Here is a 143,574-nt window from a genome sequence, read left to right as displayed (position 1 = left end):
AGTAAGGTGATGGCGTCCCGTCGATGAAGCTACTATCACTACCTCAATCACACTTAATGTTCTGCTGTTTTCTTTTGAGCGTAGGATCTGTTTCTCAGCTGCGCAGCATATATCTGACACGACTCCCAAGTTGCTCTTTGTAGAAATGAAGTTTTATTCACGGCCGGGAGATCACTGGTGGTCACAACATCCAAGTGAGTCTCCTGAATAGAAAGATACATGTACATTTATATCATACAGTTGAGTAAAAATCAATGTCACTCAAGTCTTCTTCACTGTGATTTGTTATGGTGATTGGTTTGTAATGATCTGAGCTAGTCATATGACTGTTAGTTCTGTAAGGCCCGATATATTGGTCCAATTGCCGGTTCGCCAATACACGGGGAAGGTATCACGTGTTCTGTCCTCACTCATGCAAAGTATTGGTTGGTTAAATTTGTAATACATTAATCATATGCATTTACTCGTTAATTCATCTGACTCCATAAATGAAAGGTTTAATAACATCTGTGCCTCACTAAAAGTGGGCGAATGTATGACTATTCCTTTTAACCATTAAATGAACAATGTCAAAATCAGTTCGAATAATCACGTAACAATTTAATATTTCAGATATCAGAGATCAATTCCACAATCAATTCAAATATCTAGAACATGGTTATACATTAGTTACACCAAAGAATCTTACCCAGCTTGTACCTGAGAGAGAGAGCTTGTTCCTTTCGTGTCCAGCAAAAAGAGCCCAGAGAGAGCGCGAACACCTTCCTTTATCCTGTTTGACCAGGTGACATGGGGGATGGGGGCGACCACCCTCAAATGCAGGTGACATGGGGGATGGGGGAGACCACCCTCAAATGCAGGTGACATGGGGGATGGGGGAGACCACCCTCAAATGGCTCTGAACCAGTTTTCTCTAAACTTCTATAAACCTTATTACCTTTTATTTTATCTATCTGGATATGAGATATCTGTACCACTCACTTTGAGACATTTCAAATGACACCAAAAACGTAACAGTCGATGATAAACATTCACATTAAACCATGTTCTTGTATGAGTTCTTAGTAGTTTGTGAGAGGAAGTCAGGCCGTGTGGGGGAGGTCGAATGTTAATTAGCCATCAGGGCCCTTTTGCCTCATGCAGGCCTCAACCAGTATTTTCAGTCTTACAGTTCTACTGTGTTAAGCACTTTTTGGTTAAGTATATATGGCCTTCGACCTGAGCATCCTTAGTCTGCGTTTCTCTGTACATTTAATGTTGAAAATACCAATTACATAAAATATTTCTATCTCTGTAAATAATCATTCAGTGATAGTAGTAACCATAGCAACGGACGTGACAAAAAAAAATCTGATATGACAATATAGATCTGTGCATCATCTTACTGTGTAAATACAGACTAATAGAGCTGCCACTGACAAGAATAAAAAAAACAAATCAGTGTTGGCTGAATATGTTTAGATTCAGTTAAATAGTCTATTGATAACACTTAAACACTCTTTTTCACATGTCCTTTTTAAAACAATGTTTATTTATTAAAATAATATTTTAAGGTATTTAAGGTATTCCATCTAGCCAGCCTGCCTTCCCAGATAGCACATGTACGTCTGCAAGATGTCTGTTAAAGATCACTTCATCTGGACACAAGCACCTGCTATTTACTAACATCTGATAGACATCTTTAAGATGTCAGTTTAACATACATTCTAAATCATTACATCTTAAAGACATCTTCTAAATGTCTATCTATCTGACTATCTATCTATCTGTTCTATTCCTGTCTATCTGACAGGAAACGTCCTATAGAAATTGCAAATGAGCAAATACTCTAAAAAATACGTCTTCCAGATGTAAACACGCACATAAAATAGACGTCTCTGTGATGTACGTGTGCTATCTGAGTTGTCTTTCGTCTTGTGTTTGTCAGATCGTTGTCGAAGCTTCCCTTGTCTGTGCCTGTTCCTGTGTTCCTCGTGTTTCCCGTTTGCTCTGGATTCTGGATTCTTCTCTCACTATCTCACCATTTGTACTTCCCTCGTCACTCTCTGAGGATCGCCCGTCTCAGTCCCTGCGTCCCCGCTCTCCTGCTGTCTGCTGCGTGCGATCAGTTGTCTTCCACCTGATGTTCCACGGTTTCCTGAGTGAACTTTGTTCTAATAAAGTCTTTTTACTTGCAATTGCTTCCGCCTGTACTTTACGTAACAACAACAAATATACAAAAATATAGCCACATTTTTAAAAAGTATCCAAAGAGTGATTTAATATACATAAGTTGTATTTATATTGAAGATTCTAATATTTTAGCTTGTAGTTTTCTAAAGGGACGCTGTTTATACTATTCATATTCTTTCATTTTGTTGCTGTTTGAAAAAATGGATTTAGGGACCTTAAAAATGTTTGAAAAGTGCTTAAATTAAACTCTTCAAAATCTGCACAAACCCTGACTATGAAAAGTGACTCTTCATATATAAAAAAATGCATAATCTAGCCTATATGCTCCTATATCCTGTAAGTTCATGATTAAAAATTAAAATGTGAATCAAAACGAAAGCTATTGTCTTATAATTAAAATATGAAAATTAAAATAGAGTAATTGGTGAAATTTTTACGACCATATCCATCAAAATGAAGGACAATGTGAAAGTCTTACGCAACCACTCTGGTTTAGATGTACGTTTATATGAAATTTTATTCTTAGCACCATGCTAGTCTACCGTAGCTTTGCCCATTAAGATAGAAATAGTGCTAAAAAAACATTATTGTTCTCCCACTTTGTTGCATTTTTAAACACAACAACTTATGTTTTTTCTGTATTCAAAGCTAAAGAGAAATTCAGCATACCCCCTGAGACAAACATGTATGTGCTGGATGACAGTGGAACAGAGGTTGACGAAGAGGTCTTCATCGACATCCTGGAGGAAAATGCAAACATCCTGTGGACGATTATTAATGTTCTTTCAGTTTCTGGTAAATGGTTGTACAATAGTGTACATTGTAGGGTTACATACCAATGTGTTATCATTGTAATTTATTTGCTATCACAAAACCAAAACAGTAGCTTCTCACCAATGTCCGATTTGTGCTTTCTCTGCAAAGGGTTTCCTGTAAAATGACACCAAAATTTGTCTATTTTAAAAAAAAATATGTGGAAATGGGAGGCTTTTCAATTTGGGTAGGAAAATCCAAGCGGAAATCCCCAAAAATAATCCAGGGCCCGTATTCATAAAGAATCTTAATGCAAAGAGTAGCTCCTAGTGACAAAATTCTAAGAAAATTCTTAGAAATGTGGGCGTTTACTCTTAAAATTAAAGAAAAACTCCTAGTAAAGAAAAAAGTAATTCAGAAAACATCTTAACCCTTAAAAGAGGTCTTAAGGTCAAAATTGTTAGGAGCACGGACGAGGACTTTTAAGAGGCTTAAGAGTTTCTTTAGCAGAGGAGAAAATGGCAGAAAGACGAAGAGGGAGAAGAAATGTGTTGCAGACAATGGATGAAAGTGAGTTAATAAGACGCTATAGATTAGATCGTGCAGGGATCATGTTTGTGACTGATCTTTTTAGAGACACGCTAATATCTCAGACACAGCGCAGAAATGCCATAGCGCCTGAAATGAAAGTAATCGCTACATTATGATATTTGGCAACTGGGAAAATTCCATGTTTGATACATTAAAACCAACATTCAAACCACCGCTTAAATAGACATGCCAGCAATCAGTGTAACTGGAAAGAGTGGAACAATTTTTATCATTCTAAGCAATCAAATACCTTATAGGAAATCAACAGCATGGTAAATAAAAAAAGGATTTATATACACATATATAATGTGTGTGTGTGTGTGTGTGTGTGTGTGTGTGTGTGTGAGAGAACGATCAAATAGGAAAAATTACGCATGTAAGTTCAAAGTGGAGGCTTAGAATAGACCCTATACTTAAAATCACTTTTTTTTTTTTCTTCTTGGACAACCAACCAATCACAGTCTTCAAAAGATTGTGTCATACATAGCAACGGGGTCAACCCCGCCTCCTCACTAAGATAAAAGTTTTTGTATTTTCCTTACTCAGAGTTGCTCTCAGATCGGTCCCGAATCGCTCTTAAGCTAAGACTCCTACATAAAAGTTTTTAAGCTAAATTAAGAGTTTTCTGAGAGGATTCTTAGAATCTTTATGAATACGGGCCCAGGAGCTTAAGAGGTTAAGGGGATACTCCACTTTTTTTGGAAATAGGCTCATTTTACAACTCCCCCAGAGTTAAACAGTTGAGTTTTACCGTTTTCGAATCCATTCAGCCGAACTCCGGGTCTGGTGGTACCACTTTTAGCATAGCTTAGCATAGATCATTGAATCGGACAAGACCATTAGCATCTCTCTCAAAAAAATGACCAAAGAGTTTCGATATTTTTCCTATTTAAAACTTGACTCTTCTGTAGTTACATCGTGTACTAAGACCGACGGAAATTGAAAAGTTGCGATTTTCTAGGCTGATATGGCTAGGAACTATACTCTCATTCCTGCGTAATAATCACAACTATTTAACTCTGGGGGAGTTGTAAAATGAGCCTATTTCCAAAAAAAGTGGAGTATCCCTTTAAAGGACCACTTTGCAGATTTCCAACCTTATCTCTCATCTGTTCAGTGTTCACATTAGGATGTGAAAAACTACATTTGAGATAAAATGGATTAGCCGGTAAGACTGTCGACCCAAGTACTTCTCAAAAAACAGTCAGTCTTGCCATGTAGTAGTTAATGTATATCATGGCCTAAACTGCTTAAAGTCTGGCCACATTAACTACCAAAACTCATGTAATTTATAGATGGCACAGAAACAGTTTCCTGGATACAGTCTCACCATGCTTTTTTTTTAACCTCTCCTCACTTAAACCTGTGAAACATTGACTGAAATATATATATTACTGTTTGCCCTTTTCAGACTCTCTCATCCAGTCCTCGTGCACAGACACCTTGTCACTGTCATCACGCTCATCGGACTCACCTGTTGTCAAGCTTGTCAAAAGAATTCTGGAACAAAAGCCTGGAGGGGAGAAAATCCTTGCAAAATATGCGATGACAGGAGAGATGAAGGACCGAGCACGCCGTGATCTCGTCAGAATTGTTGTTGCTGAAATGTTTGAAAAGTATGGGTAAGTAAAATGCTTTATGGTGCATGATTTGGTAAAGTGTATATTCATAGTATTCAATTGCAGATATGGTAGTTGTAATCAAATAGGTGATTATCATTAAATGACAACCGTGGCCAATGAGCTGTGGCCTTGCGCAGATCATAGGTTTTCCGGTGTGTTGGTTTTAATACACAACATTTATTCCACAGACGTGCTCCCCCTATGGATAAAAGAGCACAGTATGCATTGAGGATAGTAACACTGTTCCCCTCTCTAAAAGATCCCTTCTCCAAAAAAGGCTAAGTGAGTACATATTTAAAAGTAAGGTTAATCTTAAAGGGGTCATATAATGGTACATGCACTTTTACAAGTTGATTGTACTGAAATGTGTGTTGGCAGTGCCTGTACACAACCATCATAAGATGATAAAAATCCATCCAGTGTTTTTTTTTTTAATCTCCTTATATGTTTTCCAATCTCTCAAATCAAGCCGTTCGACCTTGTGACGTCACACGGTCGGACGCCCCTCCCACGATTGTTGATTGACAGCAGCGTTTCAACACAGACCCGCCCTCGCTCGTGAGCGAGCTGTCTGTCATCATAGTCCGCGCGTCATTGTTGATACGCTGGAGCACTGTCTATGAGCAGAATGGCGTCTAAGCGATTGTGGTGTTCTGTTCTTGGGTGTAATAAGGAACACAGCATCATTTTGATGTTCCTAAATCCGAACCGCTGAAGACGCAGAGGCTGAGTTTGTTTTCGAAGGGAATATTCCCCACGATCAACGTCAATGCTTTCATGTTTGCGCGAATCATTTCACACACCAGACTGCTTTATAAACGATGGTCAGTATAAAGCTGGTTTTGCTAAGAAGCTGCTCCTGAAAAAAGGATCGGTACCAATTATTCGTGTTCCTGCTGCACCTCCAGAAGAAGAAGTGAGTGTAACGTTTTATTAACCTTTATATTAATATTTATATTAATCTTTGCAAATGCGGCTGTTTACACTCAGGGTACATTACGGCATGTTTTCTATGTACGACGTTCTCAATATAATTCATAATCCCACGTTTATAATGAACAACGCGTTATGGTTATTGTGTTATTAAAACTGTGTACGCAGTACCCACAGAACAGAGGGGCGGGGTGAGCAAAGCTCATTATCATTTAAAGACACATGCACTGAAACGGCGTGCTGAAAACAGAGCTATTTTTGACCTGGTAAAATGAGTGTTTTCTTACAATACTAATGAGAATTTTTAATTAAAGTATATTACAAACTTTTAATTTAGATCCTAAAGAATCATATTAGCTTGTACAAAAATGCCATTATATGACCCCTTTAATAAACAAATGAATAATGTTGTGGTGCATCTTAGAAGTCTCACACTTCTTTCCTAAAGATCTCTATGCTGAAACTATTTTTGTATACATTTCCATCTTTGTTGATACTGTCTTTAGGAACATTTTTTTGACATAGACAGCAATGAGGGCTACATTGCCTGGAAGATTAAAAAGTGAGAACTCAGCAATGGCGGTACTAATGGGGGTAGGAGGAGCTCTCAGGCAGCAGCGGACCAAACTGAGAGAGAGAAGTGACTAAAGTGCAGCAGTTGGAGGGAGACCAGTGTCGTGAGGCCATATCTCTACTGAAACACAGCACAGACAACGAACAGATCTTCATGAAAATGAGAGAAACCTTCCAGCACAGGCAAAAGTTGATTCATGATCCTGAGCAATACAGCACAGTGCTTACTGTGTTCCCAAGGTTTCTTGACACAAAAGGCCTGGTAAGTTTTTTTTTTTGTAAGCACATTTATTATGTTTTTGCAATGTCAAGAACAGCTGTTCAAAGATGAAAACGGTCACCTACCACTATACCACCATCATCAAATAAATACACATATACTTGCTTCCTCCCCTTTAGGTGGCGCAAGACTTTGACCTGTTGTTTGGAGCTGAGACTTCATCAAAACTCCTTGAGAAATGGGATTTCCTGAAGGCCAAAGTAATAGAGCAAGCCAAGGACATCAGCAAGACACCCCTTCTTGACCACCTCACGCAGTCTGCAGAGGAGAACACTGATGAGGATGACGAGGTCCCAGGTAAATAATTGACATGAATCTGGTGTGTATCTTTCAAATGTCGACTTATTTAATTTATTTACCATGACAAATGGTTGTGTAGACAAATAATATATGAGAACATGAGAATGTTTTATATTAAGTTCTTCAAACTGACTTTACAATCTGACAAATTGTATTAACGTGGCCTGCCTTGTCAGATGCTGCGACAAATGTGTGTGACGTTTAATGTGTTTCGAGATGTGTTTTCCTCAGCATTTTACACAAAGTCCTGACAGTAATTGAGTCTTCGGTAAACTTCACTGAATGAGCGCAAGTCCGTGCATCAATCAAACGGCGGTCGGAATGGAAGCGCAATAACCCTTGACTAAAATACTAATTTTGATCAAATATGTTGTTTGATTTTATATTTAGCTTTAAACTCTACATGAAACAAAAGTAATTGTGTTTTTATGAGAGCAGTAACTGTAATGAGATGATGTAATTGTATATAAATGTTAAAAATCTCATACATTTACTGAATAATACTGTGTTCAGAAACGTTAATGTGTGTTACCGTAGAACATTCAACCTCTAACCAGTTTACACTTAGTTTGTGCTTTTGTTTTTACATTTAGCATAGTGGTTTATAACGTTATCATAAAAAATATATATATATTCACAATGTATAGTATAGCCCACGTAGATTAATTTACTACCGTTTTCATAGGCTTCAATTTGCACAATGTTTGAAGGAGAGCATTGTGCAGAATAAAATTTCCCCGATAAAATACAGAAAATACAAAAGTTGGTCTTTTAATCCAACCAATTGATTAATAATTGACTGGTTAATCGATTATCAAAAAAACTGATAGTTGCAGAACTAGTATTGTTATTGAAAAGAGTTTTAATATTGATGTAGTATTAAAGGTTTTGGACAGGTGTATATCATGCTTAAAGCAGGTGCTCCTGCCTTCTCAGGTTGGGATAGTGACATGGCCTCACTGCTAATGCTGGTCTACCTACTGCCACCACCTCCAAGTGGAAAGAAGGGAGCTGTAAAGATCAGTACCCGGGAAGCTGTGGACCATGTAGTCAAATTTCATAAGGTCAGTGTATCCTGATCTCCAATGGCAATAGCCATTGTAAAAAGGCAATTGTGTAACCCCCCAGATAATTGATCTATTTCTTTTCAATGTCACCTCCACAGAATTTTAAGTTTGATAATTTATGTTTTGCCTCCTTGAAGTGCATAGCTAATAGAGAGTGGGGTTCACCTCTTTTGACTGCAGTCTTGTGCTCGTTCATTCTTATTTTTAGTTGTCTGTTTGTCTTGCCAACGTATTGGAGTTTGCAGGGACATGTGATAAGGTAACCAACATTGATGACCTCTCTGTTTAATTCTCTCTCTTTGTGTGACCGTGGTACAAAAACCTTGGTTGCCTTATCACATGCTGAATATATTCTGCATGGGAAAGCTAACTGTGCCATCAAAGGTTTCTATCAGAGTGTGACTTATCCATCAAAATGTGATGTTCAGTGTAGATGAATTTCAGTTTATTGTTATCTTACAGTCATGTCGCAGCCTTCAGGAGCACTCTGGTCCAAACCAGCGGAGGCAGCCCTACATCCTGGCAGTTGGGACGACAAGAAAGCACATCCACCAGTTCTACATTGCATTGGTTGGTGATCTCCTTCCCTGTCAGCCAACTTTTCAAAGCACATTATGTTTTCGGCATCTCCTATGACCAGGCCTTAAATGGCATGTACACATTTGTGCAGACCACCATCTACAACATTGATGTAGGTCATTCTCACGAAACTCCCAGAGTCAAGGACCTAAGAGCTAAGCTCCTCAACTAAAGAGTTATGATGTTCAGATGCTTTGTTTGCAAGTCTAGTTTTGTTACCGTTCAAATGTTGATCCGACATCTCAACGTTTTCCATGCCTTTTATCCTGGTAAGAAGTTTCAATTATGGATGCCACCAGAGGCTTTATTTTTTTCAGGCTTTAGAAAACATCTCCATAACAAACATAGCACTAAAAGTCTAGATCAATTTGAGAACGAACCCATCATAGTTTAGAACGAACCTGTCATAGCTGATGTATCTAATACGTTAATATTTAATAATATAATTTAATTCCAGAGCAACCAGAGAATTCTCAAAGCTGTAATGAGACCAGGCAACATACCCAAGAAATGTGTGCATCCCTTATTGCAAATCTCCAAGGCTGTGGTGTGGCTACTAATGTCATAACGAATGTTGTTGAAAATATGGAGGAACTTGTAGAGGAATTGCATTCAAATGTTAAAGATTATGTTGTAAAATTGCTCTCTAACGATGAGGAGATCAGAACAAAGTTTGACGATTATTTTGACAACCTTGAAAATCCATTTAGCAAACTGAACACTGAGGCAAAAAAAAAAAAAAAAAAAAAACATTTCAGTGAGAAATGGGGTATTGTAGAACCTGTTGAGGTAGCCCTAGGTGTGAGGTATGACACTAGAAGGAATAGAACTACTGGCACATATGATCAAGTTCCCATAACAGACAAATTTGTTTATATTCCTCTATTGCAAACTTTGAAGTTTATATTCACCAACCAAGAGATCTGTGATCATTTTGTGCAGCCTTGTGAGAAAACTGGGTTTTACAAAGACTTCTGTGATGGTAACTATTTTAGAGATCACCCCCTCTTCTCTGAAAAACCAAACTCTCTCCAAATACAGATATTCTACAATGATTTTGAAATGGCAAATCCACTCGGATCCAAGCATGGTATCCATAAGGTTGGAAGTATATACTTGATTTTATGAAACCTATCTCCAAAGATAAACTCCACTCTTATGAATATTCATCTTGTAGCACTTTTTCATACTGAGGATGTGAAGAAGTATGGATTTGGTTTAATCTTACAGCCCCTCGTAATTGACCAAGTAACTGGAGACAATTTGGGATTGCACACATTACTCGGGTATGTTGAATCATTCATTGCAAACAATGTCAATTTTGTCTAGTAGACAAACAGACCTCACAAACGGTTTTCAGTGATGATGATCCAAGAAAAACATTGCGTAATAAAGCACTGCATGCTCAGCATTGCAATGACCTCATGGTAGATCCTACACTGCCATCCACATTTGGAGTTAAGCGACAATGCTTAATCAGTGATCTACAGTACTTTCATGTTTCTGAAAATTATGCTGTAGACATTATGCATGACATATTGGAAGGAGAGGGGCAATTTGAGCTGAAGTTGCTGTTTGCTTACCTCTCAGACAACAAAATCATATCCAAGATAGATGTTTGTAACCGAATATACTCATTTGTACAATTATGGCTTTGCTGAACGAAAAAATCGTCCAACCAGAATAAACTTGGAGCAGACTGGAAACGGAATTGGTCTCAATGCCATTCAAACTTTTTGCTTAATCCAGAATATGCCCTTGATATTTGGAGATGTTTTACGAGAAGGAAAAGCCCACTATAGACTCTTGTTGCTTCTGTTGCAAATTATGAACATTATATTTTCTCCAGTTGTTACTGATGGAATGACAGTATGTCTGAAGCATCTCATTGTTGACCATCATAAACTTTTCAAAGAGCTTTACCCACATCGCAGAATGATCCCTAAACATCACTTCATGATTCATTACCTCTGAGTCATTCGAAAAATAGATTCAATTCTACATGTTTGGTCAATGAGATTTGAAGCCAAACATAGGTTTTTCAAGAACACAATCAAAAATTTCAAAAATATAACAAAGTCATTGGCCCAAAAACATCAGATGGCTATAGCATACCATTGGGAATCAATGCCATTTAAAAGTATTGACTGTGGGCCAGTAAAAACTGTTCAGCTCATTGACTTGCCACATGGTGAGATGATTGCAGAAGAACTGCAGGTTGACTTAGACTGTGAAGTTGATCTGACTTCTTGGATCACTTGTTTTGGAACTGAGTATCGTCCAGGCCTTTTAGTTTGCACGAACAAAGAGGACGATTTGCCTGTATTTAGTCAGATAAAAGACATCATTGCATTTAATCGAGAATAGTTTCTTGTAACAGAGGACTTTCAGACACTTTTGCATTTTCATTCCTTTCATGTGACACAGGGAAATGATCAGAATGTTTCCATGCTTAAAGTTGATAAATTGCACTCCTTGAAGCCGTTTGATTTGCAAACTACTTATGGTTTTGATAGAGATTATCAATATGTGGTTCCTGTATGTGTTTGTATGAGTTTGTGGTTTTTGAACATCCCAATGAACATTGTTAAATAAAACAGACATAAAAAGCACTGACTTGGAGTATTTTTCACTTACTGATGGTTCTAGGTTTACACTGCAGGTGTTGGAAACTATTGAAACATTGTAAATAAAAAAGTACCAGCTTTGGAGTACATTTGTACTCTCCAAGTGTTAAATGATGAGCTCTGCAAAGTGCGCCGAAAGCACTGACATTGGAGTAATTCTTTTTCTTACCGAGGGTTCTAGGTTTATACTGCAGGTGTTCAAAAGCACTGAAACGGTGTCAAAAAGTGCTAGTTATAAGAGTACATTTGTACTCTCCAGGTGTTCAAATGTAACTCTATTTTGAGAGTATATATTTTACACTTTTTACAGTGTTCACTGAACACCGAACTCTTGGGCCTATATATACACTGAAACCAGTGTCTGATTTTTGCTGTGCATTAATCCATCTAATCAGGATGCATTTCCTTGCCACAAGTAGTAGTTTATCTACCAGTTTGTAACATGTTGCATCCAGTGTAAGTGTCATTGCCTGCCTCTTGGATGGGAGCCCCAAAAGAAAAAGACCAGGATCTTTTTTCAATTTTATCTAAAGAATGGTGTTAATTTCGCAAGCAATGAAGCTCCAAAATCTAGAGATATACTCGCAACTCCAAAAACAGTGAAAGTATGTCCCCAACTCTGTATGGCACTTAACAAAAAGGGCAGATATAGTATGATCAGTTTTATTCATTATAACTGGCGTAACATGTAATCTTATGCAATACCTTATACTGAGTCTCTCTGAGCCGGTTACAAGTAAAAGTGGACCTCACACACATTTAATGGCCTCCTGCCAGTCATCATCTGTATATTCATTGCACAGGTCTTACTCCCATTTGCGAGCCACTGTATTCAAGAGTCCAGAGGCATGAGAGTATATAAAAGAATAAAACCTAGATTAAAAAAATGAGCAGCATTAGTCATGTTGAGGAAACTCTCCAAAATGCTAAGTGCCGGCAAATCCAGCACAGATCTTTGCTTTGAAAAAACATAATGCTGAATTTGTAAATAACCAAAGTGGTGTTGCTTTGGGAGATCAAACTTCTGTCGCAATTGTTGGAAGGAATCCCCTTCCCCACGAATCCCCATCATGTGCCATGCTTTAAAGATAGGCGAACCTAAGCCCGGGGCAAAGTCCTGATTCAAGTAAATTGGACTCAGCATAAACATAATTTCACCTGTCCCAAAGAACCTTGAGATCTGTCGCCAAACTTTAACCGAATTGTAACACTCTCAGAAAAAAAGGTACAAAAGCTGTCACTGGGACAGTACCTTTCAATAGGGTACTAATGTGTACACTTTTGGTACCAATATGTACCTTTGAGGGACTAATATGCACTCTTTAGGTACAAAGGTGTACCTTTTGAATGTTGGGGCAAGCAAACAGGCTCCAAATAGAGAATGGGAAACAATCCTAGGAATCCACACTAGGACAAAGATCACAGTAAGACCTATTTCACTCCCAAATGAGTCTGGCATGGCAAGTCCAATTGTAATATAAAATATTAGGCATAGCTAAACCACCCAGCTCTACTGGCAACTGCAAAGATTTAATCTTTTGTCTAAGCTTCCTGCCATTCCATGCAAATCTAGAAAAAAACACTTTCCAGCTCTGCGGAGACTTTCCTGCTTAACCATAAGGGCAGCATCTGAAGAGGGTACAATAATCGAGGAAGAATATTCATTTCGATTAAACTTATCCTACCGAGCAGCGAAAGAGGAAGAGCTTGCCAGCGGTTTAAATCTTTTTTTACAGTATGAATAATTGGGGCACAATTAAGTTTCCATAATTTATTCAGGTCAGTTGACACATTAATCCCAAGGTAAACAAATCCGGATTTAAGCCATTTAAAGGGGAAGTTAATCAATGTCTGCCATATCTTAATCACGGTTCAAACTCACCTGAAGTTATTTTGCAGAGATGGAGGCGACGGTCTTTGAACAACACAGCTCTGCTTCTGCGTGATGAAACTGCAAAGTGTACTCCAAAATCACAAAGTTACATATACTGGTCCAACTGCACAAAAATGTTCTCTATAGCTTCTAGTTCTCTATAGCTTCTAGTTCTCTATAAATATAAATATGATTAAAGGGTTACTTCAGGATTTAGCATTAAGCTTTGTATTAGTAGAAAACCTGTAGTATTTTCGAATTACCGTGCTTTCCACCCTCATATCCCCCTGAGACAAGAGATTTATGTATTTTTTGTCTGGAAAAAATCCTCCGATGACGCAAAAATCGTCATTTTGCGTCATCTGAGGATTTTCTGGCCAGAGGCTAAAGACTACAGCCAGTAGATGGCGTTGTTCCGCATGTTTTCAGCCCGCCCATACAGGGTGGGATCTCACTCACAGAATGTACACAGTGTCAGCCGTCTTTCTGTGGAAGCTAAGCTAGCAGGCTCTTGTTCTGTGGAGAAAGCTGAATAGTAGGAGAAAGCTGAGTAAGTAACCATCCTCCTTTTTCCGGACTTGTCCGGCGGGCGAGATCGTTCAAAATGTCCGGGATTCAGCTTTTGCTTTCTGCGGTCGCCATTCATTGTTCACATGCACACCTTTCAATCTAACTGAATTCATTCTGATTGGTGAATTTGAATGTAGTGTTTACATGAACGCTAAACAAGTGATCGGTTGATGTGCGTTTTACCATTGCTAAGAAAAATTCCCGCTCCTCCGTGAGAGATGGGAGACCCGGCGCGTCTCAGTAATCACGCCACCGGCCTCGCGCCGTTCTCCCGCGCCCCTCAGCCTCGTCCTGCTCGCCACAGTAAACATGATGAATGAATGGCGACTGTAGAACGCAAAAGCCGAATCCCGGACATTTTGGACGATCTCTAAATCCCTCGCAAACTCATCACGTAGGCTAGCTTTGTTGTTTTCAACTGCAGTGCGCACTCTTACCGGTAGGCGTGGCCTCCTAAGGCAGCGAAGCAAGTGCATTCTGGGAGTTGTTGTCTTTCATCCACATAAGCCAAAAATACATTTTCTGGCTTTTCTCAGTCTAGAAAGCTCCAAATTCAAAAATTTCTTCACATTTCTGCTATTTAAATGACCTATTTTAAATACACATTCATCTTCCCAGAGGTGAAGTATCCCTTTAAGTAACGCTGATAAAATTTCGCTCAATAATTTTTTTTAATTGATTATCCGAAAATGTATCAGCCTTAGGCTATACCTACTGAACCGTATTTATTTATATGGAACATATTATATGATGCTTTAGAGAAGTCATACATTTGTTTTATAATTATTTGACGTTGGTAGACTTTCTAAGGAGGTATTAAAAATTAGCAAATTAAAAATTAATGTTTTGCATCAGTCTGTGTCTAAAGGCCATAATGATCGCTGATCTACGTCAAGGATCGGAAAAAGTTGTAAAAAAAACAATAGGCCTGTAAGAAATGTAAGCTTAGCGTTAAGTTCTGCCAGGAAGACTCAATCAGCGCGTCATGAATTAACTCACTTCTAACCAATCATGTGTTAACACTCTCAGTATAAAAGAATGGTACTTACATCCGTCTGAGTTCGCAGATACTGACGGCGCCAATTACCTCCATCCTCCCCAACCACCTCCAAGATGGTCCTTTCCCTCCATCCTCCCCACCACCACCACCAGGATGGTCTCTTCCTTTACCTCCAGGGGGTCGGCTGCGCCCCTGCCTTCATCTTCAGGCGGGATTTGCAGATTCCGTTACCTTCGCATTGCTTGCTAAGGATGGGGCCTACGCCAAAGACTATGCTTGCTGAGCTATTAATAAATTTACTCTTGTTATATCATTTCATCTCCCGAGTCTTTCTGGTAGAACTGATTTTCCTGCTAAGACCAAACTCACCCTGCAATACAGCAATAACAGAAGATAGCAAAGACAGAGCACAGGACCTTGTCCTGTCCAAACTTTTCTCCTACCTTATCTCTGTGCACTCCTCTCCCTCCTCCCTTCCTCTCCCCCTGAGTCAAGTCACCAAAAGTTCACTAAGAATGTCTATATATCACATATGATGTATCTTGTGAATCCTGTTCTCCTCTCTGGGTGATGTCTCTTCAAGATATCTCCCGAAACCAGGTGCTACCCCCTGGGGTACATGAATTGACCCAAAAATATTGGTACAACCCTTTCGTTCAGATCTGGGTATTTAAGGCTAGGTGACAGAGCAGTCTTTGGGAACCTGTAACCAGGAGCATCCCCCATACAGTGCTGTTTCAGTGTTTTCCCGTTGGAAAAGACTCACACACCACTGTGTGTCTCTGTCAGGAATGCATTGCTTACTTTTAGAGTCATCTTTGAGTAACTTATGTCATGTATTTATTATTTCTGAATTGGCTTTTAATCATTTACTTGTGTAATTGGCATGATACATTTTTACCTGACAAATAAATGTTACATCTTGATTTATTCTGAAGTTTTCTGAAATCATTATTTTAGTAGACTATGAGGAGGCTGGCGCTACCGCAGCTCTGTGTCCAGGATAGGTCAAACTAAAGGCGCATATGAACGGGGCAGTAGGCACGTCATCTGAAGACCTTTTGATTTCTGTCCATCACTGACTTGGCAAGTTGTACGGAAGTGGCTAAATAAACTACACTTTTTTGTATGAGTGAGCAGTAGGCAACCGACTTAAGAGGTATTAGCAAACCCTGCACCCTCTGACCAAGATCAGACTGGCGAGGCTGTGTCCGTGAAATCCACGTAAACCCGGGGCGTGTGACTCTGTGCGGCATCGGGTCCCTTAGTGAATTAATAATTGAAAGTATGGGATACTCAGAATAATCAAAAATCGAAATGAATTAATAATCAATATTTATGACTATTTTCTAATAAGAAACACAATCTAAATTTGATTATCATTTTAAATTTGAGTCAGATTATGCACAAGTTATGCTTTATGTTGTTGTTGTTTTTGTCCTTTTGAATGTCTGTTTTAGAAAAGTACAGATAACAGATGTTGAAATGTATCATACTCTTAAAAAATGCTCTGATATGATCATCGGATACCAAGGCAAGGTACGTTTTTTTATAGGCTATAGCACATTTAATACACTATTCAAACTGCTTTACACAGAAAGGAATTAAAATAATCACAAAATAAAATCAAGGAAAATGAAAACAGTTATAAAAGGAATTGAAAGAGATATAAAGATGATACAGTTATAAAAGAAATTAAGAGTAAAAATATGATAGCCTACATAGATAAACTTCTCATCTGGCAAAACACCAGTGTAGGCCTATCATATTTTTCACAGCTGCTTGTTTTACAGTGAGATTTTCCAATGTTGATTGTTGATTGTACAGCGTGTGTAGGCATGTGACAAAGAAACACTGACAACTACGGTGACCGGGAGGGGACGTGTTCGGCTTGTCATGGCCATAGAAATCATATAAAGGCTAGATGTCTCGTCCGCGCTGCTGGCCAATGGAGGTCGACGTCCGCACACGGCGGCCATCTTACCACAGGGTGCTCACTCACTCGTAACATGGTGCATGTACTTTTAAATAACCATAACTTGCTCAATTTTCTACCGATTTTCAAACGGTTTGGTTTGTTATTAACGTCAGAGATGTAGCTATGAAACTGCATACCTATGAATAATTATACAAATGGACTTCCATATGAAAGAATTATAGCCACGGTAATGACGTTTGTAAGAAACCAAACCGTTTGTAAATCCGTCAAGATTTCACAGAGATAAGAGGATTTGTGTGCGTGCTGCTCACTTACCTTAAGTCACAGAGCCCTGTGGTAAGATGGCCGCCGGTGATGCCGGAAGTGACTCCGCCTTAAGACATCTAGCCTTTATATGATATCTATGGTCATGGCCACAACATATAAACTCGTGGGAACGTGATAATATGTTGTTGCCACGATATATTAATTCGTGGGAAGGGAACGTCATATTAAGTCGCTGGAACGTGATAATAAATCGGAGCCACATGATCCTTTTGTTGAGGTAACGAGTGAAAGACACATGAAACGCATTCTTAAGTTGAATGGGCTTTTTCGTCAGAAATTTGCTGGCTTGAATGAAATACTCGGGTCAAGAATAAAGTTCCTTTTAAGGCAATAAACAAAAACAAATTATGAGAAACTTAAATTAACAAATAACAACGTAAATTATGACCCACATGTTCCCACATGTTATAAAACTGGTATAGCCACGATAAACGGATGTCGTTCCCTCAACATACGATCTCGTGCCCACTAGATATTACGACGTTCCCACGAGTTTATATGTTGTGGCCACGACAAAACTAAGTGAACCGAACATGTCCCCTCCCGGTCACCGTAGACAACAGAGCAAACAGAGATATCTGAGAAGGATGTCTTCAGAAGCAAATTTATCTAATTAATAGAATGTTAAACAAAATGATTGTTTACGCCCATATACTGCTTAACTACCATAGTACGATGCATCGTTGAAGAAATCAACTAGCAGTCACGACTGTTTCCCAAAACCATATTGGCGCAAAGTGGTCGTTCAACCACGCTGGTTAAGGATGTCACGCACGTGGTGGAGTTATTGAGATCGAATTAACGCTAGATGTTTTGCTATAAATTACAGACATGGCATCTGAGGACTATTTCTAATTTTTCTCAGTTATTTTCCTCTATTTCCAGATTCAATCATAGGCTTCTTACACAGTAGAGCACGTTTGCACATGCGCACTCTTCAAAAACTGTGCTTTAAATCTCTTGACAAACTAAAAGACGTAAATGACATTTGTATAGGCCTATTCTATATAAAAGACACAGGTTGTACTGAATGTCAGCTTGCTTATTTTGCTCAAGTCCACATGTTAGGGATGGGCAAATGAAGCCTCATGAAGCACTTAGACTTTCCCCTGAATGTTTCGGGAAAAGATTCAAAGCATCTAGAGTGTCGAAAACAGCGCCATCTTGTGGCAGGTCAAATTTATAGTAGCCATGTGTATGAGCAGCTGAGTGCGCAGCGCCGTTGTTTTATCCATTAAGCACAAATAAAAGCCTGACAACGCTAAATGTTCAGTTGTCTGATAATATAATTCACACATTAAAGTGTGGCAATAAAATAAAAGTAACAATTATATTAATACTAATTATAAAAATACCAACAGAGTTGCTTGATGCAAATACATGTTGGTCTAATTATTTTATGGTTTCTATGCTGTTTATGTGTCAGAATATATGATCATGTAACATAGGCTAATATATATACACTACCGTTCAAAAGTTTGGGGTCAGTAAGATTTTTAATGTTTTTAAAATAAGTATCTTCTGCTCACCAAGGCTGCATTTATTTTATTAAAAATACAAACAAAAACAGTAATATTGTGAAATATTATTCCAATTTAAAACAGCTGTTTTCTATGTGAATATACAGTAAAGTGTGATTTATTCCTGTGATCAAAGCTGAATTTTCAGCATCATTACTCCAGTCTTCAGTGTCACATGATCCTTCAGAAATTATTCTAATATGATGATTTGATGCTCAAGAAACATTTATGATTATTATCAGTGTTGAAAACAGTTATTTACATTTTTATTTCATGATGCTATGATGAATAGAAAGTTCAAAAGAACAGCATTTATCTGAAATCTAAAGCTTTTGTAACATTAAACACTACCGTTCAAAAGTTTGGGGTCAGTAAGATATTTAATTTTATTTTTGGGGGAAAGAAATAAAATAAATCAATACTTTTATTCATCAAGGATGAGTTAAACTGATCAAAAGTTACAGTAAAGACATTTATAATGTTAGAAAATATTCTATTTTAAATAAATGCTGTTCTTTTGAACTTTCTATTCATCAAAGAATTTTGAAAAGAAATTGTACACAACAATGTTTTCAACATTGATAATAATAATTAATGTTTCTTGAGCATCAAATCATCATATTAGAATGATTTCTGAATGATCATGTGACACTGAAGACTGGAGTAATGATGCTGAAAATTCAGCTTTGATCACAGGAATAAATTACAGTTTAAAGTATATTAAAATAGAAAACAGTCATTTTAAATTGTCATAATATTTCACAATATTACTGTTTTTTTTTTTATTGTTTTTTTTTTTTATCAAATAAATGCAGCCTTGGTGAGCAGAAGAGACTTCTTTTAAAAACATAAAAAAAATCTTACTGACCCCAAAATTTTGAACGGTAGTGTATATATATATACATACACACATTTACTTAAACTTAAATTTACTTAAACTTAAATGGACTTAAACTTCCAAAAACCCGTAGAGTAGTGGTCTGGGTTCAAACACTCCGACACGCAAAGTGAAGCATTCACATTACTGGGAAGAAAGTGAGGCTTCGTTTTTCGTTGCTCACGTGTTTCTCTGAAAACAATACGGAGCTTCATGAGAAATTGCGCTGCGTACTCGATACGCGCTTTGAAGCTTCAGCCTTCAGTGTCAAATGTAACATCACTACCACATGTCATGCAAACTAGAAACTCTGCTTATAACCACAGGTCGAGAGCTGTCTACACAACTTTGCGATGCTGTTTGCGAATGTTCGTTAGAACGATGGTTTCGGGAAACACCGACTCGTTGAACTGCTGATAATAACGGAATTTGCGAACAAAGTTGGCTAACGATGCTTTTGGGAAACCATGTGGAATGTTTTTCCTCAAGAATCTTAATTTCTTTTCAAACTGAAGAAAGAAACACATAAATATCTTGGATGATGTGGGGGTGAGTAAATTACTCTGAAGTAAAGTAATCTTTAAGCTATATACTTTTTTGTGCCAGTTAACAAGCTATTGGACTTAGATACCTTACTGTTATTGTAACATTTGGTGTCAAGCAGTCTTCCCATGGTTGAAAAATGAATTGTGGGATTACATGAGGTGATACATTTTAGTACTGTAAAGTGTTTTAGCGCCCTCTGGTGTTTATTTATGATTTCAGTTTGTACTGTAACTTGATGTGAAGTGAATTAAGTGATGATGTTACGAACTCAGGAAGGAAGGACCCAAAAGCAGAAGAATGCTTAACCACAATTTACTGAAGCATAATAATAAAGACAGTACAAGCCTCATGGCAGCAAATCAGGTTTTGGACAGTTGAGAGGAGAATGATCATGCAGGGAAATCAAATCCGGATCGTGAGATGAGAATCAATGTCAGGATGGTCAGACGAAGGGCAAACAGAACTAACAAGGAAACCCTAACTCACAATTGGAAACAGGCAGGTGTTCACAGCAACAAAGCAATGCAGAGAGAGAGGCGATCGGTAAACCTGGGAAATCTAAACTCCAGCACCAGTAATAGTGAAACTGGTCAACAGCAACAGCACAGTTTGAGAGCAATGGATCCTGGAGAGGGACGGGGAATCGCAGCACAACCTGGGCAGAGAAAAAACATTTCAGATAAATAAATAAAAATTGACAACAACAAAAAACGGGCAGGTGAACAGCAAAAAGCACAGAACACACTGGCAGAGAACAAAGAGGAAGGAAGCGGAGATATGGAATAGAAATCAAGCAATAATGGGAGACAGGTGAGCAAAACCAAGTGGACGCGCTGAAACACAAACTGGGGTGTGTTTCCCGAAAGCGTCGTTAGCAAACTATGGTTGCAAGTTCCGTCGTTATCAGCAGTTCAACGAGTCTGTGTTTCCCGAAACCATCGTTCCATAAAACATTCGCAAACAGCATCGCAAACTTGTGTGTTTGGAACGACAGCTCTCGACCTGTGGTTAGAAGCAAAGTTTCTAGTTTGCATGACAATCAACCTTAAAGGGGTGGTTGATTATGATTTCACTTTTCTAACTTTAGTTAGTGTGTAGTGTTGCTGTTTGATCATAAACAACATCTGCAAAGTTCAAACGCTCAAAGTTCAAAGCAAAGGGAGATACAGTACTATGCATAAGTTTAGACACCCATGCTAAAGTTGACAAGAGGAATAAAAAATCATCTTTTGGAAATTGAACTTAATGCCTTAATTAAAAAAATCCAACCTTTAAGGCCACCAATTTTCTTTGTGAATGAATAATGTATCGTAAATAAATAAATGTTCTTCCTTAAAATACAGGGTGCATAAGTCTGGACACCCCTATGTTAAATTCCCATAGAGGCAGGCAGATTTTTATTTTTTAAGGCCAGTTACTTCATGGATCCAGGATACTATGCATGCTGATAAAGTTCCCTTGGCCTTTGGAATTAAAATAGCCCCACATCATCACATAGCCTTCACCATACCTAGAGATTGGCATGGGGTACTTTCCATAAGATCATCTCTCAATGCAAATCAAACTAGCTTTTAGGCTAACTGAAATAAAACCATGCCAATCTCTAGGTATAGTGAAGGCTATGTGATGATGTGGGGCTACCAAAAGATGATTTTTTTATTTCCTCTTTTTAGTCAACTTTAGCATGGTTGTCTAAACTTATGCATAGCACTGTATTTTCTATTACAGATATTGCTTTTTAAGGACTACAACAAACGGCTGGTAGGGAATAAACGACATTCTTCCCGGGTTAGTGACATCACAAACTCTAAAATTTACTTAAACCACACCCCCAGAACACGATGTATAGATTATCATGACAGATTATGGTAATCAATGACTAGAAGATAACTACACATAAGCTACATAAATTCATCAACTAACCATTCAGAAATGTTGTCTACATGTTGTCACTTGTCTTGTCTTGAGTCTCTCCATCATTGTCTGACTCCGGTTTGAACATAAAAGGCTAAAAGTTTTAGAAACTTTCAGTGCATGTCTGTGTGAGGTAAAAGGACACAAGCTGTTGAAGCTCCGCCCCCTGTGCCGGGAGCAGCAGCTCATTTGCATTTAAAGGGACAGACACAAAAAACTGTGCGTTTTTGCTCACCCTCAAAAAGTGACAATTTTAACATGCTATATAAATAATATATAAATATATAAATTCATTATTTATAAATATATGTGGGTTATTTTGAGCTAAAACTTCACATACACACTCTGGGGACATCAGAGACTTATTTTACATCTTGTGAAAAGGGCATTATACCACCCCTTTAATAAATCCTTATCTTGAGCCAAATAAGCAAGCTGACATACAGTATAATCTATATATTTTATTTATAATACATACAAATGTCATTTACGTCTTTTAGTTTGTCAAGAGATTTAAAGCACCGTTTTTGAAGACTGCGCATGTGTGAACGTGCTCTATAAGAACAAGCCAATGATTGAATCTGGAAATAGAGGAAAATAACTGAGAAAAATGAGAAATAGTCCTCAGATGCCATGTCTGTAATTTATAGCAAAACATCTAGCATTCATTCGATCTCAAGCAGATTCATTAAAATAAGTTATTACTCCACAATCACTAACCGTGGCATCATTAACCAGTGTAATTGAACAACCACTTTGCGACAATATGGTTTGGGGAAACAGTCGTGACTGGCTATTTGATTTCTCCAACCATGCATCATACAATGTGAAGCAGCGAGTTACGTCGTTGTACGGGAAACACACCCCTGATGTGTGCGAACGCACGTGGATAACAGAAACAAAACAAATAGAAAGCAGAAGGAAGATCAAACCTGCGTTCTGACAGAAGCAGGAATATGGTTCCTCTTCACGCTGTTCTTCCGTTTGATAATACCAGCAACCGCAATCTGTCATTAAAGAGCATCAAACAAACACTCATTGTTTGAATTGCACAATAAAATTGACATAAAGCAAACATAGCATAAAGCTCAGAGTAGGTGAAATATAAGTTTTCTTTTTTGATCCATGAAATAATGATGCAGGTCACAGGCTCACCGTCACCTCGTTTATCAGTTTCTTACAGTTTTTATGATTTTCATGCATCAAAGGACACATCTTCTGGTTTTTCTGCTTATTTTTTTAAGAGTTATTTTTTTCATTTTTGATTTTACTGAGATTTTGACAAAATTTTACTCCTCTGTCATCATATGCATCAGTCAAAATGTGAATCAAAACCATAATTCTTACTGTTAGGTGTCTCTGATTCTTTGCGGTTGCGTTTCAAAAGATCAATTCCTCCAGCCTTCTTCAGTTCAGTTTCCCCTTTCTTCAGTTCTTTCATTCTTTTATCCAGTTCCTTCTCCCTTTTGTCCAGTTCCTTTTCCCTTTTGTCCAGTTCCTCCGCTCTTTTATCCATTTCCTTCGATCTTTTATCCATTTCCATCGCTGCTTTTTTAAGATGTTCTTTCTCTCTCTCACTTGACTGCATGATATAACATTAAGATTGTATTTTTACACATTTTTTTTTTTACTGGAAAAAGCATGGTTTTATCCACTGTAAATGAAGAGTGAATTCAGCATATACATTTTATCCATTCACAGGAACACTGTGTGTTCAGTTTCAGAAGTGAAAACCGGATTTAAATACAGGAGTGAATCCCCTAAATTCAGAGATGGCCATAAATAAATACATGTGTGTTTCAGACATCTATCGATTCGATACCTTTTAGCACCACCAACTTTAAAATGAAATGGTTTTAAGATGTTGTCTATGCACAAAATGTGTAATTTAAACTAAAATTTCTGGATTATTATTATGTTTAATTACGTTGTAGAAATAATAAAAATTAGGCAGTGGCTTTCTATTCCCAATATGCTTTGCATAGGACTGGATAAGGAGAATAAATGTTGAACTTAAGTGTTATTTTTTTTGTTTTGATTTTAGTGAAAGTAAAGACCTGTTAGTGTTTAATGTTGTTATGTTTGACATGTAAAAGAGCTTCTGTAATGTTGAAGTTTTTGTGGTTATCATTGTGCTAAAGAGTAGATATTAGAGAAAAGCATCTAACCAATCGCTCCCAAGCGCCACAGCAAAAATGTCTTCCCACTGCTCTGGGGTGTGTTTCCGAAAGCATCGTTAGCCAACTATATGGTTGCAAGTTTGCTCGTTATCAGCAGTTCAACAAGTCGGTGTTTCTCGAAAACCATAGATCTAACAAACATTCACAAACAGCACCACAAAGTTGTGTGGTTGGACTACAGCTCTCGACCTGTGGTTAGAAGCAGAGTTTCTTGTTTGCATGACATGTGGACTTAATAAATCCTTATCTTGAGCCAAATAAGCAAGCTGACATTCAGTACAACCCATGTGTCTTTTATTTAGAATACATACAAATGTCATTTTGCTTGTGTGAACGCGCTCTAGTTCATAAGAATGAACCTATGATTGAAGAGATAAATGATTAATAGTCCGTAATTAATAGAAAAAACATCTAGCATTAATTTGATCTCAAAAAGATTCATTAAAAGAAGTTATTACTCCACCATGTGCATGACAACATTAACCAGCGTAATTGAACGACCACTTTGCGACAATATGGTTTTCGGTAAACAGTCGTGACTGGCTAGTTGATTTCTTCAACGATGTTTCGTACTGTGGTAGTGAAGTAGTGAGTAACGTAGTTGTAAGGGAAGGTATGTGATGGTTATTTTCGTAAACAAAAACTGAAAACTGAAATTTAAACTATCGGTCAAAAAACATTTTCGTAAACTGAAATAAAATAGAAATTTCAACATAAATGAAAAACTGAAACTAAACAATACTAACACTAACAAGACAACAGTTACTGAAACACTAACAGAAATAGAAGTTTTCATAATTAATAATAAGCTCTCATCCTGTACCGGAAAATCAAGTTTTTCCATTACACTGTGTGATGGATTTTTAATAGATAAAATAGTAAACTGTATATTAAACTAACCATGTTTCTAACATCTAACCGTGTTTCTCTTTTTAGGCCTAACATGCTAACACTTTGAAACACAATGTACTAAAACGTTCTGTCCTGTGTTTTTGAATGTTGTATGTTGTGTTGCCATTCCCCTTTGACTTTGGTTGTGTGAGTGTATAAATAAGCAAATATAATCTAAACTTGAAGTCAAAAACAGAGTTTGGTTCTACCTGGTAAAAGAAGGATTTGCATATGAAGGACCAATCAAATTGTGGGGAAATTAAGTAATGTTTCATGTAATTTTTTGCCATAGCTCCTTATTCTATAAAAAAATGTTGTATTTGTGTTTGCTGGTGGGATTCTCAATGGAATTTGTCTGAGATCCTCCGGCCTTGATTTTTCTTGGGAGAGATTCCCTGAGAACTGCTCAGGAACTCTTCCGGCCGTGACTAAAGCATTTAAAGGATATTTGCTGTAGTCTATTTGTTGATCATTGCAGCGCAGTAAGAAAGCTAGTTAGGGGAACAAGTATTAGCACCCAGCCGACGTCGATGTGTAGACGCTCTAGGGTATAGGATTAGACTCAGCCGCCATCGATGTGTAGACGCGCTAGAGTATAGGATTAGCACCCAGCCGACGTCGATGTGTAGATGCGCTAGAGTATAGGATTAGCACCCAGCCGACGTCGATGTGTAGACGCTCTAGGGGTATAGGATTAGACTCAGCCGCCATCGATGTGTAGACACGCTAGGGTATAGGATTAGACTCAGCCGCCACCGATGTGTAGATGCGCTAGGGTATATGGTTAGCACCCAGCAGAAGTCGATGTGTAGACACGCTAGGGTATAGGGTTAGATTCGGCCACCGTCAATGTGTAGATGTGCTAGAGTATAGGATTAGCACCCAGCTGACGTTGATGTGTAGACGCGCTAGGGTATAGGGTTAGACTCAGCCAACATCGATGTGTAGACGAGCTTGGGTATAGGGTTAGACTCAGCCAACGTCGATGTATAGATGCGCTAGGGTATAGGATTAGCATCCAGCTGACGTTGATATGTAGACGCGCTAGGGTATAGGATTAGACTCAGCCGATGTCGATGTGTAGATGTACTAGGGTATAGGATTGGCACCCAGCCGACATCGATGTGTAGATGCGCTAGAGTATAGGATTAACACCCAGCCGACGTCGATGTATAGACACGCTAGGGTATAGGGTTAGACTCGGCCACCGTCGATGTGTAGATGCGCTAGGGTATAGGGTTAGACTCGGCCACCGTCGATGTGTAGACGCACTAGGGTATAGGGTTAACACCCAGCCGACATCGATGTGTAGACGCGCTAGGGTATAGGGTTAGACTCAGCCAACATCGATGTGTAGACGAGCTAGGGTATAGGGTTAGACTCAGCCAACGTCGATGTGTAGATGCGCTAGGATATAGGGTTAGCACCCAGCCGACATCTATGTGTAAGGCGTGCTAGGGTATAGGATTAGACTCAGGCGCCACCGCTGTATAGATGCGCTAGGGTATAGGATTAGCACCCAGCCTACGTTGATGTGTAGGCGCGCTAGGGTATAGGATTAGACTCAGGCGCCACCGATGTGTAGATGCGCTAGGGTATAGGATTAGCACCCAGCCTACGTTGATGTGTAGACGCGCTAGGGTATAGGATTAGACTCAGGCGCCACTGATGTATAGATGCGCTAGGGTATAGGATTAGCACCCAGCCTACGTTGATGTGTAGACGTGCTAGGGTATAGGATTAGCACCCAGCTGACGTCGACTGTAGACGCACTAGAGTATAAATATTATAGGACGTAGTTAGGTTTAGGGAAAAATCTTCCACAACTACGCTACTTTATTTTGCAATGTATGACCATAATATGGAATAAAAAGACGTGATACGTGCATAAAATAATACGTGCATAAATCAAAACCATTACCGTACAAAAATTAACATAAAACAAGCTTACACCAGAAGACTTGTGAATAATGCATCTGATTACAGCAAACAAAGTTAAAGTGTACAGGATGATAAAGTTGCAGATAAGTATGTTTGTCTGATCTTTATCTAATTCTAGATGAAGGTGTTTTTGCCCATTTTACTGCCCGCATCTTTTTTCGTATTTCAAAGCAAAACCGCTTTCTGCACGAACCAGTCCTAAGAATCAGAAATGACCAAATACGTATTTCCATCATAGACCTTATGCAAATACAGCTGTACATTAATTCCAGATAAGATAACCATCTCATGTGAAACTAAACAAGATACCACACATTTTAGACAAGATACCACTGAGCAGAAAACGGAAAAAACAAATAGCCTTGCATGTCTTGACCACAAATAGACGTACATTTGTCAGAGTAGAAGTAAACTAAATGTCTGGTCTGAATAGAACACATGAATATGAGTATAACTATGAGTATATGATATTAAAAGATGCAATAGACAAAAAGCATACATGGATTAATACAAAATTAATGTTTGAAAGGATTAATCATAGAAATAACATAAAAGAAAAATACTCATAATCATACGGATATTTTTTTCTTATACACCACATGTTCAACAAGATTTCAATGAATAATTGTATGAATGAATAATTTTTACTTTTCTTCTTTGTTCTTTGTTCAATCTCAAACAATTATTTTATTTTTATCATTAACTGTAAACTGCAAACATTAAGCTGCTGAAATTAAATGTCTTTAACTGGAAGTGTTATGTTAACTCTGCTAAACTAGAATTACTAACTAAATAGCCCAACTAAATAGAAATGTGTTCACAAAATAAAAAATAAAACTAAACTGAAATTTATAGGAAATTTTAAAATGGTATTAAAATAAAAACTAATTTAAAAATGCAAATCTATAATAACATTGGTGTGTGTGTTAACTACTCCTAATGGGTGTTCACTAACTGGATGGGTTAAATGCAGAGGACAAATTCTGAGTATGGGTTACCATACTTGGCCTTCACATGTCACTTTCACATAGACTCAATAAGCAATGACTGCGATAATATCTTACTTGTTATGATAGCTGTGAATTTTAACAGAAATAGATAAGATTAATTGGTTTGAGGGCTACAACCAAAGACTGTAGAATTACACAAGACGCGTAACTCGTTCATTCAAAGATGGCCGCCGAGTGAAATGACTTGTCTCAAATGGACATTGCTACAACTCAAGTTGATGGAGTGATTTTTTTTTTTTTTTTTACTTTTTTGACTAATAAACCTCTTTTTTTTTTATGCTCCAAAAATGAAGTTCCTTTAACTCAATGTAGCTTGCAAACTGTTGCGTTTTTTTTTTTTTTTTTTTTTTGCTGAGCCAACATTATTTTTTTAGAGTAACATAGTCTTCACTCTGTAAATTAAATACACACAAATACTTATTAAAGCTACAAGAGTTATTCAGTCTGATTTTCTCTTTGTACTTTGCATGATTAACATTAATGACACGCTCTAAGAGCTAATTAGCAGCCTGTCAGAGTGTGAAAACTGAATTTGAGTTCCTTTTTCGCACTTTCAATAACTCCTTTTAACATCAAGCACGTCTTGCTCTTTATTACTCATTCATCCATGTTCCTTTGCTCCAACGAGTCAATAATTCCTGCTAAACTAAAAGCTTCACATATATTTGCATTCCACGATATATAAAGGGTATAGAAAAGAATAAATAGATTCTCACTTTATATCATCGCCACGATATACCCTGTATCATCATTATATTACCCAGTCCTAGAAAGCAGATTTGCAAAACACATTTGACGAGCTTGTTGACAAAACCAACAATTAAACTATATTAATTATCAAGACAGGATAATGCATTAGTCCTTTATGTTAACTGAAAGCAAATCTGAACGATGTTGTGTTTTAACAATCAACAAGTAGAATCAAACATGGCATCCTAACTTTATCTTATTCCAGAAAATTCCCTCAACCGATGCAAGATGAAATAGAAAATCATCCGCCACTTAGCCTACACACTGCAGTTCAATTCGGTTGTCAGTTCACCTTTTAGCGATTAATGCCGTTCTGTTCAGTAATTTACAGTAATAACTGCATTCTACAACCGAATTAACTCCCGAAAAATGCAGGTAGTTAGTTTGTTAGTGAATTTAGTTGCAGTGCGTCCTGAACCTGTGACATTATTGCTATTTTAATGTATTAGTTGAGCTAACAGGACACTACAATATATATATATATATATATATATATATATATGAAGAGTTCAGATGCAAAAGCCTCTAAGTGCCATCTGAAATTTCCTTCTAGAATGATCATTTTTATCAAACTTGAATGTTTATGTTCACTTATTTCACTTTAATGGCAATGAAAATTACCTATTAATTGTCATTAAAGTGAAATTACTGAACGTAAATATACAAGCTTAATAAAAATACTCATTTTAGAAGAAAATTTCAGATGGCACTTAGAGGCTTTTGCATCTGAACTCTTCATATATATATATATATATATATATATATATATATATAAATGTGTGTGTGGTTTAGTCTATTCCTCTTGCCATGTTTTAACTGTTCTGAAACACTCCAATTATTGTGTGAACGTGTTTTGCCTTTATGCATTTTCATTGTGTAGGTTTTGTTAAATAATTTTTCAGTGATGATCTCTGAATCTTTTTTTTTTTTTTTTACACAGATAGTGCATCTGCTAGCCTAAATGAACAAATGTATATTTAAAGTACCAAATTGAAAGAGGCATAATTAATCGGCTATATCAAAATGTGCATTACAATGTGAAATAGCCTACTTATTAAGTTCATAAGCTGTATTATGTTAGCTGTGTCACTTGTAAATGAAAAATATATATGACTTACATTTGCTGCCCCCATTTTCTCCTGAGGCTCGGCGATGTTTTGCGCAAAATCTGTAACAAACCCCATTTGAAGAAAGCATAAATGTGACGTCGAGAAAAGTAAACTTTTTGGAGATAGGCATTTGTAGATTTTCTATTCTGTAAAATAAAAATGAAGTGAAAGTAAGGGATGCTGTTTCTGACTCACCAGGATTTCCCAAAAAATGTATGTGTGTGTTAATTGCAAACTCTCTCGGTGCAGTCAGAGGCTCTACTGAAGCAGATCTGTGCGGTGATGTGTGAGCGACTCGAGCTGTCACGTGATGAACGAATGACTCGAACCCACTGATCTATAAGGACTCTTTATAGATCAGTGCTCGAACCTTTTTTTACAGTAGATGCTCGACCCCGAAGACTCGGGATGAACGAACGGCTTAGATCGGGAGGTGAGGTGAACTAACAGACTGCATAGCCTGAAGACCCAGACAAGCAATGAATTAATCGTTTCTGTTTCTAATAATTTGGTCTTGTCCTTGCATTGCATTTTTTTCTTATTCTAAATTTAACATTGTATGTGTTTGGGGAATTTGGCTATTAACATGTAACAGTTTAATTATATTCTGCTGCAATGAACGAAATGACTTGAAAAAAAATATTGGTTAATTTTGGTGAATGAGATACAAAGATCCAAGTCAGTAAAATTATCCGAACTTCCCATTATCAGGTTCAGGAGTTCACTGTTCTTATCGCTGGTAGAGATGGATGGTCCACTGTCGATGATCAGGGATGGACTGGTCATCTAGATCACAGATGATCCCCTGCCCCTGATGGTATGGTATGATGGTACACGGTATGTTATATGAGAAGGTCTTTCCTGAACCTGAACCCATATATATATATATATATATATATATATATATATATATATATATATATATGTGTGTGTGTGATGTGTATATATGTGTGTATATTTGTGTACATATGTGTATATATATGTGTGTGTATATATCCCTTTTAACTACAAAGTCTTGGTCCAGCTCGGTTTAAAGGTGCGTAAATGTCGTAATTACCGTATCGTATTGATATGTGTTGATCTGTGGGGAACTGTGTTGGGAACAAAGAGGGAGTCATTTGAGGGGACAGCCATTTGTAGTGGTGTCCGAAACCATAGTGCATGTTATTGAGTGCACTTATTCAATCCCACATTGCTCTGCAATAACGAGTGTACAACCGATGTACGCTCAATGGCTGTCCGAATTCTCTCACTATTTTTCATTTACTCCTTCAAGTGAACAGTATTAGTGGACTAACGTAGTGAATAGTAAATGAGGGTTTAGGGGGTGATTTCAGATTCCTCTATGTTCTGACATGTGCTAATTGTACACCTGTACCCCCTCCACCCATTGGCTCCTGCAGGAAAAAGCCCAGCAATAAAAGCCAAAGAAGCACAGCATGCAGAGACTTGGGATGCGTCCGAAAACTTAGGCAGTGACTTGTTGCCTCGCTGCTTCTGTTGAATGCAAAAGATATAGTTGATGGACCCCATTGACTTCCATAGTATTTTTTCCTACTATGGAAATCAATGGGGTCCATCAACAGTCATAGTCTCTGTTTTTTAAATAATTAATTACACTATTGTCAGTGTTGTGTAAAATGTGGTTTCTGTTTCCACACATCTTCAAACAGTAGTTCTGTTCTGGATCATTGTGCCTAGCTTCATCTAAATAACATCACGCAATAGTGCAAGACCTCCTCCCCGAGCACATCACTGAGAGCTCGTAATAGGTAATACTCTCTACCAGAGTCTTTCACATCTCTATGTACTAATAGAAAGGCATGAGGCCCAGGAAACAACAGTGATTCAAAATACTTTGTAATTTTTCAGAGATTTGACTCCACTGCTGAGCAAGTGTTCCAGTTCTAGTTTTTAATACAGAAACCTGTCGTCCACAAACTTGAGCTGTCCTGGGCTCCAATATTCCAAATTTAAATCCCTCTCTGCTCTGTCTTTCTCCAAGGATTGTGCCACATGCTTCATCCATAAGAGCATCATCCCCTCCAAGCACCGTCAATCTCAGCTTTTCATTAGAGCCTGTGGATGGTCCGGCTTTAATTTTAAATGATTCATCTGTTAAGTGAATAAAGTCAGAGAACAAATGCATAAATGCGCAGCCTAAGATAAACATTAAATAATTTAATATCTGCAGACACAAATGTTTTAAAACTGACGAAAACAGCGAAAGCTTAAGTTATGATACACTGAAAAAAATTTGGTTTAGAAACAATTTTTACCCATAATTTTTTTTTTCTTGAAAAACACCCCAATAATCTTAATTTTTCATTTAAAATAATTTTTAAATGAAGACAAAAATATAAACAAAACTGTTCACAAAATAGATATCTTTTATTTGCATGGGGTGTATATCTGGCTTTTTGCACTAGAGCTTTGGGAGTGGTGCAAAAATCATCAGTCTTCAAATCTAGGATGCACATCAAACCGCTATTTCCAAATCAATTCCTGAATTTGAACAGAAATTTTAATGCATTGGAATTATATTGTTACAGCCTATACAATGAATTGTGTATGAATTGTACTGTATTTTAATATATGTAGAAATACCATAAAATAAATAACATTTCATTTGAAAATATAGTAATTATAGTCTTAACAGTGTTTGGCCAATCATCAACAGAACCACAGGCTCTACTCTTCAGCACAATGGTCACCCCAATCATACCAGAAAACCTTTTAAATTCCAAAAATAATAGAGCATTAAACACTCTATATTAGCCTATTATTGAGCAAAACACATTAAATAACATTTCATTTTAACATTTAGGGCCCTATTTTAACGATCTGAAACGCAAGTGTCAAAGCGCAAGTAACTTTGTGGGCGGGTCTTGGGCGCTGTTGCTATTTTCCCGGCGGGATAAATGACTCTTGCCCCGACGCAAATCTAAAAGGGGTTGGTCTGAAGTAGCTTCATTATTCATAGGTGTGGTTTGGGCGTAACGTGAAATAAACCAATCAGAGCGACATCTCACATTCCCTTTAAGAGCAGGCGCGCTTGTTCTAAAGCGGATTCCTATTATAACGGCAGATTTGCCAGGCGCACGACAGGAGCGGTTCAAGGCCGAGGAGACCGACGTTCTCGTCAGGGACGTTGTGGATGGAGAAACACACCCAAATTAACTTCGGTTAAACAGGCGTATGATAATTTGGGTAAATGTGTAAGCTAGATGTATGCTTTTATAATAAAATGTCTGTCTATCTATCTATCTATCTATCTATCTATCTATCTATCTATCTATCTATCTATCGTAATAATGTATGATTTGCAAAAATGAAAACTGCTGCTTCTGTGTAGATGAGAGAATCAAAGTGTATGCGCGTTGTGCACACGCTACATTGATTATGGCCAAGCATGCGCCCTTAAAATAGCATATGAATAACATGCGCAATGCGCCACTGACTTTAGACAATTTTTTCCTGGTTAGTGGCGCAATTGTTTTCTAAACCTGCAAAATAGCATGAAGGAACGTTTGCGCCGGAACACGGCTCCTTTTTTGCACTGAACCACCCAGGGAGCGCAAGTTCATTCCCTAGTTTAGCGACGTGCTTCTGTGGAGGGAAAAGCGCGCTTTGCGCGGGTGCAAAATAGGAATGATACATGCGTCAGTGTACTAAGTCAGTTGCGCTGGGTGCAAGATAGGGCCCTTACTCTTCTTTAACAGTCAGAAGCAAAGCATTCTGGGAACTAGAAATCTGTTGTAACTCATTCCGTGTGCATATGTGTGAACATACATTCACATTTATATGGAAACATAACATACAATAAAGGATAAACCTTTGTGAATATTACATGTAATGCTATTTTTGTCTTCATTTATAAATATTTTATATGTATTAATATATAGCCACACATGGTCAATTTATATATGACAGTATATTGAAAAATAGTTTTCCATACATGGAAAGATATTATGTAAAATACTGCATTATATTTTGCAGTATATTCCCATATATCTTAGTTCCGTAGGGGGTCATTCATGCAAGTTAGGCTATTCTGAGGATCAAAACTACACACAGCTCCTGTTACGATTACGAACTGCTCAGAGTAGTGATGTTACATATGACACTGAAGCTACAAAGCACTTATCGAGTTACGAAATGCTCCGAGACAAGAAGGTTGAGGATCCACATGCAGTTTATTGTTCAGAGGGTAATCCAAAGACGTAATCCAGAAAACAGGCAAGAGGTCATAAACACAAGGTAAGCAGTCCAAACATTCACAGGGACACAGGCAAATAGGAAAATCCTTGGACAGACGGATTTCAAAACCCTATATTTCTAGGGGAGGCCATCGGCATTTGACTTTGTTCGGGAGCGCAGTAGAGTTAGTTTTAGGTTATAGTAAATGCCTAGTGGGCAGACTGAATTACTGTATGAGATTCTGATACCTCTGATACCTTTTTTTTTTTTTACTGTAACTCACTAAAAGTAATTTTTTTTTTCATGCTCCAAAGGTTGTAGTCAGGGCTGTAGGCATGGTTTTATGGTCACAGAGCTTGCAAATGTGAGGTAGTTAGGGGGGGTTTTGGGCATGCTCCCCAAGAAAATTTAGATTTCTCTGAAGGCCAAAAAATGGCTAAGAACTAGTTATAAAACCGTGTCAGTGGGCAGTAGATTATTTGTCAATACCTGCTCTCTCCTGTAGAATTTAAAATAATCCAAGATATTTTAAATGAACAAAGATATTTGCTTGACTGTTTTTCTACCCCCTCTTTCAGAGACAATGACCATTTGGAGTTCCTAAGGCACAGAGGGGCTGATAGTGATCTAGGCATGCAGGCCAAATGTTTGTACTTTGGGGGGTCGATGAATTGTCACACCTTTAGTACAGTGGTGGAAGTGTAATTATCTGATTGGTCAGTTTGAATGTCTCACATTTGGGTTTTAGTCACATGGTCAAGGAAAGGATAAAACAAGACTGAAACTGTTGCTCTGGCTCTTTGATGCTCTGGCTATCTTCTTCTCTGGGTCCCTTTCTTGGGGGCTCTCTTCTTTTCTCTCTCTCTCTCTCTCTCTCTCTCTCTCTCTCTCTCAGGTAACATTTTTCACATATGCTGGGTACATTTAATAATATAAGTTATCATCATTTCATACATTTATTTTGTAACTATTTTAAGTGTAACCATAACCATATTTTGTCATTAAACATTTTCAATTACAACTAATGTGCTAACTAGTTTTGATTTGGTATTGACTTTGAAGTGCTACATATTGCAATACAATATCGTCGCTATCTATAGCAACGCTCTCCCACAAATATTAAGCTATTGTAACTGCACTTATTTCCGTCGTTGGTATAAGTGGCAGTGGGTGGTTAAAGACTAGAAATGAGCAGTTTTCTACCATCTTGCCAATAACGTTTCTTTAGTCATTCGGCAGTTCTTGCAGCTTGAACCACTGCAGGAATCCACCCTTACACTCCTCATCTCCATCACTCTTTCTTTTTCTCTCAGTCTCCTCATCTTGCCCTGTCTCTTCCCCTCCTAAAGCTGAGCTTTGACTGATAGTCTTTTCATTTTCGTCTGTGGAGGTGTAAAAAGTAAACATATAGGGTCAACTGATAATGATATGTTTTATGAATCACAATAAATAAAATAAATAAATTCACAATATCTACACATTCATTATTAATCTTATGCCCAATATGATTAAAAAAAAAACAGCTTCATTAAGGTTTCTTGTCCTCTCATATTTACAGTTAATTAAATTATTACATATTACATATTATTACATATTATTAGTCAAAAGTTTATTAGTTTGCCTGATTTAAATGGAAATATAACATTTCTATCTTAAAACCGCTGACAATTCTTAAATGTTTAGTTTAGCTACTTACATCTTATCTCGCACTTTATGACCATTAACAAATTATCTTGATGCTGTGCAATATCCTTGCAGCACTAAAGTCGAGTTAATACTACTATATTACGAAATTATTTTACAACCTTTATTATATACACCTCTGACCTCGGTGAAATCATAGCTGGCTACAGCCATGGTTGCAGTACGTTCCTAGTGACCAGACTGACTTATTACAGGTGAATAATGCAAAACCTGTAGTAAGTCATCAAAAACCCTTTATAAAAATAAAAATATCTAAATAATTGTTTACTGTAAATACATGAAGGGAGGTATTTGCACAGTTTCACCTGTTGTAAGTCAGTCTGGTCAATAGGAAACTACTACAACCAGAGGAACATGAAAAAAACCCTTTTGGTGAATTACAGTAATGTTGTGTACTGTAAATACATGAAGGGAGTTTTTGTCAATTTCAGCTGTAGTAAGTCAGTCTTACCAATAGGAACCTTCTAGTACAAGCTTTGGAATTTTAAAATGTCTGTTAAATGTTAGAAGTAATTAAAAATTGTTATACGTTTAATGCAGTTGGTGGGATTGGCAGATGTTCCCTTAAGCGTCATGCGCTGTGGAAGCAAGTCACTCAAAGCATTCTCATGTATAAATATGCAGCTATAACGCATGTAGATGATTCTGAATGTATACTTCATGTCGATATACAATGGTTACATACTGTTAAAACTAATCCTGCTATTGATCTTTGTAAGACTGCCGACCCTATAGAACAATGACAAGGGAAAACAAATGTCCGGCAAATATTGAACCTAAAACTAACTTCACCATGCGTGCATTTCATGCATTTGTACTCGCTCGCGTTCAGCGGGGAGGGAAGGGAGGTTTGGACAGGGCCCACGCTGGCCCTGAAGTGATCGGTAACCCTGGGAAATCCAAACTCCAGCACCAGTAACAGTCCAGATGGTCAGCAGCCACAGCACAGTCTGGGACCAATGGATTCTGGAGAGGGACAGGGAACATAGATAAAATAAACAATAGTGATGGTATATGATTTATGCACCAAGTCAAGTGTATCCGTTGTTCATAGCCATACGTTTTGAGGAGCACATATATTGGCTTGGAACAGAACGTTATAATGCTATATTCCCACAATGATTACAGGTCTCGTAATGATGGCAAATCTGTTTTGGGAAAACAGTAATGTATCTAAAACTTCAGATTGTAATTTCGATGCTGACCGGGATTGAATCAGTCATATGAAGTCTCAATTGACAAATAAAAAACCTATTTTAGCATATCATATAAATTTTATGCAGACAGAAATGAAACACTGATCACCATAATGGTGGATTAAAAATGTGATTTTCTCCTTTGGTGATTCTGCTTGTTAACATCAGGTGTCTTCAAAAATGATCAATCATCACTCAATGAATCACTTAATTAGCTCATTAACTTGAACACTCTTGAGTGTTCATTTAACACTCATATTTTAACACTTTAACACTCTTGAGTCTGGAGCCAAATAAACTCCCAGGAGAGTTAATTTAACACGGGAGTTTTTGCTGTGTACTGCTTAATACCGCTTCTGTTTGTACAAGAATAAAGTTCAACATAAGCCTATACTATCAATGTAGTGGGGTCTAGTTTTTTTTTATCAGTTTCATTCTGAATTTGAATAACATGACAATATAACATCGTGACTACATGAAAAGAGCATTTAGTGTTTTGTGACGCATCACCGCTTTGACTGTCGGGAAGAAGTCTGCTGTGGAGCTCGCATCAGTGCGGGCTCGGCAAAAGTGCGCATCGAGGGAGCAAATCGACCGCAGAGGGGGCGCTCACGAGCACCCTTCTGAAACCTAACATGACAAATGGGACACGGTCTCACGGACCTAATGAACACACGCACGCGGCAGCCATTGTAAGTCTACAAGACCGAAAGTGCATAGGAAGGGTGCCATTTGGGACAGGGCCCTACTTTCGAATCGCTCTCGCGGGACTCTAATGCTAAACATAACAGTCACGTGGCATCGATGCTGTCTCAAGTCAGACAAAATTTCTAACCGGCATGCACTGTTTTCGAAGTGTGGATCCGTGCTCACCATAATGGCTACCATAATGTTGTCATTATTATCATGTGACCTACCAGCGAATGTATATGGTTCTCCTTCACTCTGTGCTGCCATTTGATTGAACCAGCAACCTTATTCAGTCATTAAAAAGCATCAAACAAACACTCATTGTTTGAATTGCACAATAAAATGTACAACGTTGATGCTTAACCAAAAAAGCCTAAAATTTAAAACACGGGAAATGTACGGTTTTTTTTTTTTTTTTTTGAGATTTTGAAATTATTATTATTTCACGATCCTCTGCCATCATATGCATCAGTCAAAATGTGAATCAATATGGTATCAATACCATATCTCTTACTGTTAGATGTGTCTGATTCTTTGCTATTGTGTTTCAGAAGATTCATTCCTCCAGCCTTCTTCAATTCAGCCTCCCTCTTCTTCAGTTCACTCTCAGTTTTGACCAGTTCCATCGCTCTTTTATCCAACTCCGTCGATCTGTCATCCAGTTCCTTTGCTCTTCTATCCAGTTCTTGATCTCTCTCACTGTATGACTGTATGATGTGACATTAAAAAATCAGGGCTGCCAACTTTTGAGTTCAGCTTAGAGTGAGATTTTGGGGGCGGGGCTTGGGTAAAGGGGGAGGGGCTTATGTAGGGGCGTGGCTTGGTGTGGAAAAAATACAAACAAAATCCTTGCATTAGTGTATTAAGTATATATTGATTGTCAAAGTATTTGGTATCTGTACAGAATTTCTTGGGAGATTTACATTACATTTAATTTTCACAAACATTTTACAAAAATAGGATTAACATGTGATAACATGTTCACAGATTAACTTGTGCTCTATTGTAAGCATTTTCTATCCTACATACAGAGCACCAATAATGTGTACTTAGTGTCCCCTTTGTTATGAATGGCCATTTTTCTGACCATTGATTTTTAAAGGAGCATCGATAGGACGCAGCTCCGCTCTGGGCTTTAATCTTTTGGCCTGTTGGTCTCTCTTCTTTATCTGAGGGCTCATCTGTCTCCTGCTCTAAAGTCTCAGATAGACTTTCATGTTCCTTCTGTGTCTTTTCCTGCTGTTTCTCAGGGTCACAGGACTTCTTGGAGGGCTGATAAACTACAAGCGTTCTTTTCTTGCCTGTCCCTGACACTTTAGATAACATCCTATAACAAAAAAATTCAAATTTATCTATACTGACACCACCAGTCAAATATCTTGACATGATTGATGAGTTGTGATTGATATAAATAAAATCATTTTAATATGGGATGTCGTTGACTTGACATTCTGTTCTTAGAAAACAATAATTAACATTAACTATAGGCTACACTGTCAAAAAAAAAATCATGAGTCTTGTCATTTTCATTACAAAAATTAAGGTGATCATTAAAAATATTATGTAGATTTTGTTAAGAAAATTGTGGTTCAGTGTTTTATTGAAAATATTGAGAACATTTCACTAATAACTATGCATTTTACTTTTTTTTTTTTAAGGAAACATACACAATTTTAAAGCTTGAATTGAGGAACTGATAAACCTCAAAATTAAGGAAAAGGGGCTGCCTAGTTATTTTAAGAGAATTAGCTCATTTATGTTATTATGTGGAATAACTGCATTTTTTTTATTTTATTTTTTATTCTGAAGCATATTGTTTTATACATGTCGCAATAACTCTGCTAATGATAGTGCAGTAACATGTTTGAATCTGTACTGTCATAGCAGCATATAGTCTTTTTATAAAACAATACATCTCAAAGTTAAATATAACCATGTCATATCCATTCACTTGACTTCACACAATTTTGAGAATAAAAAATACTTCAAATAAAAAAGCACGTTTCACTAAAACTTTTTAATTCATTATGTCATAGACTTAATAAATTAGGGCATTTTACATGATTTATTCAGGTAGACTCCATGAATGAAATCAAGCTTTAACTACTCAAAAATATTATGTGTAATATTGTTACCATCATTTTTTAAGTAAATAGCAGTAACATTTTTTACAGTGTAGGGCAGGCATGTCCAGATATTTGTATTTGAAATGCTTTTGTACTGTTTTTATGATAAAGTTATTTAAAATAACTGCTCAGTGCTGCAAAACAAACAACTCTGCTAATGCTAACTTAATTCTATATAACTAGGCTATATAACAGCATAAGGTATTAGTTACTAGCCTAAACTGGACGGAGACACGGAGCGCCCTGTAATTCACTGACCTGCCTGCGTTCACAATTCACACGATGCAGATGGGATGGAGAACGGCTGACTACACAGTTTACAGGAATAAATAGTGTGCAAAAAACTCACTACACTGTATGTCTGGTCTCTCTGCGCGTTGGTTTGCGAGATCATGCGGCGCGATTTTTTTTTTTTTTCCTCACTGCTGCACGAGTCTGCGTGAGAATATGGGGGTGTGGCGTGAGAGCGTGAGAATTTGGTCAATTGCGTGAGTCTCACGCTGAATGCGTGAGAGTTGGCAGCCCTGAAAAAATGTTAATTAGCCCATGATTGAATCACCCTGAAGCCATCCTAGGGGTATATGACATTCTTCTTTCAGACGAATACAATCGGAATTGTGCAAAAGGGCATGGTCATTTTATATTTATGTTGTTATTATAGTTTTACATTGTTCCATTCAAGTGTTGAGTTTGCCGAGTGGGCGGGGTTTGAATCGGAAGTCTCGCGTGTTCTGTGAGAATGACGCGAGATCTCACACACGCGGCAATAGAAAGAAAGAAGAGATGTGGGTGCGCGACGAGTTGTTATTGTGAGCAAACGAGACGAGTTAAGGTGCATCAGAAAGCCATAAAGTTATAGATCGATAAAATATAGCTGGTGAGCAGTTTGGTATTTCATATGTGATGGGCGGCTGATGTTGTGTGATCGCTCCTGAGGTTGTTGGATTTCTGTGGGGAATACTCGCACGTGCGTCATTGCAGACTGTAAGTGATTATCTTATATTTGTTTTGTCTAATAATCATTGTTTGATATTCTGTTTAATGCATCAATAAGATCTTTATTCAGTTATAAAAGTACAGCTGCTATATTATACATGTATCACAAGTTTGTGATGTCTCTCACGTTCAATCACGTGAAGTGATAATGACGCAGCATTTTTATTGTAAGAGTTGTAACAGAAACTAATTGAGTTTGTTTGTTTTATTATAGAACCACACACACACATTCATCTACATTTGTCCAGCTGACCAAATCACACAAACCCATCACACAAACACACACTGAACATCACAGCACACGAAGCTACAGGCCCTTTTGAGCATCATCATATTAACCCTATCAGGACCAGACGGCATCGCATCTGAGGACCGACGTTTCTGCACCCTTCTTCCTTTAAGTGGACTTCCTCTGGAATACTTGGGACTTCTTGAAACTGAGTACACTTACTTATTTCCACCACTTAGTTGCCCTCGCTTAATATAATTGTATCTTTGAATATAACCACATTGTTTTTATTGTTTGTTTATTTTACGTAGGCCTACGCTGTTTATTGTGATATTTACATTTGGTTGACATTGTGAGAAAATGAATATCAATCAATCAATACAGTGAGTGAATTTGATCTTTGTCTCTGGCTTCTTCAGTCTTCTCCTAGTTACTGGACATTAATTGTGTATTAATACTCTAAGGTGATTTAGAACCGTAATAGCAATCAGTGCATTCTACAGCCTTCAATACATTTTATGGTCCTTCGAGCCGGAGCTATAACCACCTTAGCGATGATGTCCAGAACTAGTGAGGAAACTATAGAGCCAGAGGTTGTACGTCCTCGTAGAGAAACAAGACGACCAACGCATTTGCGTGACTATGAGGTTAGTTATCCTCAGAAACAGCTAGCATTTGCAGATGAGCAGTCTGATATGCTTAGTTTTATGCGTGAAATGAGGGAGGAAAACAGGCGAATGAGGCAGGACATGCAACGCATATCTGATATGATTGTTAACTCTCCTGTGTTAGCTTCCCAGGTTTCATTATCTGAGCAACGGCTTACGAATGAAGGAGCTGTAGTGTCATCTACACCAAAGTCTACTAGTATGCAGGAGTCATTTCAGGGTGATGGAAACTCTGGCCAGACAGAACATACTCCTTTGGTGCCACATAGAGATGAATCCCTCCTTACAGTTCGCAGTTGTGAGCGAGATCTCATTGAGGAGCTTACAGACAGTCTAAAGAGAACAGGCAGGCTTAGTGATAGTCCGTCTAATTCAGGTATGTCGACCCCTTCGTATAATGATCCACATAGTAGTAAGAATCACTTGCCACGGTATGATCATCATTATGATGCTAATGTTCCACGGCACCCACCTCGTTTGTTTGATACCCGTCAGCAATGTGCAGATGACCCACCAATGTTGCGGTCCAGTATGCGGTCTCATGATGTTTCTTATCAACCAGCTACGGACCCTTATCATTGCCGCTTAAGTGACAGAGAGCGTCTGTATAACGATGCCCCTATGGATCGTCTTGATCATTCTCCAATCGATTGGAGGCAAGAGTACAGTCGCGATAATGGCCGGTTACGTACAGATTACCGTTCTCGCCATTCTCTTGGACAATCTGAGATTCATCGTCCGGTGCATCCACCCCCAATGCAATATCGAGGGCCAACTCCTACAATCCCTCATTTCGTTCGGGATGATCCTCGAGAATTTGCTCGTCTTAAGCTTGCGTTAAACAACGTTCTTCCTGAAGACGCTTCTGAGTCTTTTAAGTTCCAAATACTTATGGACCACCTTAAGCTGGAAGATGCTTTACTTGTCGCCGACTCGTATAGTCACAGTCGCACTCCATTCAGTGACACTATGAGAGCGCTCACTGATATGTATGGGCAGCCACATCAATTGGCACTGCAAAGGATCACTAATTTGATGGATGGGCCCAATATCAGGAGCGGGGATGTGAAGTCTTTCAAGGCATTTGCCCTTCGTGTCCGAGCACTGGTTGGAATGTTAAATCAGCTAGGTAGCACAGGTTGGACTGAACTGAAATGTGGCTCTCATGTTTCTCGTCTCTTAGCCAAGTTGCCGTACGACCTAAGAGCTAACTTCAAGAGATTCATTAACCCCATTCAGACACCTATTCCAACGTTGATTGATTTCGCAGACTGGCTGGAATATGAGGTTCGTGTGCAGGTAGAAGGAACACAGTATGGGTCCTATCCTGATCAAGTGAAACACAGCGTTCACAAAGACAAGCGAACTGGCTTTGTGCCCCGTAAGCTGACTACTGTTTTACATGGAAGAGAGCAGAAAGTAGGATTGGTAGAGCTCCCGAAGACTGAATACATGGACTCAGAAAGACCACAGGAGAAGCCGAAAAAGTATTGTCCGTTCTGTGACACAATTCAGCACTACATGAATCAGTGCTCCAACTTCAAACTCTTAACTAAGGAGCAGATTGAGAGTTGGATTAGAACAGGACGTAGATGTTGGCGTTGTGGACGAGGGCATTCTTCATCTAAATGCACGTTAAAGGCGAAGTGCAAGCGGTGTGAACGGAGGCATCTTGATGTTCTTCATGAAGTCAATGCCAACGCTGATGGGATGAGTAAAGGTAATAACCCGACAACGGAGAAAAGCACAGTAAGCCCTGCTTCTCAGACCCTGTACTTGGATCGGCCTACGAGTGGCAAGCAAGTGCTACTGAAGTTAAGTCGAGTAATCATTCGGAATGGTGATAAGTCACTAGAAACCTATGCTGTGCTAGACGACAGATCTGAGCGTACTATCTTGTTGAATGAAGCTGCTCGACGTCTAGACCTTCAAGGTGAAATTGAGGATTTGGCTCTGCGCACAGTGAGACAGGATGTCCATACCATTCATGGTAGATCTGTATCTTTCTCCATAGCACCTGTTTCACACCCTGACAAATCCTACCCGGTCAAGGGTGCTTTTACCGCAAAAGAGCTAGCCCTGGTTCAACATACTTACCCCATCTCTGACTTGCAAAGAAGATATTGTCATCTCCGTGACTTACCTTTGCATGACATCCACGAAGCACAGCCCTTGGTACTGATCGGCTCGGATTACCCTCATTTGATAACCCCCGTGGAGCCAGTGAGATTGGGTCCTCCTGGAGGTCCAGCGGCGGTTCATACGATGCTTGGCTGGACATTGCAAGGTCCCTCAAGTCTTATTAAGCCTCACTTGCAGCCTCAAGAATGTTTATTCATTTCTTGTGTTTCTCCTGAAGCTGAGCTATTCCGTCAAGTTGAAAAACCTTGGCAGCTGGATACCCTTCCTTATCAATCTGAGAAAGTAGCCAGTCGATCACGACAAGATGCAGAAGCTATCCGCCTCCTAGAAGAGAAAACCATCAGGATCGATGTAAATGGTGTCAAAAGGTACGCCACTCCTCTACTCTGGAAAGAGTCGCCTCCACCTCTGAATGCACCCAAAGAGGCAGTCATGGCCCTGTTACGCAACACAGAGCGGAAACTAGCTAGAGAGCCTAGTATGGCTGCGTCTTACGAATCAGAGATTCAGAAACTGTTGCAAGCGGGTTATGTCACCCCATTGACATCTGCAGAATGTGATCCGAGTTCCAAGGCGTGGTACATACCACATCATATGGTTCATCACAATGCGAAGAACCGTATTGTCTTCAATTGTTCTTTTGAGTATCAGGGTCAGTCTCTCAATGACCATCTTTTCCCCGGTCCGACTTTAAGTGCCAGCTTGTTGGGCGTTCTCCTCCGCTTTCGAGAACATTCTGTGGCCATCTGCAGTGACGTGAAGGGTATGTTCCATCAGATCCGTCTCCTTGATGAAGATAAACCCTTCCTCCGCTTTTTGTGGCGTCATGGGAAAACATCTGAACCAGCCATCGTGTATCAGTGGCAAGTTCTGCCATTTGGCACTGCATGTAGCCCTTGTTGTGCTACCTACGCACTTCAGTCCCATGCAAAGATGGATCTCGAAGCTACTGATGAAGTACGTCAAACGGTGGAGCGTAGCTTCTATGTTGACAATTGTCTCAAGAGTGTCTCTACTGAAGATCAAGCTTTACAGCTGGTAAACCGATTGCAGTGTCATCTTATGGACGGTGGATTCGAATTGAGGCAATGGGCCAGTAACATCCCCAAGGTTATTCACCACCTTCCTGCTGAGTTGAAGTCGAAGAGTGGTGAGATTCAGCTCAGTCAAGAAATGGCCAACCCGCAGAAGAATGCCCTTGGATTGATATGGCAATGTAGACCAGACACATTGGTATACAAACCTTACCAGAGGGAGGATGGTGAAATTACGATGCGGAGCATCTATCGCACTTTAGCCAAGCTGTACGATCCCCTTGGATATCTCATTCCGTATACCACAAGAGCCAAGATTGTCGTGCAGTTGTTGTGGGAGAAGAAACGAGAATGGGATGATCCTAATCTACCATCCGGCCTACTAGACGTTTGGCATCAGTGGGAGAGCGAGCTTCCACAATTGTCTCAGATCCACCTGCCAAGATGTTACAGTTCCAGTCTTCAGTATCCTATCAGGAGCCGCAGTGTTCACGTGTTTTGTGATGCGTCTGAAAAGGCGTACGGCTCTGTAGCCTACTTGTGTTCTGAAGATGATCAGGGCAACACGCAGGTTGCCTTCATGGCGGCAAGGTCACGAGTCGCTCCGAGGAAACAGATCTCCATTGCTCGTTTAGAGCTTTGCGCTGCATTGACAGGAGCGCAGCTAGGAGACGTCCTGAAGAAAGAGCTAACTCTAGATATCTCCAGATTCGTCTATTGGTCTGACTCGACTACAGTTCTTGCTTGGCTGCAGTCTGATTCGTGCAGATACCGCGTGTTCGTAGGAGTCCGAGTCACAGAAATTCAAGAGTTGTCTGACCCTGGAGCTTGGCGTTATGTCGATTCTGCAGCCAATCCTGCGGATGATATTACGCGAGGGTTGTCATTGGCTCAGCTAGCTGAAGAAACACGATGGAAACAAGGACCAGCTTTCTTGATGCAGTCTAGCAGCTGTTGGCCTAAGGCACCAGAAAGAAAGGCCCCCGAAGAAGTTCAGGAACTTAAGAAATCTGTGTTTTGCGGTTCGTTGACTGAACATAAGTTGCAAGTTGAACCTGATCCCAGTCAATTTAATAGCTATACTGAGTTACTAGAGGCTACAGCGCGAGTTCTTCATGGGGCGGCTGGCAACACAGATTCACTGAGTGCAGATGCATTTCAGAAGGCAGAATTGTCTATCCTTAGACAATGTCAGATTCAAGACTTTCCTGACGAATTTGCTTTACTTAAGGGAGGGAAAGAGATTTCTGTGCATAGCCGACTTCTTAAGCTTGCTCCTGAGTATGACAAAGAGCTAGACTTGATTAGAGTAGGAGGAAGACTTCGTAGGTGTCATGGATTGAGTGATGCAGTTCTACACCCTATCGTTCTGTCACAGAATCATCCCGTGGTGAAGCTTCTAATCAAGCATTACGATGAACAATTGCACCACCCGGGAGCCGGCAGGGTGTATGCCGAACTGCGGCGCAAGTTTTGGATTTTGCGGGGAAGAGAGGCGATTCGAAGACACCAGCACCACTGTCTTGAGTGTAACAAGTGGAGAGGCAAGCCAATGATTCCTAGAATGTCAGACTTACCCCCATCAAGTCTGCGATTGTGTAAACCTCCTTTTTACTCCACCGGAGTAGATTGTTTTGGACCACTGATGGTGAAGGTGGGCCGCCGCACTGAGAAAAGGTGGGGTATCGTATACAAGTGCCTCACTACTCGAGCCGTACATCTTGACCTATTGGATCACATGGATGGGGATTCATTCCTGCTGTCACTCAGGCGTTTCATTGCCCGAAGAGGGAAACCCTATGAGCTTCTCTCGGATCAGGGAACAAATTTCCGAGGTGGATGTAAAGAGCTGGAGGACACCTTCTCTCAGATTCAGCCCAGTATCAGAGACCAGTTGGCCAAAGAACAAATCAGATTCCGGTTCAATCCACCAAGTGCACCTCATTTCGGCGGCTCGTGGGAGAGAGAAGTGAGGTCTGTAAAAACAGCCTTGAGAACCACCTTAGGCGCACAGACAGTTACCGAGGAGGTATTAAGAACCATTCTGATCGAGGTTGAGAGCATCCTTAATTCTAGACCCTTGGGTTATGTCTCTAGCGACATCGCAGATCCAGACCCAGTGACGCCAAATTCCTTGCTGATGGGGCGGCCTGACTCCTCCTTGCCTCAAGTTGTCTATTCAGACCCAGAATTACTCAGTAGGAAAAGATGGAGACATAGTCAGGTTCTGAGTGATCATTTTTGGAAGCATTTTATTCATGACTTTTTACCCACATTACAGTCAAGACAGAAATGGCACAGAGAGAAAGAGAATATTGCAGTTGGTACTGTAGTACTCATTGTTGACGAGCAGATTCCAAGAGCGCTCTGGAGAGTTGGTACTGTCTCTTCTGTCATTCCTAGTTCAGATGGGAGAGTCAGAACAGCTGTGGTCAAAGTGAAAGATCAAACGTACACAAGACCAGTAGCTAAGTTGATTGAATTGCCAATATTACCCCCAGACTCAGAGAGTTCCTCATAGACCCTACTAATGGCAAATTTGCATACCAAATTTGGGGGCGGCTGTGCAAAAGGGCATGGTCATTTTATATTTATGTTGTTATTATAGTTTTACATTGTTCCATTCAAGTGTTGAGTTTGCCGAGTGGGCGGGGTTTGAATCGGAAGTCTCGCGTGTTCTGTGAGAATGACGCGAGATCTCACACACGCGGCAATAGAAAGAAAGAAGAGATGTGGGTGCGCGACGAGTTGTTATTGTGAGCAAACGAGACGAGTTAAGGTGCATCAGAAAGCCATAAAGTTATAGATCGATAAAATATAGCTGGTGAGCAGTTTGGTATTTCATATGTGATGGGCGGCTGATGTTGTGTGATCGCTCCTGAGGTTGTTGGATTTCTGTGGGGAATACTCGCACGTGCGTCATTGCAGACTGTAAGTGATTATCTTATATTTGTTTTGTCTAATAATCATTGTTTGATATTCTGTTTAATGCATCAATAAGATCTTTATTCAGTTATAAAAGTACAGCTGCTATATTATACATGTATCACAAGTTTGTGATGTCTCTCACGTTCAATCACGTGAAGTGATAATGACGCAGCATTTTTATTGTAAGAGTTGTAACAGAAACTAATTGAGTTTGTTTGTTTTATTATAGAACCACACACACACATTCATCTACATTTGTCCAGCTGACCAAATCACACAAACCCATCACACAAACACACACTGAACATCACAGCACACGAAGCTACAGGCCCTTTTGAGCATCATCATATTAACCCTATCAGGACCAGACGGCATCGCATCTGAGGACCGACGTTTCTGCACCCTTCTTCCTTTAAGTGGACTTCCTCTGGAATACTTGGGACTTCTTGAAACTGAGTACACTTACTTATTTCCACCACTTAGTTGCCCTCGCTTAATATAATTGTATCTTTGAATATAACCACATTGTTTTTATTGTTTGTTTATTTTACGTAGGCCTACGCTGTTTATTGTGATATTTACATTTGGTTGACATTGTGAGAAAATGAATATCAATCAATCAATACAGTGAGTGAATTTGATCTTTGTCTCTGGCTTCTTCAGTCTTCTCCTAGTTACTGGACATTAATTGTGTATTAATACTCTAAGGTGATTTAGAACCGTAATAGCAATCAGTGCATTCTACAGCCTTCAATACAGGAATTATATTAAAAAGTGTCCTGGCTCTTCCCAGCTTTATAATGGAAGTGAATGGGCACCATTTTTTTTTAAGTCCATTCAAATGTATCTATCCATCATAAAAGTGTCACAAACGGCTCCGGGGGGGTTAATAAAGGCTTTCGGAAGTGAAGCGATGCATTCTTGTAAGAAAAATATCCATATTTAAAACTTCATCGACTAAAATAACTAGCTTCCGGCAGACGGCTGAAATGAATTACATTTTCATTAATTCATTCGGAAAGCTGTAAACTACTGTAAATGAAGAGTATATTCAGCATTTTATCCGTTTGTGTGTTCCCGGGATTCAGGACCACTGTGGCCACGGACACACCGTTAAGTTTTAGGAGTGACAACCAAATTTACAGGAGTGAATCCCAGTTCTGCCATTTACACATTGCAGATCAATTCAGTTGTCAATTCAACTTTTAGTGTTTAATCCTGTCCTGTACACACACATTTCAGTAATTTACAGGAGTGACAACTGCATTCTACAACCAAATTAACTCCCGAAAAAAGCAGGTAGTGACAACCACGTTTACAAGTTTTCTACGCAGCGTGTGGAAACAGTTGAGCTAACAGGACTCTCATGGTCATCCTGTCACTAGCTTTGGAAACATACAGCTTCAGATGTTCAAAGATGTTCAAATTATGTTCTGTTTTTATGGTTTACTCTTGGCATCATGTTTTAACTGTTCTGAAGCGGCATTATTATGTAAGATTTGCCAAACGTTCAAATTAAAAAATATACACGACTTACAGGTGCTGACCCCATTTTCTTCTGAGCGTTGTTTCTGACAAAATCTGCAACAAACCCTTGAAGAAAGCATGAATGTGATGTTGAGAGTCACTGTATGACTATATACAACAAAAAAGGAAACGTATGAAGGTAAAAGAGTAGCAAAACTCGAGAACATGTGAATTGGAGAACTTGTACAATCAATATGATTGTATGTACGATTGCTCCGGTCTGCTGTCTTGCTGCCGTGTGGGTTGCGTCTGTAAGCTCGGTATAGTTTTCCGTTTTGAATCTCTATTTATTATCATTCCTTGTTGTATATATGGTTAAATATATCATACTCATCAACCAGATATCTGATATTATCTAATTTTGTCTGTCACATTGATCTGACTTTGCTAGCTTTAATCTAAATCACTATCGCTCGCAAAACACCCTAGCCTTCCACTAGCCTGTTAATCTGCCATCCGTTTGCCATCTTTTTTTCCTCTCGCGCACTCGCGCCTTTTCGAGTCCATCAAACAATAGTGGTGAGTAGGATCAGTCAACAAACACGGTGAGTCATGTCTTCTATTATTGTCACTTGCGCTTCATTTCACATGTATAGTATAGCCTTCTCTGTCAGCGCCGAGGGCTTTACATGTGATAAATGCAGGGAGATAGTCAGGCTGACAGAGAATATTTCAGAACTAGAGACACGCGTCCAAACTTTAATCGAGGATAGTAAGCATGCAAGGGCTTTAGATACTGCTTTGGATGCGACTAGCTTAGTGAACTCTGTACATGGTTCGGTTCCGGCTGAAGTAGAGCCCGTGCAGCAGGGCAATTGGGTGACGGTGAGGTGCTGTAGTCGCGGGACAAAACACCGCTCTTCCGTTCCGATTACGACATTAAACAGGTTCTCTCTACTCAATGAAACACCCACTGAGAATCCTGTTGAATGTGCCCTAGTTATTGGCGATTCTATCACACGGAACGTGAAAATAGAGACTCCAGCCACCATAGTCACATGTTTGCCGGGAGCCAGAGCGCCTGACATCAAAGCAAATTTAAATGTGCTGGCTAATGTTAATCGTAAATTCTCTAAGATTATTATTCAAGTTGCTTCTAATGATGTTCGACTTCGGAGATCGGAGATCACTAAAATTAATATTAAAGAGGTGTGTGAACTCGCAAGTACGAAGTCAGGCACTGTAATTTGCTCTGGCCCCCTTCCTGTTCACAGGAGTGATGAGATAGTCAGTAGATTGTGTTCACTCAATGGTAGGCTGTCGGGGTGGTGTCTCCAATATAATATAGAATTCATAGACAATTGGAAACGTTTTTGGGGCAGACCTGACCTGTTGAAACGAGATGGTATTCATCCCTCCTGGGATGGTGCTGCTCTTCTCTCTAGTAATATGGCACATAGTCTTAGAGCTCAAACATGACAATCTGGGGCTCAGGGCAGGAGGCAGACAGACTGGTTAAACCGACCGTCTGCTAGCTGTCTCACGTCACTGAGGTCAGATAAATCCCATCACATAGAGCCTCTTTCACCTAGATATCATCACATAGATGTCTGTTCCCCGAACTAGGAAATACAAAAAACTCCCAAACCCATTTAAAGGGATAGTTCACTTCAAAATGAAAATTCTGTCATCATATACTCACCCTCAAGTTGTTTCAAACCTGTCTGAATTTCTTTCTTCTGCTGAACACAAAGTAAGATATTTTGAAGAATGTCAGTAACCAGTAGGGGTGGCACGGTACATGAAAAAACATCCGAACCGTTCGGTTCGCTTGTCTCGGTTCGGTGCGCGTGTGCGTCGCGCGGTTTGCACGGTTCGACGCATGCGCAATGTAGCCTCGTGCCCGTGCTAATACAATGCTAAATCATAAATCAGACATATGTAGAATTACATTACAATGTCCAGCAATCGATTTATATAGTACACTGAGTTTACCTAGACATTTAATGAGATCTACTCCACTATATGTTGTTTTTTTCATGTGAATAAATAGGCTACATAGATCGACTGTTCCACGTAGCCTAATGGTCCAGTGGCAGAACTTGCCAAGCGTATCAAAGGTTCTGAGTTCTAATCTGCGCTCGTATATATTTTTTTCTTTATCAAAACCGATTATGTTTATCAGCGGTTGTATATCAAGCAGGGACCGATTTGTATGAATTTTGTTTTATTATTTAATCGGAACGAGTAGCCTTGAGTCTCCTCAATGGATTGAAGCGCGCGTCCGAGTGATGAATGTGCGGCCGCTGCGGTGTGTGCGCGAGCCACGAGAACACTGTATCAGCACCACTGATCGCAACTGCAACGAGCACTTTGATCACTTGATTAAAAAAACACATTTCAGCGCTAAATTGCTTCTTATTTAACAAACGAATGAAACAAATACTTTGCTAGTTAACTGGAAATGTTTTATTTATTTGTATTGGTACACCCGTGCTGCAAGATAATATCAACCCTGGCAAAAAATGGTGGGGACATGTCCCGCCTATGATGACGAGACACGAGGATAAATTGACAAATAACGGTCCAACACAGCCCACGTAGCTCTACAGATGATGGACCTCCAGGGCCACTGAAAGTTTCCTCAGGGTGACTGCTCACTCATATTACTTCAGAATGGGAAATGAGAAGCTGCGTTTTGCAAACACACCCCATTTATGAAATAAATAAATAAATAATTAGATAATTCAGCTATATATCATATGCTGAAGTACATTTTTGGAGTGTTAAAGATTAAAAGAAAAAACAACAACATGAACCGTACAGAACCGAAAACCGTGACCCTAAAACCGTGATACGAACCGAACCGTGGGTTTTGTGAACCGTGCCACCCCTAGTAACCAGACACGACCCATTGACTTCCATAGTATTTTTGTTTTCCTACTATGGAAGTCAATGGGTCCAGTCAACTGTTTGGTTACTGACATTCTTCAAAATATCTTACTTTGTCTCTAATGTAGGCTATAGCGAATTTAGTGTTTTTTATAACTGTTGGTCCATCAAGCCTCATTAAGTGTTTTCTTGATTTTCTATAGGAGGAAAACTTCAGAAACGTGTAATTAAATGCGTTGCATTCATATTCTGGGCTCATCTGCTTTTCTGTGTAATGCTATATTTGTATGGTGTTTACTGCGTTTGGTCTTTTAATATTCAGGCTACTAGTGCTGCGTCTCAGTTCGCCTGTAGGCCTACTACGACCTAAAAGTATGTAGGCTACTCTTTTTGTGAAGAAAAAGTACATAGCCTACTTTTGAGTTTGTAGCAGAAGACAAGCTTTGGGACAAACTATCACGTAGCGTCTACGATTGCTCTCTGACATTTTTACACGCATCCATAGACTGAAAAAAAAAAAAAAAAAATGCATCTCACGTACACTGACCTGTCATTCATCTTGTTAAAGATAAAATCCTCCACATCTAATTTAATTGAATTTCCTACCGTATCGGAAAGAAATGCAGAAGCACGTTGATCTGCAGTCAAGGGTCTCATATTTCAGATTTTTATTTTTCAGATTTTCCCATTGTACAAGTTCTCCAATTCACATCTACATGCTCTCAAGTTTTGCCACTCTTTTACTTTCACAGACACTTGGGCATTTGGAGATTTACTATTCTGTCAAAAAAAAAAAAAAAGCTCTGATCATTAGAGAAGTAGGCATAGCCGCATAGGCTATACGTCAAACAAAATGACAGATTTACAGACATAAACAACAAGCACAACACATTCACCTTCATAAAGAAACAAATAATTCTGCTTACCTGCTTAACTGTGCTGTGAACAAAACCTGGAGAAGAACAACAAAACGATCGATTAATCCATGCCGTCAGCATCTGTTTTCATCTTCTGAAGTGAAAGTAAGCAATACTGTTTCTGACTCACCAGGATTCCCCCCAAAATTGCCTGGATCTATGGTTATCCTACAGTATATGTTAACAATACGCTAAGTTATGTGAGTTAATTCGCAGCAAACTCTCTCTGTGCAGTCAGCCTCTCTGCTGAAGCAGATCTCGAGGAGTGCGCTGATCTTTTTAGAGGCTATATGGACCGATGGTCCAATCACAGACGTTTGTGATGATGGAGTGGTCATCTGGAACACAGGTACTTTCTCTGTGGGAGTGGGGCTCCGGGAAAATCCCCCTGCTCCCGATGGCCGGTCTTTCCCTGTTATACACACTGATATGAGAAGGTCCTTCTTTTTCTTTCTTTCTTTCTTTCTTTCTTTCTTTCTTTCTTTCTTTCTTTCTTTCTTTCTTTCTTTCTTTCTTTCTTTCATTACTTAGGCCTACTGACTTACTTGTATATTGTTAATATACTTTTTAACCACAAAAGCTTGTCTTGGTCCAGCTCGGTTTTAAGGTGCTGTAGCAACTCATCATAATGTAATAACTGTAAAAACTGCACATAATGTAATAAGTAGCCTATTACATTATTGAAATAAAATGTTCATAATGTAATAATTTTCTCAAAATGTAATAAAATACTGAGCTCATAATGTAATAGAAATGTTTACATTATGATAAAGTTATTACAATATAAACTCAGCAAAACATGTCATATATATTAAGTTATTCCCTTACAGTATTTAAAAAAATCTAAATCCAGTCTTTAACTACCTTCAAAATGCAACATTGAAATATTATTATTACATATATGTTTATTTAACATAAGACATTGGTATTTCTTTACAATACATTTTAAAAATGTGTGTGTGTGTGTGTGTGTGTGTGTGTGTGTGTGTGTGTGTGTGTGTGTGTGTGTGTGTGTGTGTGTGTGTGTGTGTGTGTGCGTGTGCATGTGTGCGTGTGTTTACCAACAGCAGCACAGAGCGCAAGTTAAGCAAACATGTATTCACTTAAATACAATTTACAGCAAAACAAAGCCTGAATGTACATCAGAGGACATGTTAAAAATTAAGATTAAGAAAAATACAGTGCAACTTGCAATCATGTACAGTGGTTATAAAAAACCACACACCCCTGCTAAAACTGTTTGGTTTTGTGATGTAAAAAAGAAAAAGGTAATTAAAATCAAACTTTTGCACCTTTAATCTACTACTATGTCTACTAGTATCATGGTGGATTTTGTAGGCAGGTTAAGACTGCATTTTTTAATATGTATAAAGGAAAACCAATGTTTTGTTTAATAAAAATATTATAATAATTACATAATTATTTCAATGTTGCATTTTGCAGGTAGTTTAAGACTGGATTTAGAAGTTTTAAAAGCTATTACAATAATGAAAATATGATAAGTTTTGGTGAGTTTATAATGTAATACATTTTCAAAATGTAAATGTTTTATTACATTATGAGCTCAAGATTTTATTACGTTTTGAGAAAATTATTACAGTATGAACATTTTATTACCACCATAATTTAATACTTATTACATTACTCTCATGCAGTGAACTACTAGTTTAGTAGTTTTATACTGCAAGTACACTTGTACGTTTTCTTTAAGTGAACATAACATCATACTTATAGTTTATGTATTATTTTTGCAGTATACTACTCCTTTTGGGTATTACATTTTTACCTTTAACTATTTCAATTTTAAAAACATTTTTTTCTAGCTTCATGCGTATTTCTTTTTATCAACACTTGAATGTGGGCAAGTTTAATAAAAAAAGGCAACATTTTAAACAATAATCTGAGAAAATTGCATTTTTGTCAAAGACTTTCATCCGGATGGGATTCAGAACGATGATCAAAACACAGATGAGTAGATCGAGTCCATCAACACCCCCAGAGCTCCTCAGTAGTTTCCTCTTCATTGGTTCAACATTTCATTCTGTAACATTTGTCAGTTTTGAACTTATTTGCTGTTTAATGTTTGATGATCGTGTTGTTTTACATTTGCGTAATCAATGCTTCTATCGTTTGTTTCTGATTTTTCTTCACCTGTGTGTTTTAATCCGAAGAATTCTAGAAGTTAGTGGTGGGGAAAGAGTAAAGTTGATCTAAATTAAATTCTTAAAGGGACATTGTGTAGGAATTTCTCCCATCTAGTGGTGAAATTGTATTTTGTATTCAAACAAATTGTGCTCTCCAGCGCCTCACTTTTTCAAATGCGTGTTGCATCTACGGTAGCCGTTATGTACCAAAAAGCTATGACAGGATGTCTTCTAATTTGAGTTTCCCTTCGGGTGAACAGGTTTGTTATTTTAAAGGGGTATAATGCCATTTTTGTGCAAGCTAATATGATTCTTTAGGGCAGGGATGGGCAACTTCGGTCCTGGAGGGCCACTGTCCTACAGAGTTTAGCTTCAACCCTAATCAAACACACCTGAACAAGCTAATCAAGGTCCTCAGGATTACTAGAAAATTACAGGCAGGTGATTTTTTCAGGGTTGGAGCTAAACTCTGTAGGACAGTGGCCCTCCAGGACCGAACTTGCCCATCCCTGCTTTAGGGTCTAAATGAAAAGTTTGTAATATACTTCAATAAAACATTCTCATTAGTATTGTAAGAAAACACTCATTTTACCTGGTCAAAAACAGCTCTGTTTTCAGCACGCCGTTTATGTGCATGTGTCTTTAAATGATAATGAGCTTTGCTCACCCCGCCCCTCTGTTCTGTGTGTACACCGTTTGTAACACAATAACGCGTTGTTCATTATAAACATGGGATTATGAATTATATCGAGAACGTCGTACATAGAAAACATGCCGTGATGTACCTGAGTGTAAAAATAGCCGCATTCATCGTGAAGCGTGCTAGCGATTTGCAAAGATTAATATAAAGCTTAATATAAAGCTTAATAAAACGTTACACTCACTTCAGTTCTTCTGGAGGTGCAGCAGGAACACGAAGTTGGTACCGATCCTTTTTTCAGGAACAGCTTTTAGCAAAACCAGCTTTATACTGACCTCGTTTGTAAAGCAGTCTGGTGAAATGATTCACGCAAACATGAAAGCATTGACGTTGTGGGGAATATTCCCTTCGAAAACAAAACTCAGCCACTGCGTCTTCAGCGGTTCGGATTTAGGAACATCAAAATGATGCTGTGTTCGTTATTACACCCAAGAACAGAACACCACAATCGCTTAGACGCCATTATGCTCAGTGCTCCAGCTATCAACAATGACGCGCCGGTCAGCGCGTGCTATGATTGACAGCTCGCTCACGAGCGAGGGCGGGCTGTGTTGAAACGCTACTGTCAATCAACAAACGTGGCAGGGGCGTCGATTTTGTGACGTCACAAAATCGAAACAGCTTGATTTGAGTTGGGGGGAAACATAAAAGAAGATAAAAAAAAAAAAAACACTGGATTTTATGATGGTTGTGTACAGGCACTGCCAACACACATTTCAGTACAATCAACTTGTAAAAGTGCATGTACCATTATATGACCCCTTTAAGACAGTAACATTGACTTGCCTGTCGAGAAGAAAGCAGGCAACTTCAGCGTCTCTTTTGAAAGCTTTCTGCTGCATTAGCTCTTTCCACCTGGAAAAAGCTATCCCGACATTAACCCTTGTTTTTTGACAAGCACCTCTCACTGCTCTGCTCCTCCGCTTCTGCTGGCTTCAGTCACGTGACGCTGGCTCTGAACGAAAACGCGTTGTGGAAACACGTTGGCTTAGTACTTTTTGTCCCTCTCTGCTATTATAGTTTTTCAAGATGGCGGAACTACATGGAAGCCTCTGTGGACCTACCCGTCCCATGTATATAAAGATAATAAATTCTTCGTTTACGAGGATAAGTCAGATCATTGGCAGAGGTATTTGTACACCATTGAGGACATATTATTTATGAATAAAAATATTGATTTTAGATAATAAGATACCTAAAAAACTACACATTGTCCCTTTAATGTACACTGTCAATGGACTAGCCTACACACAAAAATTCAGATACTCAAAACATATCCGTTTTCTTTATAAATCAATATTTTTAAACAATGGAAGTTTATTAGATAGAATATAACAATATATAAACTATAAAGTAGTGAGTACATACAATTTTACACTTTAAATCGACAGTTGGGTTTGTCCATATTAAACTCAAACATGGGCTGAAACAACCCAGCAATTTTTAGTCTAAGATTACATTTATTTGAATGAATGGATTTATTTATAGAATTCATTATAGAGAGAGAGAGATATATATTTGTACCTGTGTCTGTTCAGCATCTCTCTCTATTAACAATGACGCTGTGAGTTTAATTACTTCAAAACCAGCGATGTAACCCCTGCGTTGATGAGAATTATAATGTAGAAATTTAGTAGTGAAGCTATTTTATTAATAAAGAGTCACAGGGCAGCGTTGAGAAGTTTCTGAATCAGAATCAAGTATTTAGACAGACAATGGTATCGATACACTTACACACACATGTAAAAGTGTATGTGTTTTTATTTACAGCATAAATAATATATACAGTTGAATGAATGTACAATATTAATAAATAAATAAGAACACTGGAAGATGTTCCGCTCATGCAAAAAAAAAGTGTAAAGTGCTGTGTAGCAAATTAGCTCTATGAAATATTAATAATCAATAATTACTGGTTATAATTGATTATGAATATTTGGATTTGGAACACAGACAACTTTACGTGTGACATGAACAAGACTTTATTAACTAGACTAAACACTAACATACACATACACACATGCATACAGTTTACCAAGGGAAAGAGAGCTGAAGCAGAATACAGGAAAGCAAGAAGTTATAGCATTGTTTGAAATTCAGCAGATCAACAGCCTTGAGCAAACCATCAGTTTAGTTCTAACACGCCCTTCTGTTTAAAGGGGTCAGGATACTTAATGTATCAAATAATGAGACTAAGTTTGATACTTGCATATCTCGCCCATTTGAATTAAACTGTCCTGATGCAATTTGTTGAGGCTCCAGTTGATCTTTGCTGATGTGGTCTTGATGAGAGAGAGAACCAGTGGTTTCCAGAGGATCTTTGGTGAATGGAAAGACAAGGCCGCAGCCTGGCACAAGCTTGGAGGGTCCTTAGAAACTTCTAGTTCAGCATCATCTTCACATCAGGATTCCAGAAAGGGACTAAGGCCCCATCCACACTACTGCGTTTTCATTTAAAAACGGAGACCTTTTGCTACGTTTGCACCTCCCGTCCACACTAAAATGGCAAAAACGGAGACCCAAAACGGAGAAGTTTAGGCCACATTTACAATTTACCGTTTTCAAAAATAACATCGTGCACACAACCCGCATAAATACGCCGTCGAGCAACATCATAACTATGCCAAGCCTATGGGCGGCAGTGTAGGGAGAAGGATAAAACCATGCAAGCCAGTCAGAATCCTCAAAATCGACAACAACGAGCGACTTCCAGTTCCTTTCAAAACAACAGACATGGCGCGAGGTTCGTTTGTGTGGACTGACAGCGAAGCAAATGCAAACAGGCCAAAAGCGTTTGCACAGAAGTAAAAATGAGTACCACCTTAACAGCATCCATGATCAAACAGTAGCCAAACAAACTCTAAACAGGGCGCTTACATGACGTAAGCATTTTCTGGCGCATAATGTGACGTTTGAGAACCTAAAACCCCGTTTCTCCCAGTTGACACGGCAACACATAACCGGCGTTTTCAGAAATCTCCACTTTGGCCGGAGTTTTTAGAAATAATCGTTTTCTGGGATAAAAACAGCGTTTTCGTGTAAATGACAGGCCAAAACGCAGGGAAATATCTGCGTTTTCCCATTGTGTAAACGGGGCCTTAGAAACGCTGCCGACCCGTTTTTCGTTTTGAATCTCCGGAGGGCGTTTTAGTCTGGACGGGTCAAAACGGAGGACTTTAGAAACGATGACGCAGAGGCTCACGCTCGGCTCTATGATTGGGTGTCATCAGTCATGGAGTATACACAGGTAATATTCAGTACCAGTAAAATCCACCAGCTGGAACAGTTTCGCTCGCGCGGTAAACGCGTGCATGCAAGAAATAGAACCAACGCCTATTTTTTATGCGACACGCAAGCGTGTTGGAAGCGTTTCCAGGCAAAATAGAATAGGAAAAAAATTGTATATGTCATTTTGACACAAATACATATTAATAAATTAAATTTTGATGTTTGAAAGCATTTTTTTACAGTCTATGTTTGAAAGTCTCTAGGTTTACACCGGCACGCGCATGCCCAGTGTTGGTGAATGGTCACATGATCCGCGTTTTCAGTCGTTTTAATGTGGACAGAGATCAATTCTAATACACAGCTAAAACGCTGGTGTGGACGGAGATCGTATTCGTTTTAATTCTCCGTTTCTAAACGAAAACGCAGTAGTGTGGACGGGGCCTAAGAGAGAAGAGAGCTAATCTTGTGATCAGTGATTTTTAAAGCGTGAAGATGTCACACCCTCTGGAGGTGTGTGAGCCAATAAGAAGTGTTTTCCTTTGGAGGGAAATTTATTTACGACCCATTACGAAATGTAATTTGATTGGATGTTTAACACAAGAATCTTCAAGATTCTTATAATACTAATGCGTCACAAAGTTAGCAGAATGTAATGTAAATTAACAAATGGGGGACGAAGATTGGAGTTTATAGAGACCAAACATGCCACACATATGATTTTGGTAAACCATAGTATGCAACAAAGTCTGAAACATTAATCCCAAACGTTCACAAGAATACAAAGGCCAAACCACATAAAAGGAAAATCATGAGATGGAAAAATTAGATACATGTTTATATATTTCTCAAGTGGTTATTGGGCAATTCCGCGCAAAACTGTCACATCCATAACGCCAACTAAATACCATGGCATTGTGTTGGCGTTATGGATGTGACAGTTTTGCGTGGAACTGCCCTATTATAGAATAGGATTAACATGGTTTATTTAAAATCCTCAGCAAGAATTAAGTGAGAGTCACAGCTCTCTAGAATTTCTTTTGGGGTCATAAAACTCTTATCAGTCTCAATGTGTCCTGTAACAGGACACCGGGTTCTCCCAGTGTGTTAGCTTCACTTGTGATGTTAGTTTTGGGGGAAGTTTCACAGGCCTTTGTTGGGAGAGTGAGTTTGCTGGATTATTGATTAAATATAATGCATAATTTGTGTGTGTCTGATTGGTCCAGACGCTACAGCTGATAAAAAAGGCAGTGGTAAGTGGTAATAATATCTGATGGCAGAGAGTTCAACAGAGTCACAGCCCCAGGAAACCGAAAAAATAAATATACTAAAATGTATTTGAAATACATGTATTTTATGCTAAGTATACTACAAAACACTTACATATTCATGTACTTAATATAAATTAAGTAGCAATTGTAAATTGTAATCCCTGCAATTGTACTTTCTGTTTACTAAATTTATATACTTAAACTGATAAACTGGAACAACTAATTTTGTACTAAATGTACTTTAGTTATCCAGAAATAGTGCTGAGGTTCAACTAATAATATACTGAAGTATATTTGATTGTTCTAAAGTGGAGCTACTACAAGTATACTTCAGGTACACTTTAAATATCTTGCCGTGACTGATATTGTACAGAGATCATCCATACTATATAAAACACATTTTAGTCTTAATATTAAGAAATGTGCATTGTGCAATAAAGAAGTACTGCAAATTAAGTTGAATTATATTTATATCAGTAAGGCTTAAGCGATTTGTCAGTAAATATGTTAATAGATTTGTAGTATACTTAAAGGGGACATATCATGAAATCCTGGCTTTTTCCGTGTTTAAGTGCTATAATCGGATCCCCGGTGCATCTACCAACCCAGAAAATGTGAAAAGTGAAACTTTGTTTTGGTGAGCCTTTCTCTGCAAGCATGTAAAAAAATAAGCCGATCAGATTTCGCTCCCCCTCTGACGTAGGAAGGGGATCTTATTATAATATTACCAGCCCTTAATCTGCACGTTTCCATCCACGGCGCCGCCATTTGGTTTACGCAAGTGACAGCAGTGTAACCAGTTCTAACGCAATGGCAAAAGTTTGAGCAAAGCATGCAAACTGTTCTGTCGTTGCTGCACAGACGAGCACTGAACACTATTGACCAAAAGATCTCACAGCTGTCTAATAAAGATTATTTGCGTGTTTTGTTATTGTAGCCGAAACTCGTGTAAAGGATCATCTCTCTTCTGAACCAAGCCGGGGAGCAGCAGCTCATTTGCATTTAAAGGGACACACAAAAACGGAGCGTTTTTGCTCACACCTAAAAAGGGGCAAATTTGACAAGCTATAATAAATGATCTGTGCATGGGTATTTTGAGTGGAAATTTCACAGACACATTCTGGGGACACCATAGATTTATATTACATCTTGTTAAAAGGGGCATCCATATGTCACCTTTAATATGAAATAAATGTATTTTAAAAACATTTTGGTATAGGTTTTTTTCACTAGGGAAGAAACTCTTCCTGAGCCTGCTGATGCGGGACCCTGGTTGGGAAGGGATGCATCTTTGATGATAACATTCGCTCTTCCCAAGGAGCGTTTCTTGTAAATGTCCCTGATTGATGGTAGTAGAGTAGCGGTGATCCTCTGGGCAGTTTTCTGGGAGTGCTTTACGGTCTGATGTTGAAGAATTGCGAGTGAGTAAATACGTGAATTCAAGTGGTCTAGTGGTAGAACATTTGCCTAGCGTGTCAGAGGTTCTGAGTTCAAATCCGCACTCATATAGTTTTTTTTTTTTTGTCAAATCAGATTATGTTTATCAGTGGTTGTATATCAGGCAGAGACATGCTTGTGTGTATTTTATTTTGTAATTTCACTGGAACGAAAAGAGAGTCTCCACAACGGATTGAAGCGCGCGTCCGAGTGAAGACTGCGCGAGCCTAAAACAAACACAGTATCCGCGTCTGACTCGCGGGAATCCACGGCGCAAACCTGTGAGGGGCTGTGTTTTCTCGAGCCCCATATCAGCTCGAGAAAACACAAGTTTATTCAGATCATTACTTGTTTACACCGTCTCGCAGCGCTGTGAGGAATAATAATAATAATGGAAAATGTCCCTCTAAAGGTAGATGTAAACAAACTATTAAAAGGTAAATATAATTTTTTTTTCTTTAAATAATTTTTATTGTGTTTTATTAGTAACAAATTTGGGGAGAGGATAAATATTCCAAAACTGAAAATACAGTATGAGAATTTACTGCACAATTACTAGACATGTTTACCTTGGATATTATACAATTTACAAGCACAATTTGTGGAAAAGAAAATGTATATAAAAAATATAAATAAAATTTATTTTTGTGTATAAATATATACATTATGAAAGTGTATTATGGAAGTGTACTAAGTGCACTTAAATAAAATGTATTTTAGTGCACTTTTTTTTCACCTGGGATGTTCAATGTTTACTGTTACCCATCTGATCCTGATGAAGAACATCATAAGAACATCACTTTTAAAGTCAACACATCAATCTAGTTTTCAGCTTGAGTCTTCCTTCATGTAAGAGTATTCCAAGAGGAGTAAGACCTAATCCAAAATCTCAAACTTAAGTCAGCAGAAATGTAGGATGAATTCAGGTAAATTGAGCCATTTAAAAAAAATTATAAACTTATAGGAAGACATTTAGATTGTCTCTAAATTAAATTGAATGTTTACGTTTAATGCTATATTTACAGATTTACATCACTTTTACTCACTTTGGATCAAAGCAACTTTAATCTATATGGTCAAAATAAAAAAATAAAAAACTACTCACCCCCGAACCCATTTTCTCCTGCAGGAAAAATACAGTTCAGTCATTTTGCAAAAAAAGATATTCTAAGATTCATGCATCACTTTTTTAAAATTCAAATTTACTTGTTCAAAAACATTTTGTGTCATCCTTGTTAATTTCGAGAATTATAAGCCATTGAAAATGTTAAACATAAGGGAAAATGTCATAAAAATAAAAAGACTAATAAAATTGTACACTGTAAAAAATGTCTAGCCTCTCCAAGTCAAAATTTTCTAGTGACTGATAACATCTAAATTTTTTAATTGGCCCAAGTGCAATTCTTGTTGCAATAGTCTGTTAACATTGGCTCAATGAGAAATAATATGTCAGACTAATTGAAAAATTTAGATGTAACCAGTCACTAGAAAATTTTGACTTGGGGATGTCATTTTTTTACAGTGTAAACAAATATGGAAGAAATACAAAAGAACAGGCTAAAAACATAAAGTAAGTGTGTGTGTGGGTGTGTGTGTGTGTGTGTGTGTGTGTGTGTGTGTGTGTGTGTGTGTGTGTGTGTGTGTGTGTGTGTGTGTGTGTGTGTGTGTGTGTGTGTGTGTGTGTGGGTGTGGGTGGGTGGGTGTGGGTGTGGGTGTGGGTGTGTGTGTGTGTGTGTGTGTGTGTGTCTACAAGCATAGTAAAACCTGAGATCATCTGTAGGGACCAGCCAGCCATGGGTTAATAAACATACTAAACATACTGTGTGTGTGTGTGTGTGTGTGTGTGTGTGTGTGTGTGTGTGTGTGTGTGTGTGTGTGTGTGTGTGTGTGTGTGTGTGTGTGTGTGTGTGTGTGTGTGTGTGTGTGTGAAAATTAAATATAGGGGTGGGATGGGGATTGGCATAAAAACATGTACATTTTATTTTATTACAAACCCATCCAGATAGTGGACAAGAACTGTTTGCAAATAATGCACACATTATAAGTTTCAATAAACTTTCATTTCAGATTTCGAATCAAAACCATTTTAGCAGTTCAATACATAAATGTTTAATTTGTTATGCAGGCTGCATGCACACATACTATACATCACAAACGCAAATATGAAACAAAAATGAAAACACGCATTTATTGTAGGCTATAGGCCTATATCGATGAGGCGTTGTGCTAGCAGTGCTGCTGTCTCTCTCTCTCTCTCTCTCTCTCTCTCTCTCTCTCTCTCTCTGTCTGTGTCTGTCTGTCTAAAACTGTAGTGTGGTGTCAAATTTCACTGCATGCATCTGAAAAGCAGCTTTGCTGTCTCACTGGGTGTGTCAGATTATAGGCCGGAGTTGGGAAACATGAAATATTATTTTTTTATGTAAAATAAATGTTTTACAGTCTATGTATATGTTTTCTATAGGAATAATAAATTAAGTAGGCTAAGCTTTTCTCACTGCGCTTCGAAAGATCGGATCATTTTCTTCTTTTCATTTCATTCATAAATTCCACGCATCGTTCGCCCATCCCTATTTCGTTTTGCCCCAAATCTGAACTGTACAGCCAAATTACAAAAGACACTCAAAAGGGTAGGTGTAAATTACATTTCAAGAAGGAATGATCCATCGAGAATCAGAATCTCAACTATTTATGCGACTAAAAAAAAAAAAAAAAAAAAAAATATGTAGGCTAAAATAAAATGCTCTCATCATTAGATAGGCTAAATTATAGTCTGTAAATAACATAATGACACTTATTTACAGTCAAAAACAAAACAACACTTTCTCCATTACAAAGAAATATAAAAATAAATAATTTTCCTTACCTGCTTAACTGCGCTGTGCTGTGAATAAAACCCTGACAAGAATAACAAAAAGGCTATTTAGAAAGACTATCGATAATTACAAGCCAACAGCTAACCCGAAACAAACCAAATATTCTAAAGTGGAAGTATGAAGAATGATGTCGTTCTGACGCACAACAGCCTGGATCTATGGCCGTCTCTTAATATGCCTTCGTGTGTTCTCATACGGACGCAAGACAAGTAGGCTAGAGAACACACTCTCCTTGTGGATCAGACATCCTCGAGCTCAAAAGTGGTCATCTCGTGTTTCACGCCCATCATGCGCTGTGCAATCAACTGGATGTTATTTATGTTCTGTTGCTTTTAGGCTGTGTGAAAATAAATAAGATGAACAAGACACCCAAAGAAGGCTACTTGTTTTTATTCCAAAAGACGTGTTTTACATCCATTTTTACTTTGAATAAAAACATATAAATATCACAATATTCCCCGGTTGTGATAGAAATAGTTAGAAGTGAGGCGGTGGAGGGATGCTGACAAACTTTCAATGAACAGAGGTAAGTCACATAGCCTCATATCTTAATTGGGTTGATTACCTGAATGCGCTCCTCTCAAGTTAATCAGGTTAATTATCTGAACGTGCTTTTTTCAGGTGAATTATCTAAGATAATTTATCTTAACTTTGTTAATAAAACATCATTTGATGAAAAAGCAGAAGGGACAATTTTCACATTTTTGGGGTTCTCAGGAGCAAAATTCATCATAGTTGGGTAAATTATACCGTGTAGGCTATATAAAAAGTGCATATTAAAAGGAAAGGTGAAGTGACACTGGTAAACATGCCTCTGTCCCAACTTTTTTTGTAGTGTGCCATCAAAATCTAAATTTGTTTGTACAAAATACAATAAAGTTATTAAGTGAAAACATTGGAAATCTTTTATTTGTACATTTGTCAGTTAAGGTTCAAGAGAATTACAACTCACAGCTTCTTTTTATTTTATTGCATTTTACAAAATGTCCCAACTTTTCTGGAAACTGGGTTTGTACAATCATACAAATATTTACAGGCTATACAAAAAGAATCACATAATGCTTTAAAACTATGAGACGATTTTATAGTTACGCATATGTGCAGGCTCATGATATGAATAATCATTAAGGATTTTAAAAGATATCATCTGTTGCTACACTGACCTTCGTTTTGTGTTGAATCTCCTCTAAACCACAGTTTTTACCCTAAAGAAACTTTAATGTAACTGTGATCAACAAACCTGTTGATGCCAAAACTAGGAAATACAGAAATAAAATATCAATAACATTATCAAAACAATTCACATTCGTTTTGGCTGAAGAATAATAATACAGTTACTAAAGCACAAATCTGTATTGAGTCTTACAGCTCATAAACACGTGCACTGCATTCCATCATGTGAGAGTGGATGAAGTGTTTCCCAGTCGGATGTTAACTCAGTGTGAGGGAGATTGGCACTTTACATTCCAGGAAACTGAATGTAAAGAGAGAGGAAAAAAACCACTTACTTTCACATAGGCCTAACTACAATTTTATCAGCATAGAATTAAATACACCCCACAATCACGTAACACTCAATTTAACTCTTCCCCCGTCACATTTTATTTTATTTTATTTTAGTTGCTAGCCACTGCCAGCATTTTTGATAATGATGCAATGACGTCTAGCTCCTCCTCTCTGGACGTCTAATGGAAACAGAGCCTCTGCTTTTCAACAAAATAATAACAAAAATAATAATAATTCTAGTTTCAAGCATTCATAATTTTCGTCTTCACTTGAATGTGGGTAAGTTACATAAACATTTTGAACAAAAAAGACTATGCCTGGATCGGATTCAGAAAGATGATCAAAACATAGAAAGTAGATCATTTCCATCGACACCCACAAAGCTGGTCCTATACCTCTCTATGGGTCAACTTTTCATTCAGTAACGTTGAGGACCGTTCGCACCAGGAACGAAAAGTATCAAGATAACTATAGCAATAACTATATCAGTGTCTTCACCAGCGGATGATATTCTTTTGTTTATTCTGTTTATTCCAAGTCTTCTGTCGCTTTAAATGCTCAAGCTCTTTAAAGCAGGATGGATTCTGATTGGCTGTCAATGTTTTTATCGTTCATCAGCTGGAAAAATTCATTCCAAAAGTGATTCCAACATTATCATTCTTATATAGTTTATATATAGCTATCAATCTTATGAACAATGCTTCTATCACTCGTTTCTGCTTATTTTTCGCTTGATTTTGGATCCGGAGATTCTGTACTCTTTCAGAAGATGTGTAATAGCGCCCCCTACAGTATAACTCTGAAAACTGGCGGGGAAAGAGTTAAAGGGATGGTGCGGAGTAAAATCAACCTAGGGTCCTTTGCACCATGACCTCGAGCCAAACACCCCCCCCCCCCACCCCCCCCACCCCACCCCCCCACACCCCCCAGAAGCCTTTTTCCCCTTGGTCGAACATTATTAAAGTTAGAGCTTATTTAGAGATATCAGCCGGATGGCTTAGTGCAGGCGCTAATGGATCCAAGGCTGTATCTCGTAAATTACCCCACTAATAATGCCCAGAATGGCACCAAACTTCTACAGTAGTACAAATAGGTTATGTACTCCTAAAACGAGGCATTGGAAAGTTTGTAAGTACATCAGGAGTTTATTTAAATAACACTTGCCTGACGGCTCATGCTACCGCTAACCCGGACGTCGACGTCACTTCCGTGATTTGGGAAAAGCACGTAAAAGTCCTGGCAGGATCTAGAGTAACGACGAATTATTATTTTTTCCGAAGTGTTGACAACTTAGCGTTAACTAATAATTGTTATAAACTGGTACTACCAACAAAATATTAGTGCATTCCTGGAACTGGGCGTCGTTACAGTACATCCTTATGCATCGCTTTCTGCCTGGACTTTTACAGGCTTTTCCCAAATCACTGAAGTGACGTCGACGTCCGGGTTAGCGGTAGCATTAGCCATCAGGCAAGTGTTGTTTAAATAAACTCCTGATGTACTTACAAACTTTCCAATGCCTCGTTTTATGAGTACAGAACCTATTTGTACTACTGTAGAAGTTTGGTACCATTCTGGGCATTATTAGTGGGGTAATTTACAAGATACATCCTTGGATCCATTAGGGCCTGCACTAAGCCATCCGGCTGATATCTCTAAATAAGCTCTAACTTTAAAAATGTTCAACCAAGGGAAAAAAGGCTTCTGGGGGGGGGTGTTAGGCTCAAGGTCATGGTGTAAAGGACCCTAGGTTGATTTTACTCCGAACCATCCCTTTAAGCATAAGAATTGAACAAATTATTCAGAATGGAGCAGAGCATCCATGTGTTGCATGTTCTACACAGCATTCATCATGTTGACTAATCGGCATGAGGAGAACAATGGGGGCTGATACTTCACATTTACATGTTTTTGAAGTTTAACTTGTAATTAAAACTTCACTGGGAACCTGGAATATCCAAACACTCACCTCAGTTCAATTATAGTACACTCATATGCAGATTACTTTCAGATCCTAAGAGGAAGAGACAGGTGCGTAGTTTTAGGTATCACATCTATGGAGTCAAATAAAAGGCTAAAAGCCTCATAATTAAATGCACGTTTTCTACAAATCCACAAAAAAATTGTTACCATCAGGTGGATCTAATTTCTTGCTGTTTTCTCTCACAAGTTTCAATCCTTCAAACTCAAGGTATCCAGTGTCTTTTTGAGGGTTGTCTTTGTCTTCAGACACTATGATTAAAAAGAACATCATATTCATTTGGACACTTAAGCCATGAAATGTCTGAATGTCATTCTATTGGACATAAAATATGAAAACGATTGTCATGTATTGTAAAGAAAGAAACACACTTTTCAAGCAAAAAATTTGACAAACGGAGGTTTTCTGGGTTTAAAATGCAGATTTATAAGAGTTACCAAAGTTTCCAATAGTTTTTGAGGCCACAAAATTTTCAATGTTAAAAGGAAACGACTTCTTTGCAAATTGATTATGGTAGCTTTTCAAAATGAATAGAAGGAGTTTTCAATTGTATTGGAACTACAACTAAAAGAACATATTTTCTGCGGTTAACCCGACAGCATTTTCTGTTATTGAGCTTACTTGATGTTTGTGTAATACTTACGGTTGGGTGGATCTTGAATGCTGCTCTGTCCTGCAGGTTTCACTCCTTCACCTTTGATTAGTTTTCTTTCCATCTCACATTCTCTTTCACTCAGAGGTTGGGGTTCAGACACTGTAGATAAAAACACAATGACATCTTGAGTTCACATACAGTAGAGATCTAAGGATTACCTGTAGCAACGTGTGTGTGTGTGTGTGTGTTACTTCAGGAGAGCAATCTGTGTTGTGTTGTGTTGTGTTTTCTTTTCCTTTTTTATTGAATTTAATCATATGACAATTTAGAATCATTAGTCATTTATGTTGTTGTCATTTTAATTTACATAATTTATCATTCAATCATTTATTCATTTTATTATTGATTTATGTCATTTTTTTATTTTATTATTATTATTTTGTTTAACTTACTTTCGTTTCTCTTGTTGCGATTGTTATTTAAACTTATGATTGTGTGGTTTCATGGGATGTTTGTCTAAAGCAAATATTGTGACGCATAACAATGTGTGTGTGTGTGTGTGTGTGTAGCTGGTATTCTCTATGATGTTAAGGGGACCAAATGCCACGAGAATAGTAATATTTTACAAATCCACAAAATAATTACCATCAGGTGGATCTAATTTCATGCTGTTTTTCCTCACAAGTTTTAATCCTTCAGGTGATCCAGTGTCTTCTTGATATTTGGTTTTGCCTTTGTCTTCAGACACTATGAATCAAAAGAACATATTAAAAACTGAAAACTTATTTGGAAGTATTTGGACACTTAAGCCATAAAAAGTCTCAATAGAAAATATGAGAGCGAGTGTCATTTATTCTAAAGAAAGATGCACAAACACACTTTACAAGCAAACGATTTGACAAGAGGTTGGCTGGGTTTAAAATGCTAAAACATTAGATGTAGTGTTGAAGAAGACTTGAAGAAGAAGTCAATATTGCATGTGTCTGTTGTCAGTAGATGATGTTGATATGTGATTGCTGAGATGCTAAGGGGATACCGCCTAAGAAATGCTAGATGGCAATGTTAGCTCATGCAGTAGCTATTTATTATTTTATCTTATTCGAGAGATGCATTTGGGTGGAGTGAGAGCATGAGAAAGAGCCTTGAAGCCAAATGAATGACGGTTGTCAACCCCGATGAACCTCTCAGATACATGACTGATAACCGTATTATGCTGCTGCACTGCACAATTATAAGAGACTGAACTTCTCTTTTTTGATGGCCTCTGTAATAATAGGGCCATCGGATATGCGATTTTTATTTTACGCAAGTACAGATCTCTTAGGCTACAGGAGTTTAATCAGGATACTTGACTGTATTTATGAGGAAAAGTTTTTCGAAACTTCTAATCAATTTTAGCCTAACAATTACTTCGCAGTCAATTAAAAATGTTTTCATGAAAGTTCAAAATATGTAGCCTAATGATTAAATGCAATTAAATGTGAGGAGTTTTAGGCTATAATTTGTCTTATTTTATTCATTTGTAGTGCTTGTTTTGTGTGTGTTTTTATAGTATAAAAAAAATTTCAGTTAAAATGTATTAAATGTAACTTGATAAAACTGACCCAAGATCAGTTAAGGTTAAAACCATTAGACACTCGTTCATGGGTTCCACATATCAAGATCATTTCGGAATTTCGAATTTTCGTGGTAGCTCGTACCAAGGGAGGGCGTGGTGAGCTGGAACCTGCTTATGTCACGTGCCACCGCTTACGTCACGTACCACCGCAAACATCCAATAGGAAAATTCAATTGCAGTAGCCACCATTCAACCTGAAGAGGGCAGCACTCAGACGTTTTTACACCATATATTGTAGAATTAAAACACTTTATACCCAAATGTCAATCATTATTCGAATCAATGAACAGCACTAATAAAGCCCCATTCTTACAGATCATTAACTAAAAAAAAGTTGGTTTAGGGTTTAGTTACCCTTTAAACAACTGTGATGTATTGTTCTTTTTTAAACTGTTTGATTTTAAAACTCTGATCTCATGTTTTTATGTGTATAAATTATATGTTAGTATTCCCAAACTCTCTGACAGTGTGATCTATGGGTTATTTGATTGCTGTGATATTTGTACATACATATATATATATATATATATATATATATATATATATATATATATATATATATATATAACATGTAATTAAAGTAAAAATGATTGATAAACACGTCTTTGGTATGTTATTAAATGGGTGTCTTGTTCATTATAATTATTTTCAAATAAAAGCAACAGAACTTAAATTCCATCCAGTTTATTAGCAACACTGTGAACGAGCGTCAATCCCGCAATATCCACCTGATCTCGCAGGAGGTGTCAGATCCACTACGAGAAGAGAGAACTGTCCGGCTTGCCTGCACTTTTTTCACTCCAAGGCGCATCTCAAACAAGCCTTGTATAAAGGTTTCGAAAGCGCCCATAACTACCAGATAAAGGATGGTGAAAATACTTACCACTAGGGGGAGTAACTGCTGTTGAGATATCATGGCCATGCTGTGATCCAGTGACTGTCTGCAGCAGGTTTCTCTCTCCCTCATCCAGTTCCACCTCTCTTCTATCCGAAGTTCTCGGCCTGTCGTGCTCTTCTTGCGCTGGAGCCTGGACTTCTTTTTGCTCCTGTAATCTGTTCTGCTCTAACTGTGTTTTTGTGAGCAGAACTTCTTCTTTAGGCCTATCTTTTGATTCCATTGGATTCTTTTCTAGCTTTTTCTCACTGCCTTTGAGCTGCAGTTCTCTTTGAAGCTCCTCATATTCCGACTTCAGCTGACTCTCTGTTTCACTGGAAGCAGTCAGTCCTACTTCCATCTGTCTCTTATAATACCTGAGGGCACACAACTCTTCTTTTAGTTTGCGTTTTTTCTTTTTGAGGGCATCTATATGTTGACTTAACTGATTCTCTCTGCTTCTGGAATCACGTAATTCCCCACTTAACTCATCCACTTCTTTACGCAGATCTTGTAATTCTGTCCCGTTTTTGGAATTCTGTTTTTCCATTTCTGTAATTTTAGTTCTTAGAGTTTCCTCTGTTGTTTTCATTTCTGCCAAATCTCCTCTCAGTCTGCTCTCCCTCTCCTCATATTTAGCATAGAATTCTTTCTTAAAAAAGGTTTCTGCTTTGTCCAGCAATTCAAGATCCTTTGTAAAAAAGTTCGCATTTCTCCGTTTTGTCCCAGTAGTGTCATTAAATAACTTTAGAACATCGTCCTCATTTTCATTTAAAATGTGGAACCTGTTTCCACACTTTCTGACACATTGGTTCTTGCCTATATCGCTGTTCCTGCTGTAATCATGCATAAATAACACCTTACAGTAGTCTAATGCCTCCTGCCCGAACACTTCACTGAGAGCTTTTAAAATGTAATGCTCTTTACCAGAGTTACGCACATCTCCAAGCACTAACAGAAAAGCATGAGGCCCAGGAAAGACCCGTGAGTAACAAGCCTCCATGTCCATTTTCATAAACCTGATGCTATCGCTGAAGGAGAAGTACATTTTCATGTTTTCCAGCCTATAAGCATCTGTTTTTACTACAGAGACATGCCGTCCGCCGACACAAGCCTCTCTTAACTCACACGTCCCCTGTTTAGTGGTATCAGTTCCATCTTTTGACTTAAGAATTTTATCACAAGCTTCATTAATGAGAACGTCATCACTTCCAAGTAAAATGAATCTAAATCGTTTAATGGATTCTGTGGATTGTTTTGCTTCGTCTGAAAATGTTCCATCTGTTACAAAGAGAATAAAACCAGGTAATGTTTTAATGCATTTGTGGTGTAAGGATAACTGTAAATATAATCTAAAATCTGCACCAGTGGTGTAATCTGTGATGTACTATATCTGCTAATTAGTTTTCAAAAACTCAAACATCAAAATAAAAAGTAATCTTCATTTTACCTTCCATCAAAAAAAGTAAAGTCAACAAGTCAAAACGAAAGTGTTACCTCTCTTTTGTAGTCTCTGCGCCATGTTGAAGGTGGAAAAGATTATTTGAAAAAAAAAATGTAAGGTTATTAATTCGTTATTTTAGTTAAATAAAACAAAGAGCAAAATGAATACTCCTCCATCCAGCTGCTATTAAGACAAAAGTTATGAAAATTAAACCATGCTCAGACTGCAGACTGGAACAACACTTGAACAAAGGATGTGGTTTGGAGCAAACATACAGACTTCAAACCAAGAAGGAGGAGGACGCATTATCGTGTGACATCAAGAGAGTTTCAGTTTATTACTTTTAATTTTATATGATTTTTATGTTGCTGTTTAATCTTAACATTATATGCTTTGTTATCTTAAATAAGTGGTGAATGTCTCCATCTCTAGGTTTTTAATGGCAGATGATGATGATGTTATGAAGCAGTCATTTTCCATTTCTTTTACTTTGGTGTAACAGTTAAAATCAGGGTTGCCAAGCCAGAACTGGGCTATTTTTAAACAGTTGACACTGGTTGATTTCCCCCCCCAGCAGGTTAAACGTTTGACATATTGCATCAATTATATTTGACTGAAATGCTTGTATTAAAAATATTTTAAATTCTATCAATGATAAAACTGAGATAGAAGTTTTGCGAAGGAGGGCCACAGGTAGGGAGCCTTAAAGGTGAGTTTATCATAGTGGTTTTCATTTTGTAAATACCATACTAATAAAGCATACAGAAAAGCAGATGAGCCCATTTGACGAAGAAAGCAAATTTGTGTTTAGGGTGCAATTAAGGTTGTGAGAGAGGGCTTGTTGAAATAGTTGTCCATCTTTGTTTATGACAATCTAAGTGTGAGTACAGAGTTGTTTTTTGCAAATCAATAACCTGCCTGTGTTTTAAAACAAATTTAACGTTGTGTTCATATTCTGTGCTCATCTGCTTTAGTATGCTTTATTAGTTTGGTGATTACTGAGTTTGGTCTTTTAATTTCACTGTCTTAGTACATTAAGCAACGTGTTTTTTTCATGTTAAACGTTTCTTAAGAATGTTCCTTTTTTGCCCCCAGTTTCGTTAGGCGCACGCCTAGTAGTCACGGGCAGCAATGATATCCAAATGAAAATTTCAGTCTCCTCATCCTCTTCACAATATGACACCCCTTCAAATGGCTTTTATGAAATTGTTCCTTAACATGAAACAAAGCATGATCATATATTTCCTGTCACTTGAAATACGCTTGAGTCTGAATGGGCTAAAAAAAATGACAGGCATCCTTCCTCTTTTATTTTTCTCCTATTTTCTAAAAATGTTATGTTAAGTAGTGTAGCCTATTTGTGCTGAATTAATGCCAATTAATGTTTCATGGATTTTCCTAGAATGTTTCACAGGTTGCCACTGCCGGTTATGGCTTAGAAGGGTAATAAAATGTATATGAATCCAATCACCTTGGATTAGGGTTTCCACAACTCAAAAATCCCAGATTAGCCCCTAGTTCCAACCGTTGCTCAGGGAAGGCTTTTTTTCAGTTGTTTAGAAGGAAAGAGTTATCACTATATTCATAAGAGTTTATCGTAAAAAAAAAATGTATAGTGAAAAAAAAAAATGTGCCTGATTTGATTATTGTGGTGTCATCACAGGTCGCAGGTAGGTACAGACATATAGATTGAGAGATTAAGCACATGATCCTTATTAATCTTCTGTTTACACATAGTATTCTTCTTATTAACTGATATTATCTTCTAAAATGTCATGTAGTGTTGAATTTGTTTATTTATAGATTGTAGAAAGAACATTTCTAAAACGCTTTATTGTAAAGCACAATGTTATAATCCATGTCATCCTGTAGTCATGTTTTACATAAAACTTAAATAAAAAAGTACACTATTATAATACAACAATATACAAAATGTGCCATCTATCAGCAAAGATAGACTTTTACTGACATTTACTGCTTAGTGTGACGGTTGTTGATTGTGGAAAGAGATGGACTTTAACCACTTGTGTTTTCCAGAAGTTAGTGACATAGAGCCAGACTGAGTACTGTTGGCATAACATTCCCGGGCTTGTCATTTAAGGCAGAGGTTAACCAGCAGTCAGACGGGAACTCTATACTCCTGATACTGAGAATTTCATCTGTTCTGCAGTCACATAATTTCTAAAGCTGCAGCCTGAATAAGAGGAAAATGATCATCACATTAATTTTCACTGGATAATAATACAAATGGTAGTTATGATTTTGTAAATGTCACATTAACAATACATCCAAACACACTTGCACAATTACAATCCATTCGCTGTGGATGTTAATTTATAATAAGCTTTCAAATAAATCATGCAGTTGATCTGGTCAAGAAATAGGGATGTTTTAGGGAGCCAAAGATTAAAGGCTGACTGAGGTTAAACTAAACATACTTTAAATCAGCTGTTTGCATCTATCTGGTGGTTTAATAAAGATGTTTAAATGTTCTTTTGTTAATGGGTCCATCAGTTTGTCTATAAAGTTGTGGAGACAAGTATTGAGATGACACATAAATAAAAATAATGCTTCATGTAACATAATTAATATTCATCATGGACAAGAAAAGGGGAGTGTGTGTGTCTGATAGCTTTGTGCAGAACTGTTTCCAACTTAGATATTTAACCAGATAAATTACTACAAATACTGATGAACCGAACAAAAACTTTTTTGATCCTCAAAACTCACCTCAGTCCATTCAGAGAACAATCCATGGTCCAGCTTCACTTTTAGACACTAAAAACAAAAATGTGCATTTATGTGCCAGTTTTTTTTTTATTTTATTTTTTTATAAATGCATGTTTTTAATATATAATTTGTACTTAAATTGTGTTTCTTAATTAGATTTATTAGTGATGTAGTATAAACAAACTGGTTGCAGATGAATTGATAGAATTCTTACTGTTGGGCGGATCAATTTCCTTGCTGCCCCGTCTCACTGGTTTCAGACTGTAAACATACTGTGATCCACTGGGTTGTGAATCTTCCTCTCTGGTCTCAATCTGTCCTTCTCTTTCATCTTTGTGCTCTGACACTTAAAAAATGAAGATATGAATCATAGTTTTGTGTGGTGAATGCATAAAACCATTGAAATGTTATAAACAGGCTCATGTTCACTATTTTAGACACTGAGAACAGTTTTGTTTAGATTAAATTTATTTTAGATATTTCAAAATTTAATTCATTTGAATATTTTCATTTGGTCATCATTCATTTGCTTGATTAGCTTTTTTTAGTGATATACACTGTGACACAGTTCAAACTAATTGGTAACATTTAAACAAAGTTTTTAAGTTTATTGACAATTCTTACTGTTGGGAGGATCAATTTCCTTGCTGCCCCGTCTCACTATTTTCAGTCCTTCAAATTTTTGTGATCCACTTGCTTGTGAATCTTCATCTCTGGTCTCAATCTCTTCTTCACTTTCATCTTTATGCACTTTAAAACAAACAAATACAAAAAATTAGAACATGTGCTTACATGATCGAACATTTAAGGGAGGCTAAAATAGTTCTAATGAGCACCACATTTTTCTATTCAGATATAAAGTGTGTCATATATGTTACCTGACAGTCAAGAAGGACAAAGTTACCAAGCAACATAAAACAAATGGACTTGCATACTCAGTTTCGCCAAGCTTGTGCCTAGACTTTGGCACAAATATTCAAAATTCTTTAATCTTGCCCAGTGACTTTGTGTGTATGACATATTGCATAGCAATGCACTTAAATCAGGACCCACTGTTCTTTCAGATGCTCTTAAATAGTGTAACTGATTGTGTTAACTCTCCAGTGTAACTAGATACTTACCGTCCTGTCTTTGTGCTGTCCTTGGCTGTCCTCTTATTAGCAGGGCTTGCTCAGCTCCTGCTTCAGTCAGTATTTCTTCTAGTGTATTGCGCTTGTGTCTCTCTTCTTGCAGCATTGCATCTTTCAGGTCAACTTCTGTTTTAAGGTCCACAATTTCCTTCTGTTTTTTTTGCAATGTCTCATTCATCTCTGTCAATTTTCTCAATAGTTCACTCTCCTTGGTTTCATATTCAGTCTTAAATTCCTGTTCAAGATGAACTAAAACTTTTTTAAAGACCTCAAAATGATTTGTAAAAAATTTACTTTTTTTACTCTCTATCATTCTCTCCACTTTTACAAATAAGCGTGTAACACTTTGGTTCGTGCTGCTTAATATATGGTACCTGTTTCCACATGCCTTAACACAACGATTATCTTTTGGCTGATTACGAGGAAATGCATTGATGAACAGCACCATACTGTAGTCTAAAGCCTCCTGACCAAACACTTCTCTGATTGCATCTAAAAGCCAATGCTCTTCATTGCTCTTGTCATCAATGACTAAGAGAAAGGCATGTGGCCCAGGAAAGACCAGAGATTCACAGAACTCCATTTCATTTTTCAATGATTTGACTGCATTTTTGAAAAACCAGAATGATTTCAAGCGTGCCAACCACTCAACTGGAGTTGTCACTACAGACACATGGCGATCCTGAACACAGCCCTCTCTTAACTCACATATTCCAGGACGTCTCCTCATTATTGCCTGATTTTCTCCTAATATGAATGCACGAACTTTACTCATTAGACTATTATCACTTCCAAGCACTATAAATCTCATGTTTTTAATGGAGCCAGTGGAATGTCCTGCTGCTTGCGTGAATGTTCCATCTGTCAAAAAGGATAAAAGTGAGTCAGGTCACAAATGGAAAAGCATACCCTTCAAATAATACAATGATAAAACTGAGCATTTTAATCTTGGGTGCTGATAAATAAGCTACAGATTAATAGAGTATTCCAGCTTTGGTAAAATACACATAACAGCTATGACAAAAAACATCTGTTCACCACATTTATCACAGAATCATTTTTTTCTAAATAATGACTGTTGTCCTGGCCTCCAGGTCACTGTTGTATAAATGACCCTCCTTTTGGGAAATCTATGTTTTCTGCATAATTATGCTTGTTTTTCATTTCTCTTTTATTGAATGCCCATGTTTATAAACTCAGTAAACGTCTTCTCACTCTCAACTGCTTTTGGTTGCATGTAGTTTGGCATTAGAACGGATGATCCGCTGATCTTCCAGGTCTCCCTGTAGCGCTGTCTTTGGTGTCCTACATTACAGACACGGCTGTTTATTGCTCTGTTCACATCTACAGTCCTCATGCCTCCTGAAGCAGGACTATGGCATGTTCACACAGGTGATCAGAGACCTTGAGCGTCATTCTGTGTTTTTCAGTCAGTAGAAAGATCTCCTTAATGTCCTAAGCATTCTTTTTACGGTCGTGTTGACCGAATATTTTCAGTCATTGCCTGAAGTTTTTTAGCAGTGACGGAAAAATCTAAAGGTAGTCCGTAATTTTGACAGATTACACTGAGGGTTATCAATGGTCAATCAAACAGAATTTTTACGACCCTGTCCCTGTCCTGGTCCCCCTCTGTGTTTGATCGCAATCAGGGCCCAGTGCGGTTGCACCGCCCTAATAACGGCCCCGCTAACATTGATATCAACAATACACAAGTATGTATTTAAATGCTTATCTTTGTATAACACTTTTAACTCATTACTTCACAATAAACCTAATGTAATAGAAAAACTTACCAAAAATGTACCACTTTAATTCACAAAATGGGCTACTTTTAAAGGGCCCCTATTATGGATTTTTGAAAATGACCTTTCCTGTAGTGTGTAACATAGCTCTAAGTAAATGAAAACATCCTGCAAAAATTTTTATCTGAAAGTGCACCGTATATAAATTTATGGTCTTTCAAAAGTAAGAGTCAACTCTGAGTCAATTAAATGAATCGTTTTTCAAACGAGTCATAAGCCGTTTCATTGTGACATCAAGACGAAACATTAGCATATTGCCCCGCCCACTTATTGCACGCAGACAAAAGGGGAAAACTTGAACCACAAACACTTCATCTGATTCCTGTGGATACTGGACAGCATCATGTCTAGAAGACGCTGTGCTCTATAATGTGATGGTAAAGCCAGTTTTTTTTCCCCTGCCCAAGGACGAGCATGTGAAGAATCAGTGGTTAAAATTCATCTTTACCACGATATCACAGCAGTATAATCCTAAACTTTTGCTGTGTTCCCTTTATTTCACTGACGACTGCTTCTCAAATCTCGGAGTTCGATACAGGATTCACAAACCATTTGCTCTTGAAAGATGGTGTTCAAAATACTTAGTTTTGAGTTTTATATTGTGTAGGTCTCCTGCTAACTAACTCACATTATCACTGTCTTAAATACTTCTGCTAATCAGTTGTGGGCCACTTATTACCTATAACTGTGTCTATTAATGCAGATTGTCTGTCATTCTCACTACTTTGAGGAAATATTTGTTTTACCAACGTTTATGTTACATCAGATCATTCACTCTAGAGCTCGGCTAATGTATACATGCACTGTTATTGATACAGTTTCCACATATTCGCTGCAATATATTTGAAAAATACTTGAAAAAATTGTTGATGGACATGCACTTGTTAATGCTGATAATGGTGAGGAATTATAGTTGCAACATCTCATAATGTCCCTCAAACTGAGTAGTGTATCACTGAGAAACGTCCTGCTCAAGCCATCATTGCGATGGAGGTTCGGGGTGAATTACAGTTCTTACAATGTTTCATCATCGGACTCGCGCTCGCATTGATATGGTCAAATCGACGTCATTGTTCGTTACTGTGTTTAGTTTACAGTGTAGGAAGCCTCAGGACAAGCAGAGCTGATGTTGTCATGGCAATGGGCGGTTTTGTTTTCGACATGCTGTACACGGTAGACCAATCACAACAGACTGAGCTGTCTGGCCAATCAGAGCAGAGTATATCGCGGAAAGGAGGGATTTAGAGAGATTGATTCATTTGACGAGTCGTTTGAGAGTCATTGAAAATGTGATGATGTGCAAATGTATATTATGAGGAAATTAAACAGTTTTTTTTACCTTTGATGCATGTAAACATGTTGTAGGAGACTCCATAACAACATTAGGAAACTTTAAAATAGCATAATAGGGGCCCTTTAAGTAGCCTAATACCACAAATAATTGTTGATTATTCAATAAATAAACACATACATTGTGGTCCATGAGTTGAAGGATTTTCCTGCTTGTCCGCCACTGTCGACGGCCTGTGGCGCTGTCGAGGTGCTGTAAGTCTATAATCTGCATCATCATTTTCTCCTGTGAGTAAAAATATGTTTGCAGTTAAAACACATTCATGTTGGCCTGACACTTAATGAGTTTGTCCTGATGTCCGCTTAGTCTGCTTAAAAGAGCTTCAGGTGCTTAAAACATGTGATTCTACAGAAACAAGTGCATTTATTCCAGGGGTTCAATAGAATCATGTAAAATTTGGAAATTTATAACATATATATATATATATAACATTTTATAAAAATACACAAAGCTCTGGATAGCCGGGATTTCATTCAATTTATTAACACTACCACAGCATAAAGTATTACAAAGTTAATGCAATTCAATTTACCGGTATTCAAATCATGAACAAAAAAAGACAAATATCTTACCATCATTTTCATCTAAGAGACGAGTTTCTGTAAGAAGCACAAAAGACAAAGAGTGGTAGTGAATCAAGATTGATAATGAACTAAAATAACATTTAATGATTTGATCATATAGAGTTGAATCTAAGATTAATAGTATGATGCTCATGTCTGAAGTGTCTTATATTTACAGTGATTCAAATACAAGGGTGTAGCATACTGGAGTAATTACTATACTACTTAATAATTACTATACTTAAATTTATACTGTATATATATTTATATATACTTTACCAAAGTACTTCTGAGAATTAATACTTTAACATTTACAAAGTCATGCAGGACACTTTGACTGAAAAGTTCATGAAAAACTCCAGGAATCATGATTCCATCAGTCATGTTTTAAATAAAGCTTACTTTAGAACTTATAAGCACAATTACTTGTGATTTTTGTTACATTTTTACTCAAGTGGGTTGTTTTGACTAGATATCTGACTTTTAATTTAGTCCGTTTTTGACCCAGTAAAGTTTAACTATAATGTATCTGTATTTTAGACCACTGATTTAATAACCTTAATTTAACTTACCCATTTCATAATCGCCACCATGTCCTGAAAATACACACACACACACACACACACACACACACACACACACACAAAGATTAATATGATAAGCAATGCAAAAAGCAATTGCACTGAAACTATATTTCACCGTCTTCAGAGATAAAAGGTTAGTCTGAGTTTGCCTACCTTTACGGGCGCGTCTCCGAGCCATACTGTGTAGAGAATGAACAAATTATAAAATAAAACATAAAAAATGGCCAGTTATTAGGAAAAACATAGTCAACACAAACGCATTTTGAGGAAGAAATTTCGAAAGTGAAAGATTGTTGCTATGCTGCGTTCCAGACAGCTCGGAATTTGTATTTTTTTCCACCTTGTTCATGGAAATAACGTCTGATACTCAACACAAAGTCTGACGTTCGACCCATGAACTCGGTACATCGATCAAGCCCAACCTCAGCGAGATGCGTCATTTGACGTCCCTTCCAAGATGTTTGTCCTCCTTCCAATGAGCATAAACGTAAAAAAAAAAAACTTTAACATTAGACAGTTAGTTTATGTAATAATACCTTAGTTTTAGCTTTTCGTCAGCTGTTTTTAATCAAGATAAAAACAGCTGACGAAAAGCTAATGCGATTAATGTTGTTTTTTGTTTTATTCTGTTCTGTTTTAGTCTGACAGAAAAACACGATATGCTCTCGTTGTGTCCTGGCGACATCATGTGGTCAACATGTGAACGTGACGTAGCCTACTCAAGGAGGTCTGAAATGGTCATTTTAATTTGGAAATTTCCCACGGATTCGCAACCTCGTCCGGAATTGTCTGTCCTCCAGTTGCTTCACTCTCCTATCCAGTTATCTCTCTCTCTATCTCTCATTTAGCTCCTTGGTTTGGTTTGTACTTTTCCCTCTCTCTGTATCATATGAAATTCTGATTGTAATTTTTAAATTAGAAATGCTGCCTTATTATGTTTTGCTTCAGTCAGAATATTTTGTAATTGTTTTTTACAAACTTCTTCTTTGAAGTCTCTCTTTATCATCTTTTAACTCTCTCTGTCTTTGTAAATGATCTGCTCTTCATTTAGCCTCTGGAAGTTCTTGCTCTGTGTTTGATTTTTGAATAAACTATTGCTTGCGGTTGGATTCTCGCCTCTCCCCGTCCCTGCTCATACATTACACAACTGTCTTGTATTTACTTGTGCACAAACATATTTTGGAATGGATATTTTTTATGTTTTTATTTTTATTTTTTTATAGTCACTATTACTCTAAAATATTACAAGTGTCTAGATAAAACTGGAAACAAATTAAGTTCTTTAACTCTCAAAATGTACCTCCAAATTAGGCTACAAATAAGATAGTGTGACTTCAGCCTGATTTGTACATTAACCTTAAAATTCATACATAGATTTCTCTTCTCATATGTTTCACATTAACTGTCTTTTCATGTGAAATTCCAGGAATTACTAATTGTCTTTGATCATGTGTAGGCTACATATTTCTACACTCAGGTGTTTTATATTAGTGGGTCAAAAATCTTTTAAAAATTTTTTGTTCAACTCACACAATTCAATGTCGTCTCTGAAACCTGTAAAATAAAAAATAAGCTAAAAAATAATCTAACAGCAGTTTAATTTAAGAATCATATGTAGCCTTGTCATTAATCGCTGAATGTTTATTTCAGAAATGTTCTAAAATTCCCATTGTGTTTTGTTTTCCCCTATCCATTAATATCAACACTAAATGAAAAAAAACGCAACTTGATCTTTTGAAGTCATTTCTGTATGTCAAACTCGATTAAATAAATTAGAATAATGAATAATTATGCCACTGTTCATTTTTTCGTTTGCTCGTCTAAGATGACGTCACGACAGTAGGCGGGGCCTGCTCGCTCCAGGCACGAGCCCGTTGAGGGCGGAATCGGATTACGTCAGTCACATTCACCGTGTAACACGGACACGGATCAGAGGAGAATAGATGAGGGTATGTTGGAATATTTCAGACATTAACAGTTAAATCTTTAACTTTCTTTCTTAAATGCCCTTCTTCAGTCGATATAATGAGTTATCTTGACATTTGTCGGTGTTGTTGTTGAATAAAGAGGCTCAATGACAGCTATGACTCCTTTAGCTAATGCTAAATTAACTTAGCATGATGTCCTCTCATTCTTTGGCAAACTTAGTGAGGCACGTTATTAATAATTAATTATCTGTAATGTGTTATAAACGCAATATAGTGTGTTTATGGTGATCCCGATCAGTATTATGTATTAACTCAAATGATTATAAATGTGATCATGCTAATGCTAGTGAACTATTTTGTGTCATGTATTTTTATTAATGTCAGTTAGCTTTCATAACTTAAATGGTGGAAATGCTTTATGTGTGAATAGTTTTGACGTCTCTTCAGTTTCATTTCAGTAAAATCTTCTCATATATCTTTTAAGAGATGAAATGTGAAATTTCTAAATGCATTATAAATAAAGGAAAATAAAATAAAAAATTCATGAAGAGTTGTTTACCAAAATAAAATTTTTGAGAAAAGAGTACAGAAAGACATTTGGACTAGTTGATTATTGATTTGCTGAATAATATTGGTTGTTTGAATAATATTCATATATTCAATATAAGTATCCAACACTGTTTTGATCCAAATTGTCACATATTTTTGTTTAGATTTTTGAAGATTTTGTTGTTTTCCACATTTTGGAAATTGGGAAATAGGCATTTACACATCTGGATGTCGACAGCAGCTGACTCCAGTTATGATGTTTATGTGTGTTCTGTTAACAGGTGATCCGCTGTTTTATATGTCCTGTTAACAGGTGATCCACTGAAGGCCGTGATGATGCTGTCGCGTGTCTTCCGGCTCCATGGCCTGTTCGTCGCCTCTCACCCGTGGGAGGTGATCGTGGGAACAGTCGCCGTGACGCTGTGTCTGATGTCCATGAACGCTTTCGCTACTAATGACCAGATCTGTGGCTGGAACCATCAGTGTCCCAAAGTACAGGAGGTACACGGATCGACTTTACTGGACTTCCAGAATACACTGTTATCATACAGATCTGTTTCCATGTTCATTCACAAAATTATTGACATAAAGTAGCAGATGTCTCTGTATATTTACACACAAGGTTTATGGTTTAGTTCCTATTTGAGCTGTTTTGTTGGTACTGAAGTCCAGCTCAGTTTATCGGCTGTAAACTGTGTGATCGGGAATTATGATCTTTACTGAAGCATATCTTTCAAGTTATTATATAAAACCAATGTTAACATGAAGATTGTTTGTGTTTTTTGTAGAAAATTCAAAGCGGTGACATGATCATTTTAACCATCACACGATGCATGGCCATCATTTACATCTACGTCCAGTTCAAAAACCTCCGTCAGCTCGGCTCCAAATACATACTGGGTGAGTTTCTCTCTCTTCAACTCATTTACTGTGATTTATTTCCAAATAAAATAGGATATTTAACAAGACAAGACAAAAAAAAAGATTTATAAGTTATTGGATTGGATTTATAAGGAATTGGATGTTCTCTATATCTGATTGTTCACGATAAGACCAGGAAACGTTGTCTTTCGTCTGTTTGACTGTTTGTAATAGAAATGTTTGATTTATTGTTTCATGTCCAGGTATCGCTGGTCTGTTTACCATCTTCTCCAGCTTTGTGTTCAGCACTGTGGTCGTTCACTTCCTGGGTAAAGAGCTCACAGGACTGAAGTATGACTCTCATCCGTCTCACACATTCAGGATTATTATCTTTCATTATAGTGTGTGTGTGTAAACGTGTCCTCGTGTTCCTCCAGTGAGGCGCTGCCGTTCTTCCTGTTGCTGATCGATCTGTCTAAAGCCTGCACGCTGGCCAAGTTCGCTCTCAGCTCAAACTCACAGGTACAGAAATATGATTTTTCTGCCAAAATATAATTAAACAACATCAAGAATATTGCGTTTTGTTTTTCATGGGCTTTTTATTTAATTGACCATTTCTTGAGTATTAAGAGCACGTGTATGTGTGTATATATATGTGTGTGTATATACCGGTATATATATACTACCGTTCAAAAGTTTGGGGTCAGTAAGATTTTTAATGTTTTTAAAAGAAGTCTCTTCTGCTCACCAAGGCTGCATTTATTTGATTAAAAATACAAACAAAAACAGTAATATTGTGAAATATTATGACAATTTAAAATGACTGTTTTCTATATTTTAAACTGTAATTTATTTCTGTGATCAAAGCTGAATTTTCAGCATCATTACTCCAGTCTTCAGTGTCACATGATCCTACAGAAATCAGTCTAATATGATGATTTGATGCTCAAGAAACATTTATGATTATTATCAATGTTGAAAACAGTTATTTACATTTTTATTTCATGATGCTATGATGAATAGAAAGCTCAAAAGAACAGCATTTATCTGAAATCTAAAGCTTTTGTAACATTAAACACAACCGTTCTAAAGTTTGCGGTCAATAAGAATTTTAATTTTATTTTTGGGGAAATAAATAAAATAAATCAATACTTTTATTCATCAAGGATGAGTTAAACTGATTAAAAGTTACAGTAAAGACATTTATAATGTTAGAAAATATTCTATTTTAAATAAATGCTGTTCTTTTGAACTTTATATTCATCAAAGAATTTTGAAAAAAATTTGTACATAACAATGTTTTCAACATTGATAATAATAATGAATGTTTCTTGAGCATCAAATCATCATATTAGAATGATTTCTGAAGGATCATGTGACACTGAAGACTGGAGTAATGATGCTGAAAATTCAGCTTTGATCACAGGAATAAATTACAGTTTAAAATATATTAAAATAGAAAACAGTCATTTTAAATTGTCATAATATTTCACAATATTACTGTTTTTGTTTGTATTTTTAATCAAATAAACGCAGCCTTGGTGAGCAGAAGATACTTCTTTCAAAAACATTAAAAATCTTACTGACCCCAAACTTTTGAACGGTAGTGTATATATAATTGAATATATATGTTTTGGGTTTTAATTTTTATTTTAGTAAATTTAGATGATTTCTTTGAACCAGTTCACACTGTCCATAAAACAGATAAAAAAAGTGAGCATGATAAATAATGAACAAATAATAGACATTCAAAACACATTAATGTTTTGGTGATATATTGATGTAAAAATGTAAATTATATAATTGCCCAGCTCTAAATATATAAAACATCCAACTTCATCCTCATACATAGAGCATATACTCACGTAAAGTATATAGCAAAATCACAGCTGCTCGACTGTTTATATCATCACAAAATGTAACTATATTATTGATGAGATATTATAGCATAAAAATATTACAAACATTAACATCATGATTTTCTGTAAAACAAATGTGTATTGTAAATAGTGATATACAAATAAATTTGATTTCACTTGATAAGTGTATCTATGTGAATATTGCTGTTTGTTACTTTGTGCTGTTATGTTGGTGCGTATGAATGTAATAATGACGGGTCACGTGACCCACAGGAGGAGGTCCGGGAGAATATCGCTCAAGGCATGGCCATCCTGGGACCCACGTTCACCCTGGACGCGCTCGTGGAGTGTCTGGTCATCGGTGTGGGCACCATGTCTGGTGTGTTAAAGCAGTGTTTCTCACTCTCTCGCTTTCCTCCAGAGACATGGTTTAATTAAAAGCAGGGCTACTATGGTCATAGAAACCTTCATGAGAGGGATTTTTATGACCTAATTGTGATTTCAGGGTGTGGAAATGTCAAAGAGAATTATAAAATCGTGTAAATTTTCAGGGTGAATATTTTTTACATTTTCTCAGCTTTAAAATATTTTTTTGTGCAATTTTTAGTCATGGAAATCTGTTGTATAGAAGTCGCTTGAACCCTTAAAAATGTCTTACTCTGGCTTTAAACTTCCTATTTATTTATAACTACTTCCTGTCTGACTCCAGGTGTGCCCCAGCTGGAGATCATGTGCTGTTTCGGCTGCATGTCGGTTCTGGCCAATTACTTTGTGTTCCTGACGTTCTTCCCCGCCTGTGTGTCTCTGGTGTTAGAGGTCAGTGTGGCACTGCTGGATTTGTGTCTTGTTTAAGATGTTCTGACTGAACTTTGATCTGTGAGTGATCTGTGAATGAGCATTGACCCCGGTCTCTCACCCCTGTCTCGTCCAGCTGTCCCGAGAGAGCCGTGAGGGGCGGCCCATCTGGCAGCTCAGTCATTTCGCTCGTGTCCTGGAGGAAGAAGAGGGAAACAAACCAAACCCCGTCACTCAGAGAGTCAAAATGATCATGGTGAGTTTAGGAAACATGTCACACACTGATCTTCAAAAGTCTGGGGTCGGTAAGATCTCGTTTTTGAAAGAAAATCAATAAAGATTCATTAAATTGAATACAAGTGACAGAAAAGACATTTATAACATTACAAATTATTTCCATTTAAAATAAATGCTCTCTTTTAAACTTTCCATTCATCAAAGTATCCTGAAAAAAATAACATATATCATGGTTTCCACAAAAATATGAAGCAGCACAACTGTTTTCAACATTGATCATACTAATAAATGTTTCTTGAGAAGATAATCCGCATATTAGAATGATTTCTGAAGGATCATGTGACACTGAAGACTGGAGTAATGATGCTGAAAATTCAGCTTTGATCACAGGAATAAATGGCATTTTTAAATATATTTGCATATAATGTTTAAATGGTAATAATATTTCACAATATTACTGTTTTTACTGTATTTTTACTCAAATAAGTGCAGCTTTGGTGAGCAGAAGAGACATTTGAATGCTAGTGTACATGCAGTGGTCACAAGAAGTATTTTAACAATAATTTTTTCCCTTGACTTTTTGCTTAATGTCTTTTAATAAGCTTGTGTTGATGTTTGTGTGTCCTCTTCTGGGCCACTTTACACTAAAATGACAGTGCATTGTGCCTGAAGTGTGTGTGTGTGTGTGTGTTGTGACTGTTCTGGTTGTGTTTGCTTCAGTCTCTAGGTCTGGCTCTGGTTCACGCTCACAGTCGACTCGTGACTGAATCTCCGACACACAACATGAGCAGTTCAGACGTGGATCTGCCCACACCCAACATGGAGTCTGACAGAACCATGTCCAGGTACCAGCTGAGGAACACAGCGAATGTTGCTGAGAGTTTAGGAGTCGTTTTAAACCATCTTGTTGTTGTTCTCAGTGTGGATTTGGAGCAGGTCATCACGCTCTCTCTCGCTCTGTTATTGGCCGCCAAGTACGTGTTTTTCGAGCAGGCCGAAACAGAATCATCCCTGTCAATCAAATCCCCTGTGGCCACGCCCAGCTGCGCTCTGACCAATAGGAGAGCAGGAGAGGACCGCTGTCAGAGGGAGTTGGCCCCGCCAAAAGCCCTGAAGACAATCCAGACTAATAAAGGTGAACCGGATCTTCCCTTCTTTCAACTTTCGTCCATTATGTTTGCTTGTTGGTTGATTCAATCTTTTATTCTTGTTTCTGTTGTTTATTAATTTGTTCATTGTTTGGTACTTTCTTTCATTTGTTCTTTTATTCATTCTTGTTTGTTATTCTGATTTATAGTTCTGTCAGATGGAGATGGAAAGCACGTGGAGGAAGAAGGGGACGAGTGTCGTGAGCTCCAGTCTCACCAGCGCCGCCCTGTGGACGAATGTCTCAGCATACTTAAAGACCCCAGAGTAATCAATCAATCAATCAATCAATCAATCAATCACTCACTCATGTGTTCACTGATCTTAAACCGTCATGTGCTTTACATCATCCCTCTCTCTCTCTCTCTCTCTCTCTCTCTTTTTTTTTTAAACAAGTGTTTGGTTTTTCTAAGATGCTGTTTTCACGTCTTGAGACTCTGTTTTAAATCCATTGCGCTCCTTCTAGCTCCTTTTTTTTATTTTTGTTTTTACTAATAAATGTTATATCTTTAATTTTTTTTGTAAATAATGTGATCTTAAAGTCAAGTCTCTCTCTCTCTCTTGTTTAAGAGAGGAGCTCGGTTCCTGAGCAACGCTGAGGTGACGTCATTGGTGGAGTGCAGAGGGATTCTGGGATACCGTTTGGAAGCGGTGCTGGAGAGTCCCGAGAGAGGCGTGGCCGTACGCAGAGAGATGCTCTCCTCTAAACTCTCAGACCCGTCAGCGCTGGAGAACCTGCCCTACAGACACTACGACTACTCAAAGGTGCTGCTCACCGTCTGCCACGTGTGTGTGTGTGTGTGTGTGTGTGTGTGTGTGAGGACGTGCTGTTTAACTCGGTTTAACTGTGGTTTCCTTGTTCTCAGGTGATCGGCACTAACTGTGAGAACGTGATTGGCTACGTGCCTGTGCCAGTGGGCGTGGCCGGACCGCTCCTATTGGACGGGAAAGAATTCCACGTCCCCATGGCAACGACAGAAGGCTGTTTAGTGGCCAGCACCAACCGAGGATGCCGAGCCGTCACAGTGAGTCTTTCGTTCATTTTCCTCATTATTGCTTATTTCTTTTTTCTGCTCATTCTCGTTTTGTTTGTTTTTTTGTTCATTCCTCCTGCTGCTTTATTTATTTGCTGTCATTCCTGCACTTGTTTGTTCCATCTTGTCTTGATTAGTTCATTCTTTGTTCAGTTCATTGTTGCTTGATTCTTTCCCTTTCGTTTGTTGATTAATCGTTCATTGTTGTTTTTCCTCTTACCTCTTTTGTTGATCTATTCATATTTTGTATTTTCTTTTGCACATTATTTTTCTTTTTTTGTCCATTCTTTATTTTTCTGTCATGTGCTCATTTGCTCCTTTTTTGTTGATTCGTTCATCAATTTTGTTTCTGATGTTTCTTAATTTCTTCGTTTGTTCTTACTTTAGTATTTTTGTTTATTTCTTTCCTTTAATTTGTTCCTTTTTTCATTCATTGTTGTTTTTCCTCTTTTTTTCTCATTCCTTCTTTCATTTTTTTATTTTCTTTCTTTAATTTTTTCAAAGATTGACTCAAAGTCTATTTTAATATGTTTTATGAATTGAAATGAACTATTTAATGAGTGAATGATTGAATGACTCACTCATAAACACTCCACTGCAGAATGAATCAGCGTTTTTGAACAAATCTCTTGAGTCTCTTTAACAGTCACTTGTCGCCACCTACTGGTGTAATGATGTAATTGATACCGTCTTTATTTGAAGCGTCATTACTTTATAAAAAATGTGGTTGAAAAGAAGCTGTTTCATACCCCTATACACGACAGCGGCTCTGTCTGGCTCAGCGGCGGCTCCAATATGCAGATCTGAATGTTCGCTGTGATCGTACTTATCAAAGCTTTAATAGACACAATGATGAGATTGCACGATTGTGATCTATTAACGGGTTAATGGTGCAGCTCTTCATGTGTTGTTCTCGCTCTCACTGTAAGTGTCAGTGTCCTCTAACAGATGAGTGCTTGTGTGTGTAGATGTCGGGTGGCGTGAGCAGTCGTGTTCTAGCGGACGGGATGACCCGCGGGCCGGTGGTTCAGATGCCGTCAGCGTGCCGGGCGGCCGAGGTCAAGGGTTGGCTGGAGAGTTCAGAGGGCTTCGGTGCCGTCAAACAGGCCTTCGATCACACCAGCAGGTCAGAGGGCAAAGGTCACACACAGAATGAGCCTCATATAGCACTGATATGGGAGAGTTTCCAGTGATAACCTGAGCTCTGTGTTCTCCAGGTTTGCTCGTCTGGACCGGCTGCAGGTCAGTTTGGCCGGGAGGAACCTGTACATCCGCTTCCAGTCTCAGACCGGAGACGCCATGGGCATGAACATGCTGTCGAAGGTGTGTGTGTGTGTGTGTGATGAAGCAGATCTGTGGGTCAGAGTTCACAGAGCATCTGAACTCCATGATTGACTCATATCTAGGTTTAAAGTTGCAGTGTGTGTGTGTGTGTGTGTAGGGAACAGAAGAGGCTCTGAGCAGACTTCAGGAACGCTATCCTGACATGCGTCTGTTAGCCGTCAGTGGGAACTTCTGCACCGATAAAAAACCAGCCGCTGTCAACTGGATCCAGGGCAGAGGAAAATCCACAGTGTGTGAAGCCGTCGTACCGGCCCGAGTGGTGAAAGAGGTCAGGCTGATAGAAGATCACGAGACACTGAGTTACGCTCCTCTAGGGGGCGGCAGAGAGCTCTGGCTGATGTTCAACCTCTGCACAACCTTCTCTATCTGTTCAGTGCAGGAAACTCCTCACGACTGATGGAGTGGATTGACTGCTGTAGTAATATGATGTGTGTGTGTGTGTGTGTGTGTGTAGGTGTTGAAGAGCAGCACAGGCGCTCTGGTGGAGCTGAACATCAGTAAGAATCTGGTGGGATCAGCGATGGCCGGAAGCATCGGTGGATTCAACGCTCATGCGGCAAACATCGTGACGGCCATCTACATCGCCTGCGGACAGGTGTGTGTGTGTGTGTGTGTGTGTGTGTGAGAGACATACACCTTATTGTTTTTAAAGTGTTAGGTGCTTTTTAAATGAAACACTCGAAATCTGAGTAAAGATTTCACAGCATATAAAATAAATAATTGTTCTAAATAAGATGTTAAGTGTATGTAATTACAGATGTGTGTGTGTGTGTGTGTGTGTGTGTGTGTGTGTGTAGGACCCTGCACAGTCGGTGGGCAGCAGTAACTGCATTACTCTGATGGAGAGTGTTGGCACAGATGGAGAGGATCTGTACATCTCCTGTACGATGCCCTCGCTAGAGCTGGGCACTGTGGGCGGAGGAACCGGCCTACCCGCGCAACACGCCTGTTTACAGGTGACACACACACACACACACTCTCTCTTTCTCTCTCACACACTCTCACTTTCTCTTTCACTCACTCACACACTCTCTTTCTCTCACTCACTCACTCTCTCACATAAACTCTGTCTTTCTCTCACACACACACTCTCTCTCACACACATATACATAAACTCTCTCTCTCACACACACACACAAATACATAAACACTCTCTCTCTCTCTCACACACACACACCCACCCACCCCCACCTCTCAAGTGTCACTGAGGCTCTGACATTAACCCATGACTTGTGTGTGTGTGTGTGTCAGATGTTGGGTGTTCAGGGAGCCAGTGCTCAGTGTCCCGGTGAGAACTCCCGAACTCTGGCACGGATCGTCTGTGGGACAGTGCTGGCAGGAGAGCTCTCACTGATGGCCGCTCTCGCCGCGGGACACCTCGTCAAGAGTCACATGACTCACAACAGGTACAACTTATACATACAGTATAAAACTCTATACATAAACAATATTTTCTTTTTTTCATTTGCAATGAAACAATATTGATTTTCAAAACATAAATAATATATATGGTATTTTTATATTCAATTCACATTTACTTGTACAGCGCTTTTCACAATATACATCATTTCAAAGCAGCTTTACAGAAAATGCATGATTATATAGATCGATTTTTTTTTTTGTTCAATCAATTTTTTTGTTTAAATTAGTTTCTAATTTAAAAAAATGACATTTCATTCAACATGTTACTTACCATTTCTGTGTAATTATTTGTGAAATATACTAGCATATATATATACACACACAATTGTTCAACAATGTAATTATAGCATACATATTTAATATTTTTTTTATATTTAAAAAATACAATATTACATCGGTTCTTTCTAAACTGCCTACTAATATCACAAATATTATTTAACTTATTATAGTACTAATATACTGAACTATATCACAATATGACTTTAGATGATATTGTTTTGTTGGGATTCTGAAGTTCTTTCACTCTCTCAAACAGGTCGAAGGTCAATATTAGAGAGACTGAAGCGCAGCCCAAGGAAGCTTCATGAAGAGTGCTCCCCCAGAGAACTCTGGGAAATGAGGTCTGTGTGGTTCCTCGTGGTCGTTCTCGGGCCGTCTCGACGCGTGTCTGGAGGAGTTTTCTTCTGTGAAGCCGCCTGAACGGGAATTATGGGAAATACTAATGTTTTACGTTTGCTTTGTGCCTCAATTTTATAAGGCGAACACACGAGTTAACGAGCATGAGCTGCCCAGTGATTGGCTGCTGAGTGCGTGAGACTCGATGATTGCTCATGTTCCTGAATCTGTGTGTTTAGTCTTGCACTACAAGCCAGAACGGTCACTCGCTCAAAACCTGGTACGAGCTGATAAAGCCGAAACACGGCAAAGCTTTATCACTCTATGAAAACGGGATTTTTTTTCTCAGTTTTTAGACTCAATCATGATCTGAGATCAGGGCTTGATGGATGATTGTGTGGTTTGGACCTTTGAGAGCATCAGATTCTGAATGAATGTATTTAATTGATGTGTCGAATCAATCCTGCCAAACTCACTGTGACAAACTCCACTGACGGACCTTATAAACCAGGTGCTAATTTAATTTAACAAGTGATTTGAGCTTATGAATCTGAGTGTGGATGTTTGCATTATTTGCATTGTGTGTGTGTGTGCGCGTGTGTGTGTGTGTGCTACTAATGAAATGCGTCACGTTTCTGAATTGCCACTGTATGACTTTAAAGTGCTTCAGCTTTTCTCAACAAAAGCAAATCCTTTCACTTTCTGCCTATAGAAAGTGCTAATAAAGCCATATCTGTCTCTTAAAGTTGCGTTCTTTCCTGCTAAACTATTGATTTTATTCAATATTGATTTAGTATTTTTTATTAAATGCACCTAACTGGGAAAAAGAAACATTAACAGTGTTATTTGCATTTTGTGTGCAATAGATTGGGAAAAATGACTGATCAAAACTGTAATCTGGAACATTATTTGCACAGAGAAATGACCCACACAACAGTCAGCGGTGCAGAAAGATGTCAATCATTTTATTCCTCTCTAAACCGGCAGCGGCGCCGCCTCTATTCACAGTACATGTTGATCCTGACATCTGAACATTCAGTGCAAATGCAACTAATAACACACTAGACTGTATTAGAGGGACACACACACACACGCAGAACGCCTCTCTCCTGAACAACACTAACACATTCAGCTTTACGGTTTCACTCCGGTGGATTCGTACATTCGGGTTCAGCGAGCGTCTGGAATGTTTAAGTCGTACGAGCGTGACGTTTTGAAAAATCGAAAGCTTACCGTAAACGCTCGGATGTTGTCGTTGTGCACCTGCTCTCCTCTAAAGCGTCTTTAACAGTCTATCATGTGACAGTTTGACCAATGAAAATGTTCAGCAAAAAAAAAATGTAAAAGCTCTCGTCATTCTGCAAAAAAGTGGTTACTCTGTGTTTTTTGTCTTGTTTTCTATTACAAATATCGAAAGATACATTTACTGGAGACACTAAACGACTTTAAAATGTTCTAAAAAGTGAGTTTATGCAAATATCTCAGAGAAACTTAAAACGAGAATCAAAAAATCTGCCAAATAATCTTGTTTTCTCAGAATTTAGATTTTTTTTTTTCAGAAAACAAGACACTCAATAAGTAATTTTTCAGTCAATAAAGTAAATGCATCTTTATTTAAGAACTTTTTGATATTTGTACAGGAAAACAAGAGAAAAATACCGAGAAATAAAATCTATTTTTTGCCAGTTTGTGCCTTGTAAGATTGTTTATGAATGCTTTGAGATTTAGTTTTTACTTCGGAAAAATTCATTTGATCAAGAGAAAAAAAATAAATAAACAACTAATTCTACCCAATCAACAACTACGTGTGATCTACGCCCCAAATTTAAACCACGTCTCCCTATTGGATAGAATATGTAAGTGGCGTCAGAGCTTCTCCAGTGAGAAGACACTTCTCGGTCTGTCTTTGCTGATTGCAAAATCACGTTTAAATAATACAAGGTGTAAAAAAAAAAAAAAAAAAAAATCAATATGAAATGATCTTTGTAGAAACACTACAGGACGCCTGGGTCGTGGCGGCGGTCTGGATGTAGCAATAACGTGGGCGGTACGAACAGCAAGACGTACCAGATCAATAATGAGGCACTTTCTAGAAATGTTTGAGTAGGATACACACTTCTCACTTCTCATCTCTCTCACACACACACACACACACACTAAGGCATATGGAGTTGGATTAGTCAGGTAAAAGCATCGACTGACGATCTTCAGCAATAATGAAATTATATACAAATAATCTGCGCGCAAAGTTCGTCCGACGTATTAAAATGGTTCGCCCGTCGCGATGGATCTGTAATTGTGCTACGGTGCGTCGGCCGCTGAGACGCGCATATAACTAAAGATTACACAATCGTCCAGATCAGCTCTTCGTCAGCGTCGGATTCTGCGCTTCATCAAAGAGACGGCGAACGTCGAGACGAAAGGCAGGTTCACGGGTCATTCACAAACATGCCTCTGATTCCGTACTGAAACGTTGACGATTATACGAGGACAATGAAAGCAAAGCTGAAATGTTTGTTCTAAACAGAAAAACACTAATAATCAGGACTAAAAACAGCCGGTCTCGTGTGTTCAGCTTCAACACTCTCCGATATATATAAACTTCCCATCTCACTTACTTACATACATACATATATATATATACTTGTCTGGATCTAGACCTCTGGCAGAAACACGGCCTGTGTGAACTAGTGTGGCGCTACAGAAGGGCTTCAAGCGTCTGCCGATGGGGCCGCTGATGAACACACTGCAGGAGTGTGTGTGTGGGAACTGGACGCGCTCAGACACACTGACAGCAGAACTGGGGAACTGCGGAGGACAGGACAAAAGCAATTAATCATCTAGTCCACTATAATAACAACATAACACGGAATAACATAACTAACACTTTACAATAAGGTCCCGTTAGTTAAAGGTGCAGTGTGTGATCATTAGCGGCATCTAGTGGTGAGGTTGCGAACTGCAACCAACAGAAGTTACGGTGGCCGACAGGAAGTGATGTCATCGTCTGAGACAGCAGAGAGCAGTCAGTTAAACTGAGGTTTCTTTACAAAGATTAATTAAGAAATTAGGTTTACTTGATTATTCAGTAAAAACGATGTTATTGTGAATATTATTGTCACTTGTTCATCATTGTGTCAGTGTTTTACTCGCTGACTTTAGCTATAGCTTCTTTACACGAAGAACAACAGTGACGAAACGCGTTTGTCCGTTCAGGGCCACCGTAGAAACATGTTGTGCATTTATGTAGAGAGAAACGGCTCATTCTAAGGTAATAAAAGCATAACGGTTCATTACGTAGGTCTTTATACACCACTGAAAACATAGTTATGAATATTATATTGCATTTCTGTCAACAGATCCTCCTAAATATCACACAGTGCACCTTTAACATTATTTAATGCATTAACAATGTAATGTATTTCTTAAGGTATTTGTGCATCTTTGTTAATGTTAAGTTAATAAACATACAGTTGTTCATTGTTAGTTCATGTCAGCTCAGGTCCATAAAATGATATTAACAGATGCAACTTTTCATTTTAATAATGCATTAGTAAAATGTTAAAATTAATATTAATATAAATTTAAGATTAATAAATGCTTCAGAATTATTTTTCATTGTTAGTTCATGTTAAATAATGAAACCTTTTATTGTAACCAGTAAAATAAATAAATAAATAACATAATAAATATATAATAATAATAATAATAATAATACGATAATAGCAGCACTGAAAATAATATAACTAGTTAAATAAACAATAATAATAAAATATATTTAAATATATAACATAACTTAATTGAATATTATTTTTGAATATATAATAAAATAAATAATACAATAACAGCAGCACTAATCAAACTAAATATATTTGTTTTATTAATTATAATAAACAAAAATAAAATAATAATAATAATAATAATAGTTATTAAACATTTTAATATCTGAAAATAAGGACTTTTTTTAAAGACAACATGTAATGCAAATTAGCAGTTTAAAAAAATAAATCAATTATTGATTGAAAAAAAAAAAACCATCTTCCAAAGTATGTCTTCACCCAAATACAGTCTGATAAAGCTATAATAATAGTGATCTTTATTTTGGAGCAGCCGGATTGTGTATCTTGAACTGGTTCTCGTGTGCTGTGGTCTGGTGTACCTGGTGCTCAGAAGAGGATGGGCTTTCCGGCAGTTTTCTCCTGGACGTAGGAAGTGAAGCGCTTGAGGAATTTGGGATATTCTCTCTTGGCCACGGCCCTCAGGACAGACGCAGGAGCCCAGCCGCCAGGATTCACTGCAGCAACAACAAACACACGGCCAGTCAGCGTAACACCTTATTTATTAACAAGCAGGTGTGTGATGAATAGATGTCCCGTCAGTCATTGTATTCTCACCACACTAATGCATTTACATGAACAGAAAACATTTAGAAATATTGATATATGTTATTTCTATATTTTATTAGCTTTTTGATAAGATAAAGTACCGTTGGCCACATATGTGATCTTGCACAGGATGTTGTCTCTGCTGATCTCTTTGTTGCCCTCTGGTGGACTGACCAGCGTCTGGCAGATCATCCCAATGTTGATTTTAGCACGAACACATCTGTTGTTTGGCTGCATGAAGACAAAAACAATGAAACAATGACTCATAAATAAATCATACAGCGTCTTCAGAAATAAGCCTGCATGCTTATTCATAAAAGAAAAATTGATAATTTTGACCCATATAATGTATTGTTGGCTATTGCCACTTATATACCCGTGCGACTCGTGACTGGTTTTGTGGTCCAGGGTCACATATAAATAAATACACCCCTTACCATAACCACCAGTTTCAACACACTAATAACTAACTCAACCAGGCCCCGCCCCTTTATTCTGCATATTAATTATTCAAATGAGGAATATTGTGACGTGTTCGTTCCTGGAAGAAACTCAAGAAGTCAGAAGAGATCCACATAACATAACCCTGTGAACTCACTGAGCTGCTGCTCGGTTCATCACACACACGCTGACTCAGCGGTTGCCATAGAGACAGGCTCACCTGGGCATTCTCGTGGTCGACTGAGAAGTTGCAGACGAGCCACGTGTCTGGGTCGTTCTCGTTATTGGCCACGATCTTGCGGATGGCAGACAGATACAGGACGTCTCTCTGGGACGCTGGCCACACTCTCTGCACGAGGGAAACACAACATGAGGAAGTGCTCTTCCACTGAGCCCAGTGTCTCTCACACACTCTTCTCACCTTATGAGTCTGGTAGATGATGACGGCGTTATCCGACAACGTTTCCACGACGCTGAAGTTTTCAACAGTAGCTGGAGACAAAAATGAGACCTGATATAAATGATGCCAGACGAGCTGAACACAACTAAATGTAGTTCTGTGTGTATGTGTGTGTGTGTGTGTGTGTGTGTGTGTGTGTGTGTGTGTGTGTGTGTATACACTCACTCTCCCAATCGTTACGGACATCCGTGTCCCAGAAGTAGTGGCAGACCTCATGACCTGTGACCCCTTTGACAGAGTGTGTGGCCTTCAGCGGGTCCAGCACGATCCCGTTCTCCTCCACCTCCCTCCGGTACACCTGACACAGAGAGAGAGAACACACACACACACACACACACACATTAGAGTTTTAGACCCAGTTTTAACCTTGTCAGGCACCATGTTAAATGAATCTCAAAAGTGACTGATTCCAGTAGTTTGATCATAACACGATGCTAAGCTAATGTCACGATGAGGCACAAAAATACATAGAAGTGATATTGTTAACAATTTTTTTTTAAACATTTTGAAATAAAAATAAAATATAAATATTAGATGAAAACATTAAACTAACTGAAAATATGAAAGGTTGCCATGGCAACTAACTGAAATAAATTAATTCTAAAACTGAAATAAAATAAATAAATAAATAAATAAATATACATAATAAAAAAATTATATAAATAATAAAAACAAAAAACAAACATCTAAACTAAAATAAAATATAAATATTAAATGAAAACAAACTAACTGAAAATAAGAAATGTTACCTTGGCAACTAACTGAAATAAATTAATTCTAAAACGGAAATAAAATAACTAAATATACATAATAAAAAATAATATAAAATATAAATAATAAAAACAAAAAACAAACATCTAAAATAAAATAAAAAATGAAACTAAAAAAAATATATATAAAAATAAAACCCAACTATAAACATCAATTTAAACTAAAACTGAAATCAAATAAATAAAAATATTAAAAAGTTTTTTTTTAAGTGTTAAAAATTTAAACTAAAATTAAAATGAAAGCTGAAAAAACAAATTCAAAACATTAATGAAAACCAAAAAAAAAAAAAGATAAATTAAAATAAAACTCAATTTAAAACACTAACAAATACTAATATAATATGCTACCAAATACACTGCATAGAACGCACAAATATTGGGCTGAAGAGTGCGTATTGAAATCATCTGAACTCATTTCTTTCCATACTCGTACTGTCCTGAGTGTGCTCACCTTCATCTCCCCCTCCTCCACCACCAGCTGCCAGTTAGCATCTCCACCCACGTCCTGCAGAGAGTAGGTCATGTGATTCTTCACCATCTCCTCCACCTGCCCAACAAAGCAGAACAAGAAGGTCAGAGGTCATGCCCTCATTTAAGAGGATCTAGGTAAATCACACTAAAACTGAGCAGCAATCTGTCAACATGAAACTCCTTTCACAACCCACTTCACTTCTGTAATGTACGAGTGAAACAGTATTTCCAAATGAAACGCATCAGCAAGACTTCCTGAGGTCAAGTTCACCCTCCAGAGCATCTCCACAGAACGCTTATTTGATGTTATGGCTGTAAACTTTATTACAGGCATTAAATTGCTGGTTTTAGAAAGGCCATTTGTCCATATTGCTAAGATCATTGTCTTGCATTGCATTATATGTTTTGCCCTATAATTAAAGCAAAAGAGCTTTGGTCATAAAACTAAACATTAAATATGATCTCACTAAGAAATTATTGGTATAACTTACACCAGTATAACTAAAGTATAACTACTTAATTTAATTACATAGTACAAACATGCACACATAAGACCATGTGATTTAATAATAAAACCAGGAACATGAATTACGACAGCAAATTTGCTTCATTTTGATGTCATAGTGACTTAAAGTAAGATAGTTCCAGCAAATTATGATTTCAAAAAGACACTTAAAGGGCAACTCTCGCCAAAATGCAGCCTAGGGTCTTTTTGTGAATCTACTCGAGGCAAACTTTCATTTAAAAGCATAATTAGGATGGAAACGCCACTTTTAAGTTTGACCGTATTTTCGTTTTTGGTCAAATTGCCTTTTGAATGGGAGTGCTTGGGGCACGACTATGATAGCATCAAAAATCACTATTTTTAAAACACTAAGAAGGCTCAACACAACATGAAACTGTGCTGGAAGTATCACCAGCGGCTCTACACATGAACTCCAGCATTGAGAACATTGTTTGTGTACACAGAGTTCACTAAAAAGAGAGATTTTGAACAACTCACTGTAGCTGTGTGTCCGCCGGCATTTTGACAGTCAAAACTAGTCGATCTCCGAATGCAACGTAACAGGGAGGAGAGTAAAGATGGAAAGCTCCTAAAGTTTAGTTCCATATAAATTCACGGATAATTTGTTGTTTTGTCGTGAAAATCAATATTGACCTTGTATTTGAAAAAGGATCCTCATATAAGAAGCAATACTAAAATTCAGAGTCAGCTCATTCACATCGGAGATCGACTATTTTTGACTGTCAAAATGCCGGCGGACACACAGAGACAGTGAGTTGTTCAAAACCTTTATTTTTAGTAAACTCTGTGTACACAAACACTGTTCTCAATGCTGGAGTTCATGTGTAGAGCCTCTGGTGATACTTCCAGCACAGTTTCATGTTGTGTTGAGCCTTCTTATTGTTTTAAAAATAGCGATTTTTGATGCTATCATAGTCGTGCCCCAAGCACTCCCATTCATTTGACCTAAAACGAAAATACGGTCAAACTTAAAAGTGGCGTTTCCATCCTAATTATGCTTTTAAACGAAAGTTTGCCTCGGGTAGATTCACAAAAAGACCCTAGGCTGCATTTTGGCGAGAGTTACCCTTTAAAAAGTATCATTAGCTATAATTTCAAAAAGCCAAACACACAAAGACAGAAGAAAATAGAGGTAACAAGATTATGTGGTTTTAATGTGTTGTTAACATAGCAAAACATAGTGCGCTGCTTATGCTAAATAATCATTTATTTTCCTTACAATTGAGCACACTGATGAATCATGAGACATATCAAGACAATAAATCGACTATAAAGTATGTTTTTCCCCCCCAATATATTTGTTTTACATTTTTAAAAAGCTACTATATTTGACACTTGCGTTACATTTACATTTGGCGGATGCTTTTAATCAAAGCAACATCATATTTGATTAATGTGTCCCATCTCAGATTGCAATCAGCGCCAGGCAGCTAAGCAGCTCACTAAGTTTTGATATGTTTTGATCTATATATATATGCATCAGCAGTGTAACATCCAGTCAGCAGCTCCGAATGAGTGTCGGATGAGTGTGCTAGAGGGCGCTGTTACCTCAGCACTGAATCGGTGCTCATAGAGTGAAGGAGTGAAGACTACAGCAGAAGATGAGGGAGAGGAAGGGCGAGAGGGGGGCTACACAAGTGAGGAAGAAGAGAGAAATGCAGCTTCATCAGGAGTGCAGAAAAAAAAGAAAATGGACTGAGACAACAGGGGCACAGGAAGAGGTCTGCAGATGATCATGATGAGAAGACCATGAAGAGGACCAGACTCACCTTCTCAGCGAATCGGTGCGAGCCCACGGTGGAGTAGGCGTCTCCTGAAGGCACTGAATTGCTCCTCAGTATCCGGCTCTTCTCACACTGAGACTAGAAAAACAAACATGCGTTAATGATTAAAAACATGATTAACTTCCATAATGTGAAGCACTTCAAAGTGAAACTGAATAATCAATGGAAAATGATTTAGGGCTGGAACTTGATTGTTTCCATTAGGATTTGATATGGATGGTGAAATATTAATGTTTATAATCATTTATTTTCCACACACTGATTAATCATGAGACATAATGAGGCAATAAATCGACTATAAACTCTGTTTTTCCCCCCCAATAAATTTGTTTTACATTTTTAAAAAGCTACTATATCTTACACTTGCATTACATTTCCGTTTTTGCATTTGGCAGATGCTTTTGACCAAAGAAACATATCATTTGGTTCTGCAGTTTTTAAAATCAAATTTAAGACTTTTTAATAAATAGTATAAAAGTAAAACATTTTTTTAAAAAGATCAGCGTAAAAGTTTAAAATACTCAGGACACATTTTATTCAATATATACACTACCATTCAAAAGTTTGGGATCAGTATTTTTTTTTTAAGAAATTAATACTATTGATAAATTAATAAATTGGTCAAAAGTGACATTTATAAAGTTACAAAAGATTTCCATTTCAAATAAATGCTGTTCTTTTGAACAGAAGACGACGCGTGTGTGTCAGTATCAGCGTGCTGGATGTCTTAAAGGGACAGCAGCCTAATATTACTGCGGTCTGAGTGTTATTAATGTTAATCAAACAGCAAAAGACAAGGAAATCACTCACTCATCTTGACTGAATAGCTTTTGTAACTTTAATGATGATTAATCTTTATTTAATTAATACAGTGAAGCTTATATGCAATGTTGTTTTACATTTGATTACTTCAATTTCTGTACCTGAAAACTGAAACTTGAAAAGCATTATTTTATTTGTATATTTGCTCTATTGTATTTATTTGTGCTGTTGCTTGTGGTTTAATTATTTGTTCTTATTTTTTTGTTTTTAATTGAGAGTAGTCCTTTTTCCCCTGAACACAGCACATACCGAAACCATAAAACCATGAGTCATTTGAACCGTCACACCCCTAATACACACACACACCCACACACACACACACACACACACACACACACACACACACACACACACACACACTCTGATTCTGTATCAGAGCCGTCTGTAATCACACACCTGCTCTTCTATTTTGTCTTGTCGGTCCAGAGCGGCCTCCACGGCATCAAAGAACTCGTCTTCATTGATCAGGCTGTTTGGACCCTCCTGATGGACAGAACAAGATGATTAATACGATAATATGATTAAGATCTTAATGCGCTTTCCAGCTCTGCCTTCAGTTTTTAAGTTCTGCAGGCATTAGCGCACGTACAGAAACCAAACCCACCTCGTAATCGGGCCCTCCGAAATGAGACTTCTTCTTGAGCTCACACAGAGCTGATTTATACGCCTCCTCCACCCTCCTCCTCTTCTCCATCTCCTGTAGAAAGCAAGAGACTTTAGCTGAGTAAACACTCTGCTGCCGTCATGTTTAATGTCTTGGCTTGAGTGGATCTTGTCTCGGTGTGATCTGGGCAGAGCGAGAGACTGTATAGGTGCAGGATTGTTGTGAAGCGCTCCATTGTTCTGACTGCATATGTCAGTATTGTGCTGAATGCTGCTGACTGCGACACATTCGGCTCGGTCTCTGTAACACACGCTCGCCACGTTCACACCCAAACCCATTAAAACGGCTGGATTCACTCTTCTGCCAAGAGAAACAACAGCTCTCCATGTTTAGGAGCACACCATCACCAAAATTATGCTCAAACTCTCAGATATGATTTGACTTCATGGAAATTACCAGCCCTTGCAGAATTTGCAATAGCAGCAGTGTAGAGATTTAACATGGTAGTAAATATTGGTTCACTATATAACTACAGTAGTTAAACAGGAGGTGTTGATATTTGCTGCATATTAAAATAATAGAGTCCAGTCACATTAGTCACACAAAACTTTCTGATTGGCTCTTACTCTGACAGAAGACATCTTATATCAGATTATTCTAGATTGCACCAGTGTCATTTTATAATTATTTATATAATATTTATTAATATTTTGATATAGTTTTTATCTTTTTATTTTCAGTTTTCACTTTAATTTAGTTTAAATTTTAGTAATTTTTGAGGCACGCATGTCATTTTTATTAGTTTTTTTATATTTCTATATAGCTTTAATTTATTTTTATTTCAGTTAAAGTAATTACTAGTAATAATTTCAACATTTCATTCTAGTTAGTTGGAAGTTAGTTAAAGGAAACATTTATAATTTCAATTATACACCCTAGTCTGCACAAACCAGGCGATTATCTGCAGCAGTATTTGATGCAGTCATGAGTCATGTGACTTTATTTACTTGCATTTATTCAATGTCAAAGGGTGGCATTATTTTTATATGAAAACTTTTAAAAACCAAAATACATTTGAAACTGCAAGAATGTGAAAGGCTACACTGAAACTGAAGCTGACTACTGCTCTGGATGATTAGTTGATTAGTATAAATGAGTCGTCATGGAAGCCCTATAGCATCAATACATAGCATTTCTACTAGGGATGGGACGGTATGAAAATGTAATATCACGATTATAGTGACCAAAATTATCGCGATTATCAATATTATCACGGTTTTGTTAAAACAAGATGAAAGTGTTCAAAAAGAGTTGATGCTCACACTGAAGACATTTCAACAAGTTTTATATTTGAAAATCAACAAACAACAAATAAAACAAGCAGCTCTATGCACTTTTTAAAGCATTTCCTTCCTTATAATGACGGTCGTCAATAGCAACGCATTATAACACCGCGCACATCCATTGTAACGGCCACCTAGTGTTAAGTAGTGTTCATGACATGAATGTGGATGTGCCTTTAAGATAACTTCTTCTATGGCGTAAGTTATTGTATGCATGCTGTTTTTATGTGAGCGCGCACGCAAAGTGAGAGTGAGATTGATCGCGCAAAGAGGAAGATGACTGCTCTACTGCTGACCGTTGTTTTATAATGTGTTTACTTCCACTTTGATTTGTAGCGTGTTTTCGAGTGTTTTCTTTTCCCTTTTAACATTCGCTCTTCGACATGTATGTGAAGAGTGTGCTTAACTGAGAGAAAACATCTATAAAAGTCTCGTTCGCGCGCTCTCTCGTTTCATTCAAATACAACTTGCCGTCTTGCGTCTCCGTTTTTAACTGTATTGAAAATTAAATCGGAGTTGATTTATTGTTTACAGAGTTTGATAATATTGTTGTGATCATCTTGTCTGAACGATTGTTTTGTACGCTGTACATAATGGATTTATAAACAGACTGTTGCTGGCTGAACAGGATCTAAAATCGAGATAATCAAACACGGTTTTAATGATAATTAAATTTTAAACGATATTACTAACCATCAGTACATTTTATCGTGGTTTATAGTGAAACCGGTAATCGTCCCATCCCTAATTTCTACCAATCTCACAACTACTTTAGCCGCTGAATAGCCAGGGCTGATGTGCATTCATTTTGACGACAGTTCACACATACATTTTTTGCTCTGCACTATGATTTCACAGTGAGGAGAAGGTTTGGCTCTGTAATTCAGGGCTCAGGCAGTTGACAGACTGCTGTTGTGATTGTGACTCTGACAGATACAACATCCCTCTCCTGATTTTAGTGGCTCAAGGACGAGCTTCCAGACGCGTCTCGTACCTTATCCAGCCTCTTCTGCCAGCTGTCCTCTCTCTTCACCATCAGGTCGATGCAGTGAGAGAGTGTGGCCAAGATCCCCGCCGTGGTCGCCTTGAACGTGATGGCCTCTCCTTTAAAATCTATCCCATTAATGCCTTTATGACTCAAACACTGGAATACTGATGGGGAGAGAGAACACATTCAGTTACACTCTTTAGAGATTCATCTTAAAGACATTATTTTACTAGACAGTGTCCAAAGCAGGCACGATGTGATAAACATCAATCGAACTAGAGGTGCTGAAAGGCACTATATCAATAATTATTATTATTATTATTATTATTATTACTATTATTATGAACCGATAAAACAAAATCCCTTCCATGTTATTCTGAGTTTTTATTCCTAACCACTACCAGTAGTTGCCCAGAGTTATATTTCTAAGTATTTTATATTACATTTATATGTACTGTATGTATTTTAATATAAATAAATATAAATATAGATATAAATATAAATATAAATATAAATATATATATATATATTTATATATTTATTTATTTTTTTCTATTTCTATTTCTATATATATATATATATATATATATATATATATATATATATATATAGGATGTGACTTTGTTGCTTCACAATATTATTTTTTTAATAAAGACTTGGTTGGGACACGGTGCGAAACATCTGACAGAACATCTGTCATTCTTTGTCATATTATTCAAGAACAGAAATGGTTTGATGATCACATATATATATAATTTTTCCACACAAAAAAAAATGCAGAAATGCATAACACAATGAAAACATCAACATCATGAAGAAATGCTGAGTTTATATTATAGATTACACACAAATCATTACAATAGGCTCAAATTACTGGATCACTGGAGTAAATTAAGTGGACAAACTGCTCAAGTTGTCAGTGCCGCCCCAGTGCCGTCTCCTCGAGCTGAATCAGAGAGAGCTCACTGAGCGTGAAACCTGCTGAATTTTCACATACACAGAAATCAGAATGTGCTCACACTCACGTTTCTCCTTGCTGCCGTTATTGTTATGCAGGAATTCTCCATCCGAGCGAGTGGTAGGAAAATCATCTTCATCATCCTCCACGACTGAGATGAGAAAACACACACACACACACACAGTCAGAGTGAACTCATTACCCTGTGGTTGGTGGTGCCCAGATCGGCCCATTCACACACTGAGAGTCTACTGTAGACACGCATACTGTAGTACAGGGGAAGGACTAGGACGAACAAAAGAGGCAGTTGATCATTTGTGTGAATCAACAGGCCCTTGTGCTGTAACAACAGATGCATCCAGAGCGAGCGAGAGGAACCGCACCAATGCAGAGGAATCTGGATGCTGCCGCAGTCTGAATGAGTTTCAGCGCTGTCTAAACATGCCTGTCAGCAGAATCACTCCACTCTGACTCGCACTCACGCTCCGTCTACTCACTCTTGTCCCTCTGGAGCTCGTCTCTGTGAACAGCATCGGCACAGCCGTCGAAGTACTTCTGGAGCGTGTCCACCTGCCTGCACAAGATGTCCCGAAACGTCTCCATCTCAGACAGCTTCTCCCGCAGACTGTGACCCTTCTGTGGGTCACACACGCAAACTTATTTGACTTCAGACTAGGGAGGAGAGGCATATTTGATACATGCAGTCGCTCTGTATATTTCTATAGCATCACTGTAGGATTTACTTACTGTAAAGTTAACGAAAGTTATCATGAGGATTGTAATGTTTAAAGCAGATGTCTTAACAAATGTCAGTAGACCGGGACGTTTTTTAAACGAGCCGTTTATTCATAAATACGTGAGATCGCTGTGAAAATACAGACCGGAAGACAAAAGACAGCGAGCGCAGCGCTGAAAAGGGGCGGAGCTACATAAGGTCTATAGAAGTGATGTTTTTTTTATTGGCATCGATCAGTATTGGACATTTCGTTTGTGCTCTTCTCACCTTAAAGGAGGAGGTGGAGGTGGCCGAGTATCCGCTGGTGGCTGATGTGAGGGAAAGCATGGATCCATGTCTCCTCAAACTGGACTCGGAACCATAACCAGATTCAGCCTAAACACAGACAGACAAAGATCATGTGATATTCAGAAGCACTTCCACACTAAAGACTCCAGTCCATCAGACAACAGAGTGTGTGTGAAAGCCAGGTTCATTTGCAGAATTTGATGACAACAAGCAGGACTATCGACCTAAAAGTGGAGCAGTGAATAACTTGTGCTTATCACTGCAGTTATTTTTAAAGGAATTAATACAATTATTCCGCAAGGACGCATTACATTTATCAAAAGTGACAGTAAAGACATTTATAAATGTTACAAGATTTCTATTTCAAATAAATGCTGTTCTTTTGAACTTTATATTCAGAGAGCAAAAGTATTAAGCAGCATGCCTGTCTGACATCGATAAGAAATGTTTCTTGGGCAGCAAATCATCATATTAGACTGATTCCTGATCATGTGACACTGAAGACTGGAGTAATGATGCTGAAAATACAGCTTTGATCACAGGAATAAATTATATTTTAATATATATTCACATAGAAATTGTTCCAATTATTTTAAAGCCCCACTATGTAGGATTTCCGTTTTGGTCAAACAACGACCCCTAGAGTCGCTGTGGACTACTTGTATTTAACGTTACTGTCGTAAATACCACTCACGCAGAGCAGTCTCTTCACTCACGGCCTGATCCCCTCCCCCCTGTATACCGGTCCCCGTTCAGTCGGATAGAAGCTGTAACGAGTGGAAATAAGGTGTGGCCCCTTTAAGAGCTGCGCGCGCCCTGTTTAAAGGGATACTCCACTTTTTTCGGAAATATGCTCATTTTACAACTCCCCCAGAGGTAAACAGTTGAGTTTTACCGTTTTAGAATCCATTCAGCCGATCTCCGGGTCTGACGGTACCACTTTTAGCATAGCTTAGCATAGATCATTGATTCAGACGAGTCCAGTAGCATTTCTTTCAAAATGACCAAAGAGTTTCAATATTTTTCCTATTTAAAACTTGACTCTTCTGTAGTTAAACCGTGTACTAAGATCGACGGAAAATGAAAAGTTGCGATTTTCTAAGCCTATATGACTAGGAACTACTCTCATTCTGGCGTAATAATCAAGGAACTGTGCGGCTGTACCATGGGTGCAGCAGGCGTAATGATATGACGCAGCGCCTGAAAATAGGTCTAATAGGTTAGACAAACTTAGTCCCGGTCACGTTGGAAGAAGTTACCGAGCTGGGGACTATTTTCAGGCGCTGCGTCATATCATTACGCCTGCTGCACTCATGGTACAGCCACATAGTTCCTTGATTATTACGCCGGAATGAGAGTATAGTTCCTAGCCATATAGGCTTAGAAAAGCGCAACTTTTCATTTTCCGTCGATCTTGGTACACGGTTTAACTACAGAAGAGTCAAGTTTTAAATAGGCAAAATATTGAAACTCTTTGGTCATTTTGAAAGAAATGCTACTGGACTCATCAGAATCAATGATCTATGCTAAGCTATGCTAAAAGTGGTACCGTCAGACCCGGAGTTCGGCTGAATGGATTCTAAAACGGTAAAACTCAACTGTTTAACTCTGGGAGAGTTGTAAAATGAGCATATTTCCGAAAAAAGTGGAGTATCCCTTTAACTTTCGGCAGTCTGTATTGTATGTGCGCCTCGAACACCCCGTAAGCGGGTTGTTTCTGTTTGACGCTCATTCTTGTCCTATTTTTGTCTATCAAGTAATGCTGTGGACGGTAGAACGTGTGACAGACAGTTACACGAGTTCGATTGGGGAATAAACACAACGCGTTACAAATCGTCGGACATCGAACAAGCACAGCTAGCCTCCGAAGATGTCTACTAATCCATCAACAAGAACGCCAGGTGCTTGTCCGAGTGATATACAATATAAGCAATATACTTACAAGTCCAACAGCATGTGAGGACGTGTTGGGGGAAGTGAGGTAGCCTATGCCGTAAAGCAGTCGAATTTTGTAGTTCTTTTTGTGCGCAGGTGTTACTACCCGAACCCCGAAGTTTAAAAGTACGATTAAAAACTATACAAACCCCGTCAGGCTATGGCAGACGTGTCATTCAACCTATTTTAAGTCGATGTACCATCACAAGGATTTTGGAAATATATTATGAAGGTTGAAAAGTTACTTAGTGTTACTTTAAATGGTAATAATATTTCTGTATTTTTGATCAAATAAATGCAGCCTTGATGAGCTGATACTGAGAAAACTTACCAACCCCAAACTTTTGAACAGTAGAGTATATTTCATTTTTGACACCCTCTCCTAATAAGTCATTATCTCAGTGTAGTTGTAAACAGCTGATGCTAATGCTCATGATGATACTCTGGCTTTGACACGGTTCAAAACTAGGAGAGGTGGAATCACGCTCAATCAATATTTAGATCAAACTAAAACTATAATAATACGAGATTTACACTGATATTTACACAGCCAACCTCAAATATGACACTTTAAAAACAGCATAAACTGGGGTGTGTGTGTGTGTGTGTGTGGTTGACCTGAACAATTTCCACTTCATCTTCAGGGTTCGTTGCTCACACACAGACAGAAAGCTCAGAGAGTCACTTTCCATGAACTCAGAGCTCTCTTGTGGCTCATCTCATGAGTAACAGCCTCTTAAAATAGTGTGTGAGTTTTTTTAGAAGCATAAACACACACACAATGACTGTCTCCCCATGAGGCTTTGGGCAGAACATGACGGTACAAGCCCAGGTTATTGTATCTTTCCTCCAGATGAACTACTTTGACCTCTGTGCCATGTTAATAAACTCACCTAATCTGGTCAATCTGAGAGAGGGGGTGATGAAATACGATCTGAAAATCTTTCACTTCCCCTCTGACGTTCCGCATACTGGAACCAAATTAAACAAATGAATCCAAGTTCTCTCACACACACACACACACCTTTCCTGTAGATAAGAAATGCCAGTAAACACACACAACTTTACAGTCACAACAACCTATTTTTAAATAAATGTACTGTCAGAGCAGATAAGAGTCAAAACACAGCCTTCAGTAAAAGTAGTACTGGTAGCATTTGAGTTTATTGCCATATGAGCATCACCGGCTACATGGCAGATACTTATTAAACACTGAACACCACAATATCATAAGTACAATATAATGAAAACAAACTTAGACAAAAAAAAAAAAAAAAAATAAGTACATGTACAAATTGAGTGCAATTCTATGAAAGATCATTTAAATGTACTTGTGCAAAAAAAAAAAAAAAAAAAAAAGAATAGAAAAAAATATGGATCCATAAATAAGTCCTTAAAAGTTTCAGCCTTCAGTGAGAAACTTTTTTTTTCTGACATTTGCTGTGTTTGGATTGCAACTATTACCATAAAGATTTATCTCCAAAACACAGATTAATTCAACCAGTTTAATAATACTAGTACACTTTTATTCTCTGCTACAGAGTATATACTAGTTATCAAAACTAGTGTGTGAAACAATGAGTGATGCACAATTGGTGAGTGAATGATGAACACGTTGCATTATGGGATACTGTATTCCTTGTCATGTGCCCTTGTTGTATACTGCACATTTTGGGTATGCATATGGAAAAACTCACATTTTGTAGTATACACGCTACGCTGAATATACACACTGTTTTAGTGAGGACTTTAACATTGTCCACCACTAGATGGCAACAGTGAGCTCAGTCCACGGTTGAGTGGGTTTAATCTGAGGTAACTATCGGGTAGGTAGAACTAGAGATAACCATTCAGTGTCTCAATCAAACACGGGCCAGTCCTGCATTCACTCCAGCCAACCAAACGCACTCTTACTGTGACTATGGCATTGATAATGCCTCCACTGACCAATCAGAGGTCAAGAAGAATACTGGCCGTGTCTGAGTTACACATCAATAGCCTCAGCGGCCGGTGCGCAGATGATAAACTTCAGGATGATAACAACCATTACCCACCGTATCACAGACCACACACACACACACACACACACCAAATCAATAAACCTAATCAAGTGATTGCAAAAGACAGCAAGAGAAGGAATTGTAATCAGTGTCATGTTTAATTTAGAAGCAGTATCATTAAAATATATAGTGTGTGTGTGTGTGTGTGTGTGTGTGTGTGTGTGTGTGTGTGTGTGTGTGTGTGTGTGTGTGTGTGTGTGTGTGTGTGTGTGTGTGTGTGTGTGTGATGTGTGCAGTGTTATTTTAGTATAATATATTTAATATAGTATAGTTTCCGTATAGTTAGGTACACGATTAAAGTAATTGAGTGTGTGTGTTATCAAACTCTGCTGATGTTTTGAAGCCATGGACAAACACACCTGAGATAAGATTAAATCCAGCAGGTTTTGTAGATACTCATTTCCAGTGGCTTTTTTGAGAGTGTGGTGTTGACACAGTGAGAGTGAAAGGCTTAACACAATACAGCTCTGATTAGATTTACAGATTACGCTCACAATCGACAACAACAGGCAGATCTCGACAACACCCACCCATACGGGTCTGTGTCACACCCTCCATGTAACTCAAGCCACAGATTTGTTATTAAAGGTGCAAATAGACTATGTTATGCTCTTGCTATTTCACCAGACAGGTTTTTTTTTTTTTTAAGATAATTTATAGTGATTAAATTAGCAATTAGCTCATGAAACATTGCATGTACATGAATATTCCAGGACTGTGGATTATATAGCAAGTATACAGAATCAGAAATGATCTAGCGCTTTTGCAGTGCGCAACATGGAATAATATATCCCACAATGCAATGTGGTCCACTTCTTTTTTTACATCTCCTTCTTAACCTGTTGAAGTCTAATCAAACAATGAGATATTACACTTAAATATAAATATGGATAAAAAAAAAAAAAATTGTGGCCAGGTAGTACATATGTGTTAGAATAACACAGAATAATAGTTATATTTATTTAAAATGAAGTGAAATTGACAACAAATATTGATGACTCATCCTGCACTACACAGATTTTTGTCCAATCAAATGCTCTGTAGAAAAAGAATGCCCCTCCCCCAACTGCAACCAACAAGCACACAGCAAATCCCTGTTGTGACAACTAATTCCTATAGGCTATTTTTCTTAAAGAATGTGTCCCACCCAAACTCCCTGTTTCTAAAACAAATGTGTCAATATAGGAAATAAAAATCCACTTGTCAAGGGATTTATTGGGTTCTGAATTATAAAACACGAATTACTGAGCTGATAAGCAGGCTATTCCTGCTGTGGTAATGAGAAATGATAGATAGGGGGAAGAATTTTAGCAGTGATTCAGAAGAAATGCCTCTTCCAAGAAGAGCCATGTGTGTGTGAGTCACTATCAGAGAGGGGTCATCCTCAAGGCAAGAGAAGGATGAATGGACGGGGAAGTGTGTGTGTGTGTGTGTGTGTGTGTGTGTGTGTGTGTGTGTGTGTGTGTGTGTGTGACCCTCCTCCTCCGAACAGCAGAAATCAGAAGCACGTGTGGATCAGGGTGTGGCCTCAAGATACGAACACTTGTGCAAACTCAGCAGACTTTGTAATACACTAGGGCTGGGAATCTCACGATTGGATTGCATTTTGTTTTTCTATACAGATTTTCTTTTTTCTTTCTGACTACTTGGTACTTTTAAAGCAAAGTATTTGTAATGATCCATAATTAATTTACTTCCAATATATTTTATTAAATGGAACAAATGGAAGTGATTTGGCAATACATTTTGTGTGTGGAAGCTTTTAAAGCTCGTCCTGGTTTCCACGTCAGCGCGGTTTGATCTGACATGGTTTATAACAGATTTCTGGGCCGAATTTGAGCATCTCGCTGCGATGTTATTAATTTTGCGGTGAATTCAAACGCTTTCTCACTGGATCTCCCAGCGCTGCGTAATAACAGTGTCGCGTGATTGAGATCGGCCCACGAGTAAACCTGTTCTGAGCTCAAACGGTCCGGGCAGCGCAGCTCAAACAATAGCGCAGGATTTGTTTCACTTTCGTGTGCCGTTTGATGTTTCTCATATGTAACAGAAGTTGCAGCTCTTATCAACTGGACAACATGGTGGTCGCACCAGTGTAACCTCTTGTCGCCCATTTGGTTGCAGTCTGGAACCCTACATAAAGTGTGGCTCTTGTCCAAGTCCTTTTTCTCTTCAACTTCATAGAAGCCAAAGTTAGGCTAGATTTTAACGCAGAGGGTGCCGGTCGGATTTCTCGCTCAACCATAGTGTGTCTCTTATGTGCATAGATGCACCTTTTGCGTTCCGTCAGGGCTGGACTGGGACAAAAAAAAAAAAATAAATAAATAAATAAATCGGCCCTGGCATTTTGGCCCAGACTGGCCCACTACATATGATCATAAACACCACCCATCTTTGCACGCCCTTTAATATGTATCCCAACTCCTATTCCTCAAAACCACTAATGCCATGTAATGAGTGAGTAGGAACGAGTGAGAGTTAACATGAAATAACAAAAAAAATGGTCATTTATTAAAACAATTGAACTATACTCCACAGTATTGAATCCTAAAACAAGCTATAAGCTGCATTGGCATAGCAATACCAGTGTTTCTCACAGGATTTTTAGTAAAACTGTGGTGGGTGGACCTCGGGCCTTATAGGGGGGTTCAGGGGCAATTGCCGATGTACATGTTTTATGGGCCGCTAAGACAAATAAATAAATAAAAAACTTTTTTTTTTTTTAAGTATAAGATGTATCGGCCCAAAAAGCACGTTAGCCCACCGGGAAAGTCTGCCAGATGGCCAGTCCACCCCTGCGCTCCGGCAACATTACATTATCAATTAACATTTAAAAAAAATCTATTGTGATTCGATTCAGAATTGTCCACGTCAGCATCGCGATGCATCTAAGAATTGATTTTTTTTCCCCGCCCCTACAACACACACACACACACACACACACACACATGCACAAACTAGAGCTGGAACATATACCTCAAATAAAAAAACCATTTATTTTTATTAATTTTTAAATAATTTTTAAATAAATTTTTAAATAATAATTATGTTATATATTTATCAATTCATTATTTAATTTTTATTTTATATTTAAAAATAATGAAAATAAATAAACCAATTAATTAAATGTACACACACACACACACACACACACACACACACACACACACACACACACACATATACATATATATATATATATATATATATATATTATATTTTCATTCTGTAATATCTCTCTCTCTCTCTCTCTCTCTCTCTACACACACGTCACACTAACACCCTTCCGCTCATCTCATTTCTGAAGTGTTTCGTCGCTCAGTAGATCCATGACGTCTTTCTCACCGTTCCTTCTCATCTGGCTCTGATTGTTTTAGTTTTCCTCGCTTCTTGAGTGACAGTTTTCTGTCAGTACCTGCAGTGACCACATCCTCTCTCTCACTATAGAGTATTTTACTACAGCTGTGCGAGGGGCAGGTTCACTCATGCATGTTAGTACTGGTCTGCAGCATTTTTGTGTTGGTATGCTTTATGAGGAAGAGAGCGTTAAATATCACACATGATCATCATACATAGTTTTTATATAAATATATTTTTAATTTGCGTTACTGTAGGATTGTGTATTTGAGACCTAAACCGACTTCCTCGTGTGCGCGTATGTGTGTGTGTGTGTGTGTGTGTGTGTTAGTCACTTCAGTGCTCTGCCCCTCAGATAATGTAAACAGACTGAATCACACTCATAATCTCTTCTCTTCACAGTCAATCTCTTCTCTCTGATTTCTCAATGAACTATTATTCACTTTTGTGACTCAGCAAGAGGCCCGTGGATGGGCAACTAACCCACTCTGAGCTTACTATTACAGTAATGGGTGAAAGAAACAGTAATGTCCGATCTACCCAACAAAATATGTCAAATAAAAAATAAAAAAGCAGTGGTTGCTTGTCAGCCAGATGTTGGTCAGATTGCTGCTTCCGGGGTTTCAGACAAACCAGACTTAATACTGACAGTCAATAGTCTGGCTGCATGAGAAAGAGCCTGCTGGGTAAAGACAGGCGTGTTAGGGGAACTCACCCTGTGAAGCTCGATGGAATCGATCCACTGGTTGCGATGTTCTGGGTCCTGAGCCCGGAGATACCACACGCTATCATTGACGCTGATGTCCAAACGGCACTCGTCAAACTCGTGAGGCTACAGAGAAAGGGAGGGAGAATACTTATTAGATTGAGATGCATGACCTGATTATCAAACACCATTACTAATGATATTGATATTTCTATTTTATAAACAAGGAGGGATCCAAATACTCAATCTGTTGTTGATGATGATTGGACAGAACCACTATAGCCAAGAGAAGAAAAAAAAAAAGAGAGCCTTGACCCACAGAGCCAGCTGGGAAATGTGAGATATTTCCCTCTGAAAAAAAAAAACCTAACAGCATCCATGTCTGCTGTGTGTGTGTGTGTGTGTGTGTGTTTGGTATTATTGCCAGATGTTGATCTCCGCAGACCTCACACTGCTCTATGAGATCCAGATGAGGAGTCAAACACTCCTCTCCTTCAGTCTGATATACTGCACTCCGCCAGCCCCGTTTCTCTTCACTTCCCTTTATTATTCATTCCTCGCCTCCCTCTATCCAACAACATTTACAAATTACAATTTTGTTTTGACTATATATATTTGGAACACTTTAAAGTTTATTTTCTATGTGTTTACTGGTTGGGGGTGTAAATAAACAAAATGTTCTTTCTCATCCGGATTCGGTGAATTCGTGTTTTCCTCCGCTTTACTATTTACCACTGTTTACATCGTACTTCCTGATGATATATTTAGTGACAAAATAAATGTTATATTCCCTTAATATCCTTAGAGAAATTAAAACATGTTGGGACTAGGGGTTGGGTATCGTTTGAATTTGAACGATTCCGATTCCGATTCCAATTCCTTGTTTCGATTCCGGTTCCTAACGATTCTCGATTCCGATTCTTTTAAGAGGCAGGGTCAAAAAAGTTTAGATAAATTTTAATTCTATGAACTTTTTACTTTTTATGAACTTTACTATGAATTTCTCACAGGGCTGTTTTCAACTACAATATAAATATCAAATCTATTTTAAACAAATTTTTTTTAGGATATTTTAAATGAGCTAGCTAACCAACAGTCTTTCTGAAGGAAATAGTCTGACCTTCTCCATCAATTGCTATTTCCACAGCTAAAATGGGCTATCAGGTAAAATAGGCTAAATAAGGTTGTTTACACTCATGTGTAAATGTGTTTTCATGATTATTATTTTTTTACGTTCGCGCAGTTTTCAAACGGACGAGCAGAGGACGAGAGAATATGGTTGTAACTTGCAAGATACCGAAGAATAAGAAAACATAATATAAGTAGGTTTTTAAGGTTTAACGTCAGGGTTGTTTGCTCTGAATACATTTTATGAATGATTTTCGTCTCATAAAATGTATTGGTTCGCAGTTTAGCATAACAATCCATATATGCTTACACCTGTGCTAGTAATACACGCATTTACCATGCCGTGTGTACGTTACAGTTTACAAATGTTTAACTAATGTGGGGAAGTAGGCTACAGCTGTCAGTGTTCAGCGAGTTAACATTTGGCAGTTTGAAATCGATTAGGTAGTTACTTCAGTTCAGAATAGGGCTAGAAATGATCAAATTGGTAACTTAGACAGCGGTTTCTTCTTCCGGTCGGCGGACTGTGAATCGAAACTAGGAATCGAAATTTAAACTTTTGAACGATTCCGGGAAAATTGCAAAGCTAGTCCCGGTTCCAATCGATACTCGATACTCGATACCCAAGCCTAGTTGGGACGCAACAAGGGCTTTTGCACGATATATGTAGAAATTAATCGAAATATCGCATATGTACTAGGGATGCACCGAAATGAAAATTCTTGGCCGAAACCGAAAACCGAAAAAGAGGAAACCAAGGCCGAAAACCGAAAACCGAAACACCGAAAGAAATTATGCCAATTATTGTTAGTACCATTGCATTTATGGCTATGACTGTGTACTAAGTTTACTAAAATCAAGGCATTGCAATTGCATAAATTAATATTAAAGTTTCAAAGAATAAATCCATTAAAATTTTATGCAAATATTTATTTAGCATTTGCAAAGTATAAAATTAAATGTTTAACTTGACCCCACTCATGTGTACATTAAATAATAATGTAAAAGCCTACTGGCCTGGAGAAAGGTTTAAAAATGAAATGTTCTCTCATAAAAACAAAGTGCATTTAGGTCAATACTGCCATAGCCCAAAATAATATCTGCAGTTATATGCTCATGGACGTGAGTTGCAAAAACCATAAACAGCTCAGGTAAACCTCTGAGAAATGACAGCTGCTCTGCACACACACGCAAAGGTCTCTCGCTCCCTCTCTCTGCCGCGCGCTACGTATGCGCGCTCATGCTCGCTCGCGATTCCGGGAGATTTAAACTAATTTGCGGGCATTAGGGAGCCGGTATCAATACGCGGGAGACTCCCGGAACTTCCGGAAGACTTGGGATGTCTGTGTTTTGAAAATCGCTGTCCGTGGGTCACTCTTAGATATATTTAAATACGTCCACACCGCAGATATGTAATGTTGCTTCAGACAAGCACGTGCAGGTCGCGGTGTCTGCTGTTTGCGTCATCACAACATTTCGGCCGTATTGTTTCGGTGATAAAAGTCTTTCGGCCGAAAACCGAAAATGCACTTTTGGGCCATTTTCGGCCGAAAATTTTCGGTGGCCGAATATTCGGTGCATCCCTAATATGTACATATCACGAACGGCTTGCGATAACTGCATGATTTTAATACTCATGTTTTATGTCATCGCAGACAGCAGATAGTAAGGTGGACACATAAGAGTTGCATACCTGTAAAATGCTTAATGTTATTCAACGCAATAAGCGAAGTACTCATGTACTCATGCAAAGTACTCATGCCGTTGAGTACGTGCACTAAAACAAATGCCCGTTTTGGTGAATATTCACGTGGAGTAAACAGTTGAGAAAGAAAGATAACGGGCATGTAACAATATACTGGATCCGTGCAGCTCTTAAAGTGACAGCAGCCTAATAAACCTCTGTGTGCTTAATGTTAGTCAAACAATAAAAGACAGAAAATCACTCACTGCTCTTGACTCAACAACTTCTGTAGCTTTAATAAGAATCAGTATAAATTTAATTAATTGTAAAGAATAAGAATAATAATTATTTTTACACTTGATTATTCAATTTCTGTTGTTAAATAAACTTTTAATCTCTGTTTAAACTCTACACTGATGTTAAAATGACACTTAATGTTAATGTAATGCTACAGTAAAACACTGCTGTTCACTTTCAGAAGTTGTCGGGATGCTTTCTTCTCACAAAAAGTTGGTTGCATTTTGGTTATATCATTTTCAGTTTTTAAATATAATTTTAAATGTATTTTACACACTTAAAAGCATTGTCGTATCGAACATTGCATTATTTAACGAGTTATCGCACATCACATTTTTCTTCAAAAAGGGAATGACCTGAAGTGCGAGAGTCATGTGACTGAGTCAGACCAAGAAATCACGAGTTAAATTCAGGCCATTTTGAGAACTGGTGATTCAAAAGAATGAATCTGACATAATCACTTTAGGGAAATTACAGTGTGTGTTTGTTGTTGCATGCAACCATCGATGACAAAGCTATAAAAAAGACAAATGTTTTGCTTTAACTCACATAAAATGTTGTCTGACATAATCCTCACATGAGTAATAATCAATGTCACAACAAAGCTATATATATATCAGACTACATCAATAGAGAAAACAATATGACAGACACCTGGTCTTCTGGGTGAAGCGTGAGGAGCTCATTCAAAGCCCGACACTGATCACAATATGAAGAGACACGAGGACGGAGAGGCTGTTTTAATGAGACTGCATGTGCTTAAAGAGAGAGAATAATCGCTCACATCTGAGCAAGGACACTTATCACACCACAGAACAAAACCACAACAACACACAGAACACAGAGCAAGAGGCCTGGAAGTACTAAACACTGACACATGACTCAATCTTTACCTAGAAACACAGTATCTTTCCACAACAAATCCCAAATTCAAAGGAGACTGTGAGATGAAAAACTGAGTACCTTGATTACTTAAGCACTGTGCTCCTCAAAATCATATATTTTTGTTCAATAATATTTTTTCTTTAATATTTTGTATTTTGAGGGAATTCATATTTTTGCAATAATTATGTTAATTTCCCCCCCATTAAAAACAATAAAAAAATTTAAATGATTTTTCAATCAATGCTGTATTTCATGTTAAAATAGAGAACAAGGCCTTTAAAATAAAAATTTTAAAGACATATTAGTACTATCTGGCACTAAAACGTGTGTAAAGCCACGGTGTATATAAAGAGGCTTGTAAATAGTTGTCCCTAGTTGTTTTTAGACATAATAAACGGAAAAGGGAATTCGGAAAAAATTGATTTCCTCGGCCCCTAATTTAAGGCATCATAGACTATTCATAACACAGTAACGTAATGCTGCCTTATAAGATGCACTTGTGGAGAAGGCAATCCCAGAATGCACTTCAAGAAGCTCAGTCTCGATTGCTCTTAGTGGTCGGATCTGTTGTGCATTTACAATGTCAATGTTTGAAAAATGGCTGTTATGATGTTGAAAATGTCACTTCAGATTTAAGAGTGCTTATATTTATGCATATAACTCAGAAGCAACAGACTGACATGGGAACATTCAAGTGCCTGCATGGGAAAAGCTTTGAGGAGGATTCTGGGAATGGAAAATCGAGACACGGTGGGCAATGCAAGGGACCCGAAGAGGGTCACAGGCAGCGGGTACTGGGAAAAGACACTAAAATAAACACAAGGGTCATCACTACGGGCCTGACTTAACCAGGGAGACACCATTAATTGCACGGCAATGTGCACAAACACAAACACACGTATCACAACACTGACACGCAGATGTTAAACAGAACTGGTATCTGTTTCCATCTCAGGTAGCGCTGCATTGTGGGTGAACAATAACATGCAGTGCAGAGCTTTGGTAGAGGTGTAAAACATAATGTTAACGCACATCTTCGATCATCTGGTAACACTTTACAATTACTAGCAATAAACAGCTGAACTATTATTGAATGGACCTGAGCTAACATGAACTAACATTGAACTATTGTACTCGTTAAAGGGATAGTTCACCCAAAAATGGAAAGAGTCACATTACTACAATGGAAGTCAATGGCTACCGTCAACTGTCTGGTAACCAACATTCTTCAAAATATCTACTTAAACAGAACAAAGAAACTCATACATACTTGAGAGTGAGTAAATGATGACAACATTTTCAATTTTGGGTGAACTATCCCTTTAAGGAATACTGAGTTCAGGCTATCGATTGTTACAAAGTGAATAATTGGAAATCTTCCATAGCACACGTGAGCTGAACTTCAAACACTCTTGTTGGACACTTTCATTCTCTCTCCAAATATAGGCTTCCTAGCAGACACACACACACACACACACACACACACAGGCCTATTTGTGCAAAGTCAGGAGAGAGACAGTGAGGGAGCCTGTGAAATTTACAGCACCGTGTCAAAAACTAAATGAAATGTCTCATATACACTATTCCAGTAATAGGACAATAATCAGCATGTCGTGTGTGGCAACATAAGAATGATGCATTATGTAATGTGTCCAGAGAGTAAAACACAATATACAAACACAGCTGTATGGCTTTCGTACAGCTATAATAATGATTTACCCTAATACACAGATGGATCCAAACTAAATCCTACATCTAAAATCTGTCAAAAAAAACGGATTAATTCATAACAATTATATACAAGCCAGACACATCTGTGAATCATGGTCCATTATAAGCATTTGCATAATCAACTAGCTGATCGCAATCATTTAGGGTGGAATTCGAACTTTTACTGGCGTTTGTTTATTTACACTGTCATTTAATAATACATTTTAATTGTTGTACAAATCAAATGGACTAAAAAGCTCTGTTGCTTAATTAAATGCATGTTATAGGCCGTCGACAACAGTTTTACGACATGTTTAATGTGCCACAGTGCAAACGTTAAAGCATCACAACGTGCCTGGACTATTTTTGCGTTTATTGAATAAATACCGGTGGTTCTTGGGAGTTTTAAAATGTAAAAAAAACCTGAGATTTTAGTTTCAAAGCCAAACACAATGGCACCAGTGATGAACAGTAACAGCCACATTACTTTAGCCTGATAAAAAGAGCTAATCAAACTCATCATCTGCAGCTCAACCCAATGTTCAGTGCATTAATGAAGGTGTATTAACCAAAAAGACAATTCAATTACTATTTCGCAATAATCTGTACGTCAATGAATAACCAAAATAATAATAATAATAATAATAATCATGTTAATGATAGCCACAGTTCAAGGTCTACATTTAAAGAGCAGAGGTGAGGTGTGTCCAATCACAAGAGACCGTGATGATAATGTGTCCAGGGTGTGAAATAAACATGTTGTGTGGAAGTCCACACTTTCCTCAGAGGGTAAGTACGTAGTATGGAAACTTGGTATCAGTCGCGTGAATGTGATTAACCAGCAGATATGGACATCAGGAGCTGGTTAAAGATGGACACTAGGGCTCTCGTGGCCCTCGCATGCTGCCTTCTCTAATGCCTGGTTCAGATTACACGATTTTAGCCCGATTTCGGCACTATCCGTTTGACGTAGGGTGTCGTGGGGATTCGTAAACGACAACGGGTGTCGGGACGCAAGATTCGATCGTTTCATCACGTATAGCGTGTCATGGTGGGCGACAACCAACGTCGCGCCTGCGATGCTTCACGACATCACGATAAGAAGACAAGCATGTTTAATTATTTTTATGGTCCTCCACGACGGGAGGTGAGTGAGTGAGAGGGTGTGTGTGTGTGTGTGTGTGTGTGAGTGAGTGAGTGTGTGCGTGAGTGAGTGAGTGAGCGAGTGAGTGAGCGCGTATGTGTGCGTTGTGCGAGTGAGTGAGTGAGTGAGTGAGTGAGTGAGTGAGTGAGTGAGTGAGTGAGTGAGTGAGTGAGTGAGTGAGTGAGTGAGTGAGTGAGTGCGTTGTGCGAGTGAGTGTGCGTGTGCGTTGTGCGAGTGAGTGAGTGAGTATGTGTGCGTTGTGCGAGTGAGTGAGTGAGTGAGTGAGTGAGTGAGTGAGTGAGTGAGTGAGTGAGTGAATCACTGTTTACTGAGCATTTCAGTCTTGGATCTGACTTTGGGAAATCAGAAACACAGGAAGCTGGGACTTCAGCTTGAATCCAAGAGGAAAAGACAAAGGAAACACAGGCCATGCGGAGCGACAGCTCAGGACACAGGATGCAAAGGAAGGGAGCCAGGTCACATGACGAACTAACCTGCTATTATCGATAGGTTAAAGTGTGCCTAGATGTGACTAGAGAGTCCCGGTCAGAGCAAACATGGGAGGAAGGAAGTGAGAGATGAGCAGAGGGACTTTCTGACTTGACCCCGGGGTCATCAAACAGGATTTCATCAGCAGGGAGCGAACTTCCCGTTTCAGACAACAGGACCGTCGCACATCTCGCTCGTTTTCTCTTTTTTCTCTTTTATTTCAGATCTACACCTTTTTTTCATTTTTTTTTTCCCTAGACTTTAAAAATATCACAGATCATCCCCTCCCACGTCCCAGTGTCTCCACGCTGCCATCACCTCCTCCTCATTCTGCCATTGGTTTTCTTTACAGGACGTTTCAGGGTTCACTGACTGTTTGATCCGTAATGGAGGCCGTTTGACACCTTCACACACAGATTCACTAAAACCCATTTTAACAAGAGCCCTCTGAAAGCCTGAGGCGCTCAATGGCTCCAGCAGAAATGGGAAAATCGAACTTTCCAGCAGCTCTGCAGAGATTTAAAAGGACAAAACACAACAAAAACGTCTCCAGTCGATCTTCACACTCACGGTAAATGCGTCCTTCACCAACCATACGAAACTAATCTGGTTATGGGATGTCATTAGAGATAGCTGGCACAAAAATGAACATTTTAAACACCCAGTTTATCAAGCATTAAAGGTTTCATTACATGTAAAACTAAAAACGTTATATATTCAATACTGTTATGAAAAACTGCATATCTTAATAGTGTAAAGGCCAAGTATGCTAACCCTTTCTCAGAATTTGTCCTCTGCATGTAACCCATCCAAGTTAGTGCACACACATTAGGAGTAGTGAGTAGTTAACACACACACACACACACACACACTTTTGCTGTGGCGCCCTGGGAGCGATTGGTTAGGTGCTTTGCTCAAGGGCAGCTCAGTCATTTCCTTGCAGCTTTACAGTGATAATAGGAAATTACAGTAACAGAGATTGTTTTAGCTTTACAGCAGCTCTAGGATAAAGTTATTGTCCAGCTAAAGTTAGTTTTCAAACCTTCGGGTTTCCAGTCTGACTCTCTAACCATTAGGCCACGACTGCCCTTCCCTTATGAAGCAATACAACCCCATTGTCAAGGCAACACCATTGAGCGGCTAAAAATGTACCATAATTTAAAGATGTGAAAAAGTTGTGCCACTAGCATCATTAAGCAAGCAAGCACACCGTGTGTGATACTCATTTGCGGCTTTTGAGCCCAAACCAGCTCAGGGCACAGCCATGACCTCAGATGGTGACTCGAACCCAGAGTTTACCATGTGACAGAAGGTGAGGACATGCACACAATGGCTGTGAGAATGAGAACAAGCCGCTTGATAGCACTCCCCTGGGTTCAGCACAGAACACTAATCGAAAATGCAAATGCAAACCACCACACAGAGACACACACACACACACACACAAAGTCATTGACATTTTAAAATGCACTTGACTCCCTCTCTCTCTTTGGCAGCTGTAACTACAAAAACCGTTGCCTTTATAAAATATTTAGCTAAGCAGGTCAATACAAGTGAGTGAGTGTGTGTGTGTAGGTGTGTGTGTACATATGTTGGGCATGACTACCAAGTGATGATATATTTATAAACTTTAAGAATTAGCCTACTTTACAAAAAGCAACAGGTGTGCAAATACGACTTTGTGAATAAGTATATATGTTTGGCACATCTCAGATATGCATGGATACTAGTTTTGGAAAGAAAAGCAGATTCAATCTCTCTGAAAGAAGTCATGAAGACATTAAAGGGGTCATAAACTGGCTTTTTTTATATTTTTATATTGTTGTCTGAGGTCAACTTATGACGTTCGCTTGGTTTTTACATTCAAAAACATCAAAATGAATAAATAATAGGCTATTTTCTACCCTGGTTTTGAGCCTAGCTCCTGAAACGCTCGGTTTTTATGGGCGTGCCGCATTGAAGACTTGGAAGTAAACGCCCACTGCTATGATTGGATAACAATTTTGCATATTATAATGAGTTTCATGTAATGCGTGAATCGGTGGGCGGGGCTAAACAGGCAGTGCTGAAGTAGGCGTTGATCTTCTTCTGCGGAGGCGGGGTTTGATACCCTTTGACGTCATAGATCCCCACTTTGAAAAACCTGTCGTTCGCTGTGCCTGGTGTCAGTAAACAGGAAGTTTTCAGTTCTGAAACTTACAGGATATTCTTATATGACGACATCTTATATGTCAAAAGCTCGAGGATCATTTGATTTCTCAGTTCCTCACCCCTTTAAAACAGAAATGCTGTGTCATATCTGAATTCAGTTTGCAATGAAAGCTTATACCTGTCTTACAACTGCGATGTTCTGCCATAGCAAAGAGTACCAATGCTGCCGTTTTATTTCACCAGAGAACAGCTTCATTTAATGTCTGAAAGGCTTTTACACACCGTTTATTGAGCCTGCTGACCACTGCCAACGTAGGCGTTAGTAAAAGATGCACCTCGTCTCAGTGCTGCAGTGAACAGTTGTAAAGCGATGACAACTGACTCCTCTTCTGTTACTGAATACACATGCAGTTGATGTTTTATCATGACACATGGGCTAACTTTGACTAAGCATCCTTTATAAGAATCTAGTTATAACTGCACCGCTGAATGAAACCGCTGTGTTCATTTGGTGAGACGTTTCTGTGTAAATAATTTACAATAAAAAGGTGGCATGCAAATGTTGTGAAGATCATCATTTTCCCATTTCGTGGCGCCAGAGCAGTTCGGCACACGAGCGCTCGGCTGCATGCGAATCGAGTCGGCTGTGTTTACAGAGGACTGAAGGGTCGGTCACTCATCTGGGAGCAGTTTTGATCAGGTTCTCTTGTGGTTTAGGTTTGGATAAATGAAAACAGTTCTGGACTGGAATAAATGAAAGAGTAATCAGAGCAATATTCAGCCCAAAACCACATGAATTATCAAAAAAAAGAAAGAAAAAATACGCACAGGACCTGCAGTGTTTGGACACCAAAGAAAGCGTACACACACACACACACACACGACAGGAAGACCTCAGTTTGAGCTCTAATAAAACCAGCTAAAAGAAACAAAAACCATCAGGTCAAAATGACAGAGTAACTTGATACACACTGTCCACATTCAAATTGCCTTCAAGGTTTCTGTTTTTCTCCCTTTTGTCTCATCATTTATGATTCTTTCTCTTTTCCTTCTCTCTACTCATCCAACAACCTTCTAGGGCTCAATATTAAGGATTTTTTTTTCTGATGTAAATATTAGTATTGCAATTTTACAGTAAATTAATAACAGTAGAGTTCTATTTAGTATCTGTATCTGTATTTTTAATTAGTGGCAATTAATATTCGGCATTTTTTAAATATCGGCATCAGCCGATAAGTTTTTCTGATTGGCCGATGTGTTGGAAGCGGGACTTTTATTTTGACGGGCGGCGCTGACAACACCAGCGGCAGACGAGAACGGCAACGGCAGCTCCTCAGATCACACAGCGCTCACTCACATTCTCCGTCTTCATTAATTTACGATCTCTGTCAGTCATATCTAATACTTTGTTAGACAGAACTGGTAAACAAAGAAAGTAAATGGTATGCGAAGTAAGTAAAGCGTTTGCTTTTATATTATTTGTAACAGAAAAGGCAAACAATCAGGCTAAAATACTTTCTCAATTGCCGTCAACATTCAGCAAATGCGCATCTATTTCATTTAAACAAATCTCTGAATATCTAATAAACCTTGTTAAATATCTAATTTCACAAACCTTGCAGATTTAATCGAATCCAGCTGTGATATCTTGTGAAGTGTGCATTACTGTCTGCGAGTGACGGTCGGTCCGTGCGAAGTGAGTGAATGCGAACAGAAGATCAGCTTCACAGGAGATGCGATCGAAAAACTTTAAATCCTTCATTTTAAAATATGCTTATTTTATATAGCATATCTCTATATTGAGATTATATATCAATATAACCAGTTGCCAACTGTGTCATATTCATATCGTTTTCACTGTGCTGTATGTAAAATTAGCGTTACCTTGTGCCCTGTTACAGTGTTTACCTTCTTTTTAATCATATATTTCTAAACAATTACTTTGTGAAAAATACTGTAATAGGATTACAACTCTTTAAAAATATTGCAATTCAAGTCATCTGGTGAAAATTCCTATATTTTGTTTTTAGATCCCAGAAAAACAAAATATTCCAATTTCATTTTTTCCCAATAACGTGTAGACCTATTTTAATTTTGGCTCACAAATGTTACGTTTGCAAGAAATAAAAGCACATGAAGGTGATCAAGAAATGGCCTTCCCTCTACAGCTTCTCTCTTCTTTCTCCTGTAAACTCAGCTCTGGTAAGTGCTCTGCCTGTCCTGACATGCGCTGAACGCTTGCACTGGATCCCATGGTGACGTTTGCAGTGACCCGCCCTGGACCAGAATAACCTGTACCTGTGTGTACCTGTCCCTCATACACCGACACACGGCGAGAGCTTTCCCTCTGCTCCTGTCAAATCATGACATAGTCCAGGTCCAGCACCGCTCAAAGAAAAATTGCATGTTTATGGGCCACGCTTTAACAGAGATTAGCAAGAGAGAGACAGAAAAAATCCAGCTCACGTGAGGCTAAAACTTGGCAGGCGAAAGCACATAGTTCAAGTTCAATGCACTGTGAGCGCTGAAAGCTGTGTGCTGTGGTCGCTTTATTGGTGTGTTTTTTTCTTGTGCTGAATACGGCTGTTGGTAACAGATCCAGCTCAAAACACTATGAACAGAAATGCAGAATAAACTTTGTGGGATGGGTTACACATTAAATTTAATCCTTTAAAATCACTAATCCCATGTAGAGCACCACTGACAACGTGAAAAAGAGCACGTTGGATTGGTTAAGTGATGCTGACAGACCGATTAAATCAGACCGAGTGTCTGTGAAATTGTTTTTGTCATCACACTGATTGATCCTTCACAATCCGTCTCCATCTCTCGAGGTCTGAAATTCGTTAATCTAATCAAGTCCGATTCAGCAGCCGGAGTGTCTCACAAAAAGCATAATTAACACTGTTTCCCGCTAATATGCTGATCGGAGCGCCGAAGCAGCGAGACCCAGTTTTACAGGGACACACAATGAGGCGTTCTGGGTTTGAATCAGATCTTCGTGAGGATGGTATAATCCTGTTGTGTCTGCAAGGGTTAAGCCTGTCTGAATTTGGGGTGGTCCTGTGGTCTTAGACACTTAAAACCGTGGTGTGTGACCCGTTTAAGTATGCGTGAGTCATGTGAGGACAGCGTAATAGCAGGCAGGAAGACCGCGGTGACACAATAACCTGTTTTTTGTGAGGATTTATGAGGGCAGATTTGCTGCCATGTGCACGCTGAATAAATCTGAATAAAGCTGCTTCGTATTCTAGAACGGCAAACAGATTTACTGAGGAAGAGAAATTGACCTTATTCAGCGCAGGTATGGAAAGAGAGGCTGTGAGGGATAAACTTCTCAGTAGCATCCGCTGTAAAAAGCTCCTAGATAATCTATAATTTTTAACAGCTCATATTGTCAGGAGTTTTTTTGTCTACTGAAATATGTTTCATCAGCTGAACAATCCAAAACCACATTAAATAACAGTACGGCCCACTGAAGAGATGAATGTCTATCCCTCACAGCCGCGCTTTCGTTCCCATTAAAAATGAAAAGATGGCGCTGCTGTGATTAGGGTCTATAGGAGATGCACAAAGAATGCTAGAAATGTGTGTGAGATTACAGAAAAAATGCTTCGTCCAGTGGCCAGGGTCCAAAATGAACAGTAGCCAAGTGCCAAACATGAGTACAAAAAACTGGTTAAACACAGTGGCCAGCTGGCAGTTACATTTATGAGGAACTGCAACATAATATATGGCTGAAACCGAACGGTTAGAAAGAGTCTGTTCCTCGCTGATGTAAGCAACACAAGCAAATCAATACGAAGACATACACACATTCATCACGGCTTGTGCATCGTTTCTCGAAAAACCCTTGCATTAAAGGACGAGTTCACTTTCAAATAAAAAAAATCCTGATCATTTACTCACCCCCATGTCATCCAAGATGTCCATGTCTTTCTTTCTTCAGTCGAAAAGAAATTAAGGTTTTTGAGGAAAACATTCCAGGATTTTTCTCCATATAATGGACTTCAATGGCAACCAAATGTCCAGCTTAATCCAGCTTCAAAGTCTCGACACGATCCCAGTCGAGAAATAAGGGTCTTATCAAGCGAAACAATCAGTCATTTTCTAAAAAATAAATAAAATTATATACTTTTTAACCACAAATGCCCGTTTTGCACCATCCCTGAGATGCGCCGTTACGTCATCACGTTGGAAAGGTCACGCGTGACGTAGTCGGAAGTACCGACCCAGTGTTTACAAGTCTGGAGAAGGAGGACCATTCAAAGTTATTGTATGACACATATTTATATGTATTCGTGTCAGTTTATTGTTTAAAATGGTCCTTACGTGTGCACATCCCGGATGTTTAACGATGTCACACATGACCTTTCCAACATGATGACGTAATGCGTGGCGCATCTCAGAGATGGTACAAGACGGGCATTTGTGGTTAAAAACTATCATTTTTATTAATTTTTAGAAAATGACTGATCATTTCTTTAGATAAGACCCTTATTTCTCGACTGGGATCGTGTCGAGACTTTGAAGCTGCACTGAGACGGACATTTGGACATTCAAAGCGTTGTTTGCCATTGAAGTCCATTATATGGAGAAAAATCCTGGAATGTTTTCCTCAAAAACCTTAATTTCTTTTCGATTGACGAAAGAAAGACATGGACATCTTGGATGACATGGGGGTGAGTAAACTATCAGGACATTTTTGTTTGAAGTGAACTACTCCTTTAAGGCAGAAAATGTCCTATTTTTGACAGATAGAGATGCGGAATGGCTTATATATGATGCACACAATGACCTGCACTGTTTGAAACTAACACACAAGAAAAAAAGAAAAAAAATGTATGTAAAAATGTTTCATAGCTGGAAAGGAATATTTAAGGCTGATAAATTCAGTCACTTCACTCACCATTGGCTGGTGTGGCAAAAAGTTAATTTTGCACCCTAAATGTTACATTTCCAGTCCACACGCTTGTGATTAATACCAAAGTTAATATTTATGCTGAACCATAATGGTTGGAGTTCAACAAATACACACAGCTGAAAAAAGTCACTCTCACGTCACACACAGAGTCTCAAAACAAAGGAGCCATTTTTCTCTCGCTTAAAGCCAAAATGCAAAACATCACATTAGAATGTCGAGCTCACACAGCATCAGCCGGCAGCTTTAGACACGAACCACCCGAGTATACTGTCACAAACCTCGAAAACCCTCCATTCACCATGCCTGTCTATTACAGACCTCACTTTTCATATTTGGGTGTTTTAATGAGTTTTCTTAAGGCTGACGTGTGTGTTCCTTTCCCTGTCTCTTTGGAAAGAGTTTTGGTTTAATCATTGAAGGACTATAGCGGCAACAGGGTCGCCATAAGGACTTGTACCTTTCCAGCCGTCTCCATAACAACACAACCTTCGCCCCGTTTCCTCATTTTCAGTGGTGACTCAAGACACTTCAGGCATGGACTGTTGCAGCACATGTCGAAATCTGTGTGTGGTCACGAGTTAATCTTCAACGCAATGCAGGGAATTCTCATTTCAGTCCGGTTTGTCTGATATCTGAGCCAAATCAGATCATAAGCAGTCAAACTGAACCATGCATTACGCATTCAGTAGTTACCGGAGCACCTGAATACATTCAGCAATATCTGCCACTGTTAAAGAGTCAAACGTGACATATTAAAAGGCAAAGTACACAGAGTCTCTGGGCTTCTGCAGGTGCGCAAGCGTGATTTCACCATGAATGGGGGGGGGAAATAGGCCACAGTCTGTCTATGCCTGGCCGACTGCCTGTGGCAAAGGATCACGTCTGCCCTCCGTCAACCTCTTTTCTTCCTCTCTCCTGCCATAAACAGAGCTCTCAGGACATCTACTGCCTCAGCGCTAATCATTTTAGATAAAGCACAACCATAAAACCAAATCTAATTTCTAGAGATTCTGCAATACTGAGATTTCATCCATGCCAACAGCCAATAACCGATTCGATGGCACAAAACAATTAATGATGTTTTCACTGAATTATATAGACATTTCCACAGGGTTATTATTGTGAAATCACATGCCTCAAGTTATCGGGCATTGAAATATTATATTGTACAATAGAAAACATAGTTATACTTTCTTTTTTTATTGTACAATATAAAATTAGCACTACTAAAACTGAGAGAAATAGAAATACGAGACCTTATATTATCTGCCTAATCAGAGTAATATTGATCAACTGAAATATCATGTATACCTACTAATCTCTAATCAACTTAAGCACAACAATCTCCAAATTTGAACCCATTCAAGCTTTCGTTTTGAGCGCACACCATCATTCTAAATTTGGCTCGGCTGTGAAATTCCCACGGCTGTCTGGAGGGATCTTTCCCCAGGATACTCACTGTGATGACAGCCTTGCTGAGGCACAGCGAACCACGACAGCCATACTCTCGCTCGTCTTGGGATTTGTAGTAACTCAAGGTGTTGTTCTTCAGCATGACCCAGCGGTCCTGCCATCCGTGAATGTAGTTAGTCCACTGTAGAGGGAACACAAAAGAGGAAACATTGTTATGAGAAAACCAAAACGTGTGAGCACTTGGTTTATTACCATTTACTACACCTAAAAGCATAACATATTACATCCGCCATGTTGTCATTGTCATGTGACCTATGGCATCGGTTGCGTTGCATCACTTCCATTCACAAATCTTCTCCCGTGGCCTCATGGGACAGTAAAGTGTCCACCTTTTCGCCTAACTTACTGTTTTATGATATGGTTCTATGATTTCAGACATACTACTCGGCTCACGTGCTGTTTTTCGCTTACTGTATAGTATGGAGGTGGGCATATTCGGAGTATAGACATAAAAACAAAAACGAATAAAAATGGCAAACACAACAAAATTACTAAAACGAATACAGAAAATATACAAATAAAATTCAAAATATTAACAGAAACGAGTACATGATACTAAAATAACACTGGCATGCACACAGCCATACTGTTGACTTATGACAATAAACACTTGATGCACAATGCAACTATTGATTATATTGAATGCATAGATATCGTCCATGGGGAAGGGGGTTTAGATCATTGCATGTTGTGGAGTAATTCAGTAATCTCTTATGGAAAATGCTCCTCTCATCACCGCTGTCTGAGTCATGAGGAGAGGTTTTCTCGTTTAATCCCATCAGGAAGAAAAGACGAGCAAATGAACTCTAGTAACCCCCACAAACTCGAGCTTCAGCTCATGACCTGCAGCATCCCTTCTCAATTATACTGATTATACACGCAAAAGCAAAGACATTTATGCATCACCTATTTATCCTAGTATTAATCAAAAAAACAGCCTTGGTTAACATAACCTTGAGGCTTGCTGTCTGAAGAGCAGCATATGCACTGTAAATCACCATGAAAAAATAAAGCCAAATTAATATTACCGCAATGCGAACAAATAATTATATATCATTTAAACTGACTGTTATGTATTTGTAGTATTTCACCACTGAGGAACAGAACATAGGACATATTACGGTGGTGTAAAAATGGGTAAAAATGTGTCATTAAAATAATGCTACCATGCAAAATATCTTAGTGATTCATAATTACTATTTTGCCTTTTGATTTTAAACATGTTCTTGACAGGCTTCGTGACATTAAGCCAACTGACTGACTGTTTGTTTACATCGGATCAGGTGGAAACACACACACAAAAACACGCGCTTTCCCGTTTCGGGAGGCGTTATTCGAGATCTTTACCTTACTCAGCACCCCGCTGAACTCCAGCACCCCTCCGTGCGGTCCGGGACCCGGTTCGGCTTCCAGATCCTCGTCGGAACCGGAGGAGTTCCAGCTCTGGCTGTCCGGCAGGAGCCTGCCGTTAGGAAGCGGGCTGGAATTCATAACGAACGCTCCACTGAGGGGGGGGGAAACGACAAAAACAGAAGAAATGCGGGACTAATATCAGCGCTGAGTGTCCCTTAGAAGGCCTCGCATCGATGATGGTGGTGTATATCCCGAAAATCCCGAAAATAAGCGATAAATGTGGAGGTAAACCGTCCGTGTGTTGATTTCATGCGAATCTGTGAGCGCGTGAGGCTGCGCGAGGCGAGAGCAAGAGACACCCGCCCCCTCGCTCTCTCTCTTCCCTCTCGCTCTCTCTCTCTCTCTCTCTCACTAAAAAAAACGCCCTTTAAATCAACATCAGCTGCTAAAAGAGAGTATACTCACTCACTCACAAAAACAAATATACGCGAACGGCTCGAAAAAATGTATAGAAAAAAATTAATATCGCCTTTTTATTTTTTAATTTTTTTAAGGTGGCTTACGTCAACGTCATCCTCAACCGCTGAGGCGCGCGCGTGCAGCTCAAGGGGCGCTGGCTAGTGTATGACGTCACCTAAGCCTCGTTTCCTTAAATGGAAACTTTGGCCCCGCCTTTCCTTGGAAATGAGATTGACAGTTTGAGAGAGTTTGATTGCGCTTACCTTGGATTTTACAGCATTTCGGTATAAATATAAATTAATATAAATACTATTCTAAACAATAACGTTAATAATGCACGTAAACATTAATTATTTATCATTTTGTCGTTGTGTTGGTGTAAGTAACGAATATTGATTGAAATAGCTAAAATAGCTTTGTCATGGTAACGCCACTGTAAACAATCGGCATCAAAACATCACGTGCAGCCGATTCCCATTTTAATATAAGGTTCAGACTATATATATATATATATATATATATATATATATATATATATATATATATATATATATATATATATATATATATATAAAAAAACGTTGAATCTATGGTGTAAAGGGTGATTCTTTGCTGTGTAAGTTAGTTGCTAAGGTGTCATGAGTTGTTTATAGCATGTTTCTATGCGGTTGAGTATGCTGTGGTTGGTTGCTAGGGTGTTTACGCAATCACTAACCCTAATATGAAATAAAGCCTAATGATAGTGATGGTTCACTCATTAGCAAATAGTGAAATATAAATGTGGTTCGTTAAATTAGTTTTGCTGTGACCTTTTCCTTTATTGGTTTGTGTTGAGATAATTTAAAGTCCCCATGAAATCAAAATGTAGTTTTTTACAGGTATATTCGTCAAATTCACAATTTTGTCACACAGATTAGGCAAAAAGCATGGGATAAGTGGGAGAATCCTTTAGTGCAGATTCATAGAAATACTAAACAAACAAAGAAAAGTGTGACCGCTTCCTCTTCCTATTGACCTCTGGTGGAGAGTGTGTACTTGTGAATCATCACACATGACAATGAGTTACAAATCAAGCACAGCAGTGTTTGTACTTTAAATTGCTTAAACCCACTCAGAACATCTTAAAAAATGGAGCCTGCAATTTTCAAAACATGCACATGAATTATATGGGAAAAAAATATTCACTTTCAAGGTTGTGACCATGAAGACATAATTCAAAAAGATAGAAAGGTATAAAAAGTATCAAATTTATGTTTCATCAGTTTTGCCACATGCAACATCCCACTGCAAACTCCATTTCTGAGCACAAGGCTGTGGGAAAACCAATGAATAAATGCATAGTACGATACATTTACAATCACATACTAATGCTGATCCTCAGAATGCACAACATGTTTACCTAAAGTGCATTAGCACATTCTCTCTTACAGTATATGTATCCTTTCTGTTGGGTGTGTGTGTGTGTGTGTGTGTGTGTGTGTGTGTTTATGTTTTTAATGTCAGTATGCCTTGATGTATTGAGTTTTACCCTATAAAGCAATGAAGAAAGGATGCACTTTTATAGTTATTGTGGCTAATAACCAATTATTAGGCCTTTTGAACCTTTTGAAACAGCATAGAGACATGCTTAAAACCACTTTGAACACCTTATCAAGAGCAATGCAACTAGCATGATGGTGGTCTGGTCTTGCAAATGCAAGAATTACTAACATTTTCTTCAGAAAATGTTTGAAATTATGAATCATTCCAATATTCAAATGCATTTTGTTGAGCTGTTGACATGTTTTTATAGCTGTGGCAGCAGCTGATGTTGATTTAAAGAGTGATTTTACTTCCACACTATTTTTGTAAAAGTGCATTTTGCCTGATAATGGATGCACAAATGATAGCGTGCAGCTTACAAATGACTAATGAATGTCTTTGTTCAATCAGTGCTCAGTATCCTCCATTCATAGCAGTTGTGCCCATTAGCTGTGCATCGTTCCCCAGTGACCGAAGCTCAGATATTCAGGTCACATACTCTACTGAGCTCTTCTTACTGGAGAAAGAGAACTCTGTCTATCATGTAATGCTATAGATCACGATTACCTCCTCATTAGTTTTGCCATTAAGGTTACACATGCATATCAAAAGCAAAGCATTAGTGCCCCACCATAGTGCCCCACCTGACACTTTTCATTTGTTCACACACATTTTATCTGACAGGTATGGGTGAACTGCCTTCATCTGGATCACTGTGGCTGTGCTGAAGAAGAAAAGAGGATTGATGGATGTTACGGATGGATGAAGGTGAATCAGTGGATGCATCACTATGATGATTTGAACAAATATGTCAAGATGAAAAGGTAGATGTATGGATGGTTAGGCTTTTTCAAACATGCCAGGCTGTCATGTTCAGCATGTAGTTCAGTCATGCAACTTCATTGTGCGCAGGCTGATCCGGTTCTTTACATGCAATCTGCAAACAATCACATCATTACCGCATATGGCACAAGCTGATTGGCCTCTGCTGATCCTGCAGCCAATGAGATGCTTGCTCAGCGTTTAAAGAGTCTGGTTCAGTGTTTGCTGTCCTGCTGCGCTATCCCCTGAACCCCTCCACCTCCCCAGCTCCACCTGCCTAGATCTGCTACAGGATTGATGTCTATTTATGCAGCGGCAGCATATTGTACATTTCTGATAGCAGTAGCAAGTCCATACTAGACCAAACTGCATTCAAATTTTGGATCGTTAAGATTTTTTTGTTTTTAAAAGAAGTCTCTTCTGCATTTATTTGGTGAAAAATAATTATAAAAAACAAAACAAAAAAACCCCAGTAATATTGTGAAATATTATTACAATTTAAAACAGCTGTTTTCTATATGAATATATAGTAAAGTGTAATTTATTCCTGTGATCAAAGCATCATTACTCAGTCTTCAGTGTCACATGATCCTTCAGAAATCATTCTGATATGATGATTTGATGCTCAAGAAACATTTCTATTTCTACAAAAGATTATATTTCAAATAAATGCTGTTCTTTTGAACTTTCTATTCATCAAAGAATCCTAAAAAAAATATTGTACACAACTGTTTTCAACATTGATAATAATAATTAATGTTTTTTGAGCATCAAATCCGAATGATTTCTGAAGGATCATGTGACACTGAAGACCGTTTTTATTATTTTATTTTTTTTAAACATTAAAAATCGTATCGATCCAAAACTTTTGACTGGTAGTGTATAGGCTATGTATATTTCAATTGAAGCGTATTAGCATGAAAAAAAACAGTATAGATTGTGTGTGTGTGTGTGTGTGTGTGTGTGTGTGTGTGTGTGTGTGTGTGTGTGTGTCAAACTCAAATATCAGTGGGAAGTTCTTCACCAGAATAAGATGCTTTTTTGTGAGAACTGAAAGTGCCATTCATTTGGTATTGGTCACTTTCTCTTTCAATTTCTATCTTTCTCTCTGTATTTCTTCACCTCTCACACAGTGAACGCGTCAGCTGCGACACACATTCCCTCTCGGTGTCCGTCTGTCTCACTCATGGGATTGAAGGACTCATTATGAACATGAGTCAGACACAGTTGACAATGAAGTGAACATGATCTTATTAGTCATGCGTATAGCAACTGATCTTACAGCACAGGCACACCCTCATTGTCTTAAACTCTTTCTCTTCCAGACTTTACAATGATTCATATTACAATAGCTAAACTCTTATTCAAACCTCCAGCCTTGTGCTTTACTTCATTTAGATTACTAATATAGATCTCTATCTTTGTTTGTTTGTCACATATCCTTCCTAAAGTACTTCATCTCTTTTTGGGAAGTTCCTACTTGGCAGGAATGGGTGAAATACAGAATTAAGAAATCGAGTTGGAATATTAATTTAAGTGGCCACAACACGTGATTATGCAATTAAAATTCACCCTATCTATTTTGTAAATGCATGTTTTATTTTTGATTATGAACGTTTTATCATGTATGGCCCGGTTTCACAGACAGGGCTTAGACTAAACCAGGATTAGGCCTTAGTTCAGTCGGGGCATTTAAGTAGCTTTTATAAACATGCCTTGAGATAATACTTTTAATATAAGTTGCTTAAAACGGCTCAAACATGCATTAGACTAGAACCGGTGGTAAATGTTTCCTTTTTATGTCAGTTCTAGATCTTCTGGGTCGATGTATGCTAGACTTCCAGGGTGCATAACCCTTTTTTTTTTACAAATATTTCTGACGTGATTTCAATCTGATTATTGTAGATGCTAAATGATTTTGAGCAATTTCACAGAAAATTTGCATTCATACTCCATTTTTTATCTTCAGACTATGATTCCATATATAGTTGGAGGATATCAATGTTTGATATTTTGAGTCGATTTTGGAACATATTTTGGTTTCATATGCAATGTGTCTTTTTGTGTGTGGAAAGTCTGGTAGTGTATGATCCTCAGTCGTTTAACACCCAGTTTTTCTCTGCAACCCTTTACAAAGTGCCTAGAGTTTAAAAAATCTGTTCAGATTTTAAAAGTAGTGTATTCCATGCCAACATGACTTCAAGGCTTTAGATGCACAGATTTATTTTTGAATCAAATTTTTCCTGTCGTTTGAAGCTCCTTGCCTCATCTAAAATATAATTGATTACGACCCTTTCTTCCGAGATAGATACCCAAGGGAAATTCAGGAACGTTCACGTCCATTTCCTGGTATTCTGCTCTGTTCAGGGCTGTGCGGACCTTGTGGCTGTGTCATGTGTTTTGACTCTGGCTGAGAGCCTGGTTCGGTCATAAGACCCATGAAGGAGACCACAAGACCTCCATCGAGACCTCCATTAGTCCAGCAGAACTCCTCCTCTTCCCCCACACGCTCCAGATTAGCAGCGTTCCTCGGAAAGCCAGGCACGGCTGGGAATTAGACACGTCTCTTGATTATACGGAGCTGAGTGAGTCATTTGGCATGGCATCCGGTTTAAATTGGTTAAATTTGGTTTAGCATTCAGCATGTGACTAACAATAATATTACATAAGCACAAAGCCTGGACGTGAACTGTGGACTTTGAGGCATGTGTGGAAGTTGAAGATGCCGGAGATGTTTAACTGTGAGCTGACGGAGACCTGAGAAAGGCTTTGCGTCTACTAGTTAAAAGAGCAGCGTGTGAGATTATATACGTCACACATTTCACTTTTACTTTTGAAAGGCTCTTCTGGGTGGTTTCCAGATGGTTTCCTTCTTACTTTCATTCACTTTCATTCATTGTATCTTCTGAGAAACATGTCTGATTGTTATCAAAGTTGAAAACTGCTTAATATTTTGTGGGAACTGTTATTCACTACCATTCAAAAGTGGATGAATACTTTTATTTAGCAAGGATGAATTAAATTGAAAAGAATTTATAATAATTTAACACAGCGAGGGAGGTGGGGAGGGTAGGTGGGGATGTTGAATTCATGTTTTCATGTTCTCGTTCTGACTTGTTTATTGTCAAAAATGAAAAAAATGTCATTAAAAAAAGACAACAAAACATGTTTGAGTAAAGAAAATAATAATAATAATAATTTAACACCAAATCATCATATTACAATGATTTCTGAAGGGTAATGTGCCACTGAAGACTGAAAATTCAGCTTTGATCACAGGATTAAATTACATTTACAAAAATAAAAATAAAAAATCGTAAATATTGCACACTTTTGACTGGAAGTGTATCTCCGCCAGAGGACTTTAATGACCGTCAGTAAGTTTTAAATGTAGGAGGGTTGAGGTTCTGTTCTAGAATAATCCTTCCATCTGTTCTTGAATTGCAGTCTTGGAATGTCAGACTTCCAGAATATTCCAACACTTCCCGCCCAGCCAATCAAAGGGTCATCCAGAGTTCTAGAATGCCGGTGGAATCGTTGGTTGATATGTGCATTTACACCGAGGCTCACGTTTCGCAGATTACAGCCAGTGCTAATGCTAATCTGTGAGATTGTGTTGACGGGGCTTTACTGATCGCTGAGAACTGAGAACCCTGTAATACAAAGCTATCAGTCTGTGAGCACACAATATGGTTTTAGATCTGATTTAACTTCATGAAAAGACTATAAATAATCAGCTGCGCTGCCTTTTCCTCTTCCTTTGCACAATAAGGGGCTCAAGTTTAGCATAATCTGAAACAAAGGCTCTTTACTGTACATGGGAAAGCAAAGATTTTTGGCTTGTCGAAGCAAAATAGCTACTTTGACTCATCAGAGTTTAATGTTTATGTTTAGCTAATGCTATGTGACGTAAATTATGCATGGTGACTCAACAAACCCGAGTCATTCGCTGTACTTCCATGCAACTGAGACTCATCTGCACCGAGGAACTGTGTGCCGTTCAGAGAGACGGTTGAATGTCACGGATGGCCACGGATGCCGTTTAATTAAAGGGGTGGTATAATGCCCTTTTCACAAGATGTAAAATAAGTCTCTGATGTCCCCAGAGTGTGTGTGTGAAGTTTTAGCTCAAAATACCCCACAGATATTTATATATAGCATGTTAAAATGGTCACTTTTTGAGGGTGAGCAAAAACGCACCGTTTTGTGTCTGTTCCTTTAAATGCAAATGAGCTGCTGCTCCCGGCACAGGGGGCGGAGCTTCAACAGCTTGTGTCCTTTTACCTCACACAGACATGCACTGAAAGTTTCTAAAACGTTTAGCCTTTTATGTTCAAATAAAAGATGGAGAGACTCAAGAAGAAGTGACAACATGTAGAAGCAACAGAACGTTTCTGAATGGTTAGTTGATGAATTTATGTTGCTGATGTGTAGTTATCTTCTAGTCATTGATTAGCATATTCTGTCATGATAATCTATAAACCGTGTTCCGTGGGCGGGGTTTATGCAAATTTTAGTGTTTGTGATGTCACTAACCCGGGAGGAAGCTCGTATAGTCCCAGATGTTTGTTGTAGTCCTTAAAAAGTGATTTCTTTAAAAGCAAATATCTCCCTTTGCTTTAAACTTTGAGCGTCGTAACTTTGCAGATGTTGTTTATGCTCAAACAGCAACATTACACACTAACTAAAGTTAGAAAAGTGAAATTATATTCAACCACCCCTTTAATTGAGTGTTTGGCTATAAAGGCATTGATGGTTTCATGAAAAAACTTTAACATCCAAAGAATCTTTTCATTCCTCAAAAGGTTCTTTATTGTGGAAAAACGTTCTTTCAATTATTAAAATGTTCTACACAAAATGGTTCTTTTGAAAACTGTTCTCTGAAAGACTCTTTAATGACACAGGAATGGTTCTTATATTGAACTCTAATAAACTCCATTAAAGAAATAAAGTAAAACAAATCGCATATTTATTTGTTTATTTTTTCACTGTCTACACGTCCCACACGATTCACTGTTTATTTTAATTATCATTAATAATTTTACTAATAACAATTATTTAATAGGAGCATTAAAAAGCAGAGCATTTGCTATTAATTTAAATATAATTTATAATTATCATTAATAATTTGCTTAATACGAAATTATTGAATTGAATCACTAACAAGAAAACAAATCACATTCTTTCTTTATTTTATTTTTTATTGTCAGCATGCCCATTATTCATTTGCTTAATTAGAAAATATTAAATTGAAGCATTAAAAAGAAACATAATAAAAATATATTTTATTTTATATTATTCTTAATACAAAATTATTGAATTGAATCACTAAAAAGTAAAAGAATAAAAGTAAAACATATCACATTCTTTATTTTTTATTGTCAAAACGCCCATTATTAATTTGCTTAATAAGAAAATATTGAATTGAAGCATTAAGAAGAAAAATTATGATGAATAATAGAATAATAAGTACATAAAATATTAGAAATAAAAATTTCGTTATTTCGAATTATTTCGTTTTATTTTATTTTAATCTGTCAATACTCCCTCTTTGAATTGATTGGAATGAAAACATTTGTAACTTATAACCAACTTTACAACCAGCCAGCTGATCACAGTGCTGTGTGACACACACACACACACACACACACACACACACACACACACTCACAGAGGGCTGCCACAGCATGTTAAATTCTTGCACTCACTCCCCTAAGGGTGAACGGATAGTTTGGTGAAACATTCTCTCTCAGTCATTCAAAATTACTACACTTTGCTATTCTCGTGTGAGTTTGTTTGTGTGTGTCTGTGTGTGTGTGTGTGTGTGTGTGTGTGTGTTTTCCCACTCAGATTCTCTGTGCTCAGTGAGTCACCAGCTCTTAAGCAGGAGAAATTCCGTCCCCACCCTAAATGATTCCTTATGCGGGGGTTTCAGGGGCCCGGACTTGCATCCGCCTCCTACTGGAGATAAAGCGCATCACACTCACTGGAGATTTTTGCTTTTCTCTTACGTTTTTGAAGGGCTACTGAATATTTTTTTTTCACATAAAAAGTTTTACACATAAACAAGTGATATTATGCTGTGAATAGAGTAGCTACTAATCTATAAGTTACTGTACAGTATGTATTCTGTACTTCATACTATATTTGCTATTTAAAAATGTATACTAAAAATGTTTCAAACAGAAGTATTCTGCACTGGTTTCACATTTATTTAGCGAAGCAGTTGTTTCATTATTAATTCAGTTAAGTGTCTTAGGGCCCTATCTTACACCCGGCGCAATGCAGCGCCAAGCGCGACGCAAGTGTTTTTTGCTAGTTTAAGCCTGACGCAGTTATCATTTTTACGTCCTGCGCACGTTGTTTAAAGCAGAACTTGGTAACTTTTTTAACTTAATAAAACTGTCTAGAAATCATTTGGATGGTTAAACAACCTGTTCTGGTTATATTGGTGACTTTCCCCGCTCCCCCCAGCGTTCCCAGGCGGAAAACCAACCTTGCAACTTGGGGACTACCGTCCCAGCTATGGAGCTTAATATATGACAATACAGTATGATTTGAATCTGAATTGTGTAAATCTGAATTATTTACAAGTGAAATCTAACAAAATTGAATTTTAGGTGGTAGTTTAAATAGTTCTGAATTTGATTTTTTTAAACGAATATTGAACATTTGAAATTTAACAAATTGAAATGTTTTTATGGCTGAATTTTATAGACATGTATTTTCAAACAGCTAGTTTTTTTTTTGTTCTGAATTCGTATACTGCAAATATTCAGTTTAAAAAAATACAGATTCAAGTTTTCAAGATGAAGAAATTCGGAACTTCAAATTCAGTTTTTTTAAAATTCAAGTTCAAAAATTCAAGTTCAAAAATTCAGATCTTACAGAAAGTAGGTCACAGGTCATCCACAGGGAAGAGTAACGGATCTCAGATAAGTCGAACAGAGCATTTTGGCTGCAGTGCAGTAGCTTTCTGCCGCAAACGCGGTGGTGCTTCAAGAGAATCCGTGTATCTTTCGCTCAGTCGTTTTTTTATTTAATATTAAGAGTAGAAAAATGAGAAAACAGCTTGAGTAGCCTATTAGATTTCTAATATTCTAGAGCCTAGTCCGCTGCAGCAGTTGCACGGAGCTTACAAAACGCGTGTATTGCAACTATAGGCTACATTTAATTTTCTCATCAAACAACTAGACTAACGAATAGCTCGGTACAACAGAAGAGCCTAAGGGCTTTTTCTCTGTGTAGAGTATGCAGTGGATCAAGAAAGAGATATAAAATCACAGTTGATTTGGCCTTCAGTTCTTTTGTTACTCTGGAAAAGAAATTGCCAATACTGTACCTCTGGTTGTACACGGCACATTTTGGCAAATGATGTACAGTAGCTCAGCTGGGTATGTCGTGCAGAACATTTGCATACTGTGCACAGTGTACATACTGCAAAAGGAAGAGTTAGGGTCAGACTGGAGACGTTATATGTTTACTGTATAAAAGCAACAGAAGTCCATGTGTGTGTTGTTCAGCAGATGCAGCGGTTACATTAAACACTGACAGTGTACTAGGCTGACAGATTCAGCAGGAGCTCTGCCGAAGTGTGTGTGTGTGTGTGTGTGTGTACTTGTAACCCATTACACAGACTATTCCCAAACTGGCATGCTTGAAAAGGCCCTGCTGGAGAATGTTAGATGTTATTAATCCCAGGAGAGAGACTCTGCTGCAGGAATGGTAAAGAGATGGTGGGTTTAATCAGAGACGCGTGTGTGTGTGTGTGTGTGTGTGTGTGTGTGTGTGTGTGTGTGTGAGCAGCACTGCTGACACCTCCAAACCACGAGACCTTCGCTGCACTTTGACACATTTATACAACATATTAAATGCCTGACCGTCGCCCTGGTGCTTTTTCATGACTCTGATCTAGTCAGAAGTCATCTTTATTTCTATAGTGCTTATACAATACCGTTTGTTTCAAAACAGCTTGATAACAGGAAAATGATTCAGTGATGCAGACGGAGCTGATATCAGCTGCAGTTTCAAAAGACAATATGTCATTGTTGAACTTCATCTGAAGTCAGTTCAGTTCAGACTAGTGCAAAATACATTTCCATTTTGGTAGTTAAACTGAAATTACCAAGATATTGTGTAATAATTAATT

General features: G+C 38.1%; 8 protein-coding genes and 1 long non-coding RNA gene across 10 annotated transcripts; 4 read left to right on the top strand and 5 right to left on the bottom strand.

The window, feature by feature from the left end:
• The first annotated feature begins 6,694 nt into the window (after positions 1 to 6,694).
• LOC311277452 (uncharacterized protein) lies at positions 6,695 to 9,598 on the top strand. The gene is made up of 4 exons (XM_084387764.1): positions 6,695 to 6,906; positions 7,044 to 7,221; positions 8,161 to 8,288; positions 8,754 to 9,598. The coding sequence occupies exons 1-4, from the start codon at positions 6,799 to 6,801 to the stop codon at positions 8,925 to 8,927; spliced, it is 588 nt and encodes a 195-aa protein (XP_084243890.1). The 5' UTR covers positions 6,695 to 6,798; the 3' UTR covers positions 8,928 to 9,598.
• Positions 9,599 to 19,710: 10,112 nt separating this feature from the next.
• LOC311277598 (uncharacterized protein) lies at positions 19,711 to 53,268 on the bottom strand. The gene is made up of 5 exons (XM_084387973.1): positions 53,264 to 53,268; positions 29,954 to 30,003; positions 23,411 to 23,645; positions 22,996 to 23,070; positions 19,711 to 20,804 (listed from the first exon to the last, which is right to left on the bottom strand). The coding sequence occupies exons 2-5, from the start codon at positions 29,966 to 29,968 to the stop codon at positions 20,740 to 20,742; spliced, it is 390 nt and encodes a 129-aa protein (XP_084244099.1). The 5' UTR covers positions 29,969 to 30,003; positions 53,264 to 53,268; the 3' UTR covers positions 19,711 to 20,739.
• LOC311277599 lies at positions 38,258 to 53,207 on the bottom strand. The gene is made up of 3 exons (XR_014625301.1): positions 53,143 to 53,207; positions 49,395 to 49,450; positions 38,258 to 38,441 (listed from the first exon to the last, which is right to left on the bottom strand). It is a non-coding gene; the product is annotated as an uncharacterized lncRNA (long non-coding RNA).
• On the top strand, positions 40,482 to 44,937 carry LOC311277417 (uncharacterized protein; the record flags this gene model as incomplete). The annotated part of the gene is made up of 3 exons (XM_084387734.1): positions 40,482 to 40,844; positions 41,071 to 44,852; positions 44,917 to 44,937. Exons 2-3 carry the CDS (start codon positions 41,604 to 41,606, stop codon positions 44,935 to 44,937), a joined length of 3,270 nt encoding a protein of 1,089 aa, XP_084243860.1. The 5' UTR covers positions 40,482 to 40,844; positions 41,071 to 41,603.
• On the top strand, positions 45,112 to 48,620 carry LOC311277610 (uncharacterized protein). The gene is made up of 2 exons (XM_084387983.1): positions 45,112 to 47,860; positions 48,087 to 48,620. The coding sequence occupies exon 1, from the start codon at positions 45,168 to 45,170 to the stop codon at positions 47,448 to 47,450; it is 2,283 nt and encodes a 760-aa protein (XP_084244109.1). The 5' UTR covers positions 45,112 to 45,167; the 3' UTR covers positions 47,451 to 47,860; positions 48,087 to 48,620.
• Positions 53,269 to 65,726: 12,458 nt separating the features above from the next.
• On the bottom strand, positions 65,727 to 73,049 carry LOC311277002 (uncharacterized protein). Its single transcript, XM_084387094.1, has 7 exons — positions 72,855 to 73,049; positions 71,367 to 72,638; positions 69,511 to 69,612; positions 68,914 to 69,024; positions 68,420 to 68,521; positions 68,259 to 68,303; positions 65,727 to 66,257 (listed from the first exon to the last, which is right to left on the bottom strand). Exons 1-6 carry the CDS (start codon positions 72,877 to 72,879, stop codon positions 68,269 to 68,271), a joined length of 1,647 nt encoding a protein of 548 aa, XP_084243220.1. The 5' UTR covers positions 72,880 to 73,049; the 3' UTR covers positions 65,727 to 66,257; positions 68,259 to 68,268.
• A 1,526-nt stretch (positions 73,050 to 74,575) lies between these two features.
• Positions 74,576 to 81,624, bottom strand: LOC311277435 (uncharacterized protein). Its single transcript, XM_084387752.1, has 10 exons — positions 81,384 to 81,624; positions 81,115 to 81,140; positions 80,950 to 80,973; positions 80,387 to 80,413; positions 79,935 to 80,039; positions 76,653 to 77,522; positions 76,156 to 76,281; positions 75,746 to 75,877; positions 75,532 to 75,579; positions 74,576 to 74,995 (listed from the first exon to the last, which is right to left on the bottom strand). Exons 2-9 carry the CDS (start codon positions 81,137 to 81,139, stop codon positions 75,542 to 75,544), a joined length of 1,347 nt encoding a protein of 448 aa, XP_084243878.1. The 5' UTR covers position 81,140; positions 81,384 to 81,624; the 3' UTR covers positions 74,576 to 74,995; positions 75,532 to 75,541.
• Positions 81,625 to 82,830: 1,206 nt separating this feature from the next.
• hmgcrb (3-hydroxy-3-methylglutaryl-CoA reductase b) lies at positions 82,831 to 93,698 on the top strand. Its single transcript, XM_084387431.1, has 20 exons — positions 82,831 to 82,910; positions 83,752 to 83,939; positions 84,227 to 84,338; positions 84,563 to 84,650; positions 84,737 to 84,821; positions 86,432 to 86,537; positions 86,868 to 86,974; positions 87,090 to 87,209; positions 87,911 to 88,035; positions 88,111 to 88,325; positions 88,488 to 88,603; positions 88,907 to 89,101; positions 89,203 to 89,361; positions 90,339 to 90,496; positions 90,588 to 90,693; positions 90,812 to 90,982; positions 91,169 to 91,309; positions 91,512 to 91,670; positions 91,966 to 92,120; positions 92,672 to 93,698. The coding sequence occupies exons 2-20, from the start codon at positions 83,772 to 83,774 to the stop codon at positions 92,721 to 92,723; spliced, it is 2,538 nt and encodes an 845-aa protein (XP_084243557.1). The 5' UTR covers positions 82,831 to 82,910; positions 83,752 to 83,771; the 3' UTR covers positions 92,724 to 93,698.
• Positions 93,696 to 133,025, bottom strand: cert1b (ceramide transporter 1b). Of its 2 annotated transcripts, XM_084387432.1 has the most exons (18): positions 132,618 to 132,952; positions 131,257 to 131,391; positions 115,395 to 115,511; positions 107,307 to 107,414; positions 106,801 to 106,939; positions 106,371 to 106,454; positions 105,352 to 105,509; positions 103,015 to 103,107; positions 102,807 to 102,893; positions 101,574 to 101,666; positions 101,353 to 101,433; positions 99,259 to 99,354; positions 98,203 to 98,335; positions 97,999 to 98,069; positions 97,798 to 97,926; positions 97,238 to 97,367; positions 96,911 to 97,045; positions 93,696 to 95,559 (listed from the first exon to the last, which is right to left on the bottom strand). In XM_084387432.1, exons 1-17 carry the CDS (start codon positions 132,759 to 132,761, stop codon positions 96,918 to 96,920), a joined length of 1,926 nt encoding a protein of 641 aa, XP_084243558.1. In that variant the 5' UTR covers positions 132,762 to 132,952; the 3' UTR covers positions 93,696 to 95,559; positions 96,911 to 96,917. The 2 variants fall into 2 exon arrangements, with proteins under 2 accessions (XP_084243558.1, XP_084243559.1); XM_084387433.1 differs by lacking the exon at positions 101,353 to 101,433 and having other exon boundaries at positions 132,618 to 133,025.
• Between the last annotated feature and the right edge of the window lie 10,549 nt (positions 133,026 to 143,574).

This window comes from Rutilus rutilus (genome assembly GCF_951802725.1).
Source record: "Rutilus rutilus genome assembly, chromosome: 18".
NCBI lineage: Eukaryota > Metazoa > Chordata > Actinopteri > Cypriniformes > Leuciscidae > Rutilus > Rutilus rutilus.
This window is presented reverse-complemented; position numbering and strand designations above follow the sequence as displayed.

Bases quoted from the DNA above. Each gene is read 5' to 3' on its own strand.
- LOC311277452 (XM_084387764.1), top strand. From the start codon at position 6,799: ATGAAAATGAGAGAAACCTTCCAGCACAGGCAAAAGTTGATTCATGAT. The intron at 6,907-7,043 runs GTAAGTTTTTTT...CCTCCCCTTTAG, and splicing joins TTCTTGACACAAAAGGCCTG to GTGGCGCAAGACTTTGACCT. The intron at 8,289-8,753 runs GTCAGTGTATCC...GTTATCTTACAG, and splicing joins ATGTAGTCAAATTTCATAAG to TCATGTCGCAGCCTTCAGGA.
- LOC311277598 (XM_084387973.1), bottom strand. The intron at 23,071-23,410 runs GTAAGAATTATG...CTTTAATGACAG, and splicing joins AGAATCAGAGACACCTAACA to ATTGCGGTTGCTGGTATTAT. The intron at 20,805-22,995 runs GTTTGATCTTCC...TTCTCTGCCCAG, and splicing joins CTGCTTCTGTCAGAACGCAG to GTTGTGCTGCGATTCCCCGT.
- LOC311277610 (XM_084387983.1), top strand. From the start codon at position 45,168: ATGCGGAGCATCTATCGCACTTTAGCCAAGCTGTACGATCCCCTTGGA.
- LOC311277002 (XM_084387094.1), bottom strand. From the start codon at position 72,879: ATGGCGCAGAGACTACAAAAGAGAG. The intron at 69,613-71,366 runs GTAAGTATTTTC...TTTGATTCATAG, and splicing joins AGCAGTTACTCCCCCTAGTG to TGTCTGAAGACAAAGGCAAA. The intron at 68,304-68,419 runs GTAACAATTTTT...TCTTCCTCTTAG, and splicing joins GAAATTAGATCCACCTGATG to GATCTGAAAGTAATCTGCAT.
- LOC311277435 (XM_084387752.1), bottom strand. From the start codon at position 81,139: ATGGCTCGGAGACGCGCCCGTAAAG. The intron at 80,974-81,114 runs GTAGGCAAACTC...GTGTATTTTCAG, and splicing joins TCGGAGACGCGCCCGTAAAG to GACATGGTGGCGATTATGAA. The intron at 80,040-80,386 runs GTAAGATATTTG...TTTTACTCACAG, and splicing joins TCTCTTAGATGAAAATGATG to GAGAAAATGATGATGCAGAT.
- hmgcrb (XM_084387431.1), top strand. From the start codon at position 83,772: ATGATGCTGTCGCGTGTCTTCCGGCTCCATGGCCTGTTCGTCGCCTCT. The intron at 84,339-84,562 runs GTGAGTTTCTCT...TTTCATGTCCAG, and splicing joins CGGCTCCAAATACATACTGG to GTATCGCTGGTCTGTTTACC. The intron at 88,036-88,110 runs GTACCAGCTGAG...TGTTGTTCTCAG, and splicing joins TCTGACAGAACCATGTCCAG to TGTGGATTTGGAGCAGGTCA.
- cert1b (XM_084387432.1), bottom strand. From the start codon at position 132,761: ATGAATTCCAGCCCGCTTCCTAACGGCAGGCTCCTGCCGGACAGCCAG. The intron at 131,392-132,617 runs GTAAAGATCTCG...TTCCCTCTACAG, and splicing joins TCAGCGGGGTGCTGAGTAAG to TGGACTAACTACATTCACGG. The intron at 99,355-101,352 runs GTAACAGCGCCC...TTTGTTGGGCAG, and splicing joins AGCACCGATTCAGTGCTGAG to GTGGAGGAGATGGTGAAGAA.